Source organism: Podarcis vaucheri, assembly GCF_965113315.1.
Source record: "Podarcis vaucheri genome assembly, chromosome: 3".
Lineage (NCBI taxonomy): Eukaryota > Metazoa > Chordata > Lepidosauria > Squamata > Lacertidae > Podarcis > Podarcis vaucheri.
Window position 1 is genome coordinate 51,201,852 of NC_138761.1, and position 144,179 is coordinate 51,346,030.

Sequence of the window (144,179 nt, forward strand, 5' to 3'; positions counted from 1 at the left end):
ACCTAGCAGTTCAAAAGCATGCCAGTGCAAGTAGATAAATAGGTACCGCTCTGGCGGGAAGGTAAACGGTGATTCTGTGCGCTCTAGTTTCCGTCACGGTGTTCCATTGCGCCAGAAGCAGTTTAGTCATGCTGGCCACAACCCGGAAAGCTGTCTGTGGACAAACGCCATCTCCCTTGGTCTGAAAGCAAGATGAGCACTGCAACCCCATAGTTGCCCTTGACTGGGTCCTTTACCTTTTTAATATATATTTTCTTGGGGGCTTCCTATTCATGGAGCATTAGGCTAGCAAAAGCTACTAGTCACAGTGGCTATAGAGCAGGATTTCTTAAACTGTGGGTCACGATTCATCTGTGGTAGGTCATAGCTCTTATAAGTAAACCCCAAATAATTATTGCCTGCAATCTTTAAGTGGTATGATGAATGCCTCTTAACAACTTTTTGTTCTGTTGGCATGTTATAGTGCAGTGTTGTTGCTTGTAACCAAAACCCAAAAGCCCAGGGTCTTACATTTTAATACTTGGGAATTGCTCGCTGGTGGCAAAGAAGGCCTTCAGTCCAGAATTCATGTGACGATTAATTGATGGGTCACCAAACCAAGCAAACTGGACTTGTGGGTTGCCACACCAAAACGGCGCTGGGAACCCCTGCAATATAGTACCTCCAGCATCAGATCAGGGTCAGTGTGCCTCTGAATGCCAGTGGCTGGGAATCACATCACGGGCAGGAGAGCGCTATTATGTTCATGCTATGCATGTGTCTTGACCTCTGTGAGGAGAGACTGCTTTGTCTGATGCAGCAGGACTCTTCCTAGGCTGCAAGTTCAGGAATAATGTTACCACCATCTGCTATCCGTGAGAATTAGGGGCAGAAGACCTGAACTAGGAAACGGCAAAAAGGAACCTTGAATTCTCCAGCCGCTTTTTAAGCGTGACCCCACTTCATAAAACCAGTCTACACATCTAGAAGTGAGGCAGAGCAAGGTGGAGAATTTCCTGTCTGGAGCTCGGAGGCTGCCTGTGTAGCGTAGCGTTATGCGCTGAAGAGATTTCCCCTCTGGCTCTTGCCTTACAGCTGGATCCTGCCTGAGCGCTCTGTCAGTCTCCCTCCCTCTGGACTCCTGCTGCTCTGCAGCTTCTCCCCCTCCCCAGCATGCCAGCATCTCCAGAAGTGAAATATGCAGCTCTTCCATTCCCTCTCCATGCCTTTCCCCCAGCTCTATCCTGACACTGGAGCTGGGGAGGCAGGGGCGGCGACTGCTGCTGCTGCTGCTGCTATCTGGCCTCAAGCCTTGCACCAACCCAGCTAATGAGGGCCAGGTTTATTCCACACGCTAGTGCGCCTGCCAAGGAGACAGTGTTGCTAGAAAAGGGGAGAAGGAATCCACGTCAGGCACGGCTTCCCACAACTTTTGAAGTTCAGCAATTGGAACAGTCAGTAAGTGTGGTAGGCATGTTTCTGAATCACGCACAATTGCATTGCACCCATCTCTTTTTTGACAGGCTTCTCCTTCAGAGAAAATGAATCCTGTGCTTTCATCTTGGTTTGTAGCAAAACATACTTTTAGGCTGCAGTCCTGTACACCAGTGGCTCCCAATAGCTAAGCACTGATAACCCCCTGTTTTTCAAAAGCCGAGCCATGGGACCCCCCCCCCATTTTTGAAAATGTTGATGTCTCTGTGGAAGTTTTTGATATGTGAATAGTGCCACCACACCCTTCGCGGTGTCCCAGCACAAAACTGGGACATCTTCCAGGTCACATTCCTGCATGAGTCAGGTGACCTACACAAGAGAGTACGGCACCATTTTGGGGCGCCACGAACTGGCGCAAGATGTGCACTTGGCTCACATGTTTTTGGCCACTGTGCTCTCACACAAAAGCACAGGCCCCCCCCAAAAAAACACAGGATGTCCCTGAAGTTGACGGGTATGTGCCATGAAGACCCTGGGTGGGTTACATGGAACCCCTGGGGTCTGTGGACCACCAATTGGGAAACACTGCTATATGCAATTGCTTGGGAGGAAGTTCCATCGAAGCATATGAGGCTGACTTCTGAGTAGGCATGCATAAAAAGATTGCACTGTCAATAACCGAAATCCTGCTCTATAGGCACAATGCACCCAGTGTTTAATGTCTAAAAAGAGGGATACTACAAGTTTATCAGGACACTTGCCTAGAAGCCTTCCCATATTACTGATAATACGTGCAAGCTGGTTGGAAAAGAAACATCCTCTGAAGGTTCTCAAAAGAGAGTCTTCCTTTTTATCTTACATCGGACCATGCATACCACCACGAGCCATCCTGTTCTTCAGAGTTAGAGACAAGTAGCACTCTTAGGTCTTAACAAGAAGGTCCTTGTTCCAAGCGTATGGAATGTCCCGTCAATCACACCCACCTGCCAGCATGGAGGTCTCTGCACGTCTCTCTGCTGGAACAGCAGCTTTGCCGGACTAGTGTGTGTTGCTAAGAGCTTTCTGGAGGGAGAAGACTGATATTGATTGGGACTCATAGAATTGCAGAGTTGGAAGGGACCCCAAGGGCCATCTAGTCCAGCCCCTTCTCTCTCTCTCTCTCTCTCTCTCTCTCCCTCTCCCTGCAATGGATATATAATATCTACCTCTGCACTTGCTTCTGAATCTCTCCTCCTCATGTTCAGTTGTAAATAAAAAGGTGGCTGGCTGCATCATCCTGTCCAAAGGCTCCTTCGTACTTGTATGGGTGACCGGGGAAGGACTGTAGCTCAGTGATGGAACATTTGCATGGAGGTCACAGGTTCAATCTCTGGCATCTCCAGGCAATGCTGGGAATGTCTCTTGTGTCTGAAACATTGGAGAGCTGCTGCCAGTCAGTGTGGACAATTTTGTAAACGGTGTGTGGAAATGCCTGTCCATCCTGGGAACTTTATTATTATTTTAAAAAACATTTTTATTATTAACAAACACTACATAAAATGAGCATCAAAAGCAGAGAACAGAGAGGTAGAAGTCACTGGGCTGTATCCAGCAAAATGGTCCTGGACCTTAAACTTGGTTCAGGAGTAGATGGGCAGCCAGTACAAGTGGAAGGTCCTTGTGTGAACAGGATGAACTCACTGAATCCTACAGTAATGTCTAGCATCAATCTGATGTTCTTCCCCCATCCTGCACTCCCCCATCCTGCACCCACCAGCATCACCTGTGTACAGTTGATGAGTGCAGGGCTCAGGTAGACAGCTGTTCTTCAAGAACAAGTACTGACCTAACTTAGTCTTTCCTATATGCAACAAAAGGACTTAGAAAGATGACCACTCTGTCTTGCCAGAATGGTACATGCATTGGTTTTCTCCCGCTTGGACAACTGCAATGCGCTCCATGTGGGGCTACCTTTGAAGGTGACTTGGAAACTACAACTAATCCAGAATGTGGCAGCTAGACTGGAGACTGGGAGCAGACACCGGGACCATATAACACCGGTCCTCAAGGATCTTCACTGGTTCCCAGTACATTTCCGAGCACAATTCAAAGTGTTGGTGCTGACCTTTTAAACCAGGCATAGGCAAACTCGGTCCTCCAGATGTTTTGGGACTATAGCTCCCATCATCCCTGACTGCTGGTCCTGTTAGCTAGGGATGATGGGAGCTGTAGTCCCAAAACATCTGGAGGGCCGAGTTTGCCTATGCCTGTTTTAAGCCCTAAACGGCTTTGGCCCAGTATACCTCAAGGAGCATCTCCACCTCCATCGTTCAACCCAGACACTGAGGTCCTCCTCCCTCACTGTGAGAAGTGAGGTTACAGGGAATCAGGCAGAGGGCCTTCTTGGTAGTGGCACCTGCCCTGTGGAACACCCTCCTTTCAGATGTTAAGGAGATAAAGAATTACACAACTTTTAGAAGACATCTGAAGACAGCCCTGTATTGGGAGGTTATTGTCTGATATTTTTATTATGTTTTAAAAATATGCTATAAGCTGCCCAGAGTGACTGGGGAAACCCAGCCAGATGTGCAGGCTATAACAACAACAACAACAACAACAACAACAACAACAACAACAACAACAATAATAATAATATCCTGAGACTGACTCTCTCTCCTCCTGGGGTGGGAGTGGAGGTAAGGAAGCTCTGCTTGGTCATGTGCCCTTGGAGGATTTCTTCCCACTTCCTGTGTGCAGCTGTGTGGCAGAAGAATGTAAAGCTCTTCCTCGCTGGAGATCTTCCAGCAAAGGCTGGGCAGCCATCTGTAAGGATTTGGGAATGCTCAATCCATCTGTGCTAACCTGGTGCCCTCCAGAGTTTTTAGACTACAACTCCCACTAGCCCCATCTTGAGGGCACTACGTTGGCACAAGCTGCTGTAGCTTCTGTGTGGAGAGCCAGTAAATTGCAGTGGTTAGTGTGCTGGAATGAGACCTGGAAGACTAGGGTTCAAATCCCCACCCAGCCATGAAACTCGCTGCTTCTCAGCCTGACCTATCTCACAGGTTTAACTGAGGAGAACCACGTATGCCACCTGGAGCAACGTGAAGGGGGGAAAGGTGGGATTAAAAATGCAATAAATGCATACAATTTTCTACACCAAGAAGTAGGGATGGGGAGTTGGCCTGCAATGCACTTCTTCAGCTTTGGGTGAAGAGTAGCTGGGGAAACCCAGCCAAATGGGCGGAGTATAAATAATAAAATTATTATTATTATTACTTTGTAACGCTCTGTTCCTCAGCAGTCATCCTTTGCTTCTTCTCCAATCTGGACCCGTTTTGTCCCACCAGGAAATCCAACGGGATCATCAAATCGCTGGGTGAAAACAAAGGCAAAAAACCCCAAACACCCAAATTCCTCCCAAGTGTTTAGGAATGGGGAGGAGGTGTGACCATACCTCATTCCTTTCTCCCTCTCGCTCCTCCTCCTCCCCAGACGAAGAGCTGCCAAATTGGGGGGGGGGTGGAGGGGGGATTCTTGTGGTTCAGGATGTGGCTGGATGTGGGATCGCCTTCCAGGTAGGCGAGCGAGCAAATCGTCCGCTCGGAATGGGGAATTATGTCATTGCCGCGGAGGGACGCCTTCCAAGAGCGTTTCCTCCGCTGGCTGATTGACAGGCCTCGCATGCGAGAGGAGCCTATATAAAGCAGGCGAGCCGAGCGCCGCTTTGAAAGGCAGCCCCGCTAAGAGGCGAAGCGGGGTTTTTTGCGCGCCCCTCCCCGGCCGAGGACTTGCCCTTGCAGGGAGCTGAGTTGGCTTCGCGCTCTCGCCACGGGACTTTGGGAACTCGCCGCCTGCTTGGCGTTGCATTGGGAAGCGGCAGCTCTCAAGAGCATCGCGGGGGACTTGCATGCCAGGTAACGACCCACGGACCAGTGGGGACAGGTTGGAGCCGGATTGTGGGTGGATGGGTGGGGGTCAACACAGGGACGCCCCCGAAAGACCCCGGCAGCACCACCTCCAAGGAGTGAAAGGAGACTTGCTCCCTAGGGTCGTCTTAATAATGAAGAAAAGGGGCTGGAGCCAAATCAAGGGGGCGCGATCGCAGGATCTAAGTCCCGTTGATTTCAAAGGAGATTAAGTGCAAGCATCCTATGTATGCAGTTTTCCAAGTTTTCAGCGGGTGGTATGCAACTAAATTTTACTCAGCTTAGGCTCGTTGAAATGAATGGACCTAACTCAAACATGTGAATTTCAGTGCGTCTGTTCTGAGTAAATCGTATGGGAATGCCATTCAATAGAATGGGACGATTAAGATTGCACTGGACCCAATTCCTGTCTTTTCAACCCCTTTCCTTGGGCAGTTTCTCCGATTTTTTTCCATTCATCCCCTAATTCTTCCTTCTAAAGAAAGCTTTTTTTTTTTGACTGGGCTCAAAAAGGGACTAGATCTTTAGGATGAAGAAAGGGCACCATCCACCACTGGGAAGTTTTCCTGTGCAAGCCCCGTTGTCAGGAATGGCAGCTGGGAACACACACACAAAAGTAAATGCTCACAGCAGCTTGACAGGACAGGGTTCAATGCATAGTCTGATCAATATCTAGTGCATTGTATGGTGCAACCCTGGATAGCTTCCAGAAAAAATGTTCAAGGCTAAGATGCAGCAACTCCTTTGGGGCAGTTCTCATGTACAAACCCCTGTGAGAATGATGGGAACTCTTTCTTTTCACTGGAGTTCAAGCAGGACAGCAGAGCTTCCTAAGGGGAAACTGGCCTTTGTCACTCTATATAGCATCATTGTAGACTTTCTGTGTCTAGGGATGGCACTGATTTTCTTATGATAAGGGCATGGGTTGATAAAGTGACTTCAAAGTACGGTGCGATCCTTGTAGCCCGTACAATCCAACCATAATTAAGCAGAGGAATTAATTATGTGCACAACCCCACTTCTGGAAATATTCACCTTGCACAAAAATACCCAGTTTTGGTGTCTTCCTTGGGAAAGTGCAGCAAATAATGATGCAAGCTGTGGATGGGGGAGATTTACCCAGAAACAAATTCCACCTAGTTCAATGGGACACCTAGTGAATCTACTCTGGATTGCAGCTGCAAACCTATAATTTTGGCTAGGGCAGGTCGTGAGATTTAAATTTGCATCTCTTCAAGAAGTTTGGGTTATAGAAATCATCAAGAAATGTATCTGGCAGAAGGCTAGGTCTACTCTCCTGAGTCCATTCAGACACAGGACAGATGTGTAGCCCATTCCTGTGCTTGTTTACTCAGAAGTAAATCCCACTGACTTTTCTAAGATCTGGGCTGCAGTTCTAATAGTGTCTACTCAGAAGTAAATGCTGCCAAATACAATGAGGTTTACTCCCAGGTAACTGGAGTTTGGAGTGCAGATTGCATTGAAGATGCACCATCATTTCATCCTGATGTAACACAATTGGTATAGAGAAGCAGGCTGTCTCTGTCTTTCCAGCAGTAAGAGAGTATGTATGTGTGAATGAGTGTGACTGAGACAGGGAGAGACTGGAATTTGCTATTGAAGCTTAATATATAAGTTAAATTACATGTGAAATGCTGCTGGAAATACCATTATCTTTCAAGAATGTAGCTCTACGGCTTGCCAAAAGTGGATTTAAGAGATGCAATAACTAGTAGACTATCTGAGAGCCCAGACGTCTCATGGAAAACTTTTGAAGACAATTCTGGTTGTATCATATATATTTCCTTGAATTTATTAGGAAGGATATTAAACACTTGAGCCTCCCCCCCTTCCCCTCCCTGTGCATTTAAAGCGTGTGCTTTCACTAATGTTATCATAATCAAGTCAGGATCAAGCATTTGGGTTCTCACACATATAGAGACATTGTCAGAAGTAATAAATGTCCTGTTTGCAGGGTATACCAGGATTCATAAAAAATGCCCCAATGATGGGTTGATTTTTAATCTTTGTCTACCACACAACAGTGAAAGCTTTCTGAGTGGTTTGCAAGTAAAAAAATACAACAGCGAAACATAAATATAGAATGGCAATTAATTGATGAAGGACGATTTAGAAATAGGTGACATAAACAATAAAATAGCATCTGACAGAACCAACATTTGCTTTCAAAATAGTTGTTTTTGTTGTAAGCTTGTGGGAGACATGGGGAAATTTAAAAACGGACAAAAGTATCAACAATGTGCACATCTTGCTGTGTTCATAGGCATTATGCAGGACAGGAGCTGGCTGTTGTGGCTGACGATCTTGCTAGCTTTGTGGATTTCCTCAGAGGCTCAAGGTAGGTCTTTAAATATCTTTAGCATTGAGGCCAAGTATTTCCAGAGTGGACTAAAGCTCTGGCAACTGTAGCCTGATGCTTAAAAGGAGCTTGGCTTCTGCTCGCTCACTTGGCTCGGTCTTGAGAATAATTGCTCAATTATTTCTTTCCATGGCATGCCTGAAATATGAAACTAGCCTGCATAGATAATATACCTTACTATAAATGCATCAAGGAAATTGGAGGGATATGTATGTAGATCAAATTGAGGGTTGGCAGCAATTGGTCAAATTAATTTGTGGTGTAAAGACCTCCCCCTTTTAGAGCACCAACTACTCAGTTGGCTAAAATGTATTTATATTTTGGTTCTCCTTGTTGGAAATTAGGAGTCAGCTAGCAAGCTGAAAAACTACAAAAAAATATGCTTTGTTATTATTGTTTGTTGCATTGATACCCTACTATTCCCTAAGAAAATTCAGAGCAGCTTATATATGGCATCCACTTTGGATATCTGCAGACAGTTTGATTTGAAATTTTGTTGGACTGGATCCAGAGAAGAATTCTACACAGCCAGTGGGGTTTCCTGGCTCCCTTCCACCTACAGTAGGGTTTCCTGCACCCCTCTTGCCCACTCTATTGTATCACCTCTGCCCCCCATAATCAATCCTGAGAGTTGAGGCACATGATGGGGTCTGGGAGTCTGCAACAACACATCGAAATTAGGAGAATTTGTTGGGGCAGTCATGCACAAGTAGAAATGTATATTTCAACTTGAGCAAGGCATCTCTGGATCTAAGCCATTCAGTTTCATGAAGGATATTTTCCACACATTTTCCAAGAAGCAGTACCAAGTAGATGGAGTCACTGAATTTGGTGTTTTGTGCCAAGTGAACAGCCATTATTCACATCCTATTAGAAGAAGTAATAGGCAAAGACACATAAGAGCCACCATTTTCAGATTGCCAGCATCCCAATTGGATGGGGGCTTCAATGGTAGGACTCGTAAGATTGCCTATATGTGGTCCATGGTTCAATCTCCTAGGAGAGAATCTTCTACAAGTCCCTTAAGAGGACTGTCAGGCTAGGTGGACTGCCAAGTTTGACTGATCACTCAATTGCATGGACTGCTACTACTGTTTCTCTATAATGTTTGATGGTTCCCTGAGCATGTACCCACCTTAAGCATCAGATCATTTTCTTCATCATTTAAATCAGTGTGGCTCATTGGAAGTGTGTTGGATTTTGATCAGGGAGACTCGAGTGTCCATTTCCATTTAGCTGGCTGGCCTTGAACAAATTAACTTAAGTTTACTCCATCTGTGAAAACTGGAGTATCTGTGGCGTGCCTCATGAAGTGAGGGTGAATGAGATAACCCCATGCCTTACATTTCTTTGTTAATCATGTTCCTTCATGTTGTTGCCTTTGCAGATGACGGCCAAGAGGATGAGTCCACTTTTGACTTGCTGCAAATAAGCAACATAAACAGGAAGACAATTGGAGCAAAAGTATTTCGGGGCAACCATTCCAGTCTCCCAGCATACCGCTTCATCCGGTTTGATCACATACCTCCGGTTAACTCGGAGAAATTAAAGCAGATTATTAAACTGATCCAGCGAAATGAGGGCTTCCTTCTTGTAGCCACCTTCAGGCAGGATAGGCTGGCCAGGGGCACCCTCTTGGCACTGGAAGGCCCTGGCACCACTCAGCGCCAGTTTGAGATTGTTTCCAATGGCCGAGAAAATTCACTCGAACTTTCCTATTGGGTAGATGGCTTTCGGAAGAAGTATCTTTTGGAAGACGTGGACCTAGCCGATTCACTATGGAAGAACATCACCGTACAAGTAGCCGGGGAAAACTACAGTCTCTATGTTGGTTGCGACCTCATTGACAGTGTGAGCCTGGAGGAGCCTTTCTATGAAAACCTGAAAGCAGAGAAAAGTAGAATGTATGTGACAAAAGGATCTGCCAGAGAAACTCACTTTCGGGTAGGTAACCTACAACACCCGTGAGGTCAATGGCGTGCAGTTCAATCCCTATGCATATCTACCCAGGGCTTGTAATGAAGTTAGTGAGGCTTCCTCCGAGGTTGGTGTGAATAAGACTGCAGCCTTATAATGAGATCCTGACAGAAGGCAGCCCACATAGTAGCCCCACTGAGACTTTTGTCTTGGACTGTGCAATGGGAAAGGTGGCAAATTTGCGCAGCAGAGGGATAAATCTGTGGGCACGGGAAGAAGGTGGTGAAATGGTGGCTGCTCTGCCTCAGACAGCAGAATGTCTTGTGCTGGTCCTGGATCCTGTTTAGTTTGCCTTATGTATGCTTAACAATGTAAACTCTTAGGCCAGAATTAGAGGGGATTCAATTGGCACTTTTGGAGAACCAGCTTCTCCCTTGACTTTGGTGCAATGACAGTTCTGTTCTCTTTCTGACAACTCTTCACACATACTTAGTCTAATTGTAAATGGATTCAGGAATATTTGCCCCAAGTGAGGAAGGGGTATCTCTGTTTGATTCATCTTCGCTCTGTGCCAAGGTCACAGAAGTGAAAATGGAGATGTTTTCCATAAAGGTGGGTGAGCACTATGCAACAAGTCTCTTCAGCTGTTTGTCCAGAAGCCACTCCAAGATGGGAGAAGGAGCTGTCTAAAACCCTGACACTTTTTGGCCCACTTGCTATATCCAAACCTCTTAATGTCTACCAAGAGTTGTAGATTGGCAGCATGGAGGCCATATAGGCTTCAGTCCTCTACACACTTACCAGGGAGTAAGCTCCATTAAAGTCAGTGAGGCTTGCTCCTGAGGAGAAACGTATAGAATTGCACTGGCAGCTTCTGTTAAGATTTGCTGCTCTAACATCTACACCACACTGGCTGTCATGTCTGGGGTAGGATGGGGGAATGACTCAATAATATCAGCCACACATTTTGTTTGCTACACTTATGAGGAGAGGAGGGAGACATGGGGTTGCTGTTTTTGGTAGGAAACCATTGTTCTGCACTGCATCTTGTTCTGGCCTCAATGGCAAATGTCATGGTCAGGTAAAAATAAACCTGACCATGGGCACTCTATCTCTTGGCTATTAGAATGCTACCTTTGCTTTTCCTTCAACTGGATGATTCCTCAGAGCATGAGCCAGGAGCTCCACTTTCTGATGGCTAAAGAATTAACTTAACCACATGCAGTAGAGGCTAGTGTTCATTGGGATGGCAAGATGGAACCAATGACAGATGGAGCCAGCAAATTCTGGTTGTGTTCCTCTCCTTTGCTTTTTCCCTGAAGAAATTTTCCAAGGCCAACACTGAGGGGCAGTGGGAGGAGGCTGACAGGCAGTGCCATCCCATGGCCTGGATGTAAGGAAGGAAGCAAACAAACAAACAAACAAACAAGCAGGTGAGGGCTGGCTGAAGTTGACGGGGCAGTGGCTACTTTGTCCTAACATGCCAACCTCCACTGCTCACCTGAATTAACCAGAGTTCAGCTGGATGGTTTGGAGTGCTTTTACTGAAAGCTCTGTGGTGGCTCATTGGCTGCTGAACGCTGGGATTTGGTTTGCATGTGACACTAAGCCAATCCATATGGGTTCCCACAGCAAAAGTCATGACTGTTGCACTCCTCCAGTTCTACTGCTGCTGTGTTACTCAGGACTAAGTCAAAGTTTGGCATAGCATTGCATTCAAATCTGGGCTCATGGTTTGTCTCACTTCAGGCAAATCATGAGTTGTAAACAAGGTTTGTTCTTCATTTATTGCCTTTGGTTTGACTGGAGCAAAGGTGTCATCTTCTTAAGAGGATTGAGGAGGCCCATGTCTGCTGTTTTTCAATTTTTTATGTGTTGTAAGCTGCCCAGAGTGGCTGTGGAAACTGACAATTAGAACTTCTGGCAGTGCATTAGCAAGAGAGCTGGTGGAATATTTTCTCCCATGCTGAGAAATTACTGCCCTGAACCAACATATTAGCTACAAACAATATTTATTTTTGCAATTCGGATATGTGGTCACTGTGCCCCTATGGAGAGATGGAGGACCTATTTGGATTGTCTGTGCTTGAAGACTGGAGGAATCTGATGGAATCCGGAATGCTCTGGGGGATTGTGCCCTCGAGTACTGTCCAGCAGAGCTTTTCTGGGTGGTGGAGCTTTTGGAGCCCTTGTAAACCTACCTTGAAAAGTTGCAAAGCACTTTGAGGGCAGAGTCACACATATTTGGTCTGACCTTGACACCACTGTTAATGCAATCTGGTGGAGGCATCTAGAGCACTGTCTTGGCTGGTTTGGGATCAGGTTCAGTTATTGAGACATGGGAATATGGACAAGGAATTTGAGTGCTTGACCAATACATCCCCTTTCCAAAAGACCCCCCCCCTTGGACCCTAAAGACACAACTGTCACCTAGTAGCAACTATCCTGATTTTGGACAAGTTGCTGAAGAGGGTGGAGGCTTAGCAACTGCAGGTGTGCTTGGAGGAAGCCGATTATCTTGACCCAATTCCATGATGGAATGTCAGGACAAGGGGAGTACAGCCATATTGATGCTCCTCAAATCTCACAATGGCTTGTGACCATAGTATCCTCCTGAACTGACTCTGTGAGTTGGGAGTAGGAGGTAGGGTTTTTTAGTGGTTTCTCTGGTTTCAGATATTACTATTAGCATTAGGGATCTATACGAAACTTTTCAAAGCAGTCATTAGAAGATTTGAAGGAAAGTGTCATCACTATGCAGATGACAGGTTTCTCCTTGGCATTGGTCTCAGAAGAAGCTGTGAAGATGCTTGACCAGTGTCTGAAGACAGCACTAGGTTGGATGAGGGCCAACAAACTAAAACTGAATTCTGACAAGACAGAAAGCTCCCTGGTTCAGCAATTAGGAAGGTGGCCTGTTCTGTAGGGGGTTGCATTCACTCTGAAGGACCAGGTGCAAAGTCTGAGGGAACTATTGGATTCAACTCTGAAACTTGAGTTCCAGGTGATCACAGTGACAAGGAATGCTTTTTTCCAGCTACGACTACTTCACCAGCTATGGCTCTTCCTGGACAGGGATTTCCTGGCCATAGGGACCCATGCTCTAGTAATCTCCTGTTTGGATTCCTGTAATTCACTGTATGTGGGGCTGCCCTTGAAGATGTTCCAAATGCTGAAACTAGTTGAAAACGCTGCAGCCAGATTGTTGAGGTGTCTGTGTGAGTTCATGTTACAGTTGTTCTTAAACACTTGCACTGGTTGCTGATTAGACACTGGGACAAATTCATGGTTTTAGACTTGATGTAAAAATCCCTAACTGACTTTGGACACATCTACCTGAAAAAAAATGCAAGGCTTAAGGTTGTCTGTGGCAGCCCTGTTAGTAGAATTATATTTAAGGGAGGTTCATAGTCTTTTCAGCAAAGAGGGTCTTTTCAGCAAAGGCATCCTGACTTTTGAACGTGTGGCTGGCACCATGGTTTTCATTGCCAGCTAGAATCCTTTTTCTTCTGCCAGGCCTGTGGGTAATATGATATCTGACCTGTTTTGATGACAGCATTTGATTGGTTGTTGTGCAGGACTTTTTCTTCTTCTTCATTTCTCTGTTTAATTATGTGGTGATAAGCCCTGAGGTCTGTTGAAGAAAGGTGGAATATATGGTATTTAAATGAATAAAATAAACGAACAATTTATGCAGGATTCAATTCAGTCAAGGTTGAAGAAGTTCTGAAGGAGGCAGGAAGTAGACTAATGATCTGCTGTTACCTTAAATGATACAAACATTTTGTGTGTGTGTGTCTTCTTTGCAGGGTCTCCTCCAAAATATTCATCTAGTTTTTGGAACATCAATAGAGGATGTATTGCGCAGTAAAGGATGCCAGAGGAGCCAGTCAGGTAAGAAGGGGGAAAAAAGTCTCGTTCTTATTGCTCACAGTAATTTGAGGGAGTGGCCACACATACCATCAGTTTTTATTGGCTCCTTCCAATATTAGGCGGAATGAAGAAACCAATTAAAATCTGTATTGACAGAGAGTTCTGCAAAGGCTCAGTTTCATGCTGTTGTCAGATGAGCTTCACCAACTGGGGGGACAACCAGTCACGTCTACAGATGACCTCCATGATGGGTTTAGGCCAGGCACCCCCAAACTTGGCCCTCCAGATGTTTTGGGACTACAGTTCCCATCATCCCTGACCACTGGTCCTGTTAGCTAGGAATGATGGGAGTTGTAGTCCCCAAACATCTGGAGGGCCAGGTTTGAGGGTGTCTGGTTTAGGCTGTCCCTAAGGTACCCTGGACCTAAATTGTTCAGGGCTTTGTATCTCCTTGGTACTATAAAGAATGATATTGCCAAGTGACTCTTTTGTATGAATGGTGATCTTAAAAAAAGCATCATTCATCCTTGACACACATATACAAGAGAGGATTTTAGGTCCAAACATCTCCCCAGACATGTTATTTATTACTTATTTTAAAAGGCTAAAGCTTCCCCCCCTTTTTTGCCTCTCTCTTAAGACACAAAGGCTGAGACAAGTGAATGCCAACATTTGTGATCAAATGTGAAGTATTTGGTGAGCTGCATTGAAAGGCCGGGTTCAACTTTTCAAGATGAATAAATAAAATTGCCCATTAGTAGTAGCGTTTCCACTTGAAACCATTTTGACTTTCAGAGTAAATCGTGTTTACTACCAGGGGGGAAAAAACAGAAAGTGGAAAGATGCAAGACTCCCATCATAGGCTGGTCCCAGATGTTGCCTTTCACTTCCATAGGCTGTCTACCCTTATTGTTTCTGCCATAGCTTGTGCCAACAAAGCTACTGCACTGACTTTAGTAATCTTAAAAACACGCAGTTCAAAACCTGAAATTAATGATCTCAAAAGTGTCACATGTGGGACTTACATAAATTTTCATGGCAAGAATACATCTTTTCATTGAGTCAAGATGACACTCAAACAAGTGACATTTCATGATAAATTACTTTATTGTGCTGTGTTGCATTTTTAGGGTTTCCGGTCTACAGCCAAGATATTTAAAGTTCTTAGCTCTGGAAACAATTCATTATAAACTTTTGGAAAATGTTTACTTAACTGTTGTCACCATGTTTAGATTGATTAGCTCCATTAGCAGCAATTAATCATTTCCCTGCCCAAAGTTTTTTGTTGATCTTTAGCTGTATTTCTATGTCTTTGTTTATTTTCAGACCTAATATGCAGTTCTGCCCTTAGAATGCTTTATAATATTATTTGCTGTCCTGGAATCATTCCTGATTTACATTAATACATCTAAGTCAGATCATGACCTTCTTCGATTATTTTTGTTACCGTGCCATTGATAGTACAAGTAAAGGAATAGAGTGACAGATTTATGAGCAAGTTTTAAGGGCCATCCTCGAGTGGGTTCCTCCCTTTGTTGTCATACTGAAAAACAGAATGGTTTGCATGAATGGTTTGCATCTTATTGAGGCCACATGAATGTGTAGGCTCCTCAAGATGAGCTCTCGGCTGCTTTGCTCCTTCCTGGTCTTTTTTGTTCCTCATCCCACACTGTGATGAACTAAGCCGTGGTATGGCATCCTGTGTTGTCTGAACCAGGACTTGTGGTTAAGCTCTCTCCTCACTAAGCCTAAGGTACCGTCAAGGTTTATTCTTAGCTGCAGCTCATGGGTCGCAAGGAGAGAGCTAAACTATGAGCCTGGGTTTGCCCAACATGCTAAGCCAAACCTTGTTTTAGCTCAGCAAAGTACAGGAGTAAAAAAGACCAGGGATCAGCAAGGTAGCTATGAGCTTTTCTCTGGGAGACCACATGTTTGTGTGGTCCTAGTAATCCTTACTGCGAACGAGGCCTTTATAATTCAATGGCGTTTGGTAAATAAGTTTATATTCTGTTCACCACCACTAAACATGTGGCTGCTTTAGTGTTTCTTGAGGGTACCTAAGGAACATCAGTTTTAGTGAAAATATGTGAGGTATGATGTGCAGATCAAGCCTACATGCTTACTCAGAAGTAGGTCCCAGTGGGTGGAAGCCAATGTAGTGCTAAGTCTCTCTTTCTGTCAGTGCAAAGATTTCTCCTTGAAAAGTGGGATGTTTCCTGCTTTCCTCCCCTGTTTCCCCCTCAATCTGTTCTAGGGGTTCCCCTCTGGAGCAGATTTGGGGAAAGCATGGGAAGCACTGGGGAGAGAATGGGGAAAGTCCTGTTACACAAATGGAGATTCTTGCACTGCTGGGACACAGCAGTTATATACCACACACCAATTTCAGTAGGACGTCCTCCCTGGCATAGCATCTACCTGACATCATAGAATGGGGATGGCCATGCTTGCCTGTGGCCTATGAAGTGTTCCATGGCCTCAACCTGATGAGTGGTAGGAGCGCAGCTTGCTCCAATAGCATAGCAGGGGTGGCTTGCCAGATGTGGTTGGACTCCAGGTCCCATAATCGCTGATCATTGGTCATGTTGCCTGGAGCTGATGGAAGCTGGAGTTCAGCAACACCTGGAAGTCCAGCAACATATGGAGGTCCACAAGTTTCCGATCCCTGATGTACAGGAATACAGCATTTATTTCTGCTTGTGATTTAGTATATAGTATGCTGTACCTGATGATGTGCACTCCATTTACAGCCAAATTGTGCCAGTTTTATTGTAGGGTCTCTCCACTCATGAGGGGGGTAGTTTGTGCAGCAAAATAAACTTTTAGCCCCCCAACTGCTCTCTGAATAATGCAGTGGCTCCCAAGAATGTGGGAAGTGACCACCTCAACAATAAAAGATGAGATCCTATAAGTCATACTGAAAGTTGTCCAAAATCATAATGATGTAAAGGTATCAGAGTATCCTCTTGCATGTCTACAATGAGATGCATGTCATCTGAATTTGCACTATTTTTAAATACATGGCTGAGACTCCAAGAGGATGACAGTAAGACAGCTCCGTGCGTGCAAAGGAAATGCTTGCTACTCTTTCCCCATTCAGTGATCTGGTTTTGGCCAAGAAACATAACAACTAGGGGAGGAAGCGTCCCTGAGTTTACAGTCTGGTTATGTTGTCAGTACATGCTCTTTTGGCATAAGCACTGTGCCAGCAGCAAGTATGCTGCCTGCAAAAGCATCTGCTGCAAATGCTTTGAAAAAGCTATGCTGCTTGTGCTTCTTCATTCCCTTCAGACACACATTTAAAATAAATTGTGTTGGGTAGGGCTACGCCGAACCTTTACTTCCTTAATTTTGGAGGCCATAAAGTAGTACCCGGAGAGAATAATATTCCCTGAAAAAAGAACCTTGCAAGGAAAAGCCTATGCACATTTACTCAGAATTAAGTTGCACTTTGTTTAATGGGCCTTACTCCCAACTAAAGGTGCATAGGGTTGCAGTCTTAATTCATCCTTTTTCGTGGCTTCTTGCCACTGCTTATATCTATAGCTATTGCTTTCAATTAATCAAGCCAAAATGGTCATCTTATCAGCACTGTGTTCTTATAATTCTTTGGGACTAAAATGTCAACAAGCATTCATCCCATTCTTGCTCCCCTGCCAGGGTGATCATGAAACCTTGGGAACATGTGATACTACATCATCATCATCATCATATTTGTATACCACCCTTTATCCGTAGATCTCAGAGTGGTTCACAACATAAAATTACAATATAAAAACAACAAAATACGTAATAAAAATCAGAACAAAAGCAAACCAATAATCTCCCTTCCCACAACACATTTAAAGGGCATCAGATGTCAATCAGCCATACTTAAGCTTTTAAGTGGATAGTATTTAACATTGCATATGTTCAATTGCCCTGTCCTGTGTTCCTAAAAGACTTTTCCATTGCCTCTAAACCTGCAGACCTCTTTGAGAGCTGGAATCTAAACTGTGAAAAGGAATGACTATAATTGGAAGGGGCCGACATCCAATCCTTCTGTTATACCCTTGAGTATAATTTGGCATCAAACTTGTTCCAAGAGAGATACAGTTACAATCCACCTTTAGTACCAATGTATAATTTGAGCCAAAAGTTGTAATCAGGGAAAAGCTGTTGCATTTACGTAATGGGTTTTATTTTACTTCCTCCCTTCCAGCTGAAGTGAACACAATCAACGAGAGCACTGAGATCCTTCACCTTCCTTCTGTCATGACAGAGTATGTTGGTGAAAACACAGAGAAAAAGGCAGAATTCTGTGATCGCTCTTGTGAAGAGCTAGGGTCTATGTTTACGGAACTCACTGGGCTGCGTATTGTTGTCAACAGCTTAACAGAAAAGTTAGAAAAAGTGGTAGGTATCACCAGTGTGTTCTGCTCTAGATGTCGGTCACTCATTTGCAGCGATTGCTCCTCAAGATTAGCAGCAACAAATTGAACAGTCAAGTTACTGGCACTACAATAAACCATTTGTTTGGGTACCTACCAGACATTGATAAAGAGAACACTTATACATGTTGGAAACATACCAAAGTATTGTATGAAAATTGTCTGAGAATAGTGGGATGGTGCATTAGTTCTGATGTCACCTCAGGAGCTTCCCATGTTATGGGAGGACACACTAGGTAGAACATTCTGAGTGCTGTGAAAGGGTGGGGTGGCTTCTGTTCTAGGTTCCAGCCATTCAGCCATGCCCTTCTCGAGGATGTTCTATTCCATTCTCTCTCCCTCAGCTTTCCATTCTCCCCCCACCCAACAATCAGTTAGCAATCTTCAGCCAGTTAGCCTGCTGGGGCTTTGAGTGTGTTTGTGTGCTGCCCAACACACAAGTTGAAAGACATTGCAAGGTGCTATATGTGTGCACATGAGTAGATCTCAGCCATGCAAGGAGGGGGACCTTCATTGGGCAGGGTCCCTGCTCACGAAAAAGAGCTATACCAGCTTACATCTGTAGGTGGGGAGAACTCCTGTCATCTGTTGAACAAGCAGACATCCGTAGAGCATGGCAATGATGGGCTAGACTGCTGGGCTCTGCACCCGGCTTCCATATGTTTTTTCAGCACATGGAATGATTCGTGTGAACCACATTAAGGACAGCCTTGATGCTGCTAAGACAATACTTTGTCGTGGGAGACAGCTGGATGATATTCTTTTTTCAGTTGCCAGAGAAAGGATGAACACACAGGCCCCAGGGTTTGGCGGGGGGGAGAAAGGGAGAAGAGAGAGGGTGACAATTGAGAGGACTAGATTTGCCTCCGTGCTCAAATGGTGTGGTTAGGTTAGTGCCAGGTGATTTGGCACCATCTAGATAACTGTGTGACACTGGCAAAACTGCCCTCTCTACCACATGTGGGGTACTGTTGCACTTGCTGGTGCAAATATTGCATTCCAGCAACTGCATTTAGGAGTCTGATTACTGGGACACAGGGACTTGCCGGTAGGTAGCTGTGCCTTCTGGGACAACGTCACAGAGGGAGATGAGGGAAGGATAAGTGACCCCCTACCCAGTTCCATGCTTACCCATCTCCTGGAAAACCGTAGTTCCTCAAAAGGCTCTTGGTGGCTAATCCTTAAAGTATTTCTGTGCTGCACATACTACCACTGCCAGGGGTGGCATGTCCCATTTTGCCGCTTGAGGTGACATGGAACGTGCCTGCTGCACTGCGCCACTGCCACTGGCAGAGAAGCAGCATTGACATCAGCATCAATATCCAGCGAGATCTCATGAGAGTTCACTGAAAATCACCAAATCTCTTGTACTCTGTGAGATCTCGCAAGATTTTGGCTCCCACCTTCTGAGGTGGCTGCTTCACCCCACCTCATAAAGTCATCAGGCCAGCCCTGATCATTGCACAGTGTTAATGCATATGCAGGCACCTTGATAAATCATATAGAAAATACATGAATGTGCCTTGTTTGTCATTGCCTGGCTTTTGTTCCATTGTCTGCTTCAGTCTGTGTTATGAATCAACTTCACATAGTTGAAATAGACCTGAAGTAGTCTAGCACATGTCTCAAGAGTGAAATCATCTTCCATTTTAAGGAAGATGAGTGATACTGGAAGACAATCTCTTCAGTAGAATTTATGGAGATCTGTGTAAGCGCTGCAAGCCCAGATTGTAACATTAGCTGGGACGTTTGCGCCCAGAGGAATAGTGCACTCACTGAATTGTTTGCTTCTTTTCTGGCTCAGTTTAGCTGGGTGAAAGAAGGAATCTGTTCTGAGCAGCCTAGCTTTCTATGCTGAGGGTTAGTGAGAGTTTCACTCTTCTCTGACTATGGTGCATTGCAAAATGGCCAATTCATCGCTACTGATGCTACCTGTTTCATTGTACAGTCTGAGGTGAATGAGAAAATTGTGTCGGAACTGCTTGGCCCCAACAAAACACTCAAGAACCAGTCGGCTTGTTGGCAAGATGGCCGTGAGTTTATGAATAATTCGCATTGGGTTGTGGACAGCTGCACGAAATGTCACTGCCAGGTAAGGCATCAATGAATCATTTACTCTTCCCCACCCAATCACACAGAGGGTTTTTTCAGCTCTGCATCCAATCAGGAGTACATTGGTACCTTGGTTCCCAAAATCAATCCATTCTGGAAGTCTGTTTGACTTCCAAAACTTTCGCAAACCAAGGCACGGCTTCTGATTGGCTGATTGGCCCCGGAAACAATGTCGACAACTGAAACGGACATTTGGCTTCCAAAAAACTTTTGCAAACTGGAACACTTACTTCTGGGTTTGCAACATTCGGGAGCCAATTTGTTCAGGAGCCAAGCCATTCGGGAACCAAGGTACCACTGTAATGGGCTATTTTAATAGGCATCAATCTCTTTCTGTTGGGCTTTGCAGTGCCCTGTAATTTCAATTTATTATTATTATGTATTTGGCGGGGTGCCTTTGATAAACTGTTATGATGGATGGCCACATATTCTTGGGGTTGAATCAATACATCAGTGGAGCAGACTGCCACTCACGCAATGGGATTTCCCCTTCCTCTTCCATAACCCTCCAGAGCAGATTTTGGAGGAATGTAAGGAGCTGCAGAGTGGCGAAGAAGAGCAATCTGCTCACCTCACCCCATGTTGAATTCCTTGGTCTTTAGTAGCCAGAACCCTCCTCCCTCCCTCACCACTAACTAAATCTGGCGTCATCAACCCTAATAGGGATGCAGCTGTACAGTTTGGCCCACCTGCTGTCACTGATGCAAAACTACAAGCTTTATTACTGATCGACTAGAGGGTGTTATAGCCCGTTCTTCTGTGTGGTATCTCATATTGTCAGTTGCATAAGTCTCTGATGGAAAATAGCATGGTGCCAGTTGCACTTTTTGATGTGCATCTTTTGTCAATAAGGCAAACTTAGGTACTCAAGCATAATCCCTGCAATGAACATTTTGCCTTGCAGAGGGTTGGCCTGGAGGACCCTTGGATCCTGCCCAACTCTGCAATTCTGTGATTATATTACTTTTTCCTTCATTTGAAGAATGTCCTGCCAAAAGATAGGGTATTTAGATTGACTGATATTGGAGTAATGGTTCCATGTGTTTTTTCCCCCCTTTGCACATACAGAACTCTAAAACAATATGCAATAAAATCACATGCCCAGCTGTTCACTGTGTCAGCCCCACTTTTATTGATGGCGAGTGCTGCCCTGTCTGCTCTCACTGTAAGTATGGCATGCAAGGATAGCTTATTGTTAAAAGCTTGCATAGTAGGGAAGTCTCAGCTTGAATACCTCTTGCTGGGTCTTCAAAGAGCAAGGCTGCAGATGATTCCAGCTAGACTTCCTATGTCAGTGTTGCACACTTAACTAGCTATACACTATGTGCTGTTACTGCTTGGCTGATCCCTGAATGTCTTGCCACCTGCATCATTTTCTTCATTTGATGAAAGTACAGCAGGGAATAACATATGACAGAAGGAGGAGCAGGAGAGGTGCAAGGTTTCTGACTTCTGGGATGATTGCCATTATGCTAAGGCAGGGACAGGGAACCTGTGACCCTCCAGTTATTGCTGAACTGTAACTCCCATCAGCCTCAGCCAGCATGGCCAGGAGTCAGGGCTGATGGGAGCTGTAGTCCACATTGAAGTGATCATCTTCATACAGGGATTTCCCACTTCAGTTTTTACAAGCGGAAGAGGTTGCCAGTTTACTCCTGTGTGATGTATATCAGTGAGAAGCCTTGAGAAACTACCTTTCTCTCAGAGAGGAGAGAGATTTGCATGTGGAGAGCAAATTTTCAAATGGGACACTTAAAAAGAAGATGTTATTGAAGTAAATCAAACAAAAATAACAGAGGAACAAAAAAGCAACACAGTATATCTGGGAGAGACTTAATATTAAGTTGGTACAGTACTTAAGACCATTAGGAAATCTACATATCACATTGCACTGTGCAGAGGGAGTCCTTTGTGTCTACCTTAGCTGTATATAAGATAAATTCCCACCAAACCGCATAGAATTTTTCCAGGGTCCATCAAGCTTCGGCAACATGTAATTTATGAGTTCTTTTTTCAGTTAAAATCCACATATTACAAGTCCTGTAAGGTTTTCCATTTGGGGGCAACTGAGGTTTGGCATCCACTAGTAGCCACGTCAAGAGGTCCTGAGAGCTGAAACCTTTCAAATTGTTTGCCTCATAGATTTTGTAAACAAAGTGGCAGTGAGATTGGAATGTGATGTTTGAGTATTTTGGTCATTTCTTGACAATTGTCCAGAATTTGAATACTTGTGAGCAGCCCCAGCACAGAACACTATTGGAGCACATAGCTTTACAGACCAAATGGACAATATGCTTTGAGAGTGATGTGTAAGACAAACAATGCCAACAATAATAATGTGTAGCTGGTTGGGCTGTGTCTATTCAGTGCTTCAGGCAGTATATGGGCTTAAGCTTTGAAGAGCTAACCCAACAGATGCGTTGGTTCACCTGTTTATTTTGGCTTATTTTTTGGCTCCCTAATGTATCTGCAAATTCCAGCAGGCTTTTACATGTGAACAAGACAGTTCAGGGCACCTCTATGATTCTTCTGATTTGCAGCTGACGACAGTGAAGAAGGCTGGTCACCCTGGTCTGAATGGACAGAATGCTCTGTCACTTGTGGATCTGGAACCCAGCAACGAGGAAGGTCATGCGATGTCACCAGCAATACTTGCCGAGGGCCCTCCATTCAAACAAGAACATGTTCCCTCGGGAAATGCGACAATCGCAGTGAGTGTTTGTAATGTCAAGCTTTTATCTTTGTAACTTCTCCTTTGCTTCTCAAACAAGCAAATGCTACTCACCTGGAATCAATCCCGTATGCAAAAGAAACACATCCACTCATGAAAGAGCTTGTGTGACTTTTTTTTAGATTCATCAGATGTTAAGATGTGACCTGAACTACTCCCCTTACCCACAAGGCAAAGAGGTAGATAATAGATAATTGACAGGTGAGGACACTGCTCTTTGTGGCCCACATATCCAGCTATGATTAGCATGTGGGGGCAGTAAACATATGGCCACTTTGACACTGATAGACATGGCTGAAAGTTGGTGTGGACTGTCAGATAATCACAGCTGCCATTGGTATTTGTACTGCAGTTACAGTTTTCCTTACATTGCTAGGCATTAAAGGGGAAATTTTTATTAGAACCTTTGAGGATTTAGGGACAGGGCCTTGAACTGTGATTCTTTTTCTCTCCTTGATCAGTACGGCAAGATGGCGGCTGGAGCCACTGGTCCCCTTGGTCTTCCTGTTCTGTCACCTGCGGGGTAGGCAACATAACTCGCATACGTCTCTGCAATTCCCCCATCCCACAGATGGGTGGGAAAGGTTGCAAAGGAAGCGGAAGGGAAACAAAAGAATGTGAAGGAGTCCCATGTCCAAGTAAGTGTTTTGGTTTGAATTCTCAGCCTCTAATAAGGCTGCAGTCTAGATGGCAACATTACTCAAGCTGAAAGAACCTATCCTTTACATTTGAGATCAGCAACTGGGGCTCTGTTAGACTGAATCCACATCTACTTGGCCCTTCAGATAAAGTGATAAAAAGTATGCATGCCATAAAGGAATCTATGGCACACTATTTTAGAGGGTCTGCCTTGAACAGGCAACTTTTTACTCACTTTTCAAAGTACCCCTTCTCGAAAGCTGGTTGCTGTGCAAGGCAATAAATAGATTATGTAACAGGTGGTATGGTGGCATCACTCATCTGACCTCTGGTCTATCAGGAGGTAGAGAGGGAAAGCATGAGTTGGCATGGTGGAAATGCACCAGTGAGAACACCAGATCAACTCACTCTACTGCCTCCCATTCCTGGTAAGAGGTAGTGATGCAGAAGTCAGGTGACTGATGGTGCCCCACCACATGGTCCACTACTGAATAGAATATCATAACATTCTACTAGACTTAGGTTGCATTTCTGTGCACATTTACGAGACAGTAAGACCCACTGAAATTAATGGAACTCACCTATGTAGGTGTCCACTATTTGCTCAGAGGTTTCCTAGGTTTATATTGGATAGTGTAGATGTTCTACAATTGATGTTCTATAGTGAAAGCCTAACATTATTCTCATTATTTGAGTTTAACAACATCTACATGAAAAGCATGTTCCAGCAGGAGAGTGAAATCTACAGTTCCATATTTAACCAGTAATGAAATTCAAATAGAAGAACCTCAGTCTCTGTCATGAAATTTGCATCTTTCTATTATCTTTACTTCAATGAAAATGGGCTGAAACTGCTATAGCCTGAGGATGTGCAATATTTTGAAAAACTGATATCTAACTTTCAACTACTAATTGCTTCTTCACAACCTATTTGTTGATCATTCTTCCTGGTTTGTTCGCCTACAGTTTGCAGGGAGGTTAGACAATGTCAGCTTTAAAGTGAGCATTCATTCTGATTTATAACTTTATAACAACATCTTCCAGATCTTTCCTCCATCAATTTCTGTACTGCAAAATGTATTGGTTTTTTGGGGGTGGGGGTGGTGGTGGTGGATGTGAGGGTAAAGCAGATTTGTTGTGCAAGAGCACCAAATCTACTTTGATTGTGCAATTTGAATTTGCCAGGGTACATCTGAATCCCACTTGCAAAATCACACCCAGGGTCTTTTCTATGAAAACGACATAATTCAGATTTGTTGCATGTATTTGTATATATGCATGGGCAAAGTCATGTGGAGAGAAAGCTGGGATAGATTACTATGTGAGCAAAAATATGCATTCCTTCCGGACTGCCAGTTGTCTTATTGGATTCAGGGGACTGAAGAGGCTGCCATCTATAACCCTTTTGTTTTAGTTGCCCCATTGAAGTGAATGGGGTACTTCTGAGTAGGAGGATTGTGGATTATGGCCAAAACAGAGTTTGCAATTTGAGCAGATTTGCAATTTGAGCAGATTCTTTTCAGGTTCTTTGACTAGACCAGAAAGACAATTTTTATTCATTGTACTAGTGAAGTGACCAGGTGAAATAACTTCTTGACATCACTGAATGACACCACTCTGTGTGGTCAGTGTTTTGTTTTCTTGACTGTACTGTGTTTGCCCATGCTAATTTTTCCTGTTGTCTGCCGTACTCCAGTCAATGGTCGATGGAGCCCTTGGTCTCCTTGGTCTGCATGCACTGTTACCTGTGGCGGAGGCATTCGGGAAAGATCTCGTCTCTGCAACAGCCCAGAGCCTCAGTATGGTGGAAAGGCATGTATGGGAGATGTCATACAGCATGATATGTGCAACAAACAGGATTGTCCAATAGGTGAGTGTGGAATGTGCTGGATAGTTAGCTGTGTTTTAAACAAAGATACCCAAGTATACTTCATGCCTCACATGGGATCTGGTGCTCCAAACCATTCTGCTAGATCAGCCTAAGGTTTTTGGAGCAGCAACTGCACAGTGGCAGAACATAGGATTTGTATGCAACAGACTTTGGGCTGGGTTCAACTAATGGGTCTTGCTTGTGGAAGCTCACACAAGGACTTTTGCCAGCACAATGGGGCTTTCTCCCCACTCCCTCCACTTGGGATGTGTGTGTCAGAAGAACACCAAGAACAGTGCACGGGGGAAGGAGAGGAGAGATTGCTCCTCTAGCACAAGCCTGGCAGAACAATTTCCTTAATGCTATATTGAATTCCTTCTCTGAGATTCAGTCACTGCCATCTCCAGTTAAAAGGATCTTGGCTGAGAGTGCTAAGAAAGGCACCTGCCTGAAACTGGAGAGTAGCTTCCGGTCTGGAGTAGACATTTTGAGCTAGGCAGTTTCAGACATAATCTATCCTTACCGCTGTGCCTTCGTATACAACTTGTCCTTTTGGCATCGTTTAACTGGGACTGGTATAAAATATATTCGTAGTAAATTTTAATACAGTTGCTTCAAAGTGGGTGGGGAGATTTAATATAGAAGTGATGTAAAGCTGTTTTTCTTCCTCTGTATTCAGATAAGGAGATTGGCTTAGTACTGACACAATTAATGCTCTTTCCCCTTGCCTTGGCAGATGGATGTTTGTCAAACCCTTGCTTTCCTGGAGCAGAATGCAACAGCTTCCCGGATGGTTCTTGGTCCTGTGGTGCATGCCCTGCTGGTTACCTTGGAAACGGAACAGTCTGTGAAGACCTTGATGAGGTAGACACAGTTTTGGTTCATACAGAAATGCCGCTTTGACCCCACCCAATGGAAACACTTAGCCAACTTTGTTGGAGGTTCCTCTGTGATAAAACTCAATACTTCTTTCTGGTTGTGTGTGTGTGTGTGTCTTTGTTTTTTGCAGTGTGCAGTAGTGCCAGACGTTTGCTTTAAGTTAAATCAGAACCACCGTTGTGTAAACACCAATCCTGGATTCCATTGCTTGCCATGCCCTCCTCGCTACAAAGGCAGTCAGCCTTATGGGGTGGGCCTAGAGGCTGCCAAGAAAGAAAAACAAGTAAGTGCTGTTGAAAGAAGGCCAGTAACGGGGTGGAAAATGTGATACATCTGCTATAAAAGTATGGCACAAAGAGGGTGATGAAGTATCAGTCCTAAAGACTTCATTGTCTTGGAGCATCTCGAAATAAGCAAGAGTGCAGCTTGCATGTTTATAATGTACCCTTTACAGTGGTACCTCGGGTTACATAGGCTTCAGGTTACATACACTTCAGGTTACAGACTCCGTTAATCCAGAAATATTGCTTCAGGTTAAGAACTTTGCTTCAGGATGAGAACAGAAATCGTGCTGTGGCGGCGCGGCAGCAGCAGGAGGCCCCATTAGCTAAAGTGGTGCTTCAGGTTAAGAACAGTTTCAGGTTAAGTACGGACCTCTGGAACAAATTAAGTACTTAACCCGAGGTACCACTGTAGATTGGAAACCTGACATTCAAAACCACTCCAAACTTTTTAATAAATTGATCTCAAAAGTCATTTCTTTATATTAAAAAAAAAAAAAGATTAGGGCCAATTGAAAAGGGCCAAGAAGGTGTAACAGTGCATAAGAGGAGAGGGATAAATTCTTCATATAGCACAGGATGTAATGATGGCCGCTAACTTGGATTACTTTAAAATGGGATTAGAGAAATCTATGGAAAGGCCACTAGTTGTGATAGCTATACATTATCCCCAGTAAGAAAGGCACTATGCCTCTCTGACTGAACACAAACAGGGAGAGTGCTCTCGCGCTCATGTTCTGTTTCTGGGCTTCCCATGCTCATCTTGTGAGAACAAAATGCTGGATGGGTCTGATCCAGAAAGCCTGTTCTTATGTAAGCCCTTCAGCCACAGGTTCTTCACTAACATATTCTTAATGCATTGCACTTGAGAACCAGCACAATTAATATAAGGGATTGTTTGACACACTCTGTATGAAATAGGTTACTTTGGGGAGATCTTTATTCAGTGAACACGAGAAAATGCAACTAAATTAGATTTGATAAAAAGACATTCCCCACCCTCATTTTAAAATAGTTTCATTGGGTTTTACTCAGTCCCTTCATAGTTCTCCGTGTTCTGGCTGACACGGTTTGTGAAGTCTAAATGTGAAACATCCGTTAATGTTAAACTACTCTAGCAAAGCTGTCCATCAAAACAATAGCAATACAGAAGTACCAGTCAGGACTTGTGGAAAAGAAATCACAGTCCATTAGGCTGTCTCTCTATGTAAAAACAAAAACAAAAACCCAAAGGCAGCTAAATAGCTGGTTTGGTGCTACATCCTGAAACTGCTGCAAAGGAAATGGGTGGGGTTGATTTAGGTTAGTTAATGACATCCAGAATCAGCAGATGTAAGAGAATTTTGTGAAGTAATGTAAAATTCTCCTTAAGGCGACCCTTTAGTTAAATAAAGCATTATTCATAATTACTGCATTGACAAACGTGTGCAGCTAATTAGCTCAGTCAGCAAGGAAATGTTCCTTGAGGCTCTGCCCAGGATTTTAATAAAAGGTTGTTAAATCTGGGCCCAGCTAAAGTATGTGTGGCTCAAAGCTCAACAATATTATGGGAAACTAAAACTGCTGTTTATCTACTCTTCTGAATAATCAGATATTTTGGATGCTTCATGTGTCATTTGAGGGTAGTGTGTTGCCTGCTTGACTATCGGTACTAAAAACTGTTTAAAATGAGGCATTTGAAAAACAGACATTTTTGGCCAACTTAGTTGAATTCAAATTTGGCTTTGAATGGCTTTTCCAGCACTATGTGGAACTGAGTAGGTCTTGCCATCCAAAGCATCTCTTCTCTTGTGTTGTTATCACAATTCTCACCCACAGATACTGTTGTGGTCCCGGCCATTCCAGGAAGCCACCATATATTGTCCTGTTCCTAAAGTCACCTGTACTGCAGAAAGCATCCTGCGAATTCTTTTCAAGTATTGTAACTTGCTATGATGAGGATGACATAAAAGCAAATATATAACAAACAAGCTCATGTCCCTGTAGCTCATAATACATTTATTTAGAGAAAATAAAATGGGATAGCTTGCATCAAAGCATCACTGTCTCCTCTTCCAATTTAGCTGGGGTCTGGTGCTGCAGTTGACTTAGCTTAATTTAGCCCCAGACCTGCAGTACCCTTATGCCCCTACAAAAGCATGGTCTGAATGATTATGATTTGCTTTTCCAGGTATGTGAACCTGCCAATCCTTGCAAAGACAAGACACACAACTGTCACAGGTCAGCCGAGTGCATCTACCTTGGGCATTTCAGTGACCCTATGTACAAGTGTGAATGTAGGACAGGCTATGCTGGTGATGGATTCATTTGTGGTGAAGATTCTGATCTGGATGGATGGCCCAATCATAACTTGGTCTGTGCTGCCAATGCAACTTATCACTGCATAAAAGTAAGTAAGAAGCAATGGAAACGCCATAAATGTCTCAATGAAGGGTGGTTGATGAAGGGCAAGTCTAGTGACAGCCTCCAGTGACCATCATTTTCTGAACCATTTGTTAGGCCACTGTTGAAATAAATATTTTTCCAAGGTTGGTAGGTCTCTCAGTTTAGAGAATCTGTCCATTTTGGGCTCCTAGTCTACCAAAATTATATTCCTCTTATGATCCACCATAAAGATATGACTGGATAGACATGTCAGAATCGGGATCATTCCACTGAAATAGTTGAATGCACAATGTATTGTTGTTGTTGTTACTATTATTATTATTATTATTATTATTATTATTATTATTATTATTATTATTAGAATTTATATACTGCCCAATACCTGGAGGTCTCGGGGCAGCTCATTGCTTCATGCAAGGGCAGTGCTTCTGTCACCTTGCTACACCATCCTTTCTCTGAAGACACCCTTTATCAAACCAATACAGTCAAAAACAATACAGCACCAAAGTATATCACCCCCCCCAACAGCAAGTGAATTGAAACAAACCAGAATTTTGTGCCTTAATTTAAACTTACTTTAAACTGCGAGAAATGCTTGTAACTTGAAGCTGAATGTGACTTTATAAGACTGGGGGATGGATCTAGGAATGGATTTCTCTTTTCCTGCTTTTCCATGATCAGGGAGGGAGTATTAAATGTTCCTTGGGCATACAATTGAGATGTCAAATTCTTTCAGCCCTGGCTAATGTCTGCTCATTTGTTAATGTGACCAGCTCAGCATATATGGTTCATTCTTTCTTTCTTTTTGGTTCCTGTCACCAGGACGTATTTCATTTGATTCAAGAAGAATCAAGAACTGCTTTCATTAAAAGACAAAAAAACAAAACTCAAACATGCGGAATTCATTTAGGGGAGGTTCTTCCCAAAAGCCAAACCCATTATTTTTGTAGTACATATGTTGATTTAATAAAGGTTAAATGCTTTCCTTTAAAGCAGTCTAGCAAAAATATAAGGTGGTAACCATCATCGGATATCATTGCACTTTAGCAATATAATCCAACACAAACCAAAGGCTGCCTAAAAGTGTGTGAAAATTAATTGAATACATATGCATGTTGACTTTAGAAAAGACTTCAGAATTCCCATTTTGAATTCGCCCAGTGCCGTATTTTGGTCTCTGGAGGGGCATACAAACATTTAGTCAGAGTTTGGCATTATTATCAATTTGTGGAATAGAAGCATGTGCCAAACTGGGGTTGTCTGTTTTTACAGGATAACTGTCCTCTTCTGCCTAATTCTGGACAAGAAGACTTCGATAAAGATGGAAAGGGAGATGCCTGTGATGAGGATGATGATAACGATGGTGTTGAGGATGATAAAGTAAGCTTGTTTTCATTAACCCATCTTCTCCTTTCAGAAGAAATAAATATGGACACCATTAAGAAGTTGTTGGTATATTTGCTGCATTCTCATTTCTCTACCTCTGTTGTCAGATATCAGAATTTAAACTGTACCATTTGGGATACCACTATTGCTTACAGATGTCGCTGATCATTATTTGTTCCACATTTCAGACCAACAGAAATTCTCAAAGAATGGCGCACTGTATGGGATTTTTACAGCTGTTTTGTTGGCTTGTCGTATTCATATGGGGAAAGGTTGAAAGACATTGACTCCAGCAGAGTGTGTGAGAGAGTGATAGTCTTACATATGCCTCATTTGATGCTAATTTACTATTATTAGCAGTATTTACATGAAACCCTTGGGAACCCCAGTAGGTATATGCTATTGGATTTACAGAAAGGGAAAAGGTTGATTGGAAATATAATGGTGCTTGCATTAATGTATGCTTACACATCTTTTCTTTAATCTTTTTCCTTTTTTAGGACAACTGCCCCCTTATTTTTAACCCTCGTCAATTTGATTATGACAAGGATGAAGTTGGTGACCGCTGCGATAATTGCCCCTACGTGCACAATCCTGCTCAGATTGACACCGATAATAATGGAGAGGGTGATGCATGTGCGGTGGATATTGATGGCGATGGTAAATTCTTAATCATTCTCATATATTTTGTTTCTGTTCAACGTGGGAGAAACTGGTTCAAAATAAGCTATTGCTCTCACCCTTGTGAACAACTCTATCAAATCAATCCATGCATTGAAGGCAAAGGATAGGGTTGCCTCATTTGCAAAAAAGAGGACGCTATGACGACTCTCATTTTAAACACCCCTTCTATATGTAGGCTATAAAAGCTGCGATATATTGCTGAGGGGGGCAGGAGAAGAGAAGAGGAAATCAAGCATTTTCAACCACCAGTTATGTCTATGAAGGATTTCTTAATCAAAAGAAATCTTAGTGGTCTACTTAAAACTTATGGTTTGGTGGGGTTTACTGGGCAAATAATTTCATGGTAAAGGTTTTGCCATTTCTTCAAACCAGTTCTGGAACAGAATGGACTATTTGCATAGTCTCTCTGACAAGTCTTTAATGATCTTATAATGGGAAAGGTACTCTTTAAGAACCCACGTCCCATTTTTAAGAATATAACATTCACTTGATATAATAATTTCAGAAGTAATGAAAATTATGGCCCAGCAATACCCATATTCTTTCTAATTATTTATGCTGTCAAATATGCTCGCATGAAGAGCCACACTTGAAGTGCCAGCCAAATCAAATGTCTTCACCCAATGTGTTTGCCAAAACGCCTTGGGAGAAAAAAGGAAATTTCTTTTGGATGCTAGAATAATAAGGATCCCAAGTTACATTTTTGGCTCAGGAAGGAGGAAAAAACCAACAGTGACATTTCAGGTTATTAAACTGGCAAACCTGACCTGAACAGTAGCCCAGTACTGAAAAAACCTACCAACCTAAATATCTTTGGTGTTTTTGGAATGCCTCTAGGCTTGTGGTTTTTGGCATGACTTGGAAGCAGAAGCTTCAGTGTCCTTAGAGAGATGTTGCTGCTGCATTTCCTGGCAGATGAATCCCAGTTTTCAGCACTGGAGAAAAAAACCCTGTTAAGCCTCAGATTTGATTCAATAAATGTGTAAAGTGTTGGATGTGTGTATCAGTAGATATCTAAAACCCTTGAAGGTTTTCCATAGTATGGAGTTTCCATTAACACTCGTGGTTATTTATTTAGACATATCTAAATATACAAGGCAGCTTACAATCAAAATATATATCATTGCAAAAAAAATTAAAAATATATAAACCAGTATTCCTGGAAAGGGTTTTCTTCTTGTTTCCTGCAAATATTGTAAGAATCAGCAAAAACTTTTATTACTAAAAAATAAATGAAATCTGAAATCTAAAACAAAACTGCATAAACCTCAGGTCAGCTCACGGGATACATTTCATAGTAAATTTTATAGTATTGATTTAGGACATTTGTTGACCACCTAATCAACAGATTCCTCTGGACTGTTTACACAGAGTTCAAACAATAAAAATATACTAGGGGACTGCACAAACCACAAGATTTGGATCAGACCTCATTTTGCTGCTTCAGGAAAGTGTTTGCCTTGGTCCAAGTTGTTTCATAAGCTGCCCATCAGAGTACTGCTCTCTCCCATTCACTATTGGATAAAATCTGAAAAGTTGGACTGCCCTATCTTGAAAGGTCTGCATGAATCGACTACCTTCAATTGAGAATGGAAGGTGATAGGTCATCAACTGATTTGTCACAAAACAGGGTGGTTTTGTTCTTACCTTCTCACCGTCACCAGAAAATGTGTCAGGCAAAGCTTTTATGTGACCAAGAGTTGGGCAGAGAGGGGTCACCACAGAGCTGAATTAGGGAGAGGGACCAGCTAGTACAACCCTACAGACTTTATAGTATTTGTAGCTTTGTAATTTAGGGAAGGCACAGCAAGACAAGCGCACCCCAGTTAACAAGCAGTAGTGCTATCAGTTCAAGATATAATGTGTGCCACCTAGCATGGAGAGACCAGGCTTAAATACAAAAGCTCACTGGGTTACCATGGTCCCATCATTGTCTCTTGGATGCACTTAGTTTCCAATGAGAATAAAATGGGGGAAATTTTCATTCATGGTTGTGCTAGTTTCTTGGAAACCAGTGCATGTTGCTTTATGCAAGTGGAATCTGAACATAATGCTTTTGAATTGCTTTCCCCCCCATCCTGGCAGATGTTTTCAATGAACGCGATAACTGCCCATATGTCTACAACACAGACCAGAGAGATACAGATGGAGACGGAGTTGGTGATCACTGCGATAACTGCCCACTGGTGCACAATCCTGATCAGGTAAGTAGCATATACATGGGGGGGGGACTGTATGGATGTGAAGAACCTCTGTCTTCACCCTTGTAGAGGTACCACTACACTGTACTGTGTACTATTAACACAGGCTGCCTTTTGCCTGCTTTGAAGGATATTTCAGCAAGGCTGGTTGTTCCTTTCTCCCCCTTTCAAGATCTACATTCATACCTGGTTGGATTTAGGGGTAAAGAAGGTTTTTGTTATTGCAGAGATACTCAGTGTTCCAATTATATGCTTTTGGGGGTAGATTGTTTCAAGATGCAGGAAAGCAAGAATAAAGGAGAGCTTTTGTTCATGAATAGTCTTTCATCCCTCTTCCTAGCAGGGAGTCTTCTAGTTTGAGTGCAGGTTCATACATGCACCCAGCAACAACCCTGTGTGGTGATGGCTTGTATGTGTGACACCATACATCCAACACCACATGTGGAGATTCCACTCCCAGACTGCAATATTGTCAATGGAGGCAGCTCACACATTCAGTTCGAAGTCATCCACCTCCATAATCCTGTGCATGTCAACTCAGAAAATCTGACTCCCAGTTTCACCCCAGGAACATCTCCTGCTATTTTCTCAATTAAAGGTAAAAAAAAAGGTAAAGGACCCCTGGACGGTTAAGTCCAGTCAAACTTGACTATGGGGTATGGTGCTCATCTCGCTTCAGGCTGAGGGAGCCAGCATTTGTCCACAGACAGCTTTCAGGGTCATGTGGCCAGCATGACTAAACCACTTCTGGTGCAATGGAACACTGCGACGGAAACCAGAGCACACAGAAACGCCATTTACTTTCCTGCCACAGTGGTACCGATTTATGTACTTGAAGTAGTGTGCTTTCGAAGTGCTAGGTTGGCAGGAGCTGAGACAGAGCAACGGGAGCTCACCCTGTCATGGTGATTTGAACTGTCAACCTTCTAATCAGCAAGCCCAAGAGTTTAGACCACAGTGTCACCCGTTTCCCTTTCTCAATTAAGCCCCAATATATACAAGAGATCGCCCCTTTCTGATTGTCACTAGTTTCTTGCCAGGTTGGTTCTGATGAAGGAGAAGGTGGGGAGCACATGAGATTTATGTGTGAAACAAACTGTGTGCCTCTGAGAGAGATTATGTATATATATGTGCTTTTTTATTTGGCCCACCAGGCACTTTAAAATGGGTAACACAACTCCCAGACCACAATGGGCTTTCCAGCTCTGCATTTCAGAAATGCTACATTCTAGACTTACTTGTAATTCTATTCGGGAAGTGGGAGGGGAAACCACCCAGTTTACGTAGAATTAATATGGTTCTGTTCAGTCACAGGGCACATGTTTATATTAAAGGCAAATGTTGGTGGCAAACGGCATGGTTTGAGGTAAATTGAATGCCCAGGTTATTTTAAAAAAGAAAGAGTGCAGCTTTTCAAGTTTTCAAAGCTCTGACACAACAGCTTTGCCTTTGATTTGGATGAATGGTCTGGAATTTCTAATTGCGCAAAGTTATTGCCGTTGGCTTCTCGGGGCATATATATATACATAAAAACCCTGAAAGCAGCTGAGGTCAATAGCAGTCACTCATAACATAAGAATGCTGCCTAGGCAAGAGAAGTTTCTCACGAGAGCAGCGCCACTTTTCTCATCTGCAAAATCTTACAAAGGGGCCTAAGGCTAGAACTGAGATCTGTTGAGGACGTCAAAGGTCTTCCAGTGTGTTGGCACCAATTTCATTCATTAAAATGCCTGCATTGCATTTTCATCTTGCACTCTTCTTAACAGATACTTTGGGGGCAGGTGCCAAATGCTTACAGTATGAAAACAGATGCAAAAAAGAGAAAAGACCACGATTCTGGAAGAATTAATGTTATGTTGGAAAAACTGTATGAGTTAAAGATCAGTTAGAAAACATCCCTTCAATCATACCACCACCTACCCTGATAATCCACTTCTTCAGCTTAGCCAGCCTCTGTTCTGTGCAAGAAATCACGTAGAAACAATGCTTCCCAAACTTCTGATAAATGACACATTTCCTCCTTCCATTAAAATTGGAGGGATGCTATGGGCTTGCATCTGTTTGCTTTTAGGGCTATAGGTGGGATATAAATTTGTTGTTTAGTAGTGTCTGACTCTTCGTGACCCCATGGACCAGACCACGCCAGGCTCTCCTGTCTTCCACTGCTTCCTGCAGTGGGATATAAATACAACAGATAAATAAAAGTAAGTAAGTAATTAAGGGTATCGGCTTAAGAGTCAGTAGATTTAAATGAGGAATGTGAAATAAGAATCTATTTTGCAAGGTTGGGATATCTCAGTATGTTTATAGAATATTACTTTTCAGACTGCCTTCATTATACATTAACATTTCTGAAGGGAACCATTAATAGTGTGATCATGCGGTTCCCCCACCTTTTTTGGTTCACTGTTGCAAAAATTCAAATCTTGTTTCCTGTCCCCACCTTTAGACTGATGTGGACAATGACCTGGTTGGTGATCAGTGTGACAACAATCAAGACATAGATGAAGATGGCCACCAGAATAACAAAGACAATTGTCCGTACATTTCCAATGCCAACCAGGCTGACCATGACAAAGATGGTAAAGGGGATGCTTGTGATTCTGATGATGACAACGATGGCATCCCAGACGACCGGGACAACTGCCGACTCACATACAACCCTGACCAGAAGGATTCCGATGGTAAGACAATGGGCACTTTAAAGACATATACGGTGGCATATCCTTTTGCGGACTACAGTCACCTTCAGGCATATAATGGTGTGTTCCAGGGATGGAGAACCTATTCCCCTCCAGGTGTTGCTAGACTACAACTCACATCATCTCTACCATGATGGCTGAGGTTGTTGGGAATTGGAAGCTGACAACATCTAGAGGGCCAGAAGCCCACCTTCCCTGCTGCAGTCCACGAAAGCTTATGCCATAGTAGATTTGTTAGTACCATAGACTTAGGTGTTTCTTGGGTGAAGACTACAGATGGTCCTCTCAATCCAAGCTGAGCCCACCAGCAGTAGATGGTGTGGTGCCCTTGATCTCTCTCCAGCTGAATCGTTGCTGTGTACTGGGACTGAAAGCAGGACAGGGGAGGTGGCGGCGAGGTTGGCCTAGTGAAAACATGCCAGCAGAAATGCCAGGTTGGCTCAGCCAGTGTTCTCCATCCATCTTGGTTTGCAGCAGGGACTCATCCACAGGGAGTGGAAGTCAGCAGGGCAGCCCTACCATAGCATCTGCTACTGGCTCATATGTGTTGGAAAGCTGATCAAAGTTTGACTCGTTTCTATCACAGATGAGTCTGTTCAGGTGTGTTTGCACCCAGCTGCTGGCATGCCTGTAGTGTTGCATGCAGTTCTGAAAGTATTCCTAGGTCTGGAGAATTCACAGGTGGTCTCCTTTTAATGGTGTACTTCGTTTAAGTGCAATGGCATTAGCAAGCTGGTTTTGTAGGTGATCAAGCAGGAGGGCCACGACTGCTTTGTGATGCTCAGAGCATCCCTTTGTAGTAGAATCTGACAATACTGTGATGAAAAACGTCCATACAGGTTGTTTATGAGACATCTTCATAAAATATTCTTTGAGAAGCTAAGAAAGAAAAGTGGGATTAATAACTTCTGCAAAGAATTATAGCTTGAACAGAGTACTGAAGTGAGATGACTAATAAAAGTAGCATTATTATTATTATTATTATTATTATTATTATTATTATTATTATTACTGTTATTAGCCACCCATCCTGACTGGGTGGCTCCCAACAAAATATTAAAAACACAATAAAACAACAACCATTACAAACTTCCCTGAACATGCCAGCATGTTCAGATGTTCAGACAGCCTTCAGATGTCTTCTAAAAGTCAAATAGTTATGCAAGAATATGTTTAGCATCCCTTAGCTCATCAAAGGTACACCCAAACACATCCTTTTGCTGAAATCTTTATGAGGGTTTTCTGCCTCATAGTTTCTGCCAATAGTTTTAATATATTTGAAAGTAGTGCTTTGAAAACGAGTGAGCCAATCCATAAGCCAGCTGCCTCAAGGTCATCCAGTGACCTCATAGCTGAGTGGGGAATTTGAATCTGGCTCTTCCTGCTCCTTAGCAGACAGTACACAACACTGGCTCTCGGGTTAACACCACAGCAGATCCTTCCCACTTACGCATTCTGCCCAGTTACGTCTCTAATCACACAGAGCAGGAATAGCTTAGATTTCTCACCAGTTAGCTGTTCTGTGATGGATACTCCACAGTGTCATTTGAATCTAGGGTCAAGAAATAAGGCAGAATTTTACTGTGTCCTGAACAACCATCTTCCAGAAAGCAGACCTCCAAGGAGCCTGTGGTCATGGCTGGTGGGGCAGATGCTTTCTAAACTTTTTGATGAAAAAACAGCCTTGTCAGCAATCAGCACCACAGGGAACGTAAGAAACATATGTGGTGAAAAATTAAAACCTCATTTGGACAAAGAAATTGCTTCTTTGATGTTGGCAAGAGGATAAAACTGGGAACACACACTTTCCCCCTTAAGTGTAAAGATAAACACGTTCAGGAGCATACAGCTGGTCAGAATTTGGAGTTCAACTTGGCAACCAGCCAGCCAGTCAGTCCGTGGAATGTGGAGCCATTTTCTCACAGAGATGAACTACAAAAAGCATCTGAGATGCTTGACTCCGTATTTTTTTTTAAAGAACTTTTTTGGCAGTTCCATAACAAAGTCTGTCCTTGAGGATTAGAATAGAAGATTGGAGTAGAGAGACAGTGTTCTAATGAAACATGCCTGCGAAACATGTGGTAGGAGTCTCTACTGATAAGAGAAATGAATGCAGAAAACAATAAGTGAATCTGCAAAAACATAATTGGCTGAGATTCTCATCATTCTCCCCCCACCCCCCCAACCAAGTTTAGTGTCCTCATGATTCGAGAGAAACACAAGAATTGTATTTCCTTATCAAAGAAAAAAGTTTGGGGAAAATGTTGTAGAATGTGTGTGCGCGCCTTTAAAAAGGACTTGTGGAACAGGATTTGCATGTTGTTTGTGAACACAGAAAACATATTTGTGACATTTCAGTTTTGTTGTTTTGACATTTATTTGAATGTCTACTGTTCTTCAACCCAAATAACTCTTTAACCCAAAACAGTATAAATATTACATTCTAAGACACACAGCTTGCAAAGTATTTACCACATTGCCAACAGCAGGGCTTCCTTATAACAGATCTGGTGGTTGCAGTCTCTGTTCACTTGAATGGCTCTGCCTTAAATACTACATTAATCACTCAAGATTTCATTATAGCCACATTCCAAGTTTTAGGGGAAAAAATGATTATTTATCCCATAGCTTATCACTGCTCTCCCTCCCTCCCTCTCTCACACAGTCTCTCATAAATAAAGAGTAGCCAAGAGCTGTTTTAATATGATTTACTGTAATGCCTTTTTCACTCATTTGCTACAGATGTGACAAAAGTACATGGTCACAGTCTTAAGTATTCATGACAGAACAATGCTGAAGGCATCTGATGACATGGAGATAATATGGAGTTTTAAAATTCCAAAGCTCCTTTTTAATATTGTGGTTCTCCTGGCTTTTTAGGTTATAAGGGAGTTTTTGTCAGCAACTGATTTCCCAGATGGCCTGGGCCCATCCCCAGATTTGCACAGTCCTGTCTGCACTGCAGATCCCATCTTGCACAGAAGGTTGGAGTAGTTGCCCACCAAGATCCATTGCAACTCACCCATTGTGCTATCCATTCAATTCCCCTGGAGTGCAAGATGGTAGCCCCTCTTCTCTTAAATTTAATTCTGTTGTCTAGAGAAGGTGGCTTGGCTGCTTCCTTCCTTCCTGTCGAACATGGCTTCTTCCTACAGAAAGAGAGATGTGTGAATATAACGTGAAAACCGTTCAATGTTTTGTGTGCATTTTAGGTGATGGCCGAGGTGACATCTGCAAAGATGACTTTGACAATGACAAAGTCCCAGATATTTTTGATGTTTGTCCTGAAAATGATGCCATTAGTGAAACTGATTTCAGAAAGTTCCAGATGGTCCCATTGGATCCTAAAGGAACAGCTCAGATTGACCCAAATTGGGTTATTCGACATCAGGGCAAAGAACTCGTACAGACGGCTAACTCAGATCCTGGCATAGCTGTAGGTGAGTATGATTCAAATTAATCAATTGATTAATTGATGATATGAACAGACTTACACCAAGAGGACAGAGTTTAGTGTTTCACAAGGGCTTCCATGAACCCAGTAGCTTTTTGGACTTTGTTTTCTTGAAACAGACCCCCCATGACATATTATAAACTGCTTTTGAAACACATCTGCCTTGTGTGATGTTGGGGCCGTAGGCTAAACAGTGCAAATTCAGAACCTGACAGAATGCATGGAATTAGCCACATGGTTCTCCGAATTGTGCACAACTATTAGCTAGAAATTAGATTGTCCGGGCTACTGATCAGAAGAAGCTGAAATATTTGAGGCAGTTTATATGTTCAGTTTAAGAACCTCTTTCTAAACTTAACATTCTGAAATGGATTTGGAAAAGTTGGAAGCACAGATAATATAATAATAATAATTTATTATTTGTACCCCGCCCATCTGGCTGGGTTTCCCCAGCCACTCTGGGCGGCTTCCACAGAAACCAAGATAACTTCTGAGGAATGTTTGGCAATAATAAAAAGCTGCCTAATAACAAGTCAGCATTCATAGATGATTTACATATATATATATATATATATATATATATATATATATATATATATATATATTGCTTTCGTAGATTTTCACGGGTACAGGAATGCAGGTTTTGGTGTCTTCGGGTGTCTTCCCGTGTAAGAGTTGGGGTGTCTGGGCGACGTTTCGACGAGGTCTCACTCGTCATCTTCAGGCTGGTGCTTTCGGCTTCTTGTTACTGGAACAGAGCAGGGTCTTAGTGTTTGAGTTCCTATAAATACTGTTGAGGGGGTGTGGTGTATAGCCTCCAACGTTCTGGGCAGAGAGGAAGTTCCTAGATTAGTGTGCCTTTTCTTCTTTTGTTCCTTAATTACTTGAGGGATATCTTGAGTGATTTCATGAGTGATATTCTGAATACCACTTAGGTGGGTCATTAAGTGTGGATTAGTTGCTAAAGCTTTCGTGTCTTGACCTCTTGAGCTTGTGAAGAGTTTTTCGAAGATGGCTGTGCTGCATTTAGTTGTGCTCTGGCTTGGCTTCGTGTATAGGGGCGAGCTGTGGTTTTGTACGAAAGCATATATATATATGCTTTCGTAGATTTTCACGGGTACAGGAATGCAGGTTTTGGTGTCTTCGGGTGTCTTCCCGTGTAAGAGTCGGGGTGTCTGTGCGACGTTTCGACGAGGTCTCACTCGTCATCTTCAGGCTGGTGCTTTCGGCTTCTTGTTACTGGAACAGAGCAGAATCTGGTGTTTGAGTTCCTATAAATACTGTTGAGGGGTGTGGTGTATAGCCTCCAACGTTCTGGGCAGAGAGGAAGTTCCTAGATTAGTGTGCCTTTTCTTCTTTTGTTCCTTAATTACTTGAGGGATATCTTGAGTGATTTATATATATGACTGGATGGAATGTATTAATCTTTCTGCATCAGGCTGTGGGACACAAACCATAATATTGCTCTTGCATGTGGTATACAAGCATTTCAAAAGCATTCTGTAATCGTCACTTTTTTCTTTTTAAATATTTTGAAGTTTTGTTTTTCATGGCTGTAGAACTGAAAAATGTAAATGTCCTTCCTATATCAAGGTCCATGTGTGCATCAATAAATATGCCTATTTAAAAATGATTTCATTATAAAGCAAGTATGAAGTAACAGAAAAGGTAGTGATTGATGAAGCCTAGAAACAAAAGAACTGATAATATGATTGGAGAAAGAAGGGGTGAACCAAATCAAATAGCATCATAATAGAAAGTAATGGCAAGTGTCTGAGACTAAATGGATAATCTAGCTTCTTTCTGCCCAAATTCTCAGCAAGCTGCAATCCCTTTGGGAACTAAACACCTACATTTTCTGCCCTCCTCCAGGTTATGATGAGTTCAGTTCTGTTGACTTCAGTGGTACGTTCTATGTCAACACAGACCGGGATGATGACTATGCTGGGTTTGTCTTTGGCTACCAGTCCAGCAGTCGCTTCTATGTCCTGATGTGGAAACAAATTTCTCAGACATATTGGGAGGACAAGCCCACCAGAGCTTATGGTTACTCAGGGGTATCACTTAAAGTAGTGAACTCTACAACTGGCACTGGCGAACATTTGAGAAATGCCCTTTGGCATACAGGAAACACACCTGGACAGGTAAGAGATGTATGAGTCACATTCAGCTAAGTGTTCTTCGAATTGTCCCCTTCTCATATACCATCATGACATAGCATTGGCAACCATTGTTTTGGTCCTATCTTTCATTATAATGATCAACCAATGGCCAAGTTTTTATTTCATTCTATTTCTTTTTAATTGGATATTGTCTTGGAAACATTTGGCCAGGATTAAACCTGCCCCAGCCAAGAAGCCTCCACCTCCAGGTTTGACTTCAATAGTGACCCTGTGTCCAATTATTTTCTCCTGTATTAGTGAATTGTTGTTCCTTGCTCCTTGCAGGAGAGAGTACAGTCATACCTTGGATCCCAAATGCCTTGCAAGCCTAACGTTTTGGGTCCCAAACATCGCAAACCTGGAAATGAGTGTTCTGGTTTATGAACTTTTTTGGAACCCAAACGTCCCGGGGTGGCTTCCTGCAGCCAATCGGAAGCTGTGCTTTGGTTTCTGAACGTTTTGGAAGCCGAACGGACTACCAGAATGGATTCCATTCGACTTCTGTGCTTGGGAATACTTTTGCCAAATGGGTTTTTCACATCCAACCCTGAGCAGCCCAGGGATCCCTTTGTGTAGAAAGACAGTGCACCCTTTACAGATACTCAAAATATGCAACACTCCCTCTGCTCCCTGTCTAATCACAACAGCATTTAGCTGGGAAAGCTGCAGAATGAGCATCTCATATTAACTGACCAAACTGGAGGGGGGCATAGAAACTATGGCAGCGCATTTAAAATGTGGGTTGTGGTTTCTATCTAAAAGACTAGAGTTTATAGGAATTGGATTTTCCCCACTTGTTAATGCAAATCACTCACTGAAGTGTTGTTGTTTTTTAACGTCTTCCACAGGTGCGCACCTTGTGGCACGACCCCAAGAATATTGGCTGGAAAGATTACACTGCTTACAGGTGGCATTTGGTCCACAGGCCTAAGACGGGATTAATAAAGTATGACATTTCTTGTAATACACTGTATTGCTTTTCCATCTGATCATAAATGAGGTTTTATTTAGTGGTTTGTAACCAAATTCCAGCACTGTCACTTCATTTATGGCAGACTTTCGGCACTGGAAGATTTGGGAGTGTTCCCCAGCTTTCCACGCCATCAGATGTGTTCAATTTCCTTCAAATGGCTCATATAAACACAGCCATTATTAGATAAAAAAATGATACCTCCAAATTTTTGGACTGTTTTTCTGTACTAATCTGAATTTTTTTGGGGAAAAGAAAAATGTCAAAACAAAGCTAAAATGAAGATTGGAAGAACTGATTTCCCCCTTCTTAGAACTAAAGGGAATTGAGATTAAGGCGACTCTAAATATTTTTGTAGACTTGTGATGTTAGCTCTGATTTGTCAATCTGAAGCCAGTCTTAACTTAAATGCAGACATGTAGTCATTTATTCACACAAATTATTTCAGTGAAATACCCCCATTCTCACATGTTTTTTTCATGATAAAATGCCTGCAGTGTCAGGACTCCCATGCAAATATGACATTGTGTGAGAATGGTGCAGGCAATATGCCTATTCAGTAAATAAAACAGACGTTCTTGTCATTGGTAAACTCAGTCGCATGGGTCCTTTAGGAAAATTCCAGTTTTTAAGAAATAGTATATAGTTTGAGCCTTTATGGTTTACAATATAAAAGCACAAAAATATATAACATAGTAACAAACGACCACTATAGCACCCCCCCCCCCCCGTTTAAAAGGCCATGTATTGTTTAATTAGCCAAAGGACTGGGAGAAGAGGAATGTTTTGCCTGGCATCTGTACATGTCGGGAGCTTTCTACATGGGAGGCATTTAAACAGGTAATTTTCTCATTTCCCACTAGAGAGCCCTTGAGAGCCAGTGTGGTGTAGTGGTTAAGAGCGGTGGACTCGTAATCTGGTGAACCAGGTTCGCTTCCCCGCTCCTCCACTTGCAGCTGCTGGGTGACCTTGGGCCAGTCACACTTCTTTGAAGTCTCTCAGCCCCACTCACCTCACAGAGTGTTTGTTGTGGGGGAGGATGGGAAAGGAGAATGTTAGCTGCTTTGAAACTCCTTAGGGTAGTGATAAAGTGGGATATCAAATCTAAACTCTTCTTCTTATGCTATATACCCCGTTCTGTGCCCAATAAGCACATTTGCCCGGCAGCGCTGTAGCCCATAGATTGCAGCAAAAGATTGCAGCAAAATAATGGGCAAATCTTCTCTCTGCAATGGTCTCATCATAGGAAAAAGCTGCCCCATGAGCTCTTGCTGCAGAGAGGAGGGGAAGCCTATATAAGGCTGCTTCCCCTGGAGCACAGAGCCACTTTGCTTTGAGAGCTTCCTGCCCGCACACCCTCGTGTTAGAGCCTTCACTGAGCAATTTTGGGTCGCTGGTTGACAGAGCTGGAAATGAATTCCTCCCACCCTTCTCAACCTGATTGGCACTTGGTTGGGTTTTCCCCCTCCTTTCCCTCAGTGAAATTATGGCTTCCTTGTTAGGTGGAAGAACTTTGTTTGAGTGCAGAAATGGCACTGGTCAGGATCAACATAGTATATGGGGGGGGCCATAAGGGGCCTGTGGGGAGGATTGACCGCAGCAAACCTAATCGTGAGTTTGGTATCTGCCTGGTTGGAATCTGCATCCTGGTCCCCCAGTGAGAACTTGCTTGCTTGACTTGCACCATGGCAAGGTTTAACCCTGGCCAACTCCCATGGTACAGGTTTGGAGAGATCCAAACCCAGTGGATCCATTCCATCAACATGGGGCATGTGGAATGATGAAGGGATCGTGGGACCCAATGCCAAGCCAACCCTTTGCCCTGCCTGCTGTTGTCAATTAAAGATTTGGCCTGATTTTATCCCATTGCCATTGTATAGTCCTCTTGTTTTGCCGCTGTCATGGGTCACATAATGTGCCCGCCTGGGCAACCACATAAAATATAATTATGGCTCTGGTTAAATATCTTGGCACCTTAAAAGAACCTGTAGGGCACATATGAGTGGCTGTTAGCTATTGCGGTCTGCAGTTGAAGATGGGAACCTAGTTAGATTGGTCTAGCCCAATATAGCTGTTGTCATTTTGGATGAATATGTAGCCATACAGCACACCAGCCTACTTCCTGGATTTAGCTATATTGTTTGAGGATATAAGAGAAGATTTCTCAACTGGTTGTAAGATATAACTTATTGGGCATATTACCGCATAAGGATGCAGCAGAAACTCAACTTCTCCAGGTTATAGCTGGATCATCATTCACACATAGCCAGATGTAAGGCTTCCATCTGTTCTTGGCACCGCTGAACAGTTGCTTATCCAGAACCTTTAAACTTGTAACATTTGTTAATTCATGTAGGTTTTTGCACTCTAATTTGACTCTTAAGAATAATTGAGCATTTTTCAGAAGTCAGATGCACACCAGATGCGTTCTGATGTGCATCCAATCTCCATGAGTCACACAGCACCCAGAATAGACAAGTATGGACAACCAGTTCCCAAGAAAATTTGTCATCCCTATGACCTTTTGGAGTTAGTGAAACTTAAGCTAATCATGGCTGACTTTTAATGTGGCTTAAGCATGGTAACATTCTCTGGGTTGGTGTTAAAGTCTGTCGTGGTGTAACCATTTTCTGGTGGGAATATATATATATGAGTTTCTCTCACATTAAATTAGCCCTTCTTTGACAGCTATATTTTCCCATGTTCCCACATCTAGAAAGCAGTGCCACAAACAAATCCTAATAATTATGTTATCAGCAAAACCTAGGGCTTTGAAATAGAACACATATACCACTTATTTCATTGCATAAGCCAACCATTAACTGTCTGAGGTTAGCGGGAATGTTTCTTTATGAAAACAGGCTAATGTATTATGGAATATTTAGCAATTTCAGCTGAAATGCACACAGCTGTCAGAGATCACACAGTACACAACGTGACCTCAAGACTATGGAGTTGTTTCTTCAACTTATGTGCATGACACCAACAACAACAACAATGTTGGAAGACACTCTGAATAGATTCCAACAGAATATGCATCTTACCCCTCCTCAGTATAGATTCACTTCATTGGACTTGGCTGGCCTAAATCAGAACTGGGAAATCTTTTTCAGATGTGTCCATAAAACTACTTCTGTGAGGAGTGTTTGAGCAGACTGTGTGGTAGATAGGTAGAAGTTGTATACTCTAGAAACCTGGGTGTGAATCTGATGTCACTTTGCTTTTCTTATAAGAGCTTTTACTGCCACTAGAAAGAAAGTGTATCATTTCAAGAATGGTGCCTAATCTAGACTTTGTTCCCCTTTCAAAGGGTTTTAGTGTACGAAGGAAAGCAGGTCATGGCAGACTCTGGACCAATCTATGACAAAACCTATGCTGGTGGGCGATTAGGTCTTTTTGTCTTTTCACAAGAGATGGTATACTTCTCTGACCTCAAGTATGAATGCAAAGGTAAGTTAATGCATTCACCATCATAATGGTAATAACTACTTTAGTGTTTGCAGGGGGGCTGCAGACTTTTTCAATGGGAGGGACCATGGACCTGATCCAGCAGGGACTTATGTTTTTATGGCTCATTCAAACTTGCAGGTCATCCGATTTTGCAGTATCAAGTGTTGGCCATGTATTTGTGAAGCAACCCTCTGAGTGCCTTTGATTCCTTTTATTAAACAATCTTACATATATGTATGTACATTATGAATGAAAATGGAATGTGTATAGCAATTAATAGCAATTGTGTGTATCCAGCTTGAGGCTAGAGCAAGCATAATCAGCCCCCCCAATATGTTTAGGGGTACTATCATTTTCCTACTCATATTGAAATACTGCCCCTCAATGAGGCCAAACTCAGATTTACAAAATGTTTAGGGGTATGCGTACCCCTGCGTCCCCCTCCCCCGAAGAAAGCATTGAGCATAATTACTGTATTTTTCGCTCTATAACACACACCCGACCATAACACGCACGTAGTTTTTAGAGGAGGAAAATCCGTAGGCATGCCACCCGTAGGCATTCCCTCCATAACACGCACAGACATTTCCCCTTACTTTCTAGGAGGAAAAAAGTGAGTGTTATGGTGCAAAAAATATGGTAATTGTCATAATCAGAGCCAGATTCCATGCAATAGGCAACCTGACTTGCAAGTGCCACTCCTCATATGTGAGGTCCTCCCTCCAGCAAATATGACCTATGACATAAGGCTAAGCATTTCTCTGACCATCATTAACTTAGGCATCCTCAACCTTTTCAGACCCAGGACCCATCTTTAACCCAAATATGCATTTGGGGACGAATTTCTGAATCGTTTATCATATACTTGAATGGTGGTAGTGCTCTTGTTGTGATCACCTTGGGTCCGTCTGTGACCCGAGACCAGAGAATCAACCATATAATCTGTAGCTAGCAATATGGTCCAAAGGACTGGAGTAACACAAGCAGCAAGAGACAATGTAGTGGTGCAGAGTAGAGTCTCAGACTTGGGAGACCCGGGTTCAAATTTGAGTACGGTCATTAATTTGGGTGACCCTGGGGCAAGTCACTATCTCTTAGCTCAACTTACATCACAGTATTGTTGTAAGAATAACGAGACAATGCTGTGCAGGCCGCTCTGCATTCCTTGGCAGAAGGGCAAGATGCAAATGGGAGAAGTAACAGCCCATTGGAACCCATTGGTTTTTACCTGATTTTTACTGTGCATATTTGTTGCATTATAATAGTTTGCTTTTCGAAAGATGGGATAAAAGCTTTAAATGTCCAAACACAAGTAACTCCCCCCCCCATGTTTACTGCAATGCAATCCAAGTGTGGGAATTGTACTTAGCAATTGCTTCTTTCTGTTGCAGATGTCTGAGGTAAAGCTGCTGCAAAACCAGTAAAGTACTGTAGATGCCGTTCAACTAGACACCTCTGTTCATCCTGGTACTCCAAATCCCTCACTTATTTTTCAACTCTGGCATGTTCCCCAGACCTTGTGCCTCCCTGCAGCCAGGAGAGATCCCTCCGATTCTACACCCCAGTGCCTTCTAAGAGCTTGGACTGACAGGGCCTGAATGTGACCATCAAACCCACCACGGAAGCAAAAACTGATTGACGTATAGAGTGAAAACTTGGCAGACACATTTATTCAGTCATTTGTTTAGGGTTGTTGTTGTTGTTTTTGAAATGACGTTTACATATAAAGTGTAAAAGTGTAATTACTTAATGTATTTATATGGATATAGATATGGAAGAATGTGAGGGGGGTATTATTACATCAAGAGGGAAGAAGTGGTTGTAAGTAAGACCACTTCTTCAGGCCACATTACTTGCTCAGATCAGGGCTGGGCCTTGGTGACACAAAATCTGGGAGATATAGTTCATCAAAACTGAGAAGGACCAAACCCTAAATATCCTACTCATTTAAGAAGCCATGGAAAACTAAGGCAAGGGCCACCCAAGAAGATGGCTCCACAAACTTCAAATGTTACTAATCCTCTAACAGCTTTTTAGGTAAGCCACATGCTTGAAGTTTAAAATAACGCTTCTCTTCTAATGACAAATACTAGCACGTGAGCAGGCTGCAGAGAGAACGACGACAGCTTAACATCCAGCTCTTTAGATCTTGTATCCAATTCTGTTTTAAAGAAGTGAATTTGGAATTATTCTCCTGGGGGCATACAAATTAAAATGCCAGTTATTTCAGGGTTGCTCATTCAAAGTATGTGGATATCAGGGACTCTTGATACCTCATGAGCAGGAGCTGGCAGGCATCTAGTATCCTACTCACATATAATTTTGTGGGGAGTGGAGCAGGGAAGCTGCATCAACAACCCAACATTATTAAATGTTTATTTTGCATGTCTCCAAAGTAATACTTCTAGTGGAAGTGCTGCAGCTCAGAGGTAAAGCATGTGTGTTACATGCAAAAGATCCTAGGTTCATGCCCCAGAATCTTTGGGTAGGACATCTGAGTCACTGGTGAGCAACCCGCCAGTGTAGACAATACGGATGTAGATGGACCAATGGTCTGATTTAGTACGAGGCATCTTCATATGCTACACTCTGGAGGAAACTGGCATTATATGAAGCTCAGCATCCTATACTCTGGAGCTGTTCTTGTGACTTTAGAACTGCGCTGTAATAAATTGGGGAGGGGGGTTGTGAATGTCAGCCAAAGCTTGTAGATGCTCCTTTTTATAAAATGGGTTCAACTACTTGATGACCCCTTTCCCATATGAATTCACCCTTTGCCTCAAAGACACACTCAGCATATCATTGTATACCATGCAGTGTACGATGAAAGGTTGTATGGGGGGATTCCTGGTGCTTGGCCATTGCGTTTAGAGACATTTTATCCATGAGTGTGCATTGGGAGGCATGGAGATGCATGCTAGTAGTCACAGTCAGAGCAGACATTCTGAAATTAATAGACGAGCACGACTAATTCATTGTAGTGGGTCTACTCTGAGTAAAACTTGGTTGCTTATAACCCAGAGGGTGGGAAAGTAAAAAATGTGGCTGTCATGTAAAGCGTATAATCAGCCCTTTGAATTTTGTCTAGGAAGATAAGCAGTGGTGAGAACTTAAATGTGCACTAATTGACCTGATGAACAGCAGCGTGCTTAAGGTGTCCCATGAAAATGGTTCCTGGCCAGGTGAAACCATTTTCCTGACGCTGTCACAGCAAGCACTTTGAAACCCCAAACTTTGATCCGGGTTTCTGATAAGGTGGCAATGCTACCATTAACAAAATCTGGTAACATATTACGGTTCCAGTTATAAGGACGTTGGTGCTATTTATTTATTGCGATGCGCAGCTATGTTCTCCAGTAATTTATTTGAAAGCATGCCATAGAGCACCTTAGCCATGGAAGAACTCACAGAAGAGATGACTACATAATGCCTTTAATGGTCCAACCGGTGAATATATGTTATATATGTAATTATACGTCACAATAATCTTAAATTGCTCTGAAAATTGCCAAATAATTAAGTAGCCCTCGAGACCTTCTAAGTGGAACCTTGATATTTACTATTGCCCACCATTTTTGCATTATTATTTTTTACGTATGTCTGCTGTATATAGGACTTTTAAAGAAAAGAATGCTGAAGGTATGTCAGCCTTTATCCTAACCAGATACAACAGTTATTCCATTATACAATAGTATGCACATATTTAACACTCTTTTTTTGTTATTTTAAACTGAATGAACTTTGCCCATGAGGTAAACTTGCTGGTGTGGTTTTGTTCGGGATGAGCATTACTAAGAGAAGAGAACAATGGCCTTGTTGCTGAGTCCTCTGTGCACTCTGCTGCATGCGACTCTCTGGATTGCAAAAGAGGGTTGTGCATGCGCAGCTGTGTAAAAGAATCTAGAAACCTGCCAATCCACTGTTGGGCTGGAGTCAGGAGGGGGCAGAATCCATTCTCTGTCACAAACAGCTGCCACGTGGGAATCCACATTAAGATATGTATTAAAGCCCTGGCTGCTTGGTGAGGCTGGGGAATTGCGTGGAAGCTTTTGCAGCCAGCCAGGGATATGCATGTGGATGTCTCAAGAAGGACTGTGGCAAAAGAATTCAGCCACAGGTGAGTACTTCCAGGCACACAATTGTCAAAGCATCTTCATGGATGCAAAAGGATGCAACTCAAGCTCAGGCCTGTCCCTACCACTGCATCAGAATGAATGCGACAGCTTCTGTAGCTGAGGCTTCTACATTAGCATCTCAGCTGCTGCATTCACAGCCAGGTTTGGGCTTGGGATAACAATCTCCTGCCTTGTTTGAGAATACAGTGAGCAAATGTCATCTGTTTTCAAACCAATTTCTGAATAGATTTTGATGTTATATACCTTTATCAAGAATCCAGTGCTTCTGGCTTTATTGCACATTCTTAGTTTTGCCATATTAACAACCTTTTTAAAAGGCCTCTTAGTGAGAGGTTTTTTTAAAAAAACAAAAGCTTGTTCAGAGTGTTTTGTTTTTTTGCAATTCATATTTTTAGTATTTCTAAAAGTGTAGCCCCAAGTCCCAGAGAGAAGTGAGGGAAATTTCATTCATGTAATAATGCTTATTGTATCCTTCAAATAAAAAGAAGACATCAGCGATGGGACTAAGATGTTAATATTTCGATTGTACCATATTTGCCTATACTATGTAAATTATTTATGACTGTTTCCTTTTTCCTTTGTATGTGTGAATGTGTGTGTGTGTGTGTGTGTGTGTGAGAGAGAGAGAGAGAGAGAGAGAGAGAGAGAGAGTTAGAGAGAGATGGTGGGGAGGGGAGAAAGAATATATGTGGATAAGCACAAGATGCCAACAAGACTTAACATTCTGTTTTGCCAAAGACTGTAAATAACTATTTATTTGTTTGCACGGATAGAATTTCACCATTTAATGTCCCTCAGTTATTCAAATCTTCATTTTTATACATTTTAATAATAGATAATAAACTGTAAAAAGGTTTTATTCAAAGTGTTCTCTTTACTTTTACATAGCTTAATATATATATACCACAACCAACCAAACCCAAGAAACCCCTCTTTTGGAATTCATTGTTGAAACCAAACACATGATCTTAAGCAGCCAGAATTGGTAGCAATGGAATTCAGTTTGTTCCTATTATATATCCAGTGAGGATGGACCAATGTCACAATTATCCTCCTGTGGAACCCCAGTCATTTGGAAGCAACTTGTGCTGGAGACATTTTTGGTGGACGGAATTTCCTTTATTTATTTTTCAGTGCTCAGAAGATTAAGAGCTTTAGTTGTTTTTATCAGCATCTGCACAATGGATGCATTTCTTCCCTAGGCTCATCTTTTCTGAGCAGATGCACAGAAGCTGGCATGGTGCCATAGAGCTGCCCTTCTGACACAGGCCTTGCTGCCGCTAGTTGGGTTTGTAGTAAGGTTCAGGCTGCATGGGTGTACTGGCAGAACCAGGATAGCACTTCTGCTCGTATATTCACATAGTCTGACCCTGGTAAGCAGCACTGATACTGGCATCAGAATGGCAGCTCCACCCCACCACCCTCTCCTCTCTATGACTAAGGTTTGTTGTTCACAGTATGAAAACTACTCTCATTTCTGCACGTTTATCAGAATCCATTTAGCCAGACCTAGAATCAAAGAATTGTAGAGTTGGAAGGGACCCTGAGTATCATCTGATCCAACCCCCTGCCAGGCAGGAATAGGGAGCTGTCCATAAATGGGGATCGAACCTGCGACCTTGTGATTTTCAGCACCATGCTCCAACCAACTGTGCTAACCTCACAATCACTGCAGCAGGCATCCCCAAACTCGGCCCTCCAGCTGTTTTGGGACTACAACTCCCATCATCCCTAGCTAACAGGACCAGTGGTCAGGGATGATGGGAACTGTAGTCCCAAAACAGCTGGAGGGCCGAGTTTGGGGATGCCTGCACTACACTATAGTCGATGCACTATCAGAAACTAATTCAGCCCGACACAGAAAAATCTTACGCTTTCAAAACATATACAGTGGTACCTCGGGTTAAGTACTTAATTTGTTCCGGAGGTCCATTCTTAACCTGAAACTGTTCTTAACCTGAAGCACCACTTTAGCTAATGGGGCCTCCCGCTGCTGCCGTGCCGCCGGAGCACATTTTCTGTTCTCATCCTGAAGCAATGTTCTTAACCTGAAGCACTATTTCTGGGTTAGCGGAGTCTGTAACCTGAAGCGTATGTAACCTGAAGCGTATGTAACCCAAGGTACCACTGTATTGGTTAGCCAGGAGTTGGCTGCCACCCTGCAAAAACCCACAAATCCACATCACGCAAAACAATTTCTCCATTAGCATAGGATAAAGGTAAAGGTACCCCTGCCCGTACGGGCCAGTCTTGACAGACTCTAGGGTTGTGCGCTCATCTCACTCTAGAGGCCGGGAGCCAGCGCTGTCCGCAGACACTTCTGGGTCACGTGGCCAGTGTGACAGAAGCTGCTCTGGCGAGCCGGCACTAGAGCAGCACACGGAAACGCCATTTACCTTCCCGTTATAAAGCGGTACCTATTTATCTACTTGCACTTAAGGGTGCTTTCGAACTGCTAGATGGGCAGGAGTTGGGACCGAACGACGGGAGCTCACCCCGCCGCGGGAATTCGAACCGCTGACCATGTGAAAGTCCTAGGCACTGAGGTTTACCCACAGCGCCACCCGCGTAGGGTAGGGAAATGCATGATTCTTGCCCCACTAAGCTCAGTTGAGTTATACCAGGGGTCTGCAACCCGCGGCACCGGAGCCGCATGTGGCTCTTTTACATCTTTGCTGCGGCTCCGGGGCGGATACTAGCGAGGGGAGGAGGCGCATTGTGCGCCCCGACACTCCTCACTGTGGCGGGCGCTGTACTGGCTGTGACGTCGCATGGGGGCGGTGCGTGCGTTAGTCACACACCGTCCCGACGTCACCTTCCCGCCCGCTGTCAGATTGTGGCTCCAGAGATATATTTGTTTTAAATGTCGCAATGGTTTTGCGGCTCTCAGTTGTTGTTTTTTCTTTGGAAACGGGTCCAAGTGGCTCTTTTTGTCTTAACGGTTGCAGACCCCTGAGTTATACCAAAGACTGAAGCAGTTGCCTGGGCCTCACTGGGCTTGGCCTCCCAGCAATCTCTGCACATGGGTGTGGAAAGAGCTGGAAGGTAGACTTGTCCACAGGATTCCTTGTACCACATAGCAAGTTGTTTTCTTTCAGAAACTTCGTTTCTGGCTCTACCGTAGAACCACTACTGCCATAGACCTGGTCCTGAAAAGACTCAGCAGCCAGTCTCACAGCTACTTCTGCCTGCACAGTCACACTTATAACTTCAATTCTAGGAGAGCACAAATGGCTAACAGGTAGTCTCCCATCCATCCTGTTCTAGAGCCAGTCTTGTTCAGCTTCAACAATAAAAATGAAAACCCTGTTACTCTAGACTGATCACCTGAAAAGAGCTAGAAGTGGTCACATATCCAGCTATCTGCTTTTTTAAAATGAATGAGTATTCTACTATGAGCAATCTTCTTCTAACCATTGGAACTCACTCTGCAGATGTTCCAGATGTGACCAAGAATAACTTACATGTTCAACAGCTGAAGCAGCACTGTTACCTAAAACCTAAACAAACAATAATTAAGTATGTTGTGTTTGAGAATATATTTGTTAAAATATATTATAATGTTAAAAATCTTGGCACACAGAGAGGCAGCCTGAAAAAAATCAGGACAATGTGTAGACCTATCATCATTGGAAATCATTAATGTGCTTTTCTTTGCTGTGCTCTTAATTGTACCTCATGACATTAGAGAAATCCAAATGCATAGTTTATGACAATACGGATAGGAACTGATAATGCAAGCATACTATTCTTAAAGTACAACATACTGAATACAGTAATGCTGTTTCTTGGCACTGTAAAAATTATTACTATTGGAAATGCTTGCCAAATTGGTTAGTGTACAAATGTTTGGCCCGCATAATTTTGGATATATGATAAGTATTAGTCATTATCACATACTGTCAGATTGTAGAGCACTAACCTCCATCATTCTTAATGGTCATTGGGGACAACAAATTCAGTGTAGTGTAATCCTTGTTAAAAAATATGAAACTTTGGAGAGCGCTAACACAGAATTATAGAAGAAACAACTTTCTCAGAGCACCTTTGTCCCCCCCTTTTGCCAATACACAATCATTACATATATATTTTTGAAGGTCACTGTTCAGAAACTTGAGTGATGGAATTCTCTCCCCCCCCCACATCTGTTTTCATTTCACTGTATGAAAGTTTACATTATGAAACAAATGCAGAGGAGCTAGCCAAATTGGCGTACTGTATATATAGAGGCTTGTCAACTCATAGTTTGTCTCTGAGACATTGTCAATATATCACACAAAAAGAGAAAGGTTGCGTTAACCATTATTATCAGTTTCAAGTATCACAAGAAACCTTTGATGTAGGTTGCTAATACCATTTTCATTTTATATTCATGGGAAGCTGAGGTTGCATCAATTAGAGTCACATATGTTGCTCCACTACCTGAATCTGGACTGGGCAATAAACATGCAAACATTACAGTTTTGCCTCATGGATTCTTGATGTATGAGTTACTGTTAGCTACATTCAGGATGGGATGAACTTCAACCCCTCCCATGCACCTTTTCTATTTGGTTTGTACATAGGCAGGCTACATGTCAGGAAGAAAAGATTTACAGTGGTACCTCAAGTTACAAATGCCTCAGGTTACAAACTCTGCTAACCTGGAAGAGTTACCTCAAGATGAGAACTTTGCCCCAGGATGGGGAGACGTCCGGGGAGGTGCCTCCGGTAATGGCTGAATTCCTCTGATCGGGAGGAATTTGCCCCGTGGGAATTTGGGTCTGGCCGCCACGGCGAAGGCGGAGACCCACAAAAAATCACAGGGGGGAGAAGCCTGTGAACGTGGGATTCGGCGGGCACCTTTTGCGCCTCCCCTACTCGTGGGGAAACCCGGTTTTGGGGATCCGGAGCGACGTGGGGTGAGCGGCGCAGTGCTTCAAATCGTCTGCTTCTTCCACGGAGCGAAGCCACATAGCTGTTGCCAGAGAGCACTGACTTTTTCCTGTGGACAATTTGACCCTAAAGTAATTACCCGTGAGTAGAGCTGAAGTGGGAGAATTGGATTTTTAAACATTTAATTTGGCATCGAAACGGGGAGGTTCAATACAGGAAGTCCGCCTCCCCTTTTGTAAATAAACTAAAGCAATGAGCCTGCAAGCTGAAGTCTTGGAAAGCCTTTTGTAAAAGACTAAATCTCCATCGGCAAAGAACTAAACCCCTCCCTTTGGAGACAGGAGAAGAGGGGGGGAAGTGGTGGACTGAATATGCCTGTAGGAGAGAGTCAAGAGAGTTAAAATACTGCCACTCTGACCCTGGAAACGGGCTGCTAGCAGGATCGATGTCTTTTGGAATGTTCATTGACAGTGATTAGAACGTTCATTGACAGGTAGCTAAACAAGAGAATACATTGTTTCTACTGTCTTTGGCTGTTCTTAATGAGAAAAAAAAGGAGTAAAAGTAACTGAAAACTGAAACTAACTTTGGATTATTGGAACTGTGTTTAAAAGAGGATTTTACTGATACAAATAGAAACTGTTTTCCCCTAGTGGAAGCTTTTGAAATTGGTTGCTTTACAGGAGCTGGGCTAGGGGAATTTCCAGCTGCAAGATAAAAAAAACTGTGAGACTCTGGGATTGACCTTGAATCTCTTAAGTGTTATGGCAAATGGAAAGGAAAAAAACAGACGGAATGTCAACAGAAGAGGCCTTAGCGGTCGTATTAGTGAAAATAAACGATTCGCTGGAACAGCTTCACAAGAAAACAGATGTGATAAATGTGAAAGTGGATGCTGCAAATATTAAAATAGACTTAATTGTAGAAAGTTTAAATAATCTGGGACAAAAGGTGAATACCAATACAGAAACCATCCAGAAATCTACTCTGATATGGCAAACTGTGGATGAAGTCAAGGAGAAAACCCTTGCTGCTGAATGTAAAGCAATACAACTGGAGAGAGAGAGAGTCCCATCCATACAAGGACAACTTGATGAACATAAGCTGACATTTGTTATGATTGAACTTAAAGAGAAACAGATGAATTTGAGGATCAGAGCCCTACCTGAGGAAAAGGAAAGCTTGACAGAGTTTCAGGAGGAGACAGGACTAACATCGGTTGAGAAAGAGAAGTATTTGGGGGTTAGTATGACCGCCAGAAATGTGAATTTATTCAAGGATAACTGTGAAGGACGTTGGATTGAAGAGAAGGGGGATTTGGAAATATGGACAAATCTGAAGTCGTTATTGTTGGGCCGAGTTGCTGTGGTGGGGATGAGGGTTGCTGTGTCGTCGGGGATGTTGCTTTTGTTTCAAACATTGCAAGCTTTGGATGGGATGGATTGTTTCAGGAGGTGGCAGAGGGACGTCTCTAGATTTGTTTGGCAGGGCAGGAAGCCTCGAGTAAAATTTAAGATATTGACGGATGCCAAAGAAGGAGGTGGACTTGCCCTGCTAGACCCCTAAACTTTGTTGTGAACCATCTGCTTTTTGCTGGCTGAGAAAATGGCTGCTTCTTGAAAGCACTGAAGTGTTGGATAATGGCAGATGAAGTTGATGGGCTATATGGAATTGGCGGAAATGACTGGCAAGATCCGAGACCAGGGAGAAGAGCTGGGGGAAGAAGACTGGAAAAAGTTTAAAGACTATTTATAGAAATATTGTAAAATTAATGAATGTTAGAAGAATGTTGGAATAAAGTTATATGGCTTTAGTAGAAATGTTATAAGGAATTAAGTATAACTAGATTAATAGAAAATTAAAGGAAAAAATAAGGCAATAATGTGTTAAGATAATTATAGGATAGAAAACAGAGGAAGATGGAAAGGAATTGCTGAAACAATTAATAGAAGTGGAATACAAAAAGGGAGGTGTGAGGAGGTCGTTGGAAATAAGCGAATGAAAGATAAGATATTGAAAATGTTTGAGGTGTTTTTAAATTGTTTTTGTTTGTTTTTGTTTTGTTTTGTATGTAGTGTTTTTGTATTGTATTTGTATTGTTCTTTTTTTTCTTTTCTTGTTTGTAGTGTTGCGTTGAAACTGTTCGAAAAGTAATAAATATCATATTTTTTTTAAAAAAAAGAACTTTGCCCCAGGATGAGAACAGAAATCGTGTGCTGGCGGCGCAGCAGCAGCAAGAGGCCCCATTAGTGAAAGCACCCCTCTAGTTAAGAACAGTTCCAGGTTAAGAACAGACCTCCAAATGAATTAAGTTGGTAACTAGAGGTACCACTGTACTTTCAGTGTATATCTCCACAGAGTCTATCAAAAAGCAAGCACGCTTTGGGTCTCCCATATAATGGGGTACTTTCCTTCTGCTGCTCAGCAGAAAATATGGGAAATTCTGGACATCTCTTAAAATTCAAAATTTTCCCCAGGATGCCATTTTAGGCATCCAATTTCCTGGCATGTCCGGAATTTTCCAGACATGTGGCAAGCCTATCTATGATAGATTACTGCAACATGTTATACATGGGAGCTGACTCTGAAAATGGTTCACAAACATCTGTTGATGCAAAATTCAGTAGCCAGGATGCCCACAGGGGCAAGATGGTTTGAGCATATTAAACCACTCCTGGCCCAACTAACCAGCTGCACTGGCTGCCAATGAGTTTCTGGACCAAATTCAAAGTGCTGGTTTTGACCTATAAAGTCTTTAACAGCTCAGGAATGTAATACTTCAAGACCGTCTCTCTTCATACGAACCAACCCGGACCCTGCACTCATGAGAGGTCTTGAGGGTGGCAACATGAGAATGGCCTTTTCTGCTGTGGCTCCTTGTTTGTAGAATACTCTCTCCTGGCACCTAAAGATATGTAAGGATATGCCAGGTGAAAATGTAACTTGCAAATGTGTTTCTTTTTTGGGGGTATTGTTTGTGGTTTCATTATTATATTATGCAGTGCTTTTCCCCCTAAAAAAATGTTTAGAGGTACTCTCATTTCCCTACTCATATTGAAATACTGCCCTTCAATGGGGCTAAACTTAGATTCACAAAATGTTTAGGGTTATGCATACCCCTGTGTCCCTCCAGAAAACCCCCCACTGATATTATGTATCTTGTGTTTTCATTTTGTATTTTTATGCTATAAATCACCCTGTGATTTTTGGGTGAAGGGCAGTATATAAATTTAAATAAAAACTATTGTTTCACATCTAGCCTGCCACCACTTTCAAGCACTAGGCTAGCACCTGAACCACTTTGCCCAATTCAGATGAAACAGAGTGATTGAACTGGGAATTTTCCAGATTCTACCCTCACCTCCTAAAACACAGAAGTTAATACAGTGGTACCTCGGTTTTTGAGTGTCTCGGAAGCTGAACGTTTTGGTTTTCAAATGCCGAAAACTCAAAAGTAATTGCTTCTGTTTTCAAACGTGCCTTGGAAGTCGAACAGCTTCCTCTGCGTTTCCCCCCAATTTTCTCCACTGACTTTGCAGCCAACCCTTTGTGCCTCGGTTGTTGAACGTTTCAGAAGTTGAACTATCTTCCAGAATGGATTACGTTCGACAACTGAGGTACCACTGTACTGATGAAGCAGGGAGGATATTAGCGGGCATATACGGTACTTTGCAAACTAGTTTGGTAGTAGAGTAGCTTCAGTCCATAGCAACTGGTAGCACCAAATGGTGGGAAAGATCTGGCAACAGTACATTAGCATTCAATGCAAGCATATAAATGTCCTTGTTTCCTATTTCTGAGTGACCACTTTGCAGGTGTCCCTTGTCTTCAGTGGAAAAGGACAGAAATGCTGAAGTTCTTCATGGACTCACCCACAGGAAGCAACAAAGGCTCTGTTGCCAGGAGAAGTACAATAGCCCATCAAATTCCTGCTCGCCTTGGTTTCCACTCCATCTGTCAAGACAGGAGTCCTGCAAGCTGCCATATGGGCCCCTCACACATGGTGGCCTTATTTCAGAAGTAGCTGCAAACCAGAGCTCCCTTTAATACTTTAAAAGCACACTGTAATTCAAAAGCAAACCCACAGGAAAAGAACCCGATTGCAGCATATAACCAAATGTAGCACATATTCCATCTCAACAATAAACGCAACCACTGAGGAACATTCCTGAGAAATTCTAGGAAAACAGGCAGGTCTTCAATAGAAAAACTGATGGTTTTATAAGAGCAGAGATGTGAAGCCACCAGGAGGAATGAGCACATGCATACCTTCCACAGATGAATTGTATATGCACATACACACCGGAGCCTGTATCCCAATAAATACTATTTCCAATTTCCAAAGGGGAACTTTTAAAACAGCCAACAGAAGGCTGCAAACAATGTGTGTCCTGTTACTAATTGCATTATTTCACACAGAGATGGACTAGAGGTTCTTCTTAGGCATGCGAAAGGACTGTCCACCATTATTATGATATAAGCCCATAAGCTGAAAATAGTGAACCAATATTTCAGTCAGTATTCAGTATTCAGTCAGTGCTTGAAATAACATGCTATACCTGGGCTGAAGATTAGCTCCAGCTATTAAATTTAAAGCATTGGCTGCTTTAATGGTTTATACATATTTTTCCCCTTAATGGAATAGAAATACAACAAATTAATGTAAAAATTATTGTTACTGTTGGCGGCATTCGCCCATTCCAGGGCCTGGCACACAAATGCCTTCCATGGACTCTGTTACTGTTCATTCTTGTATCTTAAACTCTGCTCTGGCACTGGCTTTTTGCATCCATTTCAGGTGCCCCAAAGTTGATAAAATAACAAGTCAAATGTAGGTTAACTTTTCAGTTCCATTCTATCAAGGACTGAACTTGCTTTGGGTTTTGTTTTGGATTTTTCATCTGCATCCTCGCCCCAAAAGCATGTTGTGCTTGAATTGAGATGATGGAAACACACGCTTGGCACAGATAATAATAATAATAATAATAATAATAATAATAATAATAATAATAATAATAATAATAGAAAATGTTGTTTGTTTGCCTTTGGAAATTCTGCTAAAATGTAAATTATAGAACACTTCAAAATTGCCAATCAAAAAATTTTTTTATTGAACAGCTGTGCTTTTTCCCTTTGTGAGAGCTTTTTAAAATAATTGTTGAGCACTTTTTCAATTATTCTCAAAGCCAAGCCATGGGGGGAAAAGTCTGCTATGGGCTTATAAAACAAAATTTCCAATATCAGATATCATTGACTTGATCTTGCAAGTCTTCCACATGTCAAACACTTTATTAGAGTCAGTTGGACTCCTGTGTGGAACTCCGTACAATTTATTTAAGATGTGCTGAGTGTGTATATCTGACATTTGATCTATATAGAATGGATTTCTATGCCAAATGGACACTTGTGTGGTCCAGTAGCAAGTGTGCTCCCTTTTGAAGTAAAAGGCATTTAGTTCAAGCCCAGCTTCTCCAAGGGCTCACCGTGGTCATGACAAGATCTGGGAACACAAACTATGCACACAAAATGGCGACACTTTGGGGGACGAATTCTGTGCTCATTTTGTTGAAAGCCAAAAGGTGTTTTTTAAATGAAAGCATGTCTACTGAAATGTCCATATAGGTTGGAATGGGGGGAAACATTTATTTTGCTTAAGGGGAGGGGGGACTTGCGGAAGCACTAGGATTAATTTGAAGTGAGAATTTACTGAGGCCGATGAAGAAAGAAGGGACTAGTAAGCAGAACACAAAACCCGCAATCATTTAATTCTGCAAATTTAGACAAACTTGCTCAGAGAACATCTGAGGTATTTACATATAACAGCTCCTGTTCTTTTTCATCCTTTCCCTCATCCCTTCTCTCTGTAGTGATTCTGGGAAGGTATGAAGAATGTTTATTCCCAAAGTGTGCTTCTCTGAAAATGAAAAATGTCTTCTTGCAGTGCCTTTTTTTCCAGATCATTTTTCAGGTTTTAGGTTCCAGCTTTTTCTGCCTGAGTCTGTTTCTTTTTGTGGTCTAAGCTTGCTTTGAGTAGTCATGTAGCTTCTTCGGCCTGCTGAAAATATTACTGTTTTGATGCTGCTGTTTTGTACGAAGCACCTTTGTCTTTTTTGTATGTTATAAACTATTAAACCCAACTAAAATATGCAATCGGGCCACTCTTACATCTAGTAAGCATCACAGGATCCCAACTCACCATCCCTTGTCAGAAGAAAAGTATGTCCTGATTAGGGACAGATATATATAGGCACAAAATGTCCCTATTTTCCAGGGACAGTCCTGGATTTTCAGAAGCTGTCCCGGTTTCTGATTTGAACCTGAAATGCCCCACTCCCTCCATTAATATTAATCATCATCATTATCATCATCATCATCATCATCATCATCATCATCATCATCATCATAAAATTTTATTTATATTCCTCCCTCCCTAGCCAAAGCCGGGCTCAGAGCGGCTAACAACAGTAAAATAAATACAACATTCTAAAATCATTTCATTATAAAATTAATTCAAATCAGATTAATTCCTTAGGTTGTCCCTATTTTCATTGGAGAAATGTTGGAGGTTATGGGTGAACCCAGCAGCTGCTGCTTCTTACTGCCAGTCATGGTTTTTAACAGCGGCTGCCACTCCCTAGTGCCCTACATTCCAAGATGCATTCATAGGAAAATATTCCAACCAGTGCCTTGGTCTGGTCTGGTGCAAAGAGGCAAATGTGGGTTGCTTCCTTTTAATCATAGAATCATAGACTTGAAGAGTTGGAAGGGACCTTGAGGGTCATCTAGTCCAACCACCTGCAAGGCAGGAATCTTTTGTCCAATATGGGGCTTGCACTCATACTCTTAAGATTAAGAGGATCATGCTCTACAAACTTAGCTATTTGAGCAGGTAAGAAGTTGCTTTGTACTAGGTCAGACTCTATCTACTCCAGTGTTGTCTACTCCGACTGGAGGCAGGTTTCTGGAGTCTCTATCAGAGGTATTTCAAATCACCTCCTTCCTTCCTTCCTTCCTTCCTTCCTTCCTTCCTTCCTTCCTTCCTTCTTAAAAATTCAAGATACAGTGGTACCTCCGGTTACAAACGTAATTCATTCCGGAGGTCCATTCTTAAGCCGAAACCATTCTTAACATGAGACACGCTTTCGCTAATGTAGCCTCCTGCTGCCACGGCGCCACCGACGTGCAACTTCCACTCGCATCCCGGGGCAAAGTTTGCTACCAGGAGCATCTACTTCTGGGTTAGAGGAGCTCATTACCTGAAGCATTCGTAAGGAGGATGGTACGTAACCCGAGGTTCCACTGTACTGGGGATTGAACAAAGACATTCTGCCTCTCCCCAGTCTGTGCATATGCAATCTTACTAAAGTTCTAAAGAGCCTCACTGCTAGCCCATTCTATAAGCTTTCAAATAAATATACAAATGGAAAGAATGTGCCATCTCAAGTAAGGGCAATAAATGACTATGAGATCTAGGATGGCTCCTTAGAGGATTTAGATAATTCTTGTTGCCTTGGCTCCCCATCTCACTGGCAGACCTTCTTCACTAGAATCTCATCTATTATCTGCTTCTTCTCTCCACTGCTGCTTCTCTGATCTCAGCGGTCCCTCCCCATATGACGTTTCCAGTTTTAAAAGGGCCTTCGAGCTAGCTTACATGTATAATTCAGCCACATGAAAACCCTTGACCGCCTGAAAAAGGGGGAAAGGGAGGAAAAGGTTGCTAACGATAAATTTAGCTGTTACTGGAAAATTCTTCTGTGAAGGAAAACGTAATTATAAAATGGATCGTTTCACAGCTTGCTTAAAAAATTGTGAACAGATTTATTTTTTACTCATTTTGTCACTTTCAAGCTATGAAACTCCGGCCACAAACATCCTTGTCAAAATTGTTGAGATAACCACAGAGGGTCCTAAATGTGCAGAGAGCCTCAGAGAAAGGGAGGGATGTGCCAAAAAAGGGAACCTCATTGCTTCCGCTTCTAGAGCCCTGCAGGCATGTGGTCAAGGATGAGGAGAAGGGCATTCTTAATTAGTGTGGATCGGAATACATGCTGCAGAACATAAATTAATAGGTTTTCAGTTACACTGCGGGACTGGGAAGAGAAGATGTGGAACAACTTGCACAGACATAAAACAGATTCTCTCCCTCTGTCTCTGTCTCTCTCCCTGGGTCCCTTAGGATGTGGTTGGGCAGATGGATAGATACATATGCACAGAAAGCCTCCGCAATACAAGGAAAAGAGCAAAAAGGAAAGTATGTTATGTAAGAGAAAGGTAAAGCTATTCTAATGAGAAGGCCAGCATATGCATGCAAATTAACTAGACTATATAGCATACTTGATTTAATTGTATTTGGAAGCAAAGAAGCAAAATAGAAGTTTTTGGTTTGGCACTCAGTGTTTACATAGAAACACTTTCCTTTTAAAAAAAGGAAAGAAATGGAGACTGTTTCAGATGGAGAACAGCACTAATTAAAAGTACCACAACTATGTTTCCAATTAAAGCATTTGGCACAAATGCTATTCACCATCATTTTTGTGTCTGTGTGCTTGAAGGAAACTCGGCAGAATAGCGGAGCGATGCAACTTTAGCGATGTTTACATTCCGAGACAGATCAGAATCTTCCTTGCTTGGAATGCAGATTCAGTTTTTCTTCTGCATTATCTCCCACACTGACAATATTAATATGCGAAAGAAGAATCTTGGGGGAAGGAGGGAGTGGGAGAGATTTCACATGTGCCTTAATTTTAAAATGGAACATATATGAGAGATTCTCAGGCTGAAAATCAAAAAGGTGCTCTTGTTGCTTGCAAATGTCAGCACGTATGCATTCACTCTTTTTGGCAGTTTCTAAAGCACAGGCCACTTATAATTGTTATTTAAAATGTAGTAAACTGAAGAAGTTGCTGAACTTGCGTGTGAAGACCCCCAAACCCCCTCCAAAATAAATCACACAGGAAACAGAAGATTTGTTTAGGATTTTTGGCATTAATTTGGCCACAACTTTATTGTTTACAGCATGTGAGTGGTTGCTTAGGCATTGGTTCAGACTACCTGAACCTGCGCTGGCAGGAACAGGACTGACAACTGGAACCTCCAGAGGTCAGTAAGGGAAAACATACTGGGGGAGCACAGAGGCGGATTTCTGCCTCTTAGTTCACCCCAGATGTTCCCAGGAACTCTGGCATGGCCCTACCCCTGAGAGGGGATCGGACAGAGCAAATTGAGCCCCTGGATTCCTTTAATGGAATTCCCTAGCAGCAGCAACAAAATTGAGGGGCAGGCACAGCCAATCCATAATCCCCTCCACCAAAGAATGAACCAATGCCTAACCGCCAACCTTACAAAGTTGTGACGATTTGCTACACTGTAGGCAGAAACCAAATGGTACCAGCCAATCAGCCAAGTGGCAAAATTCCTACTGGGCCCCTGCTCCAAAAACAGATGATACCTAGACAGGAATAGCAAGGTCAAAAACACAACCTAAAATTAAAGGGAGGGAGGGCGGGAGATCCCCTCCTGGGGGATATCATCAATTTGTCCCTTGGCACCGGGATATTCCCAGGGGAGCTGAAGGAGGCGGTGGTGCGTCCGCTCTTAAAGAAAACATCATTAGATCCCTCAGATCTATCCAATTACCGCCCGGTCTCGAATCTTCCATTCCTGGGTAAGGTGATTGAGAGAGCGGTTGCTGAACAGCTTGGTAGGTTTCTGAATGAAACATCTGCTTTGGATCCATTCCAGTCCAGCTTCCGCACTGGTCATGGGACTGAGACGGCTCTGGTCGCCCTAACAGATGATCTCCGCAGGCAGCTGGATCGAGGCGGGTCGGGGCTGCTGATTCTTCTAGATCTGTCAGCAGCCTTTGACATGGTCGATCACGAACTCCTGGACCACCACCTTGCCGACGTGGGGATCCAGGACACAGTCCTTCAATGGCTGCGCTCGTTTCTCTCTGGTCGGGGACAGAGGGTGGCGCTTGGGGGGGAATTGTCATCGCGCCACTCCTTGGTGTGTGGAGTGCCTCAGGGTGCGATTCTCTCCCCGATGCTTTTTAACATCTTTATGCGCCCCCTCGCCCAGCTTGTCCGGAGTTTTGGGCTGGGTTGCCATCAGTATGCCGATGACACCCAACTCTATCTGTTGATGGATTGCCATCCTGACTCGGCCCCAGACACACTGACCAGATGTCTGGAAGCTGTGGCTGGATGGTTACGTGGGAGCCGGTTGAAGTTAAATCCTTCGAAGACAGAGGTCCTCTGGCTAGGGCGGGACGATATGGGATCGAGGGGGCAACTCCCATCTCTTGCGGGGGTGCAATTAGTGCCAGCACTGTCCGTTAAGAGTTTGGGTGTAATCTTCGATACCTCCCTCTCTATGGAGGCGCAGATTACAGCTATAACAAAGGCGGCATTTTTTCATCTCCGCCAAGCTAAGCAGTTGGCCCCTTATCTCTCTCGCCCTGACCTAGCCACTGTGATCCATGCGACGGTCACCTCCAGACTGGATTATTGTAACTCGCTGTACGTGGGGCTGCCCTTGAGACTGACCCAGAAACTCCAGCGGGTGCAGAATGCCGCGGCGAGACTCCTTATGGGGTCTTTGCTGCGAGATCACATTCATCCAGTACTATACCAGCTGCACTGGCTCCCGGTGGAGTACAGGATCAGGTTTAAGGTGCTGGTTTTAACCTTTAAAGCCCTATACGGCCTAGGACCCTCGTACCTACGGGACCGCCTCTCCTGGTATGCCCCACAGAGAAACCTACGGTCTGCAAATAATAACATCCTCAAGGTCCCAGGCCTCAGAGAGGTTAGGCTGGCCTCAACTAGAGCCAGGGCCTTCTCGGCTGTGGCTCCAATCTGGTGGATTGCTCTGTCACAAGAGACTAGGGCCCTGCGGGACCTGACATCTTTCCGCAGGGCCTGCAAGACAGAGTTGTTCCGCCAGGCCTTTGGTCAGGGAGCAGCCTGACTCCCTCCTCTGGCAACCTGCACAGAATTTTGCTTAATTGGTTGCCATCAATTTGATTTAATTAATTTTTATAATGAAATATTTTTAGATTGTGTGACTATTTGACTGTTTGATTATTTGATTGTTGTTAGCCGCCCTGAGCCCGGCTTCAGCTGGGGAGGGCGGGATATAAATAAAATTTATTATTATTATTATTATTATTATTATTATTATTATTATTATTATTATCTGCTGCCCGATGCGAAAGAGGAAGTACTTCGCCACGTACAGCCCCTTAAATAGCCCCTTATGTGTCAATCAAACCCCAACCGAAAGAAATCTGCCCCAGTAACACAGGGGTGAACAATGAGGCAAGGAGGTCATCCAAATGACCCCACCCCAGCAACAAGAAGGCAGTTTTGTGATCTCATCGCAACACGTGGCTCTCCATGATTTGGAGGACACGATTTATGGAACTGTCACATACTAAGGCAGGCTATCTAAAGGACGTAACTCACCAGCCTCTTATAGCCCTGTTACCTGGAGATGCAGCTGTCAGCTATGCCTGAGACTTCATAACATGTACACTACTGCTTGATCTATGGCTTCTTCCCTAAGAGTCCTTCCCCCTCAAAGGGGCATTGTTCTCCCCATAGGACCTGAGCCCTTCTCTTGAAGTTGGACACAGCTGAATATCAATAGCCAAATACCTAATGTGAATTCTGCTGAAAGACAATAGATTTTCCCTGAAGCTTATTGTAAAATGTTAGCCTTTTAGCTGAGGTTTAAAAAGAGATCGGGTGCTTCAGAATCTTCGGGGCCGTTATGGAAACGTGTGCGATTGAAAACAGCTCCAAGAAGACGACAAAAGACCGTTTCGTTCTCACCCAAGGCAAAATAGAAGGCAAATAATGAGAACCAGAAAAAAGAATAAACAATCCACTTTGTCAGTATTTGGAGTGGATAAGGTTCTAATCCAATATGTTTAAAGGAGATTGTTAAAGAATTGGCCATGGGCACATTTCTAAATACGGAGAATGGAAAAATAGACATTATTAAAAGCTCTTCATTGTGCAGAGTTCCAGCCGGCAAGATTGTGCTCACCAGGCAGAAACCTCACCCCAAAACTGTTGGAGTCAACAATTTCTGCAGTGAATTAGCTGTGAATTAATTAACAGATGATCCAGATTCACATTCTGAGCCCTCGAGGCAGCCAAACACTTTGCATAACCACAGAATGAACGATATGGAAAGTCTTCAACCACAGTTACACCAAAATGGCTCTTCAGGGTTATGGCCTGTGCTGAGGCAGGTCTGTCATATCAAGGGGCTTTTGGGTTTTTTTAATCCTTAGAATATATGTAAAGCAACAACGTGAGTCCACAATGGTGAGTTATCTGTGTTTCACCTCTTCTATCCAATGAGAAAAATCAATTCCACCTTGTAGATTCAGAAGAAGGGATGAGACCAGAGCGGACTGCCCACTGTCCACATGCAGTGAATGTGGGATCATGCCAATGGGCTCTGCTGGCCCCACCACAAATGACAATATCTGAAAATTAGAAGTCATGCTCATTTTGTAGTCCAGTCACAGGCTCCCCTTTACAGATGCTGCGCTGAACAGCTGGATTGTAGGGGTAGGACCAGAAAAGTGTGCATCATCAGTCTCCCTGCGCATGTATAAAGAGATTATGGCAAACACACACACACACACATACACCCTATTGGCCCAGGTAGGACAAACTATCATTTGGCGTCTTTCCTCTCAAAACAGTTGCCAGAAGGCACCAGCTTGACTCCATTTTGTTCTGACTAGCCTTTGGAGTTCTCAGCTTTGGGTGCCTCTCACTACCCTCTAACCCATTTCTCCAGCAATCCTTGCCTGGCAAAGCTTTGCCATGGCTGGGAAAAGGCCCGTTCTGCCTCTTCTTGCATTTACCATTGTAGACATGTTATTTCTATGTGCCTAGTATAGTAAAACATTGGTTCTTTTCCTCCTGCATTCTGGGAATTATTTCTATCTTCTCTTTGCTTCTAAAACAGACTATAAGGCCTGTTTATAATCAATCACGCTTCTCTCTCTCTTTCACGCACAAGGCTAAAGGTCTGTGCCTGGCACAGATCTTTCTGTATATCATTCCTTACATACCACACTTGTCTCTTTTAGTTCACCTTTAGTTCACAATGATGTGTAAATCACAATGATGTGTTAATCCTCAATGTATAATTAATTGTGTGAGTTTATATAACAATCAAAACATTAGTAAACACCTTAGTCATAACATTATCAATCTTAGTCATAGGTGGATTAAGAGCTTATATGCCTGTCTAAATACAGCTCTAACATTCTGTCTTTCATGTGCCAAAGATCTATGAAGCTATGTAAGCCCGCCTTACATACAAATGAGCCAATAGGATTTCAGTTTCTTTGTCTTGTATTGAGCCAATCAGCCACTGGCACATTCGTGGCCATGCTTTTTGTAACTTTGAATAAAAGGAGATGCTGTGAGGCTAGAGGAGGAAGAATCTCTCTCTCTCTCACTTTCATCTGGCACACACGCAAGCTCTCAGAAAGAAAACATCTCGTTGTCTGTCTTTATTCATCTCTACAAACCTACAAATCCACATCTGGTGACCCCGACGTGATCCTGAAGAAGGGTAAGTAATCAGATCCCAATAGAGATCCCTTTAGAGCCAAAAGCATTCCTCATACTAACCCGACTGGGAAAAAGTCTAAAGCGCTTAATTCGTTAGTATGGGAGGGGATTTAAGTAAGGTGCAAAAGGCTCACGCGAAAGAGCTTCTTTCGTTAGTAAGACAGACAATAGACAAAGTTCAAATTTCTCTAAAAGAGATTGAACAGCTACTGCAGGAAATAACTCATCAATGTCCTTTTTATCAAGCAGAAGGCTCATTGCAAATTAGCACATGGGAGAAAATCGGCAAAATTTTATTTTCTGAGCCACGTGCTCCAATCAGCTGCCTACTCACATGGCAAAAGTGTGCTAACGCCATAGCAAAATTAGAACAATCTTCTCTTTCAATTTCTTCACTGCTGGTAACTGAAGAAATCCCTTCCCCCCCGCCATACCCTCTGATTTTGCCTCCTTTGTCTCCTTCGTCACCTAGCCAAAATCCCCCTCCCTTTTCTCCTTCCCTTGCTCCTGCGTCGTCTCAGTTTACAAATTCCCCCCCCATCCCCCTCGGCCCCCCTTCTCTGCCTAAACAAGCAAATCAGCATGCCTTTGTCCCTTCCTCTTTGTCTCTAGACCATGCTGCTTTGCCAAAACAATATGGAGCCGTCCGTGCTGGGCTTTTACAGGCTAAGCAAGATGGGCTTTTTTCATTGGAAGAAACAGCTGCATGGGCTGGTGAAATGCCATTAATTTTTCCTCTCACATATCAAAATGCTCCTGGAGGTCAGCAATTACAAGTTTATCATGAAAAATTGCCTTATGCTGTCATGAAAGATCTCAGGAAAGCCATTAGTGATTCAGGTCTTAAATCTTCTTATGTAATGGGTATTATAGAGGGCATTTCTACCTCTTATACAATGATTCCGATTGACTGGAAAGATTTGATGAGGATGATGTTATCTCCTGCGCAATTTTTAGTTTTTGAAAATGAATTTAAACATGCAGCCATAGCTCTGGCTGATCCAACGCATACAGCAAGCCAGCTTTTCGGCGCTCCTCCATTTGAGACCCTGGCTGCCCAAGCCGTGTTGTCACCTTCACACTTTCAGCGCACTGCAACTTGCGTGCAGCGTGCATTTCGTAAAATTCCTGTCTCAGGACAGCCACTGAGTTCCTTTGTAAATGTTAAACAGCAGAATACAGAGCCATACCATCAATTTGTGGATAGACTGAAGGAATCTATCTGTAGACAGATAGATAATGAAACGGCTCAGAATGAGTTGCTAAAAAAATTGGCTTATGAGAACTCTAACACGGACTGTAAAAAAATGCTGCAATCAATCATAAGCCGTTCAACATATTCCCTTGCAGATTTGATAAAAGCGTGTTCGGAAGTAGGGAGTCAATCTCATACAATGTCTTTGTTTGCCAATGCACTTCAGGCTTCCGTGAGACCAACAGGAAACTGTTATAATTGTCACCGTCCTGGTCATTTTGCAAAGCAGTGCAAGGCCCAAGGTGGGACTGCACAGAAGAATAATAATGCAAATACCACGACCAGACCTTCCAAAAAATGTCCAAAGTGTGGGAAAGGCTATCATTGGGCAAATCAATGTAGGTCGCAGGGAAACTTCACTGGGCCCAGACTCTCGGGCCCGAAAGAATAGAGAGTTGTCAGCCTTTGGTTTCTGCTGCTGCAAAAGTTACTAAAAATATGCCTTCTGAATTTGCCATTGATTTGATTAATCAAGAGACCAAAAACACTGCATTGCCTGGTGAAATCATAATCATGGCCAGCCAAATGGCAGGTCCACTTCCTTCTAATATCACAGGTTTAATTTTACCTAAATTTTCTGCTGCAAAACAAGGCATTCATGTCATCCCAGGTGCCTTGCCTCCTGACTATGTGGGCACAATCATGGTTCAATTTTGGAGCCATATGCCCATGCAGTTAACAAAGGGTGAATCCTTTGCTCATTTGGTGATGCTGCCTTCACCACCTGATGTTGTTTGTGCTATTGACACTAATCTGCACAAGCTCTCTTTATCTTTTTCCCCACAGCTTCTAGCTGTGACCCAACGTATTGGAAGAGAGAAACTCCTTCGTAAGTATAAAATCAATGGAAAAGTATTAGAGGGTCTGATAGACACTGGTGCGGATGTTTCGGTTATTTCGAGTAATTTTTGGGAACAAACTTGGCCGCTTGAAACTTCTCCTGAAGTGTGGGGCGTGGGAGGTAATCAGGCTTCTTGCAAAAGCGCACAGTGGCTGACTGTCTCTTTGCCTGATAGCTCTGAAGTTATTGCATATATTCAGCCCTGTGTGCTCAAAATCCATCTTAATTTGTGGGGAAGAGATTTGTTGCAACAATTACAAGCAACCATTCAAATAAATGAGTAAGTTTGTGCTTCCACTTACTTGGAAGTCCACTGATCCTATATGGATTCCGCAATGGCCTCTTACTACAGAGAAATTGATTGCTTTGAGACAATTGGTCGATCAGCAATTATTAGCTGACCATATAGAACCTTCTGTCAGCCCTTTCAATAGCCCAGTCTTCGTAATTAAGAAGAAAAATGGGAAATATAGATTTTTGCACGATCTGAGGTCCATAAATAGCATCATTGAACCCATGGGGCCTTTGCAATGTGGTATGCCTAATCCAAATATGATTCCACATTCATATCAATTGGCTATAATAGATCTGCAGGATTGTTTTTTCTCTATTCCCCTGCATGAAAAGGATCGCAAATTTTTTGCTTTTACAATTCCAGAATTAAATAATTGTAGACCATCTGAGAGATATCACTGGAAGGTTCTGCCTCAAGGCATGATAAATTCCCCCACCATGTGCCAATATTTTGTGGATAAGGCACTTCAATCCTTTCGTCTTAAGTACCCACATCTTAAGATTCAGCATTATACGGACGATATCCTTTTCTATTCTCCAGTCCTTCCCCCTAATTGGAAACATGATTTAATAACCAGTTTGTCTTTGTATGGTTTAAAAATAGCTCCAGAGAAGGTTCAGGAATCTCCCCCCTTTCAGTATCTAGGACATAAAATGATAGCTAGTTACTCCATTCCAATAATCCCAGAACTTCATGTTTCAAAAACAATGAAATATGTACAACTGCAACAATTGCTGGGAAATATTAACTGGATAAGGCCTTATTTTAAAATCCCTCTTGAAGTGCTAAGGCCACTGTTTTCAGCCTTAAAAGGCCATCAATCTCCAGGTGAGCAAATCACCTTGAACTCTGATCAACTCAAAACTGTTGTACAGTTGAAAGCACTCATGCGTATTCATTGGGTGGATCGAGCGATTCCTAATGTTATGCCTGATTTGGTCATAATGACGGATTCTGTACAACCTTTTGCTGCAATTATTCAGAAAGGTCCATCAAAAGTTCATATACTAGAATGGCTTTATTTACATCATGCACCAAGAAACACAGTAAACCCTTTAGTGGATCTCCTTGCTCAGCTCATTAGCAAGGGACGACGACGTTGTAAGCATCTTTTTGGTGTTGATTGTAATCAAATTATTGTCCCTATGCCTTTAGAACAATGGGAAACAGCTCTTTCCACTAGCATGGATTTACAGTGTGCGTTCGCTGATTTTGTGGGTCAGGTGGATTGTCATATTCCACCCGATACTCGCCTGCAAATGAGCAAGCAATTCCCTATGTCTTTCTCTTCTATCATTTCCCCTGTTCCTTTGAATGCCCTGACTGTTTTCACTGATGGGGCTCCTTCTAGAGGAGTTGTTGCTTGGCAACAGAATGAGGAGTGGCATAGCCTGTACACTCTCCCACAAAAGTCTGCTCAGCGTTCTGAACTTGCAGCTGCTGTAAAAGCTCTGCATCATTTTTCCTCACAACCAATTAACTTGATTGTTGACAGTTTGTATGTTTCAAACGTCATAAGCAGAATGCAAGGCAGTTATGTAAGTCCTTTATTAGATGATAACTTGTTGAGTCTCTTCCTGTCTTTGCAACTGCTTCTTTCTAATCGTTCTCACCCACTTTTTGTAGTGCACATTCGCTCTCACCAACCTTTTCCAGGTTTCATTTCAGATGGAAATGCAAAAGCAGATTCTTTGCTAAAGATTTTGCCTGTCTCTCCTATAGAAAGTCATGCTTTTCATCATCAAAATGCAAAAGCCCTTAGCCGCCAATTTCAAATTTCATTGGAAGAGGCGCGTGCAATTATTCAGCAGTGTCCTCAATGCTCCAATCAGATTGGCCATCCCAGCCCTGGTGTTAACCCTCGTGGACTGGAAGCCAATCAATTGTGGCAAATGGATGTAACCCATTTTGCCCCTTTCTCACCCTGGAAGTTTTTGCATGTCTGTATTGACACATTCTCAGGCTTCCTTTGGGTTACGCCTCAAAGAGGAGAGCAAGTAAAACATGTTTGCAATCATCTTGTTCGTGCAATGTCAGTTATGGGCAAGCCTCATTCTATAAAAACTGACAATGCCCCAGCGTATTGTGCAAAAGGCTTTGCTAAATTTTGTGAAACTTGGGATATTCATCATCTGTTTGGCATCCCTTATAATTCTCAAGGCCAAGCTATAGTTGAACGCTCTCATCGTACCCTGAAAACTGCACTGAACAGGCAGGAAAAGAAAGCAGGCATTCCAAACTCACTTTCAGAAAAGGAAAGTTGGTTGTCAAGTGTACTCTTTACTCTTAATCATTTGAATATCTCCATACAGGATCACCAATCTTACACACGTCTTCAAAAGCATTTCCAGCAAAAGGAAATTCTTCCAGCTCCACTGGTGCGCTATAAAATTCTACCCTCCAATGAGTGGAGTGAACCAGTGAAATTGATTACATGGGGTAAGGGTTACGCTGCAGTTTCTACTCCACAGGGTGCTCGGTGGGTTCCTGCACGTTGTATTCGGCTGCACCATGGCGTGGCGACAGGTTCTTCCGGATCCATTGCCTCAATTCAACCACCAACTCCAGATCACCCGCGATGTGACGTCCAGCCCCCCCAGGACTCGTAAGCGGGGACATCGCAATCCCCCAGTGACGTGGGGCCAAATAAAATCGCTCTCTCTTCAAGCTGAACAGTATAGGAGAGAACAGCAACTGGAAGCAAGCCCTACTAACCAGCTTCTATCCCTCATTGCTTGTCTTAATATGAATTCCATGATAATTCTCATTTTCAGTATTTTAATTTTGCCTCTCTCTACTTCAGCTCTTCCTACTGGTGATTCCACATCGTTAAATGTATGGGAATCGTTTGCAAGGACACTCAATGTCTCAGCATTTTGCCTTACTCAGCAAGTAGCCATTGGTGATATCCTTGGCTCTTGTCTCATTCCAGTTTGCCATGATCCTCATGACATACAGAATGATACTTGGTTTTTCTCATTCCTACCTCAAAATGATTCACTTCGTACCCTTGGATATAAAGGTTATCACAATTGGGGCACTCAAATGCGTGAACGCCCACCTTTAGCTATTGATTTGACAACACCATATGTGGCCTCTTATAATGCTATTTGTGCATGTATGGTCAACTGTACGAAACAGAACTGCGTAAAAATGGGCAAAAATAACTTCAATTGCTCTGATTATGTGAACATTTCTTATATATATAAGTACACAGAACTGCCAGCAGGCTGGTTTTGGTCCTGCCCAGGTTACACTTTCAATTACATTCCGGCAAACATTAGTCACGGCACACCTTGTTGTTTAAGCCGTCTGTCTATCATATTGCCTGAAAAACATCATTTCTCTTACTCTAGACATCAGCGTAGTGTTGAATTGTCTGATGACTGCGATGATCTTGTCTCTCTCCCTAGCAGGTCTGAATACATCTCTTTAGCTGTCTCTCTCTTAGGTGTTCCAGGTTTGGCTGTGCGTAATAGCGCAAATATTAATTCCTTAGCTTGCTCTGCAGCAAAATCCCTGAATATTACGTCTCAGGCGCTTCATCTTCTCAACACAGAGCAAGCCGAACTTCGCAACGGTTTATTAAGGTCGAAATCTACCTTGGACTACCTACTCATGGTACATCATTATGGTTGCGAACAATTCAAGGAAATGTGCTGTTTTAACATCACTGACAATTCTAAGGCCGTTCAAAGGCAAATTTCTCATTTGCAAAATCTCACTCATCACATTAAAAAGGATATCGGATTTTCCGGACTCTGGGATTCCTTTTCCTTGTGGTCTACGGCGTGGCTCCCTAATCTCGATTGGCTACGCAATGCCTTTTATTATATCATTATTATTGTATGTATATTAATTTTGTTTTGTTGCTTTCTCCAATGCATTCCTAGCCTTACAAATCTTTTTTCTCGCCTTCTCTCTCCTCCACCACCACCTAGCGCGCTCCTTGCAGCCTATTATGCGAAATGGCAACGCCACCAGTAAGTAAAAAACAAAAATAAAAGGGGAGATGTGGGTAGGATTATTTTGAGATTCGTTGGCACACCACTAATCTTGAAGTACTTTTGCCCCATCCACCCTAGCAGTATTATTTCCGGCATTTGATGGCAAACCACTAATCCGGAAGTATTGTTGCTTTATTCACCTAGTTGCCTTACCTCGCAAAGAAGAAAAAAAAGGAGGAGATGTAGACATGTTATTTCTATGTGCCTAGTATAGTAAAACATTGGTTCTTTTCCTCCTGCATTCTGGGAATTATTTCTATCTTCTCTTTGCTTCTAAAACAGACTATAAGGCCTGTTTATAATCAATCACGCTTCTCTCTCTCTTTCACGCACAAGGCTAAAGGTCTGTGCCTGGCACAGATCTTTCTGTATATCATTCCTTACATACCACACTTGTCTCTTTTAGTTCACCTTTAGTTCACAATGATGTGTAAATCACAATGATGTGTTAATCCTCAATGTATAATTAATTGTGTGAGTTTATATAACAATCTAAACATTAGTAAACACCTTAGTCATAACATTATCAATCTTAGTCATAGGTGGATTAAGAGCTTATATGCCTGTCTAAATACAGCTCTAACATTCTGTCTTTCATGTGCCAAAGATCTATGAAGCTATGTAAGCCCGCCTTACATACAAATGAGCCAATAGGATTTCAGTTTCTTTGTCTTGTATTGAGCCAATCAGCCACTGGCACATTCGTGGCCATGCTTTTTGTAACTTTGAATAAAAGGAGATGCTGTGAGGCTAGAGGAAGAATCTCTCTCTCTCTCACTTTCATCTGGCACACACGCAAGCTCTCAGAAAGAAAACATCTCGTTGTCTGTCTTTATTCATCTCTACAAACCTACAAATCCACATCCCATGACAACAATGAATACACCTTCTATCCCCTTGTTTCTCTGGCTGCATATTCACCATACATGTAAAGCACATTCAAAGTGCATTGCTTCCCTCAAAGAACCATGCTTTACGCCTCACAGAACTATGATTCCTTGGGGAACTGGTTATCAAACAGCAGGATATAATTTGGCATATGGACACACACACACACACAGAGCGTCATCTGAGCTTTCTGTAAACACCTCCAAACCTTGCTATGCCTGATGCAAAAAGTCAGGATGAATACCGCCTGTTCTGGACTGGAGCAGGGGCTCATTTTTCTTCATGGCACACAAAGGTGAAGACTGTGGAAGAAGGCAAATGGCACCCTCTCCGGAACATTCTGTGGCACTGTCAGAAATCCTTCTTTCTCACTGAAAGATGATTTTCCTCCCAGCTGTATCTTTCGATTAAATCCATTAGTTTGGCTGGGCTGAGAAGCCAGGAAAACATATCAGGCTTTGAAAATTTAAATCCAGGACTCAGTGTGAAATATTTTATAGTAATGGTGAGACGAGGTGTGTTGCCAATTTCAGACTGGGCCATGGATGTGTGGTACTCTGAACGTGCAGTTGACTGTTATTTATTGTGTATTAGAGGGTGCAGCGTGTGGGGTATTTTGGCTTTGCCGATCATCTTATTTACTTGGATATGCTGAAACGGGATTTTTTTTTTCTGCACTTGTTTTAGGTTCTTGTTACAGTGCTGCCTCCAGGCCCTTGATGGTGACGAAGCACCATAAAAAGTCAAAGTAATGGAATTATATCATTCCACTATCCCCTGAGGATCTCCTCATTGTTGTTGTGTGCTTTCTGCCACTCTCTAATGCTCTTCCAGGATCTGTAATTCATGTCAGCTTGGAAATGGATTTCATTCTCATTTCCTCTGCCTTCTAATGCCAGAGAGAACAAGCCAGACCCCTTCTTGGGTGTTATACCCATCCAACACAAAAAAGGAGGAAAAGAAAATAACACAATATACATTTCACTGATCACCCCCCACACACACACACACATCCCAACATTGAACTGAAAGTAATTATAGTGTCTTTTGGAGCTGCTGCTTGGTGTTACTAGCAGAACCTTCTTACAATGTTAGGGCCCCCTTATTCAGGTTGTATACGGATAATCCTTAATTGTAGTCATGTCACCAGATCTACCTCCATCCCAGATTGAGGGTACAGTGGTACCTCAGGTTAAGAACTTAATTTGTTCCAGAGGTTTGTTCTTAACCCGAAACAGTTCTTAACCTGAGGCGTGCTTTCACTAATGGGACCTCCCACTGACACCGCCGGTGCACGATTTCCGTTCGCATCCTGAGGCACTATTTCTGGGTTAGCGGAGTTTGTAACACAAAGCGTTTGTAACCCGAGGTACCACTGTACTCTGCTTGGGTGCAAAAGACATTGGCTGCTATTATTACCTCAGCTTAAGCTCACATGTAGTGCAGCATCACTATTCTCAATCATGCCTATGCTGTAGTCAGCATAACTGCTGTGCGGTGCCAGTTATGGAGCCAGATCACTCCTGAGCTGCCTGGCAAAATTCATGTTGGGACCTGATGACGTAGAATGCCTTAATCTGTACCTTAATCTGCTTAAGTCCCTTGTAGCTACCAGAGAAAAACAGAGCCAAAATAAAACATCATCTGTTCATTATTGTTTTTCGCCTACCCTTCCTTCAAGGAGCTCAGGGTGGCATACTTTGTGTCCTCTCCCTCCATTTCTCATGACAAACTTGTGAGGTTGGTTAGACTGAGAGATGGAGAACGGCAGTGGGCTGTAGGTGACCAAAAGAAGCCCACTGGTGCCAAGAGTTGCTTTTACTTTATCTGTAAGATGCCCATCTGGGGAAAAGGCAGGGAATAATAAATAAATAAATAAATAAATAAATAAATAAATAAATAAATTTGCATATTGTGGAATATATTTAATTTGCGGTTCTCTCATCTTTCCGTTTGTCATGTACACACAGCAACTCCTAACCATTCTTACTTGGAAATAACTTCCATTGTTTCCATGAGGTTTACTTCCATGTCTGCTTACTAAGGCTTATGGCCTTTCATAGAATTCCAACTTGCTGCAATGCAAGCATATTTTGGCCAATGTGGGGCTCAAACCTGAGATTAAGAGTCTCATGCTCTACCAACTGAGCTACTCTCACTTCTGTCGTTGTTGCCTTGTTGGCTTTGAAGTCCCATGTCACCTGCTGCGTTAACTTCATAGCCCTCTAATGTGTCCTGGGTATCCCCAAACCTTTCCTTTTCAAACATGTCTGGCAATTCTAGTCAAGGGATAAGGAGAGCAAGCAGGTGAGCCTGCAGGGTTATAACCAACCTCTCATTTCCTAATAATCCTAGAGATGCAGAAGGCAATATGGCAATAAACTGCTCTCCTCCACGTTTCAGCTGAAATTGGCACTGTGGAACATTTAAGGATGGCAGAAGCTTTCTGAAAGAAAATGTTCTTAAATTATTATTAGACATTAAATAAACACTTCTCTTTCCACACATGGAGGAACTAGTGAAGGAGAAGATTTTTTTTGCCAAAGAATGCAGCTATGTAACTGATTTAATTTTCCCCACTTAGTTTTTCATTTTTTAAAAAAGTGAAGTGAGGTTCCCAGAATCATTTAAGAGTCACAAATTATTTTTTTGTGTTCTTTTTCTAAAAGATGTTTCCTGTATCTGTGGGACCTAGACCAAGGGACAGGAGGATTGAGGTTGCACTGTGAGATGTGGCAGAAGAAAGACCCCTGATATAGAACTTGTCCGCATTTGAGCATCATTTATTTGCTAATCCACTTTTTCCTGTTCAAATTAGACTAGAGTAGTCCACACTTGCATGTATTTGAATTTGTATATGAGCAGAAACTACAGTGGTAGCTTGGGTTACAAACACCTCGGGTTACAAACACTTTGGGTTACAGACTCTGCTAACTCGGAAGTACCGTAGTACCTCGAGTTAAGAACTTTGCCCCAGGATGAGAAATCACGCGGCGGCGGCGCGGCGGCGGTGGAGGCCCCATTAGCTAAAGTGGTACCTCAGGTTAAGAACGGTTTCAGGTTAAGAATGGACCTCCGGAACGAATTAAGTTCGTAACCAGAGGTACCACTGTATGGCCTTTGTCATTCATACCAGAAGGTGTACCTTTTTGTATTTGTCCCTGCCTTCCAATTTGATGATTTTATTGTGCTAATTAAGTACAGGCAGGGCATTCATGTAGATAGTTTTTTTTTTTTTTTTTTTTTAAAAGGAAAAACGTTTCCCCACACAAGAAATGTGCAACAGCACACAATTTGCAAACTGTGAATTTGCTTGTGCAGTTTTCTGGTTTTGTCCAGCACAGCTGGAAAAGAAAGGGCCCCAAATGATGATTGCAGGATCCCGATCAGTTCATAGGGTGAGAGAGGAATTCCACCATGGATGCACAATTGAGTTCCAGACTGCTGATTCTGTGGTAACAAAATCTAGCTAGGACAGGAGTAGGGAACTGCAGGCTGGGGGACACATGTGGCCTTAAAGCCCTCTCTATCTGGTCTTTGGGACTCCCCCAAGGCTGGAGCCTCTCTTTAGCCATCCCTGTCTTCCCAGGCCACAGCCCTTACCTGTCTGTCTCTAGTGTTTTTATTAGGCTAGAATGTGCCCTTTAATTCTGCTAATGCCTCATTCTTGCCTGGGTGAAGCATAAGACGGCTGCATGCGTGTGTAGAAAACAGCTTAATGTAAAACAATAAAATTTACAGTTGTTAAGATAAGCAACATAACCTCCAACATTTCTCTGATGACGATCTCGCCATTCCATAGCGATAATTTTACTATTTATACCTCACACCTCTTACTGGGTTGCCCCAGCCACTCTGGGCAGCTTCCAACATATATGAAAACATAATAAAACATTAAACATTTTTTAAAAATCAGGATTGCCTTCAGATGGTTCGGGGTCAGATAACTCCATGCCCTCCAACACTTCTCCAATGAAATTAGGGACATCCTAAGGAAAAGTGGGACATTCTGGGATCAGATCAGAAACTGGGATGGCTTCTCTAAATCAGGGGAAATATGGACATTTGGAGGGTCTGAAAGAACAGGAGAAGGGCCATCACATTTGGGAGCCTGCTGCTGAGCTTCTGGAAGGATGGGCTTGGCTGCTAGTGACAAAAGAATGCCAGATTACTTGGGCATTGATCTAACCCAGCAGTGCTGTTCTTACAGTCTTACACTGGAAATCCCTTGAACTTCACAAAGGCAAATCTTGCTGTAATTAAAATAACCTGTTTCCAATAGGAATGGTGGCTTGCTGTTTTTTGTAATCTACAATATTTGACAACGCTTGAAATTAATTTTTCCATCCCAGATTTCCTTTGCAAGTAGCTCTTCAAAATCTGATTTAGCCGTCACCATTATCCCAAAGCTTTCTTGTATCCTGACATTCAGCACCGGCGACAAGATGACAAGAAAAGGGAAATATTCATGGTTTTGTGAATTGCTGGAAGGGAAGAGAGGATGCTATGACAATTTACAAACCGGCCTTAACTAATGAAACCAGTCACTTGCAAGACAAAAACTTGTGGTGATGTTCCTTGATACTGATCTATGGAACAGAAGAAAAGGAAAACAATGTAATGTTCACTGAAAGAGCCAGGAAGTTCCAGTCTTAATTAATTGTATATTTTTTAAAAAACTGAACTCTCCCTTTCTGATTTTCCTCTCCCTGTCTTTCACAAATTAATCACTATTACGGAACACAATAAAACTTGGTTACTAGCTTAGACAAATCAGAAACAGGGAACATTCTTAGCAGCTTGTAGAATAAACTAAAGGGCATTTGAGGTAATTAATTCAAGGACAGATGTATTAGTCACTTGCAGCAAAAGCAGCAAAGAGTCTTTTAAGTGCCTTAACCTTTAGGGTTTAAGGCACCACAGTACTTCTTTTTTTACTGTTTTTAATTCAAAATGTCTGGCATTATTCAATTTCAGACGAAAATGTTTTAAACTAGAATGTACAATGTTGCACCTCAGATCAAAGCTGGACTTAATTCTCCATACACATTTCACGGGACTACTGACCCATGGTGGGGAAAATGTAAAGGATTTGGGGGGTGGGGGAAACGGTCTTACCTTTAAGTATGAGGTCATCAAAGCCTTGTCTGACCACATTCCTGGGGCGGAATGCCCCATTGGAATGACCCTACAAAGTATGTAGTGCCATTCCCATAAGGCATTCTGTCCCAGGAACATATCAGGACTGCTAAGGGCAGTCAAGCTCCCTCTTCAAGTTACAGCAAATAGAAAAGAAAGAAACACCTTTTAAAAAGAAAAGATTTAACTTCTGGCTGCTTTCTACATTTTTTTCATTCTTGCTGCTCATCACAAGGTATCTGTGATTAAGAATTAGTGCTGGAGCTTGCTTTTCTCCTCCTCCCTCTCAGTCACTTTACCTTTTGTGTTGTGTCTCGGGTGGTGAGCCTGAGAGCAGGCACTGTTTCCACACTGATATTCTCATTGATATTAGTAAGCCATTTCATGGGCCTTATTTGGATGAAGATGATAAAAACACATCATAATCAATATTTGCCCACCAAATGAAGACCAAACATTCTTCAAAGAGTATTTTTACCCACACACCCTCACTGAAACGTATTAAAATTGTTGGATTGAATAGTTTGATTCAGCACTATCTGGAATCCTTGAGGATAGATTATGTGAGGCTAACTTCCTCAAACCATTTAAATTAGGTTTTTCACTAACATTCAAAGGGCAGAAAAGCACTCTGAAGATTGCAATAAGTATCCCATTGTCCCCCTAAACTATTGTTGTGTTTGAGAGTGAGAAATACTTTGTGTCAATCACCTTAATGAAAAATATGTCTTTGATGAAATGTAAGCCACATATGGCAAACCACGCTTTTTGTTCCATAAAAGTTAGGAACCTATTTTGGCTGAGATATTGGCAGTTTGACCAGCACTTTACAAAGCTCTGCAATGTACCTTTCTCTTCAGCTTTCTTCATCAGCTTGAGGATATGTCTAAACTTACAAACATCAGGAAAACGATGACGTTACACTGTCTTCATACTGCTACTTCCCATGGGGTGGGGAGATAGCAAAACTGGCTGTATGTAAAAAGATCCCTTTGTTCAGCCAGACCCAAATCAGCATGCTTTACTGATTACTGAAAGGATCTTTCCAGATGCTGTGGTTTTCCTGGGGTGACATCACATCTGTGACTGAACCAGCCCTGGGATATGCTTGTGCTCCTAGGAAATCCACTTCCAAGCAGTCAGACCAGCAGATATGGACGTCGGACAATAGTATTTTACTTTTTCTCCTCAGCAACTGTTTTATATGTCGGTGTCACAGGCACGTCATATAAGGAAATGCCTTTTGATATCACTACTTGAGAAGTGATGGAGACATGGGTGTGGTGCAAACACAATGGCGGAGCCAATCTGGCACTCCTCTGGTGCGCCTGCACTGCGCTGACCTCCCTGCCACGCCTCCCCCTTCTCCTTCCCAGTAAGCAGCAACAACTCAGCTGTCGAGAGGTTAGGAGAGCACTGCCCCCCATCCTACCCCACAACCCACTGCTGGAACTGACTCATATTTAAAATGAAAGGGAGAGTATTTGCAAGCGTGAGTGATCCAAGTGTGCACTGGAAAATCTCACAAGCAGCAATTGGATTACGGCTAGACTTCATAATTCCCAGTAGATATTACCAGGGGGGGGGCACAGTTTGCTCCCAAATCACCAGGCCAATTTGTTTGTCTCTGGACCCAGGCTTTATCTTGCAAACAGGACACTCAGATCTGTTTTTTCTTGTATACAGTACATGATTGGCATGTTAGCTACCACACTTGTTGGGTTTTTTAGCCGTGAATATTTGTTGCTGTTCTACCACTTGCTGTCTGAACTTGGTGCCTCCTTCCCTGCCCTCCACGAACCTTTTATGTTCTGGGGACATGCCCAGGTACTTCCTACTAGTTTCAGCAAGAGAGTTGGGAGGAAGTGATAAAGGCAGAAAGTTCTAGAAGAATTCCAGACTGATGCCTGGAAAATCTGGTCAGTCTATGTTCCTCAAGCTGAACTAAAGCAGCTTACCCAAATATTTCCAAAATTCACAATAAATCTTTATTAAAACCTTCTCTGGCTTGTCAGTCTTCCAGCCATCCAACATTAATTTACAAAAGCAGACTGTTATTCAAAAAAATATAAAAAAACCATCAGTGAATACGCTCTTCTTTAAATCTGTTTAGGCCTCATTTGCATAGCATTCCAATGATGTTATTGATAATCCCCCTGTCAAATGTAGTCCAGAACACTTCTGAACCAAACAGATAATATTCTTCTGACAGGCAATTGTAAATTGTGAGGGACTCATGTTCGGGCACAGCAAAGCCCACCCACAAAGTGCAAGATATAGAAGTCGAGGCATAACAAATAGGATTGCTTTCGAAACTGTGTATAAAAACAGCCCCAATGTCCACCATGCTGCACAGAATCAAAATAAGAAACAGGCTTCCATTCTGAGGATGTGCCAATTTAAGGCCCGTCCAAAAAGCTTAAACAAAAAGATTTTACTCTTAACAGAATGCATGGGCAAGCCAAATACCAACACTGTGATACTTTGTCCACACATAACCAGTGATGGGTAGACTTGATGCAGGGAGATGCTGAAAGTTGTTAGGAGACCCCCTGTTCTGCTCAGACACCTACAATTTCCAGAGGGAAGAGGGATTGATTGTTAAACCACTCTGGGAATTGTAGCTCTCTGAGGAGAACATAACTATTCAGCATCCCTAACAAACGACAATTCCAAGGATTCTTTGCGGGAAGCCATGGCTGTTCAAAGTGGTAAGATGTGGCTTTCAATGTATAGTGCAGATGGGACCCAAGTGTGTGAAGAAACTATCCTTGCTGTGCAAAGGTGGAATTTACATCATTTTCTCTGCCTGCTTTTATCTCAGCTGAAGATACATTGTAAAGATCTTCCTGGACCTGATAGAAATGTGGCCACCCAAAAATTCTCACTCATGTCCAATCTAGATGAGATGCTTTAGATCTTTGGTTGTTGTGTCTTTTTAAACGTTTTAAAAAAGGCAACTGCAAGGTTGGAGCAATCTGGATTGGGGTTCTGGTACTGGGAAAGATTTTTTTTTAAAAAAACCCAAACCTTTACTGATGCTGGATGAACTGACTGATGCTTGGAAGTTTTCTCTTAATGGAACAAACAGCAGCTGTTCACAATTTCTATATTACAATTTTTATCAGGAAAGCAGAGTGAGGATTAAGAAGTTAACCCCTCTCCCCCAGGACTCACACTCACAGAAATGTGCTCTCGCCTGTTCAAGCTACTTTGGAATGAGTTAAAAACAAAAGCAATGTCATGACAGCCCTAATTCCCACATATGCACAATGTTGACTAGAATATCTCTAAGCAAGAGGAATATCTTGACAGGAAAACAGGAAAACACCTGTTTTCTTGACGAGTTTTGGAAGCTCATTCCAATTAGCTGTGGATTGGGCTTTTATTGTTCCCATGATGCTTGGAGAAGAAAACATTTCAGAGTCTCTTAAATGCCACACCTGATTTTCAATTTCCACTTTTCAGTTGTTGTTTTTCAACGTTGGTTTTTAAGGAAGAAATGGCTTCTTTTATCGCTTTGACTATGTTTTCTTTTTACAAAGTTATGATGACATTAGCCAAGATGGAAAGTAGTCTAATGGCCAATCAAATGGATAATTGCACTTTATTATGTCACTGTGACTGAGTTCAGTTATGTTGGGGGGAGAGAACATTGTACAATTGTGATCTGAGCATTCTTCTCACACCCTTTTATGCCTTTTATAGTGAAGTAATTTGTAAAAAGAAGCCTTTAAAGTGTTATTTGAAATGGACTTGAAAATCTGAAAATTGACATTCAAGAACATTACAGCGAGATACCCAATCTTCACCAAAAGTCAGTATTCATTCACTATCCTGCTGTATCAAGAGAAGACTGGATACTCTTTTCTAGCAATGAGGAACCTGTGGCTCTCTAGACATTGCTGGGCTTTAACTCCCATGATCCCTGGCCACTGTCCATTCTTGCTGGGCCTGATGGGAGTTGTAGTCCAGGGCTACAGATTCCCCATCCCTACACTATTCTAAGGATTCTAAAGGGAAGCTTTCTGTTCAAGGGTCATTGTTCTCTGATTATATCTCTTATCAGTACATCTAGGAACAATTTGTGGGGGGGGCATATATACACCATGATGAATACATATACATATACTCATCATGGTGTGTACACACACACACACACACACACACCCCCTACACCATGATGAAAAGACAATCAGATTTGTTGGTTTGCTTTTTAAAAAGTTGTCCAGAATGTGTTCCTTAATAGGATCATATTAGAATTTATTGCAAAACAATAAAAATATTAATAAATAATCCCCAAAACAGATTGGTGGGCTAGACAGTGGGAAGAGGAGGAAGTGTTCCATTGTGCAAGAGGAAATTCTTGCACTGGCGGGATGCATTTGTTGGATACCGCCCAGAGCTTTCAAAATGCTGCTGCCATTTTTGTGTCTGGATGGGTCAGAATTTTATGAATAGTGCAAGAAAGGTCAATGAAGCATATATAGAGGAAAGCATGAGTGACGTACCTGAATCTAGCCTTTGTGCTTAATATTTTGGGAAATGATGTCAAGGCAGTTTGTACCGAGCTTTTTGGCGACTTCAGAACTTAAGCAGCAGGTCTGTCAGCTTTGTATTAGTAAATATTTGTGGACCAGAAGTTTGGAATTTTACCTCCTCTTTACTAGTCCCCCACCCCCCAGGTGTCATAATAGTAGCACATCTATTGAAGTCAGACTAGGTTTCTTTCTCAGACAGTGTGACCCACATTTATTACTAGAACCATATGGACTCAACCGTCAACCCAAAATTCCTGCCCAAAGAGAGCTGGGAAATTCAGTCCTTCACCCTGGATCAAAACACTGAGTCACAAAGTTATAATCCTTCCTTGTTTTTCATTTGCATTCTAGGTCAGTGCATTATGTTTTGGCATGCATATTGAGACTGAATGACTTGTGACAAGCCCGTGCTTTTGCAAAAGTAGTGTCACTACCAGGCTGGAAACATTGAATTGGCCAATAACTGTTCTCTTTTCTTATGGTGACTGTTGCCAGATAGGAAAGAGAGTGGGGGCTGTTCCCCTTCCCATTGTTGGCTTCCACCACCAAATATTTCCTTTGTTCTGTTTTAATTATATTTTTCATTTTTACACATGCTGTGCATTTTTGTGCTGTGGGATGAAGGGGAGATATGAAGATTTACTAACACTAATCTGCCCAGTGTATTGATTTTCCTGGTACTGATTATAGTTTATAGATTCCTTTGCCAGCTTCTTCTTTGTATCTAATTTCATTCTGCTTCTAGTTAAATGGGGGGGGGGTGTTTACCGGCAGCTCCTTCTTGTAGCTTGATGTTTATGGGGAATAGAAGACCGCAGTCATTGTGGCAAATTCCCGCTCTAGCCAATCAGTGCAATCCAGCCCACTTCATGTGCTTCAACTAGCCAATCCTCTGTGCTGCTTTTCAGATTGGATGAGACTGAGAAAAACCCTTCTAATTTGCATCTAATTTTACATAGATTTCTAAATCCAAGAGAGTATTTGTTAAGTGTTTCATTTTATAGTTATATAAAATAATTTGAAGGTATCTGCAATGTTGGCAAATAATTATACAGGGTCTAGAGTGCATTTTTGTTGGTAAATCCATATGGGTTCATTATTGAAAGGAGATAAAAGTCTGTGAGAATACTACAGGGTGCACTTTGGTAACTCTTGTGAAAATGAGAGACTTTTAAAGATGGCAGAGCAAGGTTTTATGAGAAGTCGCCTTCCTGCTTTCCGCAGGAACTCCGCTGAGCCAGACTATTTACACAAACAATTCTTTAGTGAAATGACCATATTTCAATTATTTTTAAAATGGAGTGATTCAGACATGGTGTAACCTGAGTGGTTGTCTGGGAATGCTAAGAGGAATTTGGATTTATGATTATTGCAAAAGAAGAAAAACCAGAGGTTTTTCAAGCTTGCATCATCCGTAAATCCAATTAATGTGAATTTTTGTTTGTGGCAAAAACCAAAATGTCTACTTGGTTACAGAATGACGATGAACAAGAAATCATTCAGCAACAATAGAAATGCTGTAACAGCCATTAACAATTCACATTTGTATGTAATATAATATTAGGGTTTCCCTGGTGAAGAAGTTGGTAAGTGATTGAAGTCTTTGGAAAGTTGCTCTTGATGCTTTGCTCTCCAGAGGCTCTCTCTTTTTCCAAGAAGTCCCTGGTGGCTTGTGGAGAATATTTCAGCAGCTGCAGTGTAGGCCAGGATAACAGATCACTAATGCAGCTGTCTAAGGGTGGAAGATGTGCAGGTGGTGTGTTCCTTCCTTTCTTCTCACAAGTATTTCTGAAGATCAGAAGTCTGAGGAGGAGGACTAGAGGGGATCTGCATACCCTCCAACATTTATTCGATGAAAATGGGGACGTCCCATTGCATAATGATAATTTTACTATTTATAACCCCACACATCTTACTGGTTTGCCCCAGCCACTCTGGGCGGCTTCCCCCATTTATAATAACATAATAAAACATTAAACATAAAAAACTAACACTTTCCTATAGAAGGCTGCCTTCAGATGGCTCGGGGGTTGGATAACTCCATGCCCTCCAACATTTCTCCAATGAAAATAGGGGCATCTCAAAGAACACCAGGATCAATTCAGAAACAAGGATGGCTTCTCTAAATCTGGGATGTCCCTAGAAAATAGGGACACTTGGAGGGTCTGATGCACCAATATCTGCCCAGCAGAATAGTGAAAGCGTGCATTGGGCAAGTCTGGCAAAAATCCCTTGCTGTATTGAAAGTACTTTTGAGAACTAGGATCTGAAATTTATCTGAAGTTTTGAGGGGTTAATCCCTCCTGGACAGCTGCTGTGTCTGCAGGCTTCATGCACCTGTATGACACACACACAAACACATGCAAAAAAAGGTAATGGCCATTTTTATTTCCCAATGCAGGTTAATGGGAGGACCCAAGCTTTGGGTTTCTGAGTATTGCTTCAGAATTGGGGTTCAAGTCATGGCAATCCTTTCCCCCAATGCATTCCAAAGCAAATAGGGGTCTAATTTGAAGAGCCAAAGCAGAGTCATGTTTTATACTGTGGCACCGGCACTCGAATACAAAATATAATTTCCCAAATGATCCTTACTATAAGATGCATAAACTGTATCTTTGAAACACAATTATTACTTTCATTTTGTCCTCATTGGGGCCACCTTACTGGGACCACCAAAAGCTCACATCCTAATAGGAAATTAGATAATGTAGCAGTATCACCTGAAAGATCTTGGTATGTGCAGTTTTTTCATGGTATACATTTGAGTGTATATTTATGACATTATTTGCCTCTGGTACAGCTGTGTTGCTCGGAAATAAGAATTATGTTCTCTTTATTTTGTGGTTTAGAAACTCTGCTTTTGAAAACAATATCTTTCTGACCATCTCCAGCTTGGATGTCCCTAAAGCTTACATGTGCAGACTATTTGGGATGTTCTAAATATCATTTTGAAGCAATTAGAGCAAGTGTTTTCAGTCATTATTATCTGCAGCCACTTAACCTTCATCCCATGGAAAACAGCAAGACCATGGCTGTCCAGTAAAGGTTGTCAGTAAAGGCAACAGTGACTATGGTAGGTTTCTCTCTTATCAGGGGCAAAAGAGAAGGAGATGAAGGCAGACATCCTCCCCCAGAAGCGGACTTCTCTCTTAGCCCTGATACATCCTATGGCAGGCAGAGGCAAACTTGGCCCTCCAGATGTTTTGGGACTACAACTCCCATCATCCCTAGCTAACAGGACCAGTGATTTGGGGATGATGGGAATTGTAGTCCCAAAACATCTGGAGGGCCGAGTTTGCCTATGCCTGTCCTAAGGTTTCTGGGACAACCTCCCAGTGACTATAGAATCACACCCACACCCTGATGTCTCCCTCTTATCTCCTCAAGGAACCCAGAAATGTGTATTTGAGGAGATTAGGTACATCTAACAGTGACCTCTCACCACAGCCTCATTAAATTACAGGGTCAACAGCCTGGTGGTGAAACCCACAACAAAAGTGGTTTAAATTTGGAGTGTCTGTGCCTTTCTTCCATTTTGACCTTGGGCACTTATCCTGCATTTACATTTATTCTGAAATGAGTTGAATAATGGGAATTTTTCTTCTCTTCTGTTTGGAGGCACAGCCTTCTGGAAAGTTTTGGCACAGAAGTGCTTTTGTGCCCATTCATTTTCAACGCACAGGAAAACATCTAGGAGGATTCTGCCCTTGGTAAATAGAGCCAGTTGGCAAATAGATGTGGGCTAAGGAATCTTAAATTAGATTTCCCCAATCATCTGTCATTTTGTTCCAATTTTTAAAAAGTGATAGTTGTTCAGTTGCCAAGCCTCAGATTGTTTAAGTTGTTCTGAGACTAATTTAATGTGTCTCAGGCAGTTGAGCAATAGTGTATATATTTTGTTCAAAATGAGGGCTGTAGAAATTAAACCGGATTTCTGGCCTAACATCTAGTGTTTTGGAAGGACCTCTCATGTCAAAAACGTTGAATGAAACTTAAGTTTATGGAGCAGGGGGGTTGCATGTGTGTGTGTGTTGAGGGAGTCATACAGCAGCTTCAGAAGTGTTCCACTTCCACTTCATAGCATCCATTCTATACTCAATTCTGACAAGAGCAATGTGGATTTGAGGCTGAAACCGTTGGTGAGGGCCAGAGTATGCTGGGACTTTTAGGTCAAGGGTCGTTTGAAATAGCAGGTGCAAACTGCAAAAGGTCCAGAACGCTCCCTGGGACTAGCAAATTAAAACGCAATGTATAGAATATTGGAGCTTTTGGAAATCGTTACAAACTTGGCCATTTTCTTGCAAAGAAATGTCCATAGCTGCCAGCTGCTAAATAAAATCATAATGCAGAAGTTTTCTGTATTCTTCTTCTTCTTTTTTTGTTTAAGTACCAGACAGGATGAAAATAAGAGAGAATATAATGAGAGTTCCATGTCCATGGAAGAGTGAGCTTAGGCTTTATTCTCACACTAGCTGGTATAACACCAGGTATGGCACCTCATCAGCATTTTCGTATGGTTCATGTTCCTTCCAAAGCGAGCCACAAGTGATCAGGTCAGAGACTCATCACATCCTGGAGAACATTTGGTTTCTAGGACATTTTTGAGGCATCAGATTTTGTGCTGTTTCACTTCATGGATCCTGCACCATGTGCTACGGATTGTTCCATCTGCATGTCGATCCCTTCACTGTACTATGTACAACTGATCCCTCTGGCTACTTTTTTCAACTTGTGAGGAATCAGCACAGTAGGCATGAACAAGTCCTCCAGGTGCATCTGCCCCAAAGGCCTAGTCTTCTGGGAACTCTTGTTGCAAAATGAATGAAAGTTATGAGCCAGTGTGGTGTAGTGGTTAAGAGCGATAGACTCATAATCTGGGGAACCGGGTTCGCGTCTCCGCTCCTCCACATGCAGCTGCTGGGTGACCTTGGGCTAGTCACACTTCTTTGAAGTCTCTCAGCCTCACTCACCTCATAGAGTGTTTGTTGTGGGGGAGGAAGGGAAAGGAGAATGTTAGTCACTTTGAGACTCCTTCGGGTAGTGATAAAGCAGGATATCAAATCCAAACTCTTCTTCTTCTTCTATGGACAAAGACACAGCCCCATTTCAGTGGGGCTTGCACCGGAGAACTTCCCACTAGTTTATGACATCACTGTTCAAGGTGCATGAAAGAACCATGGACTAGTGGTGAAACAGGCTTTTGAGAAGAACCTTCAGTTTTGGAAGGAAGCAACTTCAGCTATCAACAAGCAGAAAGCGAGTAAAGTTCCAGTCAGGACTCTGAGATGGCAGTAGAGATGTCAGGACCATGGACAGAGCATAGGGGCTACATGCCAGGCTCTGACCAGCAAACAGGTAGCCTTTTTCAGGTTGCGCTAGTCAGGGACTGTCTGAAACACCTTGAAGGAAGAGCACTGTTGGGATGTTCAAGCCTCACTGCCCTGGGAAATATTTGCTCTCAGTGTAATGGGGTGTTGTTCTGCTCCAAAGTCAATCACGGTCATTGTTGCCAGATAGGGATATGGCATGGTAGTGAATATGACATGGTATAGGGAGATGATGGAAGGGCAGCGCTTTCAGTGTGACTCCTCTTCAGCCAAGGAATTAATAGAAGAGTGTTGTATAACCAATTATTCCCAGAATTGTTCAGGGGGGTAGTGCACAGCCATCATGACTAGCAGGCATTGATAGCTGCATCTTCCATGAATTTGTGGTGGCTACTTGCCTAATATATAAATGTGTGTAGCCAACCCCTTTTTGAAATGATTCACATTGGTGGTCATCACTGCATCCTTTGACAGTGAATTTGATTGTTTAGCTAAGTGTTTTGCTAAGAAGTACTTCCATTCTTGGATCTCCCACCCCTTATCTCTATTGGATGACCCTGGTCTGTAGTATTATAAGATCTGCTTTTTCTACACAATGCATACCTGTATACACCTCTGATAATGCCCTCCCCACCTTTTCTCCACAAACTAAATAGCTCAGTTGAGAAATATTTAGGTCAGGATGTGCCAGGGCAGGCAGCTGATTTGAGGAGATCTTACATGACTTGTTATGTTGATGCTCGCATGCAAATAGTGTAGTGCACATGTGCCTTATCATATTGGCTCATGGTAATGGTAGTCTCCACCTCAGCTGCTTGGAAATTCAAGCATACATGTATCATCTAGACAAATGCAACCCAGGGAAAACAATATTTGAGATCTAGGAACAGAAACGACAGAAGGTGTTTGCCAATAATTATTGAGCACAGCCTTTCTCCAACATGGTGCCTTCCAGATTTTTTGGACTACAAGTTCCATAATCCCTGGCCATTGGCCATGCTGCTTGAGGCTGATGGGAAATGTAGTCCCCCCAAAAAACCAACAACCTATAAATGGCACAAAGCTGGAGAAGGCTGATTGAGAGCATTAACCCTAACAGAGAGAACAGTGGTGCAGAAAACAGTCTGTTCAGCTTTAAAAATGACTCCGTTTGTAACACAGCCAAGCAGTGTGAATCAAAATTCATATTCTAAAGCAGGTAATGATGACCCTCCTCTCTAAACTGGAGCTAAATTTTAATTTACTGGAGTCCAGGTGTGCACCCAAGGCAATTCCTCCTATTTTTTTGAATTTAGAAAGCTTAATCCATTAAACAGGGTAAATGAGGGGTGGGGGGACTACAGTGTGATTGCCAATTATACTTGAGACTTCAACTGCCAGCATTTTTGGATGAAGACAACTCTGGATAATTTTCTGCAACATCTGCAGTTGATTAAATGTATGTTCCTAGACACTTTCCCTCCATGTCAATATATTTTAAAGCAATAAACAAATACAACATGTTCCAAAGCTATGGGAAGCCACAGTTCTTTATATTGGAGGAAGGGAACAAGAGAAAGATGTGCCTACATTTTCTCTGATGACACACACAGGATTCAGAAGGTCGATAAATGTGGAGATGGTAGTAGTCCAAGGTACTGTGGTTATGACAGAGTGAGCTTGCTAAATCTATCAAAGCATACCAAAGTTGAAATGGAAAGAAGCAGGATAATTGGAGTTTGACATGGTTGAAAATAGGATTTGGTTCTTTTACCTACAGTATTCTCCTTCTGTCATTGTTGCTGAATTGATTGGCTAGGAAAGAAGGGGCAGTTTTCATGCCCCTCTCATCAGGACTGGTGGTTCCCTGGATTTTTCATTGCCTTCATTTCCACTGTTGGCCCTGAACTGCTCAGAGGTTTGTTAAAAGCTCACTGGGGATTGATTGAGACTCTTGAGAGTCCCACGGACTGCAAGAAGATCAAGCCTATCCATTCTGAAGGAAATCAGCCCTGAGTACTCACTGGAAGGAGAGATCCTGAAGCTGAGGCTCCAATCCTTTGGCCACCTCATGAGAAGAGAAGACTCCCTGGAAAAGATCCTGATGTTGGGAAAGATTGAGGGCACAAGGAGAAGGGGACGACAGAGGACGAGATGGTTGGACAGTGTTCTCAAAGCTACCAGCATGAGTTTGACCAAACTGTGGGAGGCGGTGGAAGACAGGAGTGCCTGGCGTGCTCTGGTCCATGGGGTCACGAAGAGTCGGAGATGACTAAACGACTAAACAATCATTATATCTCTATGCCACTTTTCAAAGGAATCCCATAGTGGTTTGCAAACAATAATAAATAAATAAATAAATAAATAAATAAATAAATAAATAAATGGTGACATGATAGAACATCACAAATACAGCATAAATCCTATAACATAATTAACAAATCATCAGTGAAACGATTACAATTTATACAACACGGCTAACAATGCAACACAGACAGACATAATACCCATGGTACCAACTCCCTTCTGGAGGTTTAGCCTGGTAAAGAGGTGACTGAGAGGAGATATGATAGCCATCTTCAGATATCTAAGGGGCTGTCACATGGAGGAGAGAGCATGCTTGTTTTCTCCTGCTCTGAAGAGTAACATCTGTACCAATGGGTTCAAGTTACAGGAAAGGAGTTTCCGATTAAACATCAGGAAGAACTTTCTGACAGTGAGAGCTGCTCAACAGTGGAACCATCTGCCTTGGAAGGTGGTGAACTCTCCTTCATTGGAGGCTTATAAGCAGAGGATGGAAGGTCATCTGTCATGGATGCTTTAGGTGAGATTCCGGCATCACAGGGATTGGACCAGATGACCCTCAGGATCCCTTCGAACTCTACAATGCTATGATTCTATTAATGTTTGATTGTTGTTCTTATTTTATCTGTAATCTGCTTTGAGTCGCTGTCAGGGAAAAAGGCAGGGTATAAATAAATATAACAGCAACAACATGCCTTCATTAAGAATGTTGAAACATCCTGGGAAGAATACTGCCAATCCACTGCTTCTCTTACCACCTACTGCCTGACTCTACACATGGGGGTTTTTTGGGAGGTTAAGTGTCACTGTTTTCTAAGGAACTCTTCTACTAATCTTCCTTATTTCTAAGTCTCCCAAGATGCCCTTCAATATACAGTTTATGGTAGCACAAGGAAGCTGTGACTATATAGCAAAACTAAAAAAAGAGAGAAAAGTATCAATGTCTCATTTATTTCCAGGAGCACACTGTGTTCTAACTTATACCCTGTTTAAAGAACAAGATATAATGGATTTATAAACATGAAAAGTGGAAAATATTTCAAATAACCTCAGGAATAGGATTGTTTAATAGATATTTTTCTTTTCACATGTCACTTTCTGACATGATGGTTTTCTGGGTGATAAAGTCCTTCAGGCAAGATTTGTGTTGTACTCTGTGTTCTGTACATGGAGAAGAATGTCAACATAAAATAACACAATTAGAGATTAAGTGATAAGTGTCATCTGACCATTGTCAGATGTCTTCTGTTAAAAAACCTTTCTATATATGTAAAATATTTGTCTCAAACATCTCATTTCCTATTACGGTAGTTTTACCACAGGTATGTTAAGGCCATTAAACTAGATTTTGTCATGCTCCATATCATGTTTTATGGTTTTCAGGAACCATCCAGAGATAAATAAAACATATTCTTTGTCATGTTTCATGCAAGCACTGAAAAAGAAACGACTTGGATGTTAATAATTCCCTGTGTTTCCAAAGATTGGAGCTGAGTGTGGATCCTTATGTAGCTAAAGTAGTACTATCCATACATGAGAGACTTTGGAGAATCTCAGAGTTGCAGTACATAGTACAAACAATCTTGGGGGAGGGTCACTTTAAAGTGGGAGAACCACAAAACAACCCGATCAGGACCGTGTATGCACAGGGGCCAGAGAAGACTGACACTGAATGATGGTGGGAAACTGAGGGAGAGGAAGGATGAAATCGCACATGGGGGCATGGCTGAATGTCTGGAACACTGAACAGTTGCTCTCCACCCTGCAAAATTTTGTTGCAGGTCCCCTTCCTTCTATGAAAGAGGTTACTGGGGGTGGGGTGGCAGTGCAGTCACTATTTCAGATACTTTGGTTGATAGTGATGCTGTGTTTTGTTGGGAATTACTGTATTTTTGTATTTGACTTTCATCTGTAATATTGTTATGTCGAAGATAATACGCCCCTCCTCCCAGTTAATCTTGCTGCCTTAAATGTACATCTTGTCTAGGATCTTCTACTTGATGCTGAAAATTGGTTTGATGAGTCTGCAAATCCCTTTGAGATTCCTTTCCTAAAACTGAAAGCATCATTGAAATGATGTTGTCAGCGCTGCCTCAGGTCCTAGCTCACAGAGGACCAACGCCAGTTGCTCTTTATAAACAAAAGTCTTTATTGTGGTTCATTGTTGGTTTGACATCCGTGGCGTGCAGTGCTACGTCTGAGTCCTTAGACCGGCGAAGCTCTGTCTGACTCCTCCCGCTCATACACCAGTCCAAGAGCCGAGCTTTGCTCCACCTAGCCCTCTCCTCCTTTTGCTCCTTTCTCCTCCGGGTCCTCCTGCCCTCTGGGGTTACCTCCTTCCTACTCTCTTCAGAGGCGGATTCTTCTGACTCCGCCCCACCCTTCCGGCGGGCTTTAGGACCTGGCTCCCAATCCTGGTTTTCTGCTGGCCCGCGCGCCTCCACATTTGAACTTGGTGCGCGCGCCCAGCTGCCTACTTTCCTCCTAACGGCTACACTGCTCCCCCTCCTTCAGGGAGGCTGGCCGGACCTGCTCTTCCCTCCGCCCCTCCACTCTCTGACGGAGGCGTGGTCAGTCCAGCCTCACTCTCTCCTTCTGCAGGAGGCTCTTGTTTTAACCCTTGGGATTCTTCCCCCCCCCCGCTACGCTCTGGTGGGGAAGCTACCCCTGATTTCCAGCTGCCGCTTGGAGACTCCCCACTGGCCCCCCTTGCCCTGCCTTTGGGGGCCCCTTTCTGGGAATCCTCTGATTCGCTGGAGAGACTCATGGAATCTCTCTGGTCACTGGCATACCCTCCTGAACTCCCCTTCGCTCTCCATCTCCTCCTTCCCCTGTGGCTCAGTGCCTGAGCCCATGACAGATGTCATCACTTAAATGGAGACTTTGGAAGATGTCATCCTCCACTTTGGGATGGATTTTAGTCAAAGGGGCAGGCAATTGTATCCAGCTGTCTCCATCCATTCGTGGAAGGGCTGGGGGAGTTGTGAATGGAATGAAGCAGCATGGGATGTGCTGCAGGAGAAAAGGGGGACTTTGCAACAACAGCAACAAACAAACCACTTGTCACGGACCACACTGAGGAGGACTGCACTGAGCAGGAATGGTGGGAGCTTCCCCCTGCTCCTGATCAGGAGGACAGTATAGATTTGGGACAGTGGTTTGCAGAGGGACATAGTTCAGAAGGCAGGAGCTGGGAAGTACTGGATGGGGAACAGCTAGGAGAAGATGCACTGGGAGAGAGTTAACAGATTCACTGTCTCTGGAAAGCATCCATCTGCTCAGCCCAAAGTCAAGAAGAGCTGGTAAGGTGGCAGCACAGAAAGCATGGTGGTTTAGAGATCAGGTTACAAGATGCGGTAGTGACATGGGTGACTAGGAAGGAAGTGGGTGGAACCGTTAATTGGGAGCCCTGCCATTTCTAGGAATACTACTACTAATAATAATAATAATAATTTATTTATACCCTGCCCATCTGGCTGAGTTTCCCCAGCCACTCTGGGCGGCTCCCAATCAAGTGTTAAAAACAATACTAGTGTTAAAAACAATCGTTAAATATTAAAAACCTCCTTGAACCTGGCTGCCTTCAGATGTCTTTTAAAGATAGGATAGCTGCTTATTTCCTTGACATCTGCTGGGAGGGTGTTCCACAGGGTGGGCGCCACTACCGAGAAGGCCCTCTGTCTGGTTCCCTGTAACCTCACTTCTCGCAATGAGGGAACCGCCAGAAGGCCCTCGGTGCTGGATCTCAGTGTCCGGGCTGAACGATGGGGGTGGAGACGCTCCTTTTGGATTTTTTGTTCTTTTGTTGTGATCATTAAAGATTCTAATTGGTAAGAAGACTCATTTTCCTTTGTTCTGCTTATCTACTGCCAAAGGGGGGAGGAAGCTGATTCCCTGAAGGCTGACAGCACCTCACCTTCCTCTCTCTTTCCAGGAAGCCTCCAGTGGCACAAAGACCCTTCCATGAGCAGAGGGACAGAGTCAGATATTACTCAGGGTGCAGAGTTTCTATGAGCAAGAGAGTTCTCACATTGAGCCCTACTGCAATGGAGCAGTAGATCCATGGAATGAACAGAAGGACATTTTTGTTTTCTGAGTTTTCTATTTAAAAACAACTTAATGCCGCAGGGATGCAAGGAAGGCAGTGAGAACAAGCAAATAATTTTAACGAGGGAGCAATCCTATAGAATTTTTGGGCAGAAGTTATATATGCATCTGACAAGGGGAGTACAGCTGCAGCTGCAGCTTTATGGGTTATTTAAAAATAAAATACAGCAATTCCCACTGCTCAGCAGATTATTTGCTTCTTGGCCACTGAGTTATTGATGGGGGCAGAATGAGGACTATGTATAGCCTGAGAAGCCAAGCAGAGGGAAACTAGTTACTGCAGGTTGAAGACTCAGCAAGCCATGAACCTTTGCAAACTTTTATCTGTGTGAGCAAACTTTGCTCCTGGCTCCAATAGCTGGCCACCTGCAGAGACCTCATATTTGGGGAAACATATTTTATAAACTGTTTCGTTGGGTATTTCAATCTCTATGCAAGCAAGCACATGCATTTCACCAGGGCAAGAGGAAACCATTCATTAAAAGAACATTTCAACTGTCAGGTGAACAATCACATGCTAGCTTTCATGGCAATTGTCTTTTTCAAAGTATTGATGTTATTGAAGAAAATGGATTTAGTGGCATAATTGATGCTTCACTTAAGAGCAGTAGACCTGGTTTTTTTATTTTTAAAAGCTTAAATTCTCAAACTACACCAGTCTTCATGAAAATTTGTCAGTTTTTTAGCACCAATTTCTCTTAATATACTTACTTTTGTATGCAATTTTGCTTAAGATACACAATTTTGAAAGTATCTTCCCTGAATATATGCAGTGTGTTGCACATTTTCAAAAATAAATATTTTATTAAAGCTTTTTCATAATACAACAAGATAAAAGAAACTAATCTAAATAAAAAAAACAAGCACATCGAAAGAAAGAGAAAAGAAGATGAGAGTCCTCTCTCAAAGGTAGCTCTTAATCCTTGTCTCACACAGAAATTGGTGGACCCTCCCAGGTCTCACCTGAGAGCCTTCCTTTCTTCTTCTGGCCTCTCCCCTTCTCTGCCTCTCACTCAATTGCACAATTCTTTGGTTAGAGAACTGCCTCACATAATTTGGGGTACTGCAAATTTTGAAGACTTGTGTTTTGATTCACATATTGTTTCAGAAAATGCAAACTTGGTAGAGTCATATTAATTTTTTCTGAAATAATAGTAATAATAATAATAATAATAATAACGCAAGCCAAACGGAATTTCTTCCCCATCCCTAGCTAATGTCAGGATGCTGTTAGCTGCTCCTGGTTGGTTGCCCAGGAAAGTATAAAGATAAGGAAAGTTTCTCACCATCCATTTTTATTTCAATCTTTACAGAGAGAGGCTATAGAACCCAGCCTCTTGGATAATGGCGTTGTCCCAAATGAATCTCTCCCCCCCCATCTCTCTCACTTCCTCATTCACCATCATTGTCACCTTGTCACCTCCACTATGGATGCTGCTAAGTGCCTTCTGTCTTTGAGCTCTTTGATCTCCTAGATTTTAAGGCTCACCAGGTTCTGTAAGATGGAGGATCTGGAATGCTTTCTAATGACAACTTGTCACCTGGGTATTGTTCTGGCTCTCCCGTGATTTCCCAGTTTCCCCCCTCATCTGCCGCTGAGCTGCTGCCTCCCTCAAACCCCTGTTGTAAATCTATACTGTCTTCTTCCTCCTCCCTGGAAGGGTCAGGATGCGAAGGCAGTCTCCACTGTTCCTCCTCTGCCTTTTCCCTGACAGCTGGTGCCAAAATTGGGCAGGACCCAAACCCAAAGGGCCAGTTCCTTTTTCTCTCTCTTTCTGTCATGACTCCCCGCCATTCCCCTACTTCTTGTAAGCCATGTGAAATTAGGCCAACAGTTGTACATTGCCCACCCCTGGGCTAATAATACCCATTGCCTACTGACTAGCAATAGCAATCGCAAAGCAAGCATTCTACTGCTGAGCTGAGGCCTCTCGCTGAGAAGCGGCTGAATAAGATTTTCTGTAGTAGCTGGGTCTCAGAGCTTCCCTGCATGGCACGGCTCCTCTTCCCTCCCTACTCTGTACAAAACCAAAAAGAAGCATGCAAAACAACAACAACCTGAAGCGTAGACTACATGATGCAAAACAAGGGAGATGACGCAAGTCTTCTCAGCTTGCCTAATTTCCACCGATTTGCAGAAGGCTGCTTTTCTTGGCATGTGATTTTGCATGCCTGGGCAGGTCACTCACATTGTGTTAGCATGGAGTGCGCAGAGCCATCGCAGACGAGATGAAGTCATCTTCTGTGTTGTCCACAGAGAGCCCTTTGAGCATTGTCAGGCAGGTGGCGCTTGCAATGCTGCAGCTTTTGTAACTTGGGGACACCCCGCAGTATTAGGATTCCCCTTCCCCTGCTCCCTGCCCAACCCAAGGTGTCCCCACTCAAATTGAAAGGGGCTCCAGCGCCCACAGAGCAGGCCTGAAATGCTCCGACCAAGGATTTACACCTCTGCCAGGCCAAGAACCCCTGCCAGCAGCATCCTCCCAAATGTAATTCAAAAGGCCTGGAAATAAACTGAGCATCACTGACAGACAATGATGCATTTTCCCTTTTATTGGCCACAGTTGCTGCTTTGCTAGAAAGAGCAGTCTGGCAAATGGAACAACAACCCAAAGAACAGCCCAATAAAACAGTGGAAAATATCTGCAGATGTAGTGGCGATGCTGGTATGGCTAGGACAGAACATAGGAATGTCAGGAGAGTCCTGGTGAATCAGATCTAAAACCCATTTAGTTCCATATCCTGCCCCCACGGGCCAACCAGAGGCCTGTTGGAAGCCTGCAAGCAGAACCTGAGTGCAAAAGTGTCCTTCCCATATATGTTCCCCAGCAACTGGGTTTCAGAGGCATGCTATTATTTTTTCTCCATGATGTTGGCCATTGACAAGCCTACCACTGTTTTATATTGCCTTCCTTGATAAATGTGGATCTGATTGGTGGAAAATGCAAGCATCAATCAATGGGGAAGAGGCCATAGCTCAGTTGTAGAGCATCTGTGTGCAGAAGGTCCCTCCCAGATTCAGCCCCTGGGGTGTCCAGGTAGGGACAAAGGTCTGACTCAGGACCTTTGTCCCTACCTGGACAAAGCCCCCTAGGTTTCTATTGTTATTTTGTATTGTAATGTACTTTTCTTGTATTATTATTTTTTTTGTATCAATATGCATCAATGTTGTTCACTGTTGGAGGGCCTTATATACCAAGTAGTATATACCGTATTTTTTGCTCTATAACACGCACCCGACCATAACATGCACATAGTTTTTAGAGGAGGAAAACAAGAAAAAAAATATTCTAAACAAAACAGTGGATGTATGATTTTTGTGGTTCATGCTGTGGCCACAGACATGTGATCTGACGGTGAGTTTGGGGTAGCCCAATGCAAAAATCCTGAGGATCCATGTGGATCTGTGCTTTGTAACCACGTTTTAAGTGGGGTGGGAAGGAAAAGCACTGAAGGGACAAGGAACACGCATGGGGTGGGTGGAGAAGGATGCTGTTAATAATGCAGAAGAGGGGTACAAGAGGAGAAGGCTCCTCTCCTCTCCCGCTTTGCTCCTTTAAAGCAAGCAGGCTCTGCTTCTCTCCCTCCTCCCCGGCTCGCTGAAAAACTTTGCTGCTATTTAGCCAGCTGAGTGGGGAGGAGAGAGGGACAGAGAGCCTGCTTGCTTTAAAGGAGCCAACCGGACAGGAGCCACTTACATGTTGGTTTCTGCTCTCTTCACTGTGCAGCAGAAGTGCTTGTCACAAGACAATGTTTACATTCCACAGTCAGAGCACTGTTGGGTTTTCCCACGGGAATGGGAAGCTGGATGTGACGTACACTGGTTTCCTGTTTTTCACTGCTTCTCTTGGTGTTTCGTTTCATTCCGAGGAGAAGGACGGTTGCTTCTCTGCTCCAGCAGAGGCAAGATGCATGTTTGTAATTTCTCAACAATGAACTGAAAATAAAGCAACTTTAAGCATGTGGCACGTACTGTTCATCATTCCGTTGTGCAAAGGACTCTGCAATTTCAACATTTTGGTTATCGGGCCCAGAAAGACGTAGATCAAACTGAGAAGCTGAGTCGGAATGCCGGCAGAGGTACAGAGGAACGGATCGCGTTATCTGCTCTGCGCGTCAAGTTTGATTGATGAAGGTATGTGCTCATGCTCCGAGCAGCCTGCCAGTTTCTAATTTATGGTTTTATGGCTGGACTTTGTACTTTTAAAGCCGTGTTTGCCGCGACACAGGCTAAGGCTTGGATGGCTGGGGAAAACGAAAGTACTTTTTACAAGTGCTTTTGGAAGCAGGACTGTGACGCAGCTCGATTTAAGCAGCAATGATGGCTAATGCAAAGCTGGTTGATGCTTTTGGGATTCCTAAGCTCAATAAGAAAAATTACACGGAGTGGGTGCAGTATTCAGAGGCAATTCTGCGGAAAGAAGGTCTGTTTAATGTTATTACAGACAACCCCCCAGCTCCAATTACAGCTCAATGGGCAGCTAAGGATTCCAAAGCACGGGGAACGCTTACGTTGATAGTATCCCCAGAAGAGCTCTGTCTGTTGCGTGGAAAGACCACAGCCAGAGAAATTTGGAACTCTTTAAGAGAGGCTCACTTGAGGACAGAAGCTGGTTCCTCAATGTATTTTTATGCCAAGCTGCATGATATGGCTCTTGCTGAAGGTGGAGATGTGCGTAAACATCTGATGGAGATGCAGAATCTGAGACATGAGTTGCAACAGAGAGGGCTGACCTTTCCAGAGGCTGTGTATTCCTTCATGATACTACATTCTTTGGGTCCAAGTTGGGAGTCCGTTGCCACTCATATTGCTGTTCAACCAACTGCTCAGCTCACAGTAGCCTATGTAACTGCCGTGATCCAGAATGAAGCAGATCGCCGGGGTGCTAGCTGCATGGGTAAGGGGGAGTCTTCACAGACGTCATCCCAGAGTGCAGTGGAACCACCAGAGGGCGCCAAAGCTTTGAAGGCAGTGAAATGCTACTCGTGTGGACGTCTAGGCCATATGAAGAGGGAATGCAAATATCCCAGGGCCAAGACAGAGCAGCGCAGCGAAAGTTCATCGCGTGGAAAAGGCCAAAGCAAAGGCAAAGGTCCGGTGTCCAGGACAACGCAGCACAAGGCAATGGTCTCACGCTTCACTCCAAAGGTCGCAAAGGTCCAGAAGACGTCTAGATCTTTCTTCGTTGTTGATTCAGCAGCTACCCAACACATGTGCAACGATAAGAGACTGTTCATGTCTTTTACACCGCAGGAAGGTGCGATTCACCAGGCGGATGACCACACGATCCCCAGTCAAGGCTACGGAACTGTTGTTCTTCACAGTTTGGACTTAGAGATACAGGATGTACTTTATGTTCCAGATGCCACACACAATCTTCTCAGTGTGATGCAGCTGAATGAACGGAACATTGACGTTTCCTTCAAGAACAAGAAATGCACCATCACAAAGAAAGACGATTATGTATTGCATGCTGAATGTGTTGATCGTTTGTTTGTTTTGTATTATGATGATGTTGTGCAGAATGATACTTGTTGCATTGCAGGTTCTAACAAAAGTTTGCATGCAGGATGTATTCATGATTTTCACAGGAAATTTGGTCATTTGCATTTTGAGGCAGTATCTAAAATGCCTGCCTTGGTTGAAGGTATGACTATTAAACCCTGCAGGTACCACATGAAGTGCAAAGCATGCGCAGCAAACAAGGTGAAAATGGCTGCGAAAGGTAAGGTGTCTAGTAGGCAAGCTACAGAACCATACCAGATTGTTCATGCTGATTTAGTTGGTCCACTATCGCCCTCTTTGGGTGGCAATAGGTTCTTCATGGTTCTCATTGATGCATTTTCCAGGTATATTTACGTGTACAATCTCAAGCAGAAATCAGAGGCTTTTCCAAGGTTCAAGGAATTCTGTGCTTGGTTGGAAAATGTGCATGGTAAGAAGATAAAAATTCTTTTCACAGATCGCGGGGGAGAATTCACTTCTCAGCAGTTTGAAACTTTTCTGACTGAGAAAGGAATTCAACACGATTTGTCCAGTCCTCGCTCGCCATGGCAGAATGGGCTTTGCGAAAGGGCAAATCAAACATTGCTTCAAGGGTTAAAAACCTTGCTGCATGATGCCAATCTTCCAGAGAGTTATTGGGCCGAAGCTCTCTCGTGTTTTGTTTACAGTTACAATCGCAGGTTATCTTCAGCGATTGGTTGTACCCCCTATGAAAAGATGTTTGGCAAGAAACCATACATCAAACACATGAGAATATTTGGTTCTGATATGTGGATTCACTCACCACAAAGCTCCAAATTAGGCAAACGTGGATTGCATGGTATATTTCTAGGTTATCAGAAAGGTTCTTACAGAATAATGATGACTGACTCTAAGACAATTAGGCTCACAAGAAGTGTTGAGTACAATGCCAAGTGGGGGGGAGAATGTGGGAATTTTCCAATGTTATCCTGATGACAGTGATGAGACTGAGGATAAGCAACAGCAACCCACACCCACTGATGAAGGTTCTGATTCTGAGTCTGAAACTGAATCGGATACTTCAGAGGATTTCAAGAGTGCGAAAGCCTCTATGCGACCCTCTGAAAGCTCTGATCAGGAATTGGAAGAACCATTGTTCACAATAGGTCACTTTTCTCCTAAGAAGGAAGAGGAGAGTGTTGAAGACCAAAGGCTGATTCGCAGGTCACAAAGAGCCACAAAAGGCAGACCTCCAAAGAGATTTGCTGATGAATATGCTAAGACAGCAGTAGCAGCTGTTAAAAGTTCCAAGAAGGTATTTGAACCTTCAAGTTTCCAAGAAATCCAGGATTTGGATTCTAAGGAAGCTGAGCCATGGTTAAATGCCATGAAGGCTGAGCTTGATTCCTTAGAAAGGAACAAAACTTGGGAGCTAGTTCCAGTAGTTCCAGGAATGAAACTGCTTGGAAGCAAATGGGTCTTCAAAGCGAAGACAGATCAAAATGGCAAGATAGTCAGACACAAAGCCAGATTGGTAGCCAGAGTGAAGTACCAGGTGAAGACTATCACGAGACCTACTCACCCACTGTGAGATATGAGAGCATTAGGCTTATGCTCAAGCTAGCTGCAGAGGAAAATCTACACATTAATCACCACGATGTGAATACAGCGTTTTTGTACGGATCTCTAGGTGAATCACTTTATATGCTTCCACCTGATGGCGTACAGGTAAAACAGGGATTTGTTTGTGCTCTGAAGAAGTCCCTTTATGGTCTCAAACAAAGTGCATGGTGTTGGCACACTAAACTCACTGAAGCATTGTTTTCTCTAGGTTTTCAACAAGGGAAAGCTGATCCATGTGTATTTGTCAAAGAGGAGGGGCAAAAGAAGCTGTATTGTTTGTTTTATGTTGATGATATTTTATTCTTTTGGAAAGATGTCACAATGTACAATAACACCCTAGCTCAACTGAAAGAGCACTTTGACATGAAAGATCTTGGTGAGGTAAACAATTACCTATCTCTGGAAATAGAGAAAGATCAAAGTGGTAACATTCTACTACACCAGTCACGAAAAATTGCTGATGTGTTAAGCAAACTAAACCTGATGGATGCTAACCCTGTAGACACACCGATGACAACAGGTTATCAGGTAGAAGACACTGAAGAAGCATTTTCTGACACTACACTGTACAGAAGTGTGCTAGGTAAGCTAAACTTCATTACCAGATGTTCAAGACCTGACATTGCTGTTAGCTGTAATTTGCTAAGCAGACAAGTTAACAATCCTACTGTTAAGGATTGGAAAGCTCTGAAACGCATAGCACGCTATTTGAAAGGCACTATGCATTACAGACTGAGATTTAACAATCAGAAGTCTGGTGGTCTTGAGATTTTTGCAGATGCAAGTTTTGGAAGTGACACTACAGACAGGAAAAGTACGTCTGGAGTTTGCTACATGTACAATCAGGGTCTATTTGATTGGTCGTGCAAGAAGCAAACAACAATTAGCTTAAGTACTTGTGAAGCTGAACTGAACGCACTGTCTTATTCACTTAAGGATTGTGAATGGTTGTTACAATTGTGCAAAGACATGAAAATTCCTGTCAAATGTCCAATCCAGGTTTACCAGGACAATAAAGCATGTTTGGCTTTGCTGAATTCGGAAGGTTGTAAGCAAAGCACGAAGCACTTGCAGTTGAAGGTGCAACATGCTAGGGAACATATTCAGAAGGGACTCGTAACGGTGTCCTATATGCCAGGTAATGAAATTCCTGCTGATGTATTGTCCAAGATTGTATCAAGGGATCAACACTGTACCTATGTACAGAAGTTGGGTTTGTACTGATATTGTACGAACACGCTGCCCAGTGATGTTCACGGAAAGGGGGAGGATGTTGGTTTCTGCTCTCTTCACTGTGCAGCAGAAGTGCTTGTCACAAGACAATGTTTACATTCCACAGTCAGAGCACTGTTGGGTTTTCCCACGGGAATGGGAAGCTGGATGTGACGTACACTGGTTTCCTGTTTTTCACTGCTTCTCTTGGTGTTTCGTTTCATTCCGAGGAGAAGGACGGTTGCTTCTCTGCTCCAGCAGAGGCAAGATGCATGTTTGTAATTTCTCAACAATGAACTGAAAATAAAGCAACTTTAAGCATGTGGCACGTACTGTTCATCATTCCGTTGTGCAAAGGACTCTGCAATTTCAACATTACATTCGTGTAAGCAGCTCCTCTCCTCTCCCGCTTTGCTCCTTTAAAGCAAGCAGGCTCTCTGTCCCTCTCTCCTCCCCACTCAGCGGCTCTTCTCCCACTTTGCTGTTTCAAAGCAAGCCATGGAGGAGGGAAGGAAGGGGAACCATGGATCTTCTGCTCACGACTGCAGCAGATCCCCCCGCCATCCGTAGGCATTCGCTCCATAACACGCACAGACATTTCCCCTTACTTTCTAGGAGGAAAAAAGTGAGTGTTATGGTGCAAAAAATACGGTAAATAAATCAAACCCAACATACTGCTTTCTTACACTGGAAGCAGAATGTAGCCATCATGGCTGGCAGTCACTGATAGCCTTAACCTCCATGAACTTTCCTAAGCCCCCTTTAAAGCCATCCAGGTTGGCGGTAGTGAATCTCAGAGTTTGACTATGTGCTTCATGAAGAAGTTCTTCCTTTAGTCTGTCCTGAATCTTCAGTGTTATCTGGTTAATCTTGCCCTGCATAGTCCATAGGACACAAAAATAATACTGGAGCTTACAAGTCCTTCATCTTCTCTTCAAAGAGCTAAGATGAGCCTCTTGATAAGATTCATCAACACAGAACTTCGCTGAGCTTCCAGAATGACTGGTTTGTTTACATGCACATGAAAGAGAGCTACGTAAGTAACAGAGCCACAAAACCAGGATTAACAAAAATTATATGAAAATATAGTGAAAAGGCTACAAAAACAGGAGCTACAGATTGCAAAATCCTTCATCGTATGAAAGCCTTTGTCCACTTTGTTCTTTGTTTTAGGGTCCAAAGAAAACATGATGCCATCCACTAAATTAGCAATTACATGAATAGCTTTTAAAAAATAAACAGCAATTAGGTTCCCAATTCAGTTTGGCAGGGGGAGGGGAGGGGAGGGGAAGTGAGGCTTTAACCCTTTGCCTACCACTGCAGTCCTAATTTAGATTGGGGGGTCCCCACACCTGCTCTTCAATTTAAAAAAACCCATTCATACATTTGCTAGTTTTATGAATTGGCATCATGTCCAATTTGCCCTCCAGAGGTCAGAATTCTGGAGTGGAGCTAGAGGAAGGGAGGCAAGTATGAAATAATACCCTAGCTTTGGGGTGATCGTGAGCAGTGCCCCATGGTATCAGCTGGGTCTAGCTCAGTGCCTGCTCAATTGTGGGAGCAGGGACTTGTGTGGGGGTTAATGTGTGGACTCAGGGTACATATGGTTCATACATCTCTCCCATGCGAGTTTTCTGTTGGATTTTACAGCGGGGACCAGAAATAACACCACTGAAGTATAATTCACTCATGGTTAGCTCAGCTTCAGTGGAATCACATCTTAGGTGAATGACCACAGGCAGCAAAGAGCAGCACCCCCACCCTCCAGACTCCTTCTCACTTTGACTAACTGGCAACTCTATTTGTGGCATGCCTCAGTTTTTATGTCATATTTGGGGGTGTGGGGTGTGCAAATGACCCTTCCATCTCGTGATGGAAACACGAGATGGTATAGGCTTTGTTTTAATCTAGCTTTCTCTAAAGCCTTTCCAAATGCTCCTGCAATTACCTTAACCATGCGGCCCTTTCCAGACACCAGTGGCTCACCAGAGCGGATTATAACACCTGAAGTGAAGTTTCACTTTTCAGCCACCCACAAAGGTGAAAAGACTGGGGGTGGGAGAACACAACCCAATAAAAACAGCCGCTCTGCTCTAAACCATTCTATGGCAGACTTTTAAGCGTTTGGATCTTTAAAGAACCTAGTTTGGATAACATTTCTAACTATGCCTTATGGCTACTAAGAGTTATTAAAGTTTCCTTAGTGCTGGTGTTTTACTGAAACACTTTTCATTCGGTTTCTTCAGGTTTTTTTCCCTTCCTCTGTGGAAGTGGATTCCATTTTTCAGCCTTATTCTCAAGGCACTTTAGCATTTCTTTAGAATTTCGGAAGGTGCGGGTTTTTGAGTTTACCTTATTGTTGCTGGACAATGCTCAGCAAATGGAATTCAACAAGCATGGCACATTCATTGACCGTGGGGGATATGAGGAAACCTCTACACGTTCCAGAACTTCACATGTGCAGAGGAACCTCTGTTCGTATCCTGGAGTATATGTCTCTGAAACTGAGGCCGTAACAGATTTAGATACTAGCTGAACAGCCATGGCGTGCAAGACAGAAATTCAAGCATATGTGCTTGTTGTCATCAGAATGTAGGTTCTGTAATTTGAGTATATGGCAGTCACAAAGGCCATGTCAGAAATGGCCAGCACATTGAAACACTAATAACAACATCTGCATTAAAGAAGGTACCATAAAGCAGTTTCAAAAACAAAACAACTGAATATCAAATCACTACGGGGTGGTCTTTCAGTTCTCTTTTGGGCCTAAGGGTACAAGACTCCAGAGGTTGAAGGTAGTGGGGAATTTAATGTGCTTTTACTTAAAGCTTAGATTTTTCAGGGAGCCTTTGAATTTCATTGAATGAAAAATGAGACCATTAAAATAATAAATTCAAGTTAGCAAATGATAGTAATAATCATGCTGTCAAAGGTACATTTGTTTCTACAGCTGTAGACCGACTCATATTTTTTTATTATACTTTAAGCTACTTCAGTAGCACCTTTTATCACCAGACCAAAAATATGAAAATTATTCAAGTCATTTATTTATTTAAGCAAGTCAATTTTGGATGAACTCTTCATTCCAGATTTTGAGAATTTTATATGCACATGCAAACTATATATACAGTAAATCCTTTCTTTTACTTTTCTTATCCATGCTGCTTAAGCTGTCATTTTCACACATAACTGAAAATGTATTAATTTTAACTCCTGAATTGTTCCCATCCAATTGCATAATCCTGAATGGCAAAATGCCAGGTTAAGATGTGATATGGTCAAGAAATAAGTCATTCTCTTAGTATTAATAATGATGATGATGATGATGATGTTTTTATATCCCACCCTCCCCAGCCGAAGCCGGGCTCAGAGCGGCTAACAACAATAAAAATAACACAACATTCTAAAATCAATTCAAATATCCATATTGGGCCTTTCTCCTCCCTACTCCCAAAGTAGGATGTGTGTTATTTTTTGACTCTCTAAAAGGAATCTGGTACCTATTCAACTGCTGGAAGGAAGGCTCATTGTGAGCTCGTTCATTTCACACAAGGCTGGGGGAATCTGTGGCCCTCCAGATCTCGTTGGACTTCAACGCCCATCAACCCCAATCAGCATGGCCAATGGTAAAAGATGGTGGTTGTTGTAGTCCTCTAATATTTAGAGAGCGACCAATCCCCCGATCCTGTTTTAATGTATTGGTAGTAACTGGTTCCACCTTAAGGGATAGGCATGTGACTGTTGTGTGTCACATGTCTGTTTACACCCCAGCACAGCTTGCTGGGAACTTCCGTTTGTGTATGCCTTTCGCTTTTCGCTGCTTGCTTTGGACACGAAAGGGATCAGACATGTTTTCCTTTAGTCCTGATGTATGCTGAATAAACTGCTTGTAAATATGCTGACACAACCTCTCTGGCCACTTCTGTTTGCGCATTATCTCTGCTGAGTTGCGTGCTCCAGCTTTTGAAGCTGTGAGTCGCAGATGCTGCAACAAGGACTGGAGATCGCCTGGCACACCGGCCAGTGGGCTGGAGCCACTGGATCAGACATGTTTTCCTTTAGTCCTGATGTATGCTGAATAAACTGCTTGTAAATATGCTGACACAACCTCTCTGGCCACTTCTGTTTGTGCATTATCTCTGCTGAGTTGCGTGCTCCAGCTTTTGAAGCTGTGAGTCGCAGATGCTGCAACAAGGACTGGAGATCGCCTGGCACACCGGCCAGTGGGCTGGAGCCAGCTGGGGGCCTGCCAACTGCCCCCGTTTCCTTGGTTGTATGCCAACAGTTGTAGTTCTCTAATATTTGGAGAGCCACCAGTCCCCCAATCCTGCTTTAATGTACTGGTAGTAACTGGTGGTACCCGGGATCAGTGGGGATGATGTGGTAATTGATTCCCTACTCTTCCACATTGTAAGAGGAAAGTCTCTTTCTGCTTCCATGCTTCTTCACTCTGTAGCAGGCCAAGGAGTGTTTGTGTTACAAGAGACACTGTCTCTGGGTAGCCTTTTTAGGACTCCTATTGGGAGTGAACCTGTTGAATCCACACAAGGACCCACCATTCATCTCCAGAGCACAAAACCCTCCTTTCCCCTGCCGCCTGTCCACCTGCCCTCTCCAGTGGCGTAGCGTGGGGGGTGCAGGGGGGCCCGGCCACACCGGGCACAACATCTGGGGGTTAGGGGGCGCAAATCCACGGGTTAGGGGGCGCAAATTACTTGCCTTGCCCCGGGTGCTGACAACCCACGCTACGTCACTGGCCCTCTCCAAGAATGTGGCAAGGGACAACCCAATCATAGAGATGGAGGACCAGCAATCTCTTGACTTGATCTCCTGGGCAAGTGGACCCAGAGGGAGGGGACAAGTGAATAGGTAGTGATGGACAGTGGGAAGGAGAGGAAAGCACTCACACAAGAGCCTCCCCAAATCTAGAGCCAACATTGAAGCCTCCCCTGCTAAGTCCATCCCAGAGTCTTGTTGGGCCTGGCATGAGACTTCCCCCTCCAAATATGCTGATACAGCTATTTACAGAGACTGGGTAAGACGGCAGGGGTTTTTGAGAAAACCATAGCTGCCAGAAGAGAGGCCTCAACAAGGAGATCAATTCTGAAGAAGCTCTGTATAAAATATTTACATTGGAATCTGCAGCTCTCTATTCCAATTCTAATCCAATACAAATATTCAGCAGCGGCCCCCAGCTAATTCGCACATTGAGCTAAGAAACAGATTTATTTATTTTTTAAGGTGAAGAATTAAAGCCAACTCCATTTTCCATGTTGATCATCTCTGCCTTTGATATTTGAACTTTTGGAAATTTCATATTGGTAGTTTTCCTCATTTAGGAATCAATTGCACATGACTGAGAAGGCCAAGGCATCTGAAAAATGCAGCATTTTAACTAGGTAGGGTTTGCAAAGATAGATATATACCTTTGGTAAATTGAGATATATGTTGTGCATATAGCTTTCATGGTTACCATAACTCTACACTCACTGTTTCTCTGCTGCTCTGTTAAGAACCATGGTTTTCAGCCTTGTTGAACTCAATTGTCTCATCTTCTCTGGCTTTCTGAGTGCCTTCTGATGATGCACAGTCCTAAACCTTGTAGAAAGAAATGGGTTCACAGCTTCCTCAGTGGCAAGTAGCAAAGAGTAGGATGCCTTTCAATATGACTGGATTACATTGTAGAACCATCACTCTCCCCCCCCCGACTCTTTTCAAAGCAGGGGTGGAGGAGGAGTCCGTTAGAGAGCTATGGAAGAGAGATTCGTGCCCTCCAGTAGCAGAGTAAGCACAATGGAGATTGCTCCAAGCACATTTAAACTTGGTTAGATATGCATCTGCCCTCGTCAAACCTGAGACTCCATCATAGCAGGCCCGGGCACTGCAGACCCCCTCTCTGGCTCACCACGACCCACCTTCGGCCCGCACAAAAGCTCTCTCTCTCAAACTCCTCTTCTTGGCCCCACCCCATGTCCCACAATAAGTTTCACTCTCAGCTCCCCTCCTCGTGGACCCACCCTCTGCCTGCACAAACTCCCACTCAGGCTCTTGCTTCCCTCCTCCTCCCATTGGATCCACCCTGTGTACGCACAGATTTCAGGAAGAGGAGGAGGATGGGCTCAAATATGTGAAAAAAGGCAGGGCAGGGCAGGAGACACTTTTCTCCCCCAAAAAGGACGATCACATTTTTCTAGGGATGGACGGCAACCCCATACCCATTGTAAAACTTAAAAATACTGCATCCAGCTGCCTGAAGCCTGAAAACCTTAATTTTGTGGGCACCTTGCCACTGTGCCTTGGATGTGCAGAAGGAGCGATGGGACTTGATTGTGTTCCATTGCTCTTGGGGGGAATTGTATGCAGGGGAAACATGGCCGCCTGCAATGTTTACATATTTTGCTAAGGTCTTTTCGACTGTCTTCCTCACCCTGCTCCTCTCCAGTGCTTCTGTTCTCATGATTTATCTGTATCAACCCGTTTCAGACCTATTTTGTCATAAGGCAAGACAACCTCAGTTTCTGTATCCAAAATTTAAATCTTTGGGGGACTTACTTTAGGAATGCTAGTGTCTTCTTTCTGAGCCATTACTTCTCCAGATAATAAATTATAAAGCCCTGGCAATCGCTGTGTAATCTGGATGAAATCTTCTATAGTAGGATACAAGTTTAAGAAAACATCCAACTTTTCTAGCATTCAAAATTGAGAATTAAATCCATATGATCCCATTCTTTCTGAGTTTACTGAAAGTTCTCCAGTTTCACCAGGAAGTACAACTACCTGCATATTAAATACAAATAAAGCTCAACACTGATCTGTGGGACCCTAAGCCCTTACCTACTGATTGTTTCTCTGTTCAACGGCAGTTCTGCATACTGGGGAATGCAATTGTCACACTGCACCACTAGCACAAGGTCTTGGGTTAACTCAGAATGCTTCTCAATTTTGCTAATCTTAAAAGCTGCTTGGGATGCAGTAGTTATTTGACTTTATCCCTCTTTGCTCGTGCAGCATCTTATAGAACTGGAGCAAAAGTTTACACATGGACAGATGATTCTTTTTTAATCACTGAAGGCAAGGATGCAGTTCATGCAAGACTTCAAACTACATAGTTCTGAACATATGGAATGCATTACCAAGAGCATAAATACGTTTAGTTTCTTAAAATAAGTTGAAATGATTATATGGAAACACAGGATGAAACGAAAGATTATATATCTATCTGCCTTTTTGTATGTCTTTTTTTTTTGCAGTCAGCTACTTTGCTGAACATAAATTGAATTATGAGCCTTTGCTATTGTATAATTACAAGTATGGAGAACCGAAGTGTTCCATGCATGAAGCTCTTCCCGAGAAAGAAAGGACCTTGAAAGGCAGTCATATCATGTTCATACACTCACATTAAAAGTGGCTTACACAGTTCTTCCTAGTGTTAAGAACCTAGTGTCACCGTAATGCAAACCTTTCTGCTTGCTTTTTTGCTTTTTGTGTGTTCAGTGGCCTCTGGGGAGCAGTTGGATTCACTTGCCGAGTTCCACAATCTCAGCAGATGGAGCTGGAAGAAAACTCTGAAAGGGCTGGATCCATGAGCGAGGCCTCAGCTGTGCAAACCAAGGTCAGTACCAAGGTTCAGCCCCAGAAGAGACTGAATGAAGAAAAAGTGCTGCGCAGTGTGTGTGCTGAGTCCGGCTGCATTTTTCTCACCATACAACCACAACAGTAATGATAATGGAGCATTAATGTACCTACTACATATGAGTTATCGACCCAACTGAAAAAACTCACAGTGCAGTCAAATCTAGCATTAAAAAAAATAATCTGCCCATTTGTAGATTGTGTTAAGTTTTAATAAATAAAATTCCAGGTTGCAAAAGCAATGTGGAAAAATGCTAAAAATGTCAACTTCTCCACCTACTGAATGGCAGAGGTCAGTTGCACTTAGAGACAGTGGCATGCTCAAGGTTACCCAGTAAGAAGGCTGGGAGGGCAAATTCCACAGGGGAAAGCCATGAACAATGCCAGACTTAGCACCTACTCAGGGCCTCTCAGATTTCCTTTTGTGAACTCGTGGTAAATTTTGCTTATGATGGTATTGGGGTGGTTTTGGGGCAGATATACTCTTCCACTTACATGGTGCATGTTCCTTCCCTTCCTGCTCATACCACAAATGTTTCCCCCCCTCTGTATCCCTTAGTTAAACTATAAAAGGTAAAGGTAAAGAACCCATAGACAGTTACCGTATGTCCAGTGAAAGGCGACTATGCAGTTGCAGTGCTCATCTTGCTTTCAGGCCGAGGGAACCGGTGTTTGTCGACAGACAACTTTCTGAGTCAGCATGACTAAACCGCTACTGGTGCAACAGAACACTGTGACTGAAGCCAGAATGCACAGAAATGCTGTTTAACTTCCTGCCGCAGAGGTACCTATTTATCTACTTGCATTGGCGTGCTTTTGAACTGCTAGGTTGACGGGAGCTGAGACAGAGCAATGGAGCTCATTCCATAGCGGGGATTCGAACCGTTGAACTTCTGATCGGCAAGCCCAAGGGGTCCGCCTTGAACTATAGCACAAGAATGCCCCTCCAGACAGCAATAAGGTGGTTTCATTTGGGAAGCATCACAGAACAATTAACAAAGACGGTCCAGTACAAATCCACCACTAATGTACTGTTATTGTACCAATGCCATGATGCAGCCACCAAGAAATCCCCAGTCTAGAGGGGTCCTCAGGACACTTTTTGCACCTTAAAGCTGGTCTTTCGAACTCCTGCTTTGTACGTGGTTGGAGCACATATGAATTAAAGGAGATGGGTGTGTTCTGCTACCATGGTGTGTACTGTGGGGCAGGCCTCAGGTTCTAAGCTCACCCAGGTGTATCAAAAAATAACTGGGGGGAAACCCGGCACCCTCACTTACAGCTCACCCGAGCTGTTCATCCTTACTTTACAAAAAGCATGGTGACAAACTCAAGTAAGGCTTGGGGAGGTGACTGTGTCATACAAAAATATACTTGCCAAGCCAAAAGAGTCAGATAAGACATCATTAAGTTAATACTTTGTGCTGTGTATGTTCTCCCTGAAGAAACCAGTCAAATCTATAGCTGGAGGCAATGCAAATAGACTGTGTCAGGGTGCTACTGTTCTGCCACCTTGTGGCCAGTCACTATCATACCCGTTAAAACTGAGGGACTGCTTACTTTTACTTTGTTGGAATTAATTGGATGGAACAAACATTTTTTTGACGTCAGTGCAGATTATAATCTGCCTACTTAGTCTAAGAAGATGAAACGAAGAGATCTTGTGAGCCAGGGCAGGGGGAAGGTGATGAATATATTACAAGGATATAGGGACATAGAATCATAGAATTGCAGGGTTGGAAGGAACCCAAGGATCATCTAGTCCAACCCCTTGCAGTGCAGGAATCTCAGCTAAAGCATCCATGGCAGAAGGACATAGGAAGCTGCCTTTTACTTGGATAGGTTTTGCCCTTTAATTAAGTTTTGCCAGTTGTGACTGGCAGTGGCTCCCCAGAGGAAGGGTTTTTACATCAGCAGTTGTCTGGTGCTTTTGAAAATGGGTAGCATCAGAAATTTACAGCGCAATCTGATTCCCTAGTGTGGCTGGGATGGGAGGGTTTGAATTCAGCCGATCTTGGGCTTTCACAGTTGCAGACCCTCCAAGTGTCCCTATTTTCCAGGGACAGTCCTGGATTTACAGAAGCCGTCCCGGTTTCCGATTTGATCCTGGAATACCCTCCTTTTCCTTAGGATGTCTCTATTTCCATTGGAGAAATGTTGAAGGGCATGGAGCTATGCGACCCCCCCACCCCAAGCCATCTGAAGGCAGCCCTGTATAGGGAAGCTTTTTAATGTTTTATTATACTTTTATATATGTTGGAAGCTGCCCAGAGTGGCTGGGGCAACCCAGTCAGATGGGCAGGGTATATATAGTAAAACAGTAGTAGAAGTAATTAAATAATAATAGTAGTAGCAGCAGCAGAAGAAGAAGAGGGCGTCCCTATTTTCATCATAGAGTTGGGCCTATGCCAACTAAGTCCTTTACCCTGGCTCTCCTCAGGCTCGGAGTTGTTGCTCACCAGGACAAAGCTGGAGTGAGACAGCAGCGAGGTCTTGGAAGTTCTGTCAAGACTTCAGGGAATTATGATCCCGGTAGCAGTCAAAAGGCAGATAACCAAAAAGAGTTTTTACCACGTAATTTATTCAGTATTCACAGAGAGAGAGAGAGAGAGAGAGAGAGAGAGAGAGAGAGAGAGAGAAAGGAACGCTATCTCTATTAAATAATGGTGTTGCTCCAAGTAAAGTCCCACATCTTCAGTCCCTCCTAATTTATGTCACCCCTGTGCCAGCTGGTCAGTGCTTTCTGTCTCTGATATTTCTGTTCTACTACTCTCACAGCCTGTCTGGTTTTGGGAGGGGGGGATGAGGAATGCTTTCAAGAGACACTGAATCTGTTAACTGTCTCTCCCCTGCTGCTTCTCCTTCCTGCTGCTCCCCCAATATAACCCAGCTTTCCCCCTCTTCAGCCTCTGAACTATGCCCTTCTGCAAACCACTGTTCTAATTCTAAACTGTCCTCCTCTTCCCAGGAAGGTGAAGAAGAAGAAGAAGAAGAAGAAGAAGAAGAAGAAGAAGAAGAAGAGTAGTTTTGATTTGATATCCCGCCTTTCACTCCCTTTAAGGAGTCTCAAAGCGGCTAACATTCTCCTTTCCCTTCCTCCCCCACAACAAACACTCTGTGAGGTGAGTGGGGCTGAGAGACTTCAAAGAAGTGTGACTGGCCCAAGGTAACCCAGCAGCTGCAGGTGGAGGAGCAGAGACGCGAACCCGGTTCCCCAGATTATGAGACTACCGCTCTTAACCACTACACCACACTGGCTCTCAGAGGGGGCAGGCGGCTCCCACCATTCCTCCTCAGTCCAGCCCCTGACACTCTGGATTGGTGGCTGCAGCAGCCTGTAAGTGTGTTTGCACCCAGTGCATTTTTTCAAAAAAAATCATAATGTTTAGGGATACTCTCATTTTGACTCAAGAAAATCACCATTTGGACAAAAGTACAAAGATTCACAAAATGTTTAGGGGTATGCGTACCCCTGTGTAATCCCAGAAAAAATCACTGTTTGCACCTGTGAGCTCCCCCCCTCCAGACTTCCCCCATATTTGCTACTGCCTCATCCTATCCAGTGCTGGATTTATGTATAAGCTAAACAAGCTATAGCTTAGGGCCCCACTCTCTTGGAGTCCCCAAAAAATGTAAAGAAAAAAAACCCTGAATGTACATTTCTAAAATATAAGATAAAAAAACAAATAAAATAAAACCTACATACAGCAACAGTGTTTTGTGTTGTGTAGGCTCCTATGATGTAAGTAATGGGCCCCGCCTGCTAGCCTGCTCCCTAAAATATCACTGGTTTGCTCATTTCTATATATAGGGTGCCTACATTCTGCATGGACTTCGCATTTCGCATGGACTTTTCAACAATTACAGTGGTGCCTCCGGTTGCGGATGGGATCCATTCTGGAGCTCCAGTTGGAGCCCGAGGTTTCTGCAACCGGAGGTGCCTGTTTTGCACATGCGCGTGGTGTGATAGAGCACTTCTGCACATGCGTGCAGCACGTAGAACACTTCTGCGCATGCTAAGGAAGAGAAACCAGGAAAAATACTTCTGGGTTTGCCACTTTCGCAACCCTAAGTTTACGTTACCTGAGAGTAATGCAAGCCAAGGTTCTCCTGTACTTTGATGGGATACATATTTTGTTATGTGCAAATACCTATTAGGTCCATAAATTAGATAATAATAATAATAATAATAATAATAATAATAATAATAATAATTTATTTATTGTTTCCCCAGCCATTCTGGGTGGCTTCCAACCAAATATTAAAAACAATACTGCATCAGACATTAAAAACTTCCCTAAACAGGGCTGCCTTCAGTTTTCTTTTAAAAGTAAAGTAGTTGTTTAAGGCCTTGGCATCTGCTGGAAGGGCATTCCACAGGGCAGGCGCCACTACCTAGAAGGCCCTTTATTCAACACAAAAAATAGTGACAAACAACAGCTGGACATATAAAGGGCCCCATTACCATCGATAGCTTAGGGCCTCATCAAACTTAAATCTGGCCCTGATCCTATCCCAGCCCAGCTCTGGTCAGAGGCAGCACCTCCTCTTGGAGAGTCTTGTGGCTGCCCCAGCCTCCCCATGTGACTGCAGCTCAGTGGCTCACCGTCTTGTATTTAGCAGGAAAAGGTGCCATTCACCTTAATGAAGGGATTCAAGCCTATTTATATAAGCAGCCTTTTGCTATGTTTCCATACATAAAACCACTTCTACCTATATATAGATATTGTCAGGGTTGCTTTTATATTAGGCTTACATAAAGTCTTTTTGATTACAACTTACGTTTATGGAGTCTGGATCTTTTTCATTACTTTTATTTATTTATTTATTTAAAAGGCTTTCCTTTTATTCCACGAATGTTCAACGAAAACGCGCCGACTATTAAAGATTTTTTTTTACTGTTTCCATTTTATATTTGCTGCACTGGAAAACATTCAACATCATTTAACTGAAAATTGGCGACTCCGTCGTTTTGGTCTTAATATAGTTATTGGCCTCTTGGGCATCATCAAAGGTTATGAACTTCAAATGCTTTGCTTTCATGGAAAAGCTTTGCCAAAACTAAAATGAAACAGAGGCAGCTACCTGAATATATATATATATATATATATATATATATATGCCTTGTACCTAATTCGAGTGCTACAGTACTAGCAACTTAATAAATTGGCCCTGCCTAGAGCATGAGGCTGGAAAAAGTTATCGAATAACAGCTTTCAGTGCTTGGTGTTCTTCAAACATCACCCCTAACAATTTGGAGGGTTGTGAGGCAGCAAATAACATTTGCGGGAGGGCCACAAGCTCAGTGCTAGAGCATCTGCTTGGCATGCAGAACAACATAAGAAGAGTCTGCTAGATCAGGCCAGTGGCCCATTGAGTCCAGCATCCTGTCTTTGCAACCAGACCTGTGAGCAAACAGATTTTGAGCACAAGAGCTCCTGTGGTACCCAGCCACTGGTATTGGGTAGCGTTGCTGGGGACAAAGCATAGCCATCATTGGCTTGGGAAGATTCCAGGTCCCGTTCCCAGCATCTCTGGGAGAGATACCTGTCCTCAACCCTAGAGAGCCTCTGCCAGTCTGTGTGTGCAATGTATTTTTTATTATTCAAAATTATAACAAGACATATTATCCAAAAACATATCACCCTTGTCCCCCCCCATTTTTCCTCCCTCTCCCCTTCCCACACAAAACCCACCCACCCCCACCCCCGACTTCCCTCAGTTCCAGTCTTTGGTTTCTCTAAGTATGCTGTTTTCTGCATGTTACAAAGTTGTATAGATCCTCAAACTATTTAGCTGATTATTATCAATAAAAAGTTGGTGAATGTTTATTCAAAACCTGCCAAGGAGTCCAGTTCGCTTTGTTGCGTCTTCAGATACTTTGTGAAGGGTCCCCATTCATCCTTAAAGTCACAGTTATCCTTGTCCTGTAGCTTATATGTCAGTTTTGCCAGTTCTGCATAGTCCAATATTGTGTGTGCAATACTGAGCTATGTAAAGCACTTTCCTGTGTTCCACCGATGCTTAGGTAATTTTAGACTCTAGACTTAGTGGTTTTACAGGTTCCCTGCCTCTAAGGCACTGACACAATAAGCTGCTACTGGACTTCCAAACGATGCTCAATATTTAAAGACGGACGGGCCACCAGGATTCAGAATCCAGACTCCTATTAAGTCAGAAAGAGGGGAGTGATACAGAAGAAGACTTCAGGGAATTATGATCCATGTGGCAGTTAAAAGGCAGATAACCGAAAAGAGTTTTTACCACGTATTCATAGAGAGAGACAAAGGAACGCTGTCTCTATTAAATAATGGTGTTGCTCCAAGTCCCACCTCTTCAGTCCCTCCTAATCTATGTCACCCCTGTGCCGGCTGGTCAGTGCTTTCTGTCTCTGATATCTCTGTTCCGCTACTCTCACGGCCTGTCTGGTTTTGGGAGAGGGGGGATCAGGAATGCTTTCAAGAGACACTGAATCTGTTAACTGTCTCTTCCCTGGTGCTTCTCCTTCCTGCTGCTCCCCCAATATAACCCAGCTTTCCCCCTCTTCAGCCTCTGAACTATGCCCTTCTACAAACCACTGTTCTAATTCTACATTGTCCTCCTTTTTGCAGAGAGGGGGCAGGCAGTTCCCACCATTCCTCCTCAGTCCAACCCCTGGATTGGTGACTGCTGCAGCCTGCAAGTGTGTTCACACCTGGTGTATTTTTTCAAAAAAAATAATAATGTTTAGGGATACTCTCATTTTGACTCAAGAAAATCACCATTTGGACAAAAGTACAAAGATTCACAAAATGTTTAGGGGTATGTGTACCCCTGTGTACCCCCAGAAAAAGCACTGTTTGCACCTGTGAGCTCCCCCTCTCCAGACTTCCCCCATATTTGCTACTGCCTCATCCTATCCAGTGCCAGATTTACGTATAAGCTAAATTACGAAGAAGAAAAATTGCAACGCAGACTTCATGGTGCTATGCCACGGAATAAAGGAGGAGGGGGGTTGCCTGGAAAGGGTTGAAAAAGGCACCCCTTGGAAAAGAATCCCGGCGAAGGCCATTCATTTCGCTTCCAACAAAAAGAATCCCAGGCTCTTTCTCACATCTCCAATTTGCTTTTTAACATGGGTGGAGTAAGCTTGCAAACAGTAGCTGCCAACTGGGCTGAGATTCTTGCAGCTCCCTCCAGAGATCCATAGTTTGACAGGTCCCGTCCTCCATTTGGCACCAGCGCTCTTTGTTTTCATTCAACGCCTCCCGTCCTGCCCCCAGCTCAGTTTTTTTTGTTCTTCTTTCTGGAGCCAAGAAAAACAAGGAGGAAGTAAAGCACTTGGGGAGGGGGGTGGAATTGATATTTTAAAAAAAAAAAAATACCACTGCATTTGTTACACCACTAAGTAAACATTAAGATTTTTCTAGGGAAAAGTATATATCAGGATTTCAAGAAAGACTTCTTCAGGTTTTAGCGCACAGACTGTAGCATGTAGATGTGAATTATTATAATTATTATTTTGACTGGATGGTAAACAAAATCCATATGACATTGCGGCTTCATAATTTTCCTCCTTCAAAGAACAACTCCTAGAAACTAATACTTTCATTCGGGTTTTCTTTTTCTCCCACAGCTTCGTAAATGATTTAGTAATATCTTTTCTTTCAGTGCCTGGCACTGCCTTGACCATACATCACAGTTCTTTGGACACAATCCTGCTTGCTCTGTGCAGGCACAGAGCAGCAAGATGCATGCAGCAGGGTCATTTAACTCAGAATGGATCGTCCTTCCATCCCTTTGTCATCTCAGCATAGGGGAAGGACCATAGCCCAATGGCAGAGCAGCTGCCTTGCAGCCTCACAGATGAAAGGTCTCATGTTTGGTCCCAGGTGTCTCCAAGTAGATCTGGTGGAAAACCCTAACTGTAACCCTGGAGAGCCACTGCCAGTCAGAGTAGACAACTGATCTAGATAGACCACTGATCTCACTCAGTATAAGGTAGCTCCCTATAGTCTTAGCTATACTGTCTGCCACTGGTGCCCTTCTCATGCACTAGGTCACAAGCAAGAACCCCAATCCAGCTCAACTTAGTTCTGCATGTTTGCATATAAGGGGTGGCAGGAATAGGAGAGAAATTTTGTATGCTTCCCATTTTAATGAGAACCTGCCTAATTCGCACTTCACAAAACAATGCACGAACCAAAATGCAGATATCGTTCGAAATTTGCGCTTCTTGAAATCTTGCGGTGCAGTTTTTCAACCTGAAAGATGTGTATGAGCATGTACATACTGGTTACATCGAATGCATAAGTGAAAACAGCAAAAAAAATGCATTGCATTGAGGGAAATAGCTGTGCAAAACAGTGTAAATTAGGCAAAATTCCATTTGAAATTGCATTTTGAAAATTCTGTCTGTCCTGAGGCCTTTTTACAAAGGGCCAGCAACCAGTTTTATAAATAAATAAATTAGAAGAAGTACATCCTGAAATGCCTCTCTGTGAGAGAGAGCGGTCACTGCCTGCTTGAAGGAGGCAGTGGTGAAACCAGTCCTCAAGAAACTCTCTACAGTGGTACCTCGGGTTAAGTACTTAATTTGTTCCGGTGGTCCGTACTTAACCTGAAACTGTTCTTAACCTGAAGCACCACTTTAGCTAATGGGGCCTCCTGCTGCCGCTGCACCGCCGGAGCCCGATTTATGTTCTCATCCTGAAGCAAAGCTCTTAACCTGAAGCACTATTTCTGGGTTAGCCGAGTCTGTAACCTGAAGCGTATGTAACCCGATGTACCACTGTATTCAGAAGATCTACCGTATTTTTCGCCCTATAAGACGCACTTTTTCCCCTCCAAAAATGAAGGGGAAATGTGTGTGCGTCTTATGGGACGAATGCAGACTCCTTGGCTTCAGCGATAGCAACGCGAAGCCTCTGAAGCCTGCGCTCCGGAGGCTTCGCGTTGCTTCCGCTGAAGCCAGGAGAGTCTGCTCTTTGAGGCTGGCGGTGGGGGGAAGCAGTGCTTCCCCCATCGCCAGCCCCAGAGGATGGGGGGCAGCGGGAAGGCGCGCGACGCCTTGCCGCTACTCTCCAACCCTCCTTTGTGCTTTTGCGGGAGATGGGGGAATTCCCCCACCTCCCACAAAAGCCCGCAAAAGCCGTGCGCTCTTTGAAGGGGCTCCGCGGCTTTTCTAGGAGGTGGGGGAATTCCCCCGCCTCCTAGAAAAGCCCGCAGGAGCTGCGCACCCTTTAAAGAGCGTGCCGCTCTTGGGGGCTTTTCCCCGAGGAGGGACAAGGGACTGACTGGCCGTTTCAGTCCCTTCTCCCTCCTGGTCGAAAAGCCCGCAGGAGTCACGTGGGGCTCCTGTGGGCTTTTGCGGGAGGTGGGGGAATTCCGCCACCTCTCGCAAAAGCAGGGAGAAGGTCTTGGAGTAGCGCACAGGCTGCGTGCAGCCTGTCCGCTGCTCCCAGAGCTGCGGGAGGGAAATCATATTTTTTCCCTTGATTTCCCCCCCCCCTGAAAACTAGGTGCGTCCTATGGGCTGGTGCGTCCTATAGGGCGAAAAAATACGGTAAATAATTCCTGGCCAGCTACCACTCTCCCCTCCTTGGGCATGGTTCTTGAGTGGGTGGTCACAGATCAGATCCAAGTGTTCTTGGAGGAAACTAATTTTCTATATTCACTTCAGTTGGGAGTTAGGCCTGGTTTTGGCACAGAAACTGCTTTGGTTGTCCTGTATGATGACCTTTCTTTGTCAGGAGAGACAGGGGAAATGTGCCCCTGTTAATTCTCCTCGATGTCTCAGCAGTGTTTGATACCATTGACAATGGCATCCTTCTGGAGTAACTGTCTGAGTTGGGGGTAGGTGACACTGCTTTGCAGTGGTTCCAGTCCTACTTGGATGGTTGTTTCCAGAGGGCGATGCTTGGAAAGTGTTCTTCTACCCCAGGGCACCTTCATGTTGGGTTCCCCAGGGTTTAATTTTATCCCCTATGCCATTTAACATCTACGTGAAACAGATGAATGGAGTTATCTGGCGGTTTGGAGTATGTTGTCAGCGATATGCTGATGACACACAGCTCTACTTTTCCTTCACACCCGCAGATGTGGCAGTGGGGGTGCTGGACTGTTGTCTTGTCTCAGCAAAGGCCTGGATGAGAGCCAACAAATTGAAACTCAGTCCAGATAAGATGGAGGCATTGTTAGTGGGTGGTTCCCTATAATGATTGGGAGGTTGGTTGTTCTTCAGGGGTTACCTGAAGGAGCAGGTGCAGAGTTTAGGGGAGGAGCCATCTCTGAGTAATCCCACTGGTCCATCCCGGTCCATGTACAATAAACACAACCATTTTTTTATTCCTCTCATGCTTCTTTTCTCACAGAACTCCTGAGTGTTTTGCAAATATTAGTATGTCAGCTCACATATTCTTAAGATTCCCTCCCCCCACACTTAGGAAGTACAGTGGTGCCTCGCAAGACGAAATTAATCCGTTCTGCGAGTCTCTTCGTCTTGCGGTTTTTTCGTCTTGCGAAGCACAGCTATTAGCGGCTTAGCGGCTTAGCGGCTATTAGCGGCTTAGCGGCTATTAACAGCTTAGCGGCTTAGCAGCTTTAAGAAAAAGGAAACAAACTCACAAGAACTCGCAAGACGTTTCATCTTGCAAAGCAAGCCCATAGGGAAATTCGTCTTGCGGAACGACTCAAAAAACAGAAAACTCTTTCGTCTAGCGAGTTTTTCATCTTGCGAGGCATTCGTCTTGCGGGGCACCACTGTAAGTGATAATGACATACGTTTACTAAAAGGCTAAATTAATCCCTGATTTATGGATCAAATCCAGAGCTGAAGCTGGCTCTTGGTGTTTGTTCTAGGTCATATAAGAAATCTGAGGCGGAATGGAATGGCTTGCAATCTGGCACGCATGGTTTTGAGGGTGTGAGAGAGCACATCTATGATGGGGGCCTTGACACTTGTCCCTACGGTGGCTGTTTTTGTTTTCACATGATACGATGCTCCTTGTGACAATTCTCCATGGTTTGTGGTGGCACCTCCACAACACTCAAGACCTCCTGAAACAAAATGTTGCAGTGGTGAGAAGAATATCCCTTGATCCCCATTGCAAGCATTTCTACACATGGAACTTCATGGAGCCAGCCATGACAGGTGAGAATTTTAAACCTTTTCCCACATGACAGCCACTCCATGCATCCCAACTCTTAGAGCTCTACATCAGCCATGGGACCATCCTAACAGTAACAAGAAATAATCTAGATATCATATTAAAGCTAATGAACTAAAATACAAAATCTTTATACAATAAACGATGAAATATTTATATAATTTGAAGAGAACCCAGAGTATGGGAATGTATATATGGGAATGTTGGTGCCAACATGACATAGATTCTCACTAAATATGCCTATGAGGGGAAATGGTTGCAAATTAATGAGCAGGTGGTATATGGCACCAGTTTAAATACACAGAATTAATAAAAGCTAATCAATGATCTGCTGGAAATGTTAACAAGGAGATAGGAGAGTTTTGTCATACATGGTCAAAGTGTGATCACGAAAAAAGATTGTGAATTTATGGTACTTTAATTAATGGTTCTGGTCTTGTGGATTATGGATAATGATATAATATAGATCTGGTTTGGTTTGTTCCTGTTACATATTTTTAGGGGGAAATCTAATGAAATCTTTTGCACACTGCAACTTCCTCTCCATGTGTTGCTTAAGAGACATTCTTGCTTTAAACCAACAATATGTTCTTTTAATTCCCTCCCCCCCCCACACACTTAGGCTCAGAAGATCACTAATATATACCGGGTGCATTTTCTTTAATATTTAACAGCAATAAATTACCAGATGATGCTTGGAAAACACCAGCAGCCCAGACATACTTATTTGATTCAAACAAAATAGATCATTGGGGGGGGGGAGAGTTGACTAAGCGCACACATTTATTCCAGCAAGTTGAAATAAATAAACATATTGTACACAAGCAAGGATTAAGATGGGGTTCATTTTTATTGAGAAAGTGCACTTGAGGATATAGCTGGTTAGTCATCTTGAGAGCCTTTCCAGAAAACAACCAAATAAGGTTGCCCTCTTATCCAGATCAAATCATATTTGGAAAGAAGATGTTGTTGTTGTTGTTGTTTAGTCGTGTCCGACTCTTCGTGACCCCATGGACCAGAGCACGCCAGGCACTTCTGTCCTCCACTGCCTCCCGCAGTTTGATCAAACTCATGCTAGTAGCTTCAAGAACACCATCCAACCATCTCATTCTCTGTCGTCCCCTTCTCCTTGTGCCCTCCATCTTTCCCAACATCAGGGTCTTTTCCAGGGAGTCTTCTCTTCTCATGAGGTGGCCAAAGTATTGGAGCCTCAGCTTCACGATCTGTCCTTCCAGTGAGCACTCAGGGCTGATTTCCTTCAGAATGGAGAGGTTTGATCTTCTTGCAGTCCATGGAACTCTCAAGAGTCTCCTCCAGCACCATAATTCAAAAGCATCAATTCTTCGGCGATCAGCCTTCTTTATGGTCCAGCTCTCACTTCCATACATCACAACTGGGAAAACCATGGCTTTTACTATACGGACCTTTGTTGGCAAGGTGATGTCTCTGCTTTTTAAGATGTTGTCTAGGTTTGCCATCGCCTTTCTCCCAAGGAGCAGGCGTCTTTTAATTTCGTGACTGCTGTCACCATCTGCACTGATCATGGAGCCCAAGAAAGTAAAATCTCTCACTGCCTCCATTTCTTCCCCATCTATTTGCCAGGAGGTGATGGGCCCAGTGGCCATGATCTCCGTTTTTTTGATGTTGAGCTTCAGACCATATTTTGCGCTCTCCTCTTTCACCCTCATTAAAAGGTTCTTTAATTCCTCTTCACTTTCTGCCATCAAGGTTGTGTCATCTGCATATCTGAGGTTGTTGATATTTCTTCCGGCAATCTTAATTCCGGCTTGGGATTCATCCAGCCCAGCCTTTCGCATGATGAATTCTGCATATAAGTTAAATAAGCAGGGAGACAATATACAGCCTTGCCGTACTCCTTTCCCAATTTGGAACCAATCAGTTGTTCCATATCCAGTTCTAACTGTAGCTTCTTGTCCCACATAGAGATTTCTCAGGAGACAGATGAGGTGATCAGGCACTCCCATTTCTTTAAGAACTTGCCATAGTTTGCTGTGGTCAAGACAGATAGTCTGTGGCAAACTTGTGAAGATTTCCTCTTTAGGCATTCCATTCCATTTTGCAAACCTTTTGAAGGTCGTATGAAAAATTTGTATGCATTTGCATGCACACATTGTTGCATGTTTGCCTAGTATAAATATGCATTTTTCCCAAGTAATTTTTCGCTAAAAGACTTCATTTTGTACATATTTGTCGCGGATCTCTGTGTTTGGACAACAGCACTGCAAAATTCAGTGAAGTATAAATTTCAAAGGAGAGCTGCATTTTGGTTCCTCTTTGGTTTGGGAAACACTGATTTGGTAGGTACACATCAAAATCTGAACTGCACAAATCTTGTCCCCATCCAAGCACTTAACACAGGGTTCCAGATCCCATCCAGCATCAGTCTGCTGCATGTTCATAGTCTTGCTCAGATATTGGGTGGTAGTCCAATTACTCTGTTAAAGAAAGAAGAAAGAAAGAAAGAAAGAAAGAAAGAAAGAAAGAAAGAAAGAAAGAAAATCTAGGTAGCAATATTGGCATTACGTTTGCAGCTACCTCAAACCTCATTTGTCAAGTAATAACCACAGTTGCCTAAGATTTGTCTTTTCCTGATTTAGTCATCTCTAGTATATATAATTCTGTGTCACTTTCGGGTTTATTCCATTAGGCTGTGTCCTGCTGCCAGAGTAATTTATATGGGCTTGAAACAACAGAGACCTGATGATCTCAGAGTAAAGAGAAACTGATGACTTTTCCATGTGTGTTACGAAATTCATGGCTTAGCCACAATAATTTAACTCTGAAATAAGATGCAATGAAACACAAAAGCTGCACCTTTTTTTAAAAAAAGAATCTTTATCTGTTACCTAAGTTTAAAAATAGAAAGGCATTGATCTCTCCGCATGGGGGCAGGCGGGGGCCCTTCAGTGACTCCATCCGTTGTCCTTGGTGGGCTTCAAATAGGCTCCTGCCTAGGCTACTTGTCTAGCTTGAAGAGCCAATTTCCTTGAGCTCATGTGATAATATTTTTTGCAAGTGATCGAGAATTACTGGTTCAAGCCCCACCATGGTGACCAAGAAGCTGTCTGCAAATCAGGCTTTTAAAGTAGACTTTGGCACATACTCCTTTTTGCCTGTCACTATAAAGCAACACATTTGCCTGCCAGGATGAAGCGTCTATTACCCATCAAGGAGTTTTACTTCTTGTTTTCAGAATGAAGCATGGGGCTTTTCTGTTGCCTTGTTGCAGTGAGAAGTCAGCTGATGAACTGTAGCATGGCAGAAGCAGAGTTTAAGAGGAAGGGTGGGAAACCAGATATGAGAGATGTAAGAAGGCACTCTGCCTTTGTTGCATGCAGAACTGTTTCCATTCTGCTGCAGTTCCTGTTCTTGGCAAAAGTTATGTTGTTCGTTTCACTGTCCTTAGTGGTGAAATTACATAACTTGGGGAATTTATGTAATAAATTACACTTTATTACATTAATTTCTACAAACAGGAAATGGGGGGGGGGGAATAACCGCTCACCAGTCATGACATGGGCGGCTTTTGTGACCCAGAGCAGCTTCCCTGACCCACAGGGTCACGCCACCGGTTGCTTCAACCCCTGGGCCGTCCCCATAGGCTGTAGGTCACCCAGGTGACCGATACCATCAGCCAATCGGCTGCAGCCCTAGGGGTGGAGCTTAGATCAGAAAGGGAGGCTGCCAGCAATGCTGGTCAGCCATTCCATATTGTTTGCAATTGAGAGCAATAACAACAGTAAATACCGATCATATCTGTGAGATTGATTTGCACTCCAGACATAGAAGGAATAAATGAACACTGGAAATTCTGCTCCCATTTTATTTTTCATTAGATTTCATTAGATTTTCTCCTAAAAATACACTGATGTCCTTATTGAAGATACTGCTCTGTAAAATTAACTGTATACAAGAGAAAGAATGGCAGGTCATGGAGGGTCTAAAATGCCACCTCATTTCTATTTTTTGTGCATTCTGCTCTTGTCACTCTAATTCTGTGACTGCTTTCTGTTGCAGCCAGTGTGGTGTGGTGGTTAGAGTGCCTGACTAGGGACTGGGAGACCAGGGTTCAAATCTCCATTCAGCCATGAAGCTGAATGCCTCTCAGCCTAACCTACCTCACAGGGTTCTTGTGGGGATTACACGAGAAGGTGAAGAACCATGCATACCACCTGGAGCTTCTTGGAGAAAAATGTGATGAAATAAAATAAATATATTCTGACAGACACTTTGTCATGGAAAGGTTGTGTTAGGGCAAAGAAAAAGTTCAAAAAGGTTGTGTCTAGGGCAAAAAAAAAAAAAGTTCGGAAAAGGCAAAGAAACAAAGACAGTTTAATTTCCAGATAGAAAGAACAACAAAAAATAGGAATTTTAACCCTCAGTTGTCTGTACCTAAGATGTTAGACACTGCATTAATAAACGAGATATCACTTATTCCCAGGGGTCCCAGTACTTCCACTTCATTGATCAGTTATTCCCTCTTGGTGAGGATCAAGTCCAAAGTAATGATCTCCTTGTTGTTTCTTCCACCTTCTGGGAAATGAAATTGTCAGTGAGGCAACTGAGGAATTTATTGGAATGTTGTTTCCCTCTTCTACAACTATTACGCATATACTCTCACTTTGCCCTCCTTGCTCCAGGCCATGGATCTCTTCACAAGTGTACACATCCTTTACATACAATGCTGCTACTCCTCCCTTCTTGTTTGGTAGACCTTTTGAACAGGTTATACCCCTCAGTTTCTGCATTCCAGTCATGAGTCTCAACCCACTAGTTTTCAGTAAAGCCTGTTATTTGCCAGTATTTGCCAGTATTAAGAGCTCAATTTCATCTTGCTTGTTCCCCATACTCTGTGTATTAGTATAGAGACAAATGAAACTGCAAGTCATTCCCTCCAGCTGCTTTCTTCTTGTAGTTTCCTGTCTTTAGCAGGTTTCTGTAGCACCACCTTGGTTTCCAGTTTAACTATGCACTGTTTGAAGAAGTACTTGCCTTCATCCTCTTGAATTGGTTTATGCCAAGAAACGGTGACTATCTTCCCCTCTTCTTTTCATTTATAGGGGAAAAAATGCTGTGGCATCTTGTCTTGTTGTTCCATGGCAGTCATTCTTTCTGTTGCTTTAACATACAGGGAATATATTTATTCATACAGGGAATATCCACATTCTGACCCTGATATTACCCCTATGGTATTAAGAAAAAAATTGCAACTAGGAATATGAGAAGGAGATACTCTGCAGGCATTTTCCAAAGGAAGCAACACCACCAGCAAACCACCAGCATTATGAGGTGCACACAGATGACCAAATAAGTGGGAATTAGTTTACTGTGGAATAGGCGAATATAAAATATTGCAATACCATATCTTGCAAAGACAAAATTAACTTTCCTTTGGCTTCTTGCTTGAGGAATATAATGAGTGGGATTGTTGGGCTTCTTTTTTTATGAAAATAAGGCTGACTTGAAAAGACATTAGCATCTTAACAGGTGTAATAACAACCTGCGTTTCTATTTAGGGATATGATTAATGTGTCTTACATTTTGGAACAACCTCAAACCATTTCCCCATCCCGCTTCCTTAGCATGACCAACGGGAGAAAATGGAAATATAAGCACTGAGAGGCTTAGGCGTGCAGTTTGGAATTTCTGTAGGTCAACCTCTTTGCTAAGCTTCCTACTGCCCTCAGCACTGGAGCAACTGTGACAGTACAGACCCCTTCTGAATCAACGTGCGACACTTTTCAGTTTTGTTGGGTGCTATGTATCTCTACAAGTGCAGTGCTGAAGCATCCATGGTGTCTTTATAAGGGGGGAAGAGGAGGAAGAAAAACCCAGGACAACTGGCAGTGCCCCCATGGCTTCCTAGCATGGCCCTATGGGGGTGTTCTGGCGGTTCCCTCACTGCAAGAAATAAGGTTGCAGGGAACCAAACAGAGGGCCTTCTCGGTAGTGGCGCCCACCCTGTGGAAACCCTCCCATCAGATGTCAAGGAAATAAACAACTAGCTGACTTTTAGAAGACATCTTTTTAGGGAAATTTTTAATGTTTGATGTTTTATCGTGTTTTTATTATTCTGTTGGGAGCCGCCCAGAGTGGCTGGGGAAACCCAGCCAGATGGTCAGGGTATAAATAAATTATTATTATTATTATTATTATTATTATTATTATTATTATTATTAGCCATGTCGGTTTAGTGAACGTCAGCCACCATTGGCCTTTATCGACACAATCCTAAAAATTCTGACCTTTCCCTCACTAAAAGAGGACTACAGCCACAACCCACTTTCCTGGGAGAAAGCCCCACTGAACTTAATAGGACTTTCTTCTGAGTAGACTTCCTTCTGAGTAGACATATACAGGTTTGCAGTGTTAACTATTTTCTAAGGTGGTTTCCTCCCCACAGGACAGGCAGGACAGGCAGAACAGCAGATGACATATAGCACACGACTTTAGTCCAACCTGGAGGTTGTCAGCACATGGATAGCTGTGGCCAGACCATCTCTGTCTAAGCTCCTGGAAGGTACGCTAGGCCACAGAGATGAAATTTCTAACTGGTGAACATGAGATTTATATCATACACTAATACCTGGAAAACGTGCCATTACATTCTAATGTCATAAAGTTGGTGACTACCACCCTCTGGTGGAATGATGTAAGCATTAAAGAAGATTCTGATTTTTTATTTAAAAAAATGGATTGATTCAATGTTGTTGTTTTCCATTTTCAGCATATTTTGGTGTATATTATTAACATTTGGGTGGCAATTCTGGGTTTTTTTTCCTTTTTAATATTTGTGGGTGTTTGCATGTGCATGTTCCACTAATCACTAACCTGCCCGACTAACATTACATAAAGCCAAAACGTGCCTTTAAAAGCCTCGTGTGCATGTGAACAAGTCTTCAGTGATTTATTAAAATACTACAAGCTAAATATCAAAAGGCTTTTTAGGCCACATGCCATGGCTATAGAGGCATGAGTAAGATGGTACAAGCCAGCATCTAGAAATAAATTACACCCACACACACCCAGGTATGACAAAACTGTATTGGACGTTTGGTATTAAGTTGTTTTAAGATTTGAAAAAAAGTCGCAGGAAATTTAAAAAGCAGAAAAATATTGACAACTTCCTGGGCAACAGGTTTGTGTGCAAGCTATTGGTCATGCTGCAGTGATGTCACAGAAGCCTCGAGAATGGATGGGAGATCAGAAAATAGAGTCTAGCCCAGCCTTCTGGAAAAAGGGAGGTGTTTCAGTTTGCTCATAGGAATTTAGGAAACTGCCTTGTTCTGAGTCACACCATTGGTCCATCTAACTCAGTATTGCCTACACTGTCCTGTGGTGACACATCTAGGGGTTCAGGCTGAGTTGTCTCCCAGCCATACAGCTGGAGGTGTCAGAGATTGAACTTGGGACTATCTGCATGCAAGGGAGATACCCCACCACTTATCTATGACCCTTGATAAGGTGACATATATTCTCTTTATATCATGAGAACTGGGCCAACAAATTAAGAGTAACTATGAACTGAATAATCAGATGTTTTAATTATGTAATTGTACATATCACAAATGTGCATCTGGTTATATGTATTATCCTTGAAATATACTCGGAGTCATATCCTTGAAATATACTCATAGTGGTGAGGAGGAATGAAAGTTTCCCCAAAGTATCTGCTTTATATACATTATTTACACAATGGGCTGCACGTGATTGGCTAATTCCAGAATTCTCCTGTAGGCCAATCAGGTTGTGGATTCACTTCCATCTGGAGCTGGATTGGGTGGCTCCTGCCGACCAATCATACTGCTGCATTGTTCTAGGACCAATCAGGCTGCTGCATTCTGAATCCTATTGTTCTAGGACCAATCAGACTGCTGCATTTTTTATCCTATTGTTCTAGGACCAATCAGACTGCTGCATTTTGGATCCTATTCAACTCAGTATATAACAATCCTGCTGCTTGTAAAAAACAAAACTGGTAGCTTGAGTTTCTAAATTAAAAAGATTTTATATTTTAAAGTTGTTCTGAAGGCTTGAAATAAGCACTGGGACTGCCCCTCTGAATCCCGAGACACTGCGAGCTGCTCCCAAGACTTTTGATAATGGTCACACATGGAGGTTGCTTAATTTTAGACTGCACTTCCAGCTACAATACATGTGCAGCAGAGCAGCAAACATTATTTGTTCAAAGCACAAAGCTTTAAACCCATCAGTTATTTGTGTTGACCAATATAAATTATTATGGGGCCCAAAAGTGTCATGGAATTCTGCCATTCCCTTTGTGTGCTCAAGGCAGGAAAAATCCTATTCTGTCCAGCCAGTACTACTCCAAAGGCCAATTTTGAAGGTCCGTTAAAATGAAGAAAAATAGACTGCAAAGACACAGGGGTGGGGCAGAACTGTTCCAACCTTAGACCACCAGCAGAACCTTTGTGGTTTTGAACTGACTAAAATGCTGACTTCTTATTGGCAAAGTCTTCCCTACCTGCCCACTCCCCCCCCCCCCGCTTTTTGTAGTAAAAGTTATTTTTCTGGCACAAGCAGATACGACTTTTGTTCAGTCTTAAGAGCTCATAAGTCTCAGGAGCAAATAACATGCAGATCTACAAAACAGGTTTTTTATATATTATAATTCTTATCCCTGAAAGGAAAATAAAAATTGGGGCGAAGATTTGGGGAAAGAATTCACTAGCTGTCAGCAGCACATGGAAAACGTAACCTTCCTTCTCAAACCATAAACTGAAAGGTCCGGGTGTGCCAGATCTTAAATCAGCAAGCAGGTTGCAATGGGTTTGCTGTAAATGCACTTATCGTTTAAAACACCATTAGAATCATTTCCTTTGGCAGTCAGGAAAGCAGGAAGAAGCAGAAAACAAGCCAATTTGGGTGTTCAGAATGGCCAGTAGGTGTCAGGACACACCACAAGAAAGCAAAGGACTGACTCAGTCAGGTGTGCATATAAATTATCTTTCTAGAGATCAAAAGAGAGAGAGAGAAAGAGAGAGATGAAATGCATACGACACAGAGATGCATAAGATTTCTCTAAACCTCATTACTGTACACTTGGAACCAATTCATTACATCACTTGCTTCCAGGGCCGGATTTAGGTTTGATGTGGCCCTAAGCTACTGAAGGTAACAGGGTCATTGATATGTCCAGCTGTCCTTTGTCAACAACAAATTGCCGCTTTTTTGTGTTGAATATATGCTATATGGTAATTTATGGACCAAATAGGTATCTAAAGCCATTTGCTCATCGTTGCCATGTGACCAGTCCATGCAGAATGTAGGCACCCTATATATAGAAATGAGCAAACCAGTGATATTTTCGGGAGCAGGCTAGCAGGCGGGCCCCATTACTTACATCATAGGAGCCTACACAACATAAAACACTGTTGCTGTATGTAGGTTTTATTTTATTTTATTTTAATCTTATATTTAATCTTATATAATGTACATCCAGGTTTGTTTCCCCTTTACATTTTTGGGTGCCCCCCAAGAGAGTGGGGCCCTAAGCTACAGCTTGTTTAGCTTATACGTAAATCCGGCACTGCTTGCTTCAAGAGATGGGGCTTGCTGGAATCAGGGATGGAACTAGGGCTTCCAACAGGATGCAAGAATTTCTGGAGAGGACTTAGCATCTGCTGCTTTCCAGCATGTACAAGGCGTGCTCTGGAAATAAAAGGAGGTGTCAGATGTTTGCCTTTCCCCCTCTTTGCTGCAGGGCACTTAAGGTATGCCCAGCCTCCCTAAGGTATGGCACAGCCCCACTTTGCAATGGACCCCCACCACCTGTATCTGAAAGCTTCTGTTCCAGTTAGGGGAGGGTTTTAGTTTTTTGTTTTGCCTATCCCTCACCAGATTGAAGACTTTTCTGTCTGTGCTGAAATTTTCTCTGGATTTTTTTTTTAACCATTCCCCACCAGTTAATGAGAAGAGAAACTGCATTTGAAAATTATCAAAAGTGAAAGAAATCAATGAAATTCCCATGGGTGATGTATGGAGTATTTTTGTGGGTGATCAAAGGGCACCTTTCTTTCATTCTACAAATCTAAGGACCGCCAGGTCTTTTCCTGACAGCTATTCACAGCATATATATATTTTTAAGGTAAATGTTTACTTTAAAGAAATATTTTATCATGAGCTCCACCAAAATTCTGCAAAGTGAAACATACCTTGGATGGCAATGCCGGGTCATAACTGGTATCTGTGAGTGAACCTTACCCTTTGCCAGTCACTTTGAAACATCTCCAACCCCCACCAAGGATGCTGGTGAAATTTGCCCAAGCCAGGCTCAAACACCTATGAAGTGAAAAATGTGCAGTGCATATCTTTGGGGAGGAGAAGACAGAAAGTAAAGGAATAGCTGTGGGGGGGGAGGGGGTTCTCCGGACCCCTTGGGGAACTCAACAAACTTGGTGCTCCTGGAACTAAGTGTGGAGAGGGCAGCTGGATGGGACTCAGTCGTGGGCAGCCTAAGGAAGTACCATCCACCTTGGGCTTGCCCATAAAAAGCAAGTCTAGAGTGAGAGATGAGGGTAATGCCAGCTGTTTGCTGGGATTCTTCTTGTTGCGAGACTTTTGTGGGTGTGCTGAGTGTTTAGTTGGGCTCTGGAGGCTGAGAGGGAGGGTGTGTCAGAAGGAAAATGAATTTATATTCATTTATATATATTAGTAACTTTGTATTAATATAATGCGTTTATATGTTATGAGAAAAAAACCCTGCTCCTTTTCCCTTGTGGGGTTCCCAAGAGCCCATATAGAGTCCTTTTGTAGGGTCCCTATCGGTAGGAGAAAATAACAGAGACCAACCAGAGAATATTGAGAAGCAAAGCAGCTAGTAAGCCTGATCTTTATTAAAGCTGTTGGAACAGGGTGCTCCCCCCCCCCACGACACAGGAGGGGCGGAGAGGGACCCAGAACAATGGCACGCAAGCTCTTATATAGACATTTTGAATGGCCCACCCTGGAGCCCAAGACTCCCCCCCCCCCATACATCATAGATACATCACAGAAGAGGCAGTCTACAGCAGAAAACCTGTCTGCCAGGTTACCGGAGAATGATAACTGATTACATTATTTGGGCAGTCTGGCGATTCCTTTGTAATGGTAAATACTCAGTTCCTGAGTCCAGGTCACAGGCTCGCCCTATTCATATCTTAAATGTGCCCTTATGACAGGATTTGTGAAAGAGACAATGGGGAGATTTCCCATTTCCTTTGACCTTGCAGAGAAATATTTGAGGTCATTTTGGGAGAGAGAAAATGGTTTCAGGACTTTTCTGTGGGTTTCAGACATGAGGTTTACATATTTGTATGTGTTTGCTTGGTACATTTACGAACATCTATTTTATATATATAAGACCTTAAAATTCTTATAACATTATACATAACTGTATTTTTGTAATAATTTCTTTAAGTTGTGTGTTGCTTCAATTTTCTGTAAAACTGTTTAGAGATGTTTTTAATATATCAAGCGGTCTAGAAATTAAATGATCAATCAATATTTAGGCAGAGGATGTGTATTTCAATGCATGTTCAGATGTTATGAAGGCACATGTGTTTAGGAATTGCTCTTCTCCCCTTTAAGCTGAGTACAGGCATATCCGAATCAGTGCTGAGATTTGGCCACAGGCCACCTAGCAATAGTAGAAATCCTGGTGAAGTAAAAAAAAAAAAAAAAAGAGTGTTGGATGCTGAAGGAAGATTCCCATGACAGCAAGAAAGAGAAGAAGCTCTTTAGCAGATTCTATAAACCAGCCAGACTTCTCATGTGTCCATTGGCTGCTCCCGAATTCCTGTGAAAAACTCCCAAGAAGCCTGTTGCTTGAGGTCTGCATTGTCAAAAAGCGTTGGCTTCCCTGCAGGGCTGGCAGGGGAAAGATGTCTCTCTCAGTTCTATAAGTGCCATAGGGATCCATGCCAGTATTATGTTCACAGAACCAGAGAACAGAAAAAGCAGAGGTAATAATAGGAAATGCCAACATAAGCAAATTTTCAAAATGGAATGACATTTTTTGAGGGGTGTCAAAAAGTGTGTGTGCGTGCATGTGCACACAGAGAGAAAGAAGTGGTTGTGTAAAGAATTCTCTCCTGAATATGTCTTTTGTCCTTGTTGCTGTACTGTACTCAGTAGGTCTCAACTGCATGATAACACAATTTAAATGAACACTGATTATAAATCCATATCTTTATTGTTGTTTAGTCATTTAGTCGTGTCCGACTCTTCATGACCCCATGGACCAGAGCACACCAGGCACTCCTGTCTTCTACTGCCTCCCGCAGTTTGGTTAGATTCATGTTTGTAGCTTCGAGAACAATGTCCAACCATCTCATCCTCTGTCGTCCCCTTCTCCTTGTGCCCTCAATCTTTCCCAACATCAGGGTCTTTTCCAGGGAGTCTTCTCTTCTCATGAGGTGGCCAAAGTATTGGAGCCTCAACTTCACAATCTGTCCTTCTAGTGAGCACTCAGGGCTGATTTCCTTCAGAATGGATAGGTTTGATCTTCTTGTAGTCCATGGGACTCTCAAGAGTCTCCTCCAGCACCATAATTCAAAAGCATCAATTCTTCAGCGATCAGCCTTCTTTATGGTCCAGCTCTCACTTCCATACATCACTACTGGGAAAACCATGGCTTTAACTATACGGACCTTTGTCGGCAAGGTGATGTCTCTGCTTTTAAAGATTTTTTAAATTTTTTAAATCCATATCTATTTAGCATCAAAGAGAAATAAAATATCCATATAGATCAGACCCCAGTTCCAACACAGACCTCACTCCCTAGGCTGTCCTCCTCTGATTTATGTCCAGATTGTAATTCAGAGTTCAGTTTGCCAAGAAGAGAATGCAGTTACACCAAAACAATAGCTATGACTTACTGAGGCAAGGCAATATTCACAGCGCTATCTTCTGCCAAAAAAAGGGTCAAAGGACAACAGTCAGGCAGAATGAGCAGTTTAGGTAAACATGCCTGGGGAGATCATCACTGTAGCAGCTCATATGTAAGCAAAAACAACCAGCTACATAGTGTGCTCTGTGACATGTATGGGGGAATCTTGATTGTTCTGGACCATCCAATTAAACCTGTTTGGAGACACTGAATGGCTTCTTCACCTGTGCTATGAATCTACGATCCATTGTAATGTGAACACTTCTAACTGGGGGATACTGAAATCTCTGAAAACAGATCAATTAACTAGATAGTTTTCAGTTAGATTTTATGGGATAAAAAACCCAGAAAAGCTTGAAATATCTAAGCTTTTCTGGTTTTTTAACCCCATAAAATCTAACTGAAAACTAGGAGTAGCAGGGGAGGTCCTCCCAAGTTAAAGTGTGATGTCAATAAATCCCCCATTTTGGTCAGGGCCACCACAAAGCCAGAGAGTGTTCTCTCTCTCTCTCTCTCTCTCTCTCTCTCTCTCTCTCTCTCTCTGTGTGTGTGTGTGTGCTGATACAGCTCTGTTTTCCCCATATAATATCTCTATGAGTCTATAGGTTATTTGCAAGAAGTGGGAATGTCACAAATGTTGCCAGTGAAGCATGGAAGAGTTTGTGTTTGTTTGTTTGTTTGTTTGTTTGTTTGTTTGTTAAAGCACAGCAGGGGATTTTATATATATTAAAAAAGTAAAGTTTCATTTAAGCTATTTAAAAAACCATATTGATCTGCCTTAAGAAAAACAAAACCTAGAGCTCTTCAAAACTTCACAGGCAGTGAAGTTAGTCTCATGTCCTAGATAGTCTCATGTTGTCAGGCCTATTGGAGACCTGTAATATCCTCTAAAGCTCATCAGAGGATATAAGCAACCATTAGGAAGAAATACCAGTGTGAAGCTTTAAGAGATGGAAGAGACAAACCTGTACACACATATCCTTAAACTTCCCCCATAAAAGGTTCCTGCACCTATTTTTCTGCAATTTGGCCGATCTAACCCACTTGGGAGGGGCTAGAGTGCCTGTAAATTTCATCCACTTTGGCCAAAAGGGAAAAAGTTACGACCATTTTTGGATTCCCCATTATAGTGAACACGAAGCTTTGTTTCATACGCAGCAGTTCAGCGACTAAATTGCAGACTGAAGTGTCATATGCATAGAGGAACTCAGAAGCAGATCAGAATTTCAGAAGGCACACAGATATAAGGTGGAACTTGGGGTCTGTTTGTACCCCTACTATAAACCTAGCAATGTGCTGTACCATGCTTCCCGTCCCCATTTTTAAAGGGAATATCAAGGGATGAGGGATATGTGTGTAACGCCACGTGTGTGTGTTTTTCCCTGGCATTTACATTTTTGAAGGCGCAAAAATGGAAATGTTGACAGTGTGACTAAACTAACCTGTCATTAGTTGCTGGAAAACCAATCTTGAATCATAATGTATTCAGGTTATTTATGGATCTACTGTAATGCCATGTGGTAAAGTCTGTGAGGCGGGGGAGGGGGAATGCAGAACTGGTTCCATTTATATTCCACAGGAATGGCCCTGACAGTAAATCTCGAAAAAGAACAGGTAGATTGACCGAGGTGGCGTAATGTATGGAGAAGCTGAGCTGTTGCCACAAACAAATGTCAGCAGTCATGATTCACTAGCAATGGGGTTACCCTGTTTTAACCACTAATTGATGAGGTGCCAGCAAACACCTTGTGAATATGACCTTGCCTGTATCCCCAGCAAACACATCCTGGAAATTCGACAGCCACATAGGTCAATTACAGAGCAACGTATAAATAATGGTCACCATAAATGTGCTTTGCTATTTACAGTCAATGATATTTCCCCCCGCAAAATGATAAATCCAGCCGTTCCAGTCAACAGCATCTTTGTTACTCAGCGACCCAAGTTCAGGATGAAGTCAGCGTCGTCATGTAAAGCAATGTAATAAACGACCCTAAATATAATGCTATTAATCACATATAAAAACAGGGCTTCAGCAGACCAAATGGCTGAAAAATACCTCTTCAGCGACATCAGTGAGGCTTTTCTTAACTGAAAAGTTGTTGTCTGCCGCACCAAGAATGTCAATTAGTGTTGTCATTTTGAAAGGTGGGTTGTCCAATGGTTCATCAGCAAGAACAACACCCAGATAAAGAGGTGGACAGTGACTTTGTCTTCGAATGAAGGAAATGAAAGACAGGTATTTAAATAATTAAAAGAGTTCTAAAAAGAAGATAGGAATTAAAAGAAAGACAAGATTCCAAGCTATCTTATGGTACACTTCCACATTACAGTGGTACCTCAGGTTAAGAACTTAATTCATTCTGGAGGTCCAGTCTTAACCTGAAACTGTTCTTAACCTGAAGCACTACTTTAGCTAATGGGGCCTCCTGCTGTTGCCGTGCTGCCACTGCACGATTTCTGTTCTCATCCTGAAGCAAAGTTCTTAACCCAAGGTACTATTTCTGGGTTAGCGGAGTCTGTAACCTGAAGCGTATGTAACCCAAGGTACCACTGTACAAGTCTGTACAAGTAAGAGCAAAATGACTGCTAACTCTGTGTGTTGACAATTGCTATTCTATTACAGAAAAAAAATGTAAAATATTGAGAGAAAGCTGAATGATGTATGCTAGGGGATCGGGATAAACCTGCGAGTTGCCCAATTTTTCACTTTCCCTGGAAGAAGGGTACAAACACAGCATTTCTAAAATAAAACCCCTAAAGTTGGAGGCAAAATTTCTTAAGTGCAAACCTAACTAATTTGCACTTCTTAAAACAATTCACATACCAAAACAGTTCTCTTTGAGAAGAGCTCTTTGAGAACAGAAACCTTCTGATGCAGATCTCCAACTAAAGCATATGTACAATATTGTATGCATTGGCATAAAGTGTGTGCAAAAAGGTGTTTATTAGTGAAAACAATGTACAAAAACACATTTTATTAGGGGGAAATTACTTGCAAAAATGCATATGCTAGGAAAAAAATGCATACAAAATTGCATGCATTAGGACAAAAGCGCATATCTGATGTATATGAATTTTCATGCAGACTTTAAAATGTATACTCAAATGTATGTGGAAATGGGTTGAACCCTATTTAAGATTAGAAAAATTTGAAACCGAGAGAAGCCAAAAATTGACAGATTTCTCCATCCCTATTTTTTACTCCATTAAAACACCAGAGGGCACCATCAAGTTGTGAAATGTTTTGTTTTAAAAGCGCCCAAAACTTTCTATTTTGTATAAATATATAAATGCTGAAAAGCAACAAAACTGTAGAAGATTAAAACAAGCTAAACTGTGCATGTATTCACCCTTTTAAAGTTACACTGTGTTGTCTTACTTCTATTAAATGGAATGCGACAACATGGCAACTAAGGTTTTAAATTTAGCTATATTTAGGATGCGAAATATTTTTTCTCCCCTGAAGGTTATAACAACCTGTTCCCTAAACATCACAAGAGTTAGATGATTTTGGTATGTTTTGAAAATGCTGTCATCCAAGAGTCACCACATTATTATTTTTTCTTGTTTGGCGCTATTAAATATATTGGAAGAGATGTTCTTGCTCAGAGTTCACAGTAGAACAGAGTAAATCATTATGTATCTTGCTCTTCAGGGGTTCTCAAATGACATGAGCAATGCAGTCGTAAGGTTATTTACTCAGAAGTCCTGCTGGATTCATAGGAACTTCCTTCTGAGCCAGTTATGAGTAGGACTGCAGACAGTATACTGTAGGCAGCACACTTACTTGAGAGTAAGCCCCACTGAACTCAGAAGAGTTACTTCTGGGGAGAGGGCTGTAAGTCACAAGAAGTAGCGTTGGGTGGGCTGTTTTCCCTCAGTTGTAAATGGGATCCAAAGTGGGGTGGATTCAAAGAATCTGGGAAACTGAGATAATGGCATCCTTCACATTTTAAGAGGGAGGGACCAAAAGAGGAAGAGGTCTGACATATCTATCAGTTTAGGTTTCTCTCAGTGTGAGAGCCAGTGTGGTGTAGTGGTTAAGAGCGGTAGTCTCGTAATCTGGTGAACCGGGTTCGTGTCTCCGCTCCTCCACATGCAGCTGCTGGGTGACCTTGGGCTAGTCACACTTCTCTGAAGTCTCTCAGCCCCACTCACCTCACAGAGTGTTTGTTGTGGGGGAGGAAGGGAAAGGAGAATGTTAGCCACTTTGAGACTCCTTAGGGTAGTGATAAAGTGGGATATCAAATCCAAACTCTTCTTCTTGAGTTTCTCACTTTTCCAAGTTCAGCTTGCTACATTTGTTGTACAGAGTTCTAATGAAAATAAATCCTAGTTTGAGGGCACATTTCTCCTAGTACACTAATTTGTGCCAGCAGTTTTCCCTACTGTACAGTGGTACCTCAGGTTAAGTAGTTAATTCGTTCCGGAGGTCTGTACTTAACCTGAAACTGTTCTTAACCTGAAGCACCACTTTAGCTAATGGGGCCTCCTGCTGCTGCCGTGCTGCCGGAGCACGATTTCTGTTCTCATCCTGAAGCAAAGTTCTTAACCTGAAGCACTATTTCTGGGTTAGCGGAGTCTGTAACCTGAAGCGTATGTATCACTGTATAGTAAATTTTCAATTCCTATATACAATATGCAAAAATTTGGTGGGATGGCTCCATCCTGAAAATCTGGGGAAGTGCAAATTTCCAAGGATAGCTGTGCTTCACTTTGTGAATTGTGTCAGGAAGTGTGAATTAGGCAGGTTCTGATTAAAATATGAACCATGCAAACTTCACATCTGCCTCCTGCACAGTGAATCAACATACGTTGAGGAGTAAGATAATGTTACTGCCTAGATCATTATTATTTATTCATTTATTTATTACCTGTGCTATAGATCATGGGGGGAAGGTTTAGCACCCCCACATTTGCACTCCTTTTCTCTTTTACTAGGAACCCAAGGCCCTACTATATACATAGACCTCTAAAGAAGCTTATAGTCTGGGCCTGCAGAAACATAGTAAATCTATTCAAGATGTCCCCAACCTGAAATGGACAAAGTTCAAATCGGGTCATCATCTCGGATAAATAGTGATGAATGCCAAGCCATTAGGTCAGCTCTCAAGCACATATGTCATCGTTGTAGCGATCCTTCCAGGCAGGTCACACAAACTTCCTGCCCTTCTCTGGGGAGTGATAGGCTGAAACTACTGTAGTTTTCTCTCATCTCCCGAATGTTCAGCCAAGGAAAGGATCCTCAGCCCCTGGGCCACTAAAGAGTACACAGGATTTGGCAGCACACAGGAAGCCTTCACTGGTCCAAATGCTCTCCTCTGGGATAAATGTGTCAACTTGTTGTGAAGTTCACCTGGGCTGCGCAGGAGAGAATGGGAAGTGTCAGCGCAGCAGCGCTCAGGGCTAATCCTGGCAATAAGTGGACATTCCTGCCACACAGCACAATGACTCACAGGAATGGGCTGTAAATGGGCTTCAATCCCTATTTTTCTCTTCACTGGACTGTGGCTTTTAGTAATCACATCAGCAACACAGAGTCACATTTGCCTCACAAATCAATAAGCTCAGCAAATCAAATGCAGCCAAGAACCCAGAGCATTATGCTGCACCTCGCATTTTCATGTTTACATGCTGGTAGTCATTGCATGGAGAGAGAGAGAGAGAATGTACTGTTCCAGCAAGAAGGAAAGCTAGCTGAGAGCAGAAGAGATATTTGTATCCCTTGCTGAAAAAACAAGGATTCTTTGGCAGTTCAGAATAATGTTCTGCTTGTTTGTAGGTGTCTGTAATAAATTCATGGACTACATAATCCGTCCATGCTGTTTAGTTTTGGGCAGTTTATTCTGACTAACAGGAAGTAACAAATGTTGTAACTGAAGAGTAATGGCTTACATATAAGGAGACTTTGAGTCAACCAGAACCCAAAAAAGCCAAACATTATTTCCCACAAGAAAAGCCAGTAATGAAGTGAACGAATTTCCTGGTAGAGCTTTACCCAGTGGACAAGTCAACCCTTTGTCTCAGCCCCTGTTTTAATGGGACTGTTCTTCAAAAGCTTTCGTGTTGGTCTAAGACATAAAAACAAGACAAAGGACATTTTCCCTCCGTCACCCGCATCTCTCTTCCTCAAATGGGTCCTGGATGTGCTGTTCTGTGGGCTTTGATTTCCCTCAAGCCACACTGACTGAGTCTGTAAGCTGTTCCTGTGAGCTACTGTAAGCCAGGGATGGGGAAACCTCAGATCTAGGGGCTGAATGGGCCTCTATATCTGGTTCCCTGAATTCTTCCTGAACACCCTTCACTGGGCCTGCTCTGCACCATCCTCAAGTGCTTTTGCCTGGCTGGAAAGTGTTCTTGAACTCTGATAATTCCTTTTGATTGCCTGTGGGGAGGATGGAGAAAAGTTGAGCATGCGTGTGTAGAGAAATCTGGGAGGTGGGGGGCTGGAATATAGCCTACTGAGCAAAGGTTAAGAGTCACATCTGCTCTGCCCGCCCATTGTCTCTGTCCCTTACCACCACAGCCATGTGCCCCTCCCCCAAATCATGCCCATGGTCAGCCCTCAGTTTGGAAAAGTTAGAAGCATAGAATGGTGGAGTTGGTTGTTTACCTCTGATGTGGAGCATGTGAGACATGTGCAGATCTCATGCAGATCCCCAGTAGTCCATATAAGAATTGCAAGATGGGGTGAGTGATAGAGTGCACATGAGGAAAAGCTGCACAAAACTGCTTAGTGTGCCTTTGTTTCCATTAATTTCCAGTAGTGCTACATTCACTTTTTGTGTGTGAAGCTGAGAAAATGGCCAGGTTCCTTTGTATTTCTAAATTGGATATGGCAACCTCTCTACTAGTGGGACTGTGGCTGCTGGTGAAAGTATCTGAGAAAGAACTCTGGAAAAATATATGCCCTGACTGAACCAGGAAGATCAACGCATTTCCATATGTGTGCTATGGACTGATGCAAATTATGTACCTGTTGTATCCACATCACATTGCTTGGTGCAGTTGTGGATGTGCCACATCGACAAAATCAGTTCCTGCTGGGCAAAGTGCC

The 144,179-nt window shown here is 42.9% G+C and overlaps 1 protein-coding gene across 1 annotated transcript; it reads left to right on the forward strand.

Moving 5' to 3' along the window:
- The first annotated feature begins 4,973 nt into the window (after positions 1-4,973).
- Positions 4,974-50,825, forward strand: THBS2 (thrombospondin 2). The gene is made up of 22 exons (XM_082217088.1): positions 4,974-5,309; positions 7,606-7,680; positions 9,089-9,645; positions 13,428-13,512; positions 17,690-17,883; positions 19,867-20,010; positions 21,099-21,195; positions 22,571-22,741; positions 23,223-23,399; positions 25,097-25,270; positions 26,007-26,134; positions 26,280-26,432; positions 28,601-28,819; positions 30,088-30,195; positions 30,702-30,861; positions 32,971-33,089; positions 35,536-35,770; positions 39,001-39,228; positions 41,115-41,386; positions 42,253-42,350; positions 45,685-45,824; positions 47,216-50,825. Exons 1-22 carry the CDS (start codon positions 5,303-5,305, stop codon positions 47,221-47,223), a joined length of 3,549 nt encoding a protein of 1,182 aa, XP_082073214.1. The 5' UTR covers positions 4,974-5,302; the 3' UTR covers positions 47,224-50,825.
- Positions 50,826-144,179: the final 93,354 nt, after the last annotated feature.

What these genes read in the sequence shown, in the direction of transcription:
- THBS2 (XM_082217088.1), top strand. An exon ending in GCACGAAATGTCACTGCCAG is followed by an intron (nt 20,011 to 21,098) that starts GTAAGGCATCAA and finishes TTGCACATACAG; the next exon opens with AACTCTAAAACAATATGCAA. An exon ending in AGATCCTGGCATAGCTGTAG is followed by an intron (nt 39,229 to 41,114) that starts GTGAGTATGATT and finishes GCCCTCCTCCAG; the next exon opens with GTTATGATGAGTTCAGTTCT.